Source organism: Dendrobates tinctorius, unplaced genomic scaffold (assembly GCF_039654945.1).
Source record: "Dendrobates tinctorius isolate UK_male_01 unplaced genomic scaffold, ASM3965494v1 ptg000007l, whole genome shotgun sequence".
Lineage (NCBI taxonomy): Eukaryota > Metazoa > Chordata > Amphibia > Anura > Dendrobatidae > Dendrobates > Dendrobates tinctorius.
Genome location: NW_027361675.1, coordinates 19,820,857 through 19,965,035, shown reverse-complemented (window position 1 = coordinate 19,965,035; position 144,179 = coordinate 19,820,857). Strand labels below are relative to the sequence as shown.

At 44.7% G+C, this 144,179-nt stretch overlaps 1 protein-coding gene across 1 annotated transcript; it reads left to right on the top strand.

Annotated features, from left to right (window-relative positions):
• The first annotated feature begins 61,639 nt into the window (after nucleotides 1–61,639).
• MACO1 (macoilin 1) lies at nucleotides 61,640–131,347 on the top strand. The gene is made up of 11 exons (XM_073572284.1): nucleotides 61,640–61,961; nucleotides 79,515–79,656; nucleotides 85,644–85,770; nucleotides 92,384–92,507; nucleotides 92,921–93,102; nucleotides 93,366–93,852; nucleotides 121,750–121,908; nucleotides 121,992–122,174; nucleotides 122,267–122,387; nucleotides 126,711–126,885; nucleotides 130,827–131,347. The coding sequence occupies exons 1-11, from the start codon at nucleotides 61,882–61,884 to the stop codon at nucleotides 131,027–131,029; spliced, it is 1,983 nt and encodes a 660-aa protein (XP_073428385.1). The 5' UTR covers nucleotides 61,640–61,881; the 3' UTR covers nucleotides 131,030–131,347.
• Nucleotides 131,348–144,179: the final 12,832 nt, after the last annotated feature.

The following is a 144,179-nucleotide window of genomic DNA, read 5'->3' as shown; positions in this document are numbered from 1 at the left end:
TGTATATTCTTTCCTCTATATCTCTGAGGCCGTAGGGGGAATTTTTTTTTTCTCTCAATGGAGATAAAGCAATTGTCTGATCATGTGGAGCAGCTCGCTGCGGAAGTGCTGGGAATTTCCGCCTACCTTGCTCGTTCGCATGCTGTTGAACCAAAGATCCCTACACCTGATGTATTTTTTGGGGATCGATCTAAATTTTTGAGTTTCAAAAATAATTGTAAATTATTTTTTGCCTTGAAGCCTAACTCGTCAGGGAGCTCCGCGCAGCAGGTTAAAATTGTCATCTCTTTGCTGCGTGGCGATCCCCAGGATTGGGCGTTTTCTTTGAAACCAGATGATCCTATTCTGACTAATGTGAACGCATTCTTTCAAGCTTTGGGGTTGTTGTATGACGAACCTAATGCTATTGATCAGGCTGAAAAGACCCTGTTGGCATTAAACCAGGGTCGAGATTCTGCAGAGTTGTACTGTCAAAAGTTCCGAAAGTGGGCGGTCCTTACTACCTGGAATGATAATGCCTTGGCTGCTCTCTTTCGGAAGGGTTTGTCAGAAGCCGTAAAAGATACTATGGTGGGATTTCCTGTTCCCTCTGGTCTGGACGATTCTATGTCATTAGCCATTCAGGTTGATCGGCGTTTGCGTGAACGCAAAACCGCACGAGAGGTGTTGCCACCGGTTGAACTGACGTCTGAACCTATGCAATGTGATAGAGTTTTGTCTAAGGCGCAACGTCAGGAGTTCAGAAGGCGTAATAAGCTGTGTTTTTTCTGTGGAGATGCCTCGCATATTATTTCTGTTTGTCCTAAATGAGAGAAACGCTTTGCACACACGTTTTCTGTTGGTGGTGTTCAACCTAAGTTTCTTCTGGCAATTACTCTGATTTGCTCCCTGTCCACATTTTCCGCCAAGGCTTTTGTGGATTCGGGAGCAGCGCTAAACCTAATGGACTTGGATTTTGCTAAACGTTGTGGATTTCCGATGACACCTCTGCAGACGCCTATCCCTTTGAGGGGGATTGATGCTACTCCTTTGGCTAAAAATAAACCTCAGTTTTGGACCCAGGTGGTCATGCGGGTCGCCCCAGACCATCAAGAAAATTGCAGATTTTTGGTGTTGCATGGTCTGCATGATGCCGTTGTTCTGGGGTTTCTCTGGTTGCAAATTCATAATCCAGTTTTGGATTGGAAGTCTGTGGTGAGTTGGGGTTGTCGGTGTGCCTTTAGTGAGGCTCCGGTTTTTTTCCACCTCTCCTCAGTCGCATGATGTTCCTGACTATTTGGCGGACTTTTATGATGTATTTAGTGAGAATGAGTCTGCGTCCTTGCCTCCTCATAGGAGTTTTGACTGTGCAATTGAACTAAGCCCGGGGTGTAAATTTCCCAAGGGTCAGCTCTTCAATTTATCTGTACCCGAGCACGAGGCTATGCGGTCCTATATTAAGGAGGCGTTGGAGAAGGGTCATATTAGACCATCCTCTTCACCCTTAGGTGCCGGGTTTTTTTTTGTGGCCAAAAAGGATGGTTCTTTAAGGCCTTGTATTGATTATCGTGCCCTCAATAAAATTACTATCAAATATCAGTATCCGTTACCCCTGATTTCAGATCTATTCTCTAGAGTTAGAGGTGCTTGCTGGTTTACCAAGCTTGACCTCGGGGGGGCGTATAATCTTATCCGCATTAAGCAGGGGGATGAATGGAAGACGGCGTTTAATACTCCGGAGGGACATTTTGAGTACCTGGTGATGCCTTTTGGGCTCACTAATGCCCCTTCTGTCTTCCAGTGCTTCATGAACGATATTTTCCGAGATTTTGTCGATAAATTTTTGATTATCTATCTGGATGATATTTTGATCTTCTCCAAGGATTGGGATTCTCATGTGGAACATATTCGGACTGTGTTCCGGATCTTGAGGGAGAATTCCCTGTATGTCAAAGGATCGAAATGCCTTTTTGGAGTACAGAGGATTTCATTTTTGGGATTTATTTTGTCTCCGTCAACTATTGAAATGGACCCAGCCAAGGTACAGGCCATTTATGATTGGGTTCAGCCCACTTCTTTGAAGGCCCTCCAGAAGTTTTTGGGGTTTGCTAATTTTTATCGGAAATTTATAGCAAAATTTTCTAGTATTGCCAAGCCATTGACTGATCTGACTAAGAAGGGTGCTGATGTGTTGAATTGGTCTCCGGAGGCTGTTGCTTCCTTTCAGGAGCTGAAGCGAAGATTTACCTCCGCCCCGGTTTTGCGGCAACCGGATGTCTCACTCCCATTCCAGGTAGAGGTGGATGCTTCTGAGATTGGTGCAGGAGCTGTTTTGTCCCAAAAGGATCCTGTAACATCTAAAATGAATCCCTGTGCTTTCTTTTCCCAAAAGTTCTCTCCATCTGAACGTAACTATGATGTGGGGAATCGGGAACTGTTGGCCATGAAATGGGCATTTGAGGAGTGGAGACATTGGTTGGAGGGAGCTAAACATCAAGTTGTGGTCCTCACTGACGACAAGAATTTGATTTACCTAGAGTCGGCTAAACGCTTGAACCCTAGACAGGCTAGGTGGTTTACAGCAAGTGATCCACTAGCTAGAAATAATATCTTAACCAGCAAGCTAGACAAATACTTAAAATTAAAACTAATCTACTTTATTCAAATTAGATTAAAAAGGACTATGTCCATTCATAAAATATGCACATGTACAAAAACACAAACAATAACAAACAAGAAACCGCTCTATAAAACGGTAGACCAAACTACAAAAACTTTCCGGTTTACTCTCAGTGTCGTAATCCAAATCCTACACCGACACTCCTTCAGAGTATCCGCTTAGTCTAAATTTGTTTGGAACAAGCACTCTTTCATAGTGCTAAAACCTGTCTATAACAAATCCATTGCTCTTGAATCGATGTATTACTCCTGTATCACATACATCATCATCACTCACAATGATCTTAGACAAGTTTATGCAATAACAGCCTTATTTGCAATAGCGGCCTATACAATAACAAATGGCATGGCATACAGTCTGGGAATTTGAAACTTTGGTGTGAACCTGTACATTGCTCTTAAATCATGCAAATTCACCACTTCCACAGACTTTTAAGTAATATCGTATGTCATGGAGAGATCTCACCCAAATCTTTTTCAGTAATGGGTTCCTCCATGTAACGCTCCCTTCTCCCTACGCGTTTCACCGTCCAGATCATCAGGGGAGTCTCAGAGTAAAGCTCAATGCCTACATAAGAAAAATGCCATCACTGGGCTGTTCATTTGCTTGCTTTTTATAACATGCACTCCTTCATGTGTTCCCGCCTCATAAGGATGGGCGGGTGTATGCCTATGACCACTTCCTGTTTCTGTGTTACTATAGTGAAAGGTCCATTACTCATGTATTCTCAGTGCCACTTACTGACTCATTTGCCGTTAGCCCTACCACATATTGATACTCTATAGTTGCCCAAAAATCAGCCGCCTTCTTATAAAGCATACAGTCGTGCGTGCTTTCTCCTTCATTCGGTTTATCGGGTTGCCTAGTAACGCGCTGACGTCACCGTTCTTTTACCTTTTTTTTAAAACGGTAGACATCCCGCGCATGCGCATTCTTCTATATCAAGTCCGAACCTCTTTACTCTGTTAGCGCACATTTCCTCCCATCGCTGAGTCACCGCCCAGGGAAAAACCGCGCCTGCGCACTTCATACCCAGCCGATTCGTTCAAGGCTCTAGCCTCTCAAAAGAACGCAATCCCTTCCATCACAGGGTTATCGCATGGGAGCACTTAAATAATTGTAAACCCTTAAAATATGTTTCTTCTAATAGTTTTTTCAGTTTCCATATAAATAAGGTTAACGTCATTTAAAGGAACGATGATACATAAAGGCTTTGGGTTTTTTTAAAGTGTTTTTTACCGGGTCAATATCGATTTAATATCGATCTATACTTACATGTAATTATAATTTGCAATTTTTTAACATAGTACGGCAAATATCCACCGTCATCTGGTGACAAGTGGCATATACATACTTCAACTTATAATCACTAGTTCTAACAGAAATGCTCACTCTCCAATCTTCAAAAAATATATATATGGGCATAAATCTTACCCTTGTATAAAATATAGGTATTAATAAGTGACAATCATTTTGGGCATACTTCACATGTTCACCGTCCAATTTTAGGATTTTTAGGATAATGAACTCAAGGTATTCTACTCCATTAAATATTCCTTGAATTTTTCTTTACAAATCTCAATCGATCACCCAGGACAATGTACAGTACTAGACTCAGACTCGATACATCTACCTTCAGGAAGAAACTTCCTATCTTCTCTTTATCTCCCTATACTTTATTTAAAAGACTTGGTTCCGCATTTAAGAGAATGTAAAAATGACATATATCCTATCAATAAAGTATAACCCTTTTGGTCTCACTCCTGAGTAACCCCACTACCCTTTAACCCCTATACAGGGATCTGGTTTTACGTGGGGCACAATGGAGCTCGTCCTCTGGGGCTTAAACCTCATTATATGTGGGAGGATAAATTATAGAAAGGCCGTAAAGGATAGTTGGTCGTTCAGGCCTGTTGGTTGAAGTGTCCTCAACCAGAAAATCCATTTACATTCCTTCTGGAGGATCGCTTTATCCCAATCTCCTCCTCTGTGGGGGTAGGGAACTTTCTCAATCCCAGTGAATTGAATTTTACTATAATCACCTTGATGTGTCCTATTGATGTGGTTCGCTATAGCTGTATCTCTTCGATTCACCACATCACCTACATGTTCGCGTATTCTCCTCCTAAACTCTCTTCTTGTTTTCCCTATATATTCCATCCCACATATACACGTTGCCTTATAAATCACCCCAGTAGTACGACAATTAATAAATTGTCTAATTGTATAGACTTTCTTATTGTTTGTACTCCTAAAGGTTTTCCCTTGCGTTACTGACTGACATGCTATACAGTTTCCGCACCTATAACAGCCTTTCACCTCCCTATCCAACCAGGTACGTGTTGGAGTCTCTCTAAAATGACTGTGCATAAGTCTGTCTTTCAAAGATTTATTCTTTTTGTATGTCACTTGCGGTTTAGAACCCAAAGTTTTTTCAATATCTGTATCCATTTTAAGAACTGGCCAGTGTCGTTCTAAAATTTCTTTAAATTTTTCTGACCCGTTAGAGAACTTAGTGATAAAGCGTGTGACCTCTTTATCTTCTTTTCTCTCTACCTTTCTTAGTAGTTCTTTTCGATCTCTTTTTAAAGATTCCTCAAAGGCGGCCCTCAAAACATGATCCGGATATCCTCTCTCTTGAAATCTCTCCCTCATGTCATCAGCTTGTTCTTTAAATTTCTGAGGGTTTGAGCAGTTACGGCGTAACCTCAAATATTGTCCTTTAGGTATCCCTCTTTTTTGTGGAAGGGATGATTGCTCTCCCATCTTAGAAGTGAGTTAGTAGCTGTTGGTTTCCTATAGTTGCTCGTTTCTAAGGTTCCATCAATTCCTTTTTTGACACATACATCTAAAAATCTCATTTCTGATCTATGTACCTCATACGTAAATCTCAGGCCTAAATTATTACAATTAAGATCATTAACAAAAGAAATGAACTCAGATTCTGTACTCTTCCAGATCACGAAAATATCATCAATATAGCGTAGCCATAAGGCTACGCTATCATGTCGAGAGTTCGTGTCATTGAACACAATTTTTTCCACCCACCAGCCCAGGAGCAAATTTGCATAAGTGGGCACACAAGGGCAGCCCATTGCAGTGCCCCTGAGCTGGTGGAAGTACTTATTCCCTAAAAGAAAGACATTATTCGTAAGGCAGAATTTCAAAGCCTTCAAAACGAAATCGTTATGTTTCATAAAGAAACGTCCTCGGGACTTCAAATAATATTCCACGGCCATCAGGCCTTTTTCATGGGGTATCGAGGAGTACAAGGCCTCCACATCTATACTCCCAAAAATCATGTCTTCCTCAAGGCATATACCATCTAATTTGCATAGAAGATCGCCTGTATCTCTAAGGTATGAACTCAAGTTCGTAACAAAGGGTCTTAAGATCTGGTCTATATATATTCCTAAATTTTGAGTCATACTATTGATACCTGCCACTATAGGTCGACCTTTTAAAGGGGTCAGACCTTTCTGGATTTTTGGGAGACAATAAAATGTCGCCATGGTAGGATGCAAGGGAATCAAGAAGTCTCTTTCTTTTTTATCAATGACTTCAGAGTCAAGACCTTCATTAACTAGCATTCTAAGAGAGTCAGATAGACTCACTATAGGGTTTGATGGTAGCATCTCATAACTTAACTTGTCCTCTAATATAGAAAGGCACATGTTCTTATAACTAGATGTATCCATGACAACAATGTTCCCTCCTTTATCGGAGCTTTTAATAGTGACACTACTATCATTCTCAAGTCTCTTAAGGCTTTCCATTTCCTCTTTCCCCAAATTATAGGACCTTGAATTTAAAAGATCTCCTGCTTTCATCAAATCATTTGTAACAAGATTAACAAAGATGTCAATTGAATTAACATCACCTGTAGGAGGGGGCATAACCGTACTCTTTTTCTTTAAATCTGTAAATGGGCCCTCACCTTTGAGATTAGGATCAGAATCCCCCAGATGAAACAGGAACCGTACATCCTGTAATAAATCTTCAGAAATACCCAACTCTTGGGAAAACCTCTGATCTTGCTTAGAGAAATGCTTTTTCCATTTTAATTTACGGGCGAACAGGTGTAGATCTTTCACTGTTTCAAAAATGTCTATGTCTGATGTTGGTACAAACGAAAGGCCTTTACTAAGCACACACATCTCAGTTTCAGTCAGAGGTCGTTGGGACAGGTTAATTACCTCTGGCCCTCTGGTCCGCTCTGTGGATTTAAGCGGTTTCTTAGTGGATAACTTAGGTCTAAAAAATCTCTCTTCGGTGACCTCTTATGGGAGCCTCTGTTAAATTTACCTCTTTGTACTCCTCTTCCCCTACCTCTGAAATGCCTTGATCTACTCTCAGTGTCAGAAAATTCTGCCTCTGATGAGGATATATCAGTTTCTACTGGTCTATTATTCCTGACTACTTGTACTGAGTAGGCTTTGTTATCTCTAAATTCTTGGAGATCTCTATTATACAGCTTATGTTTCTTCTCTTTCAAATGGTACTGAAATTTCTCCAGAGTATTCTATAAATTGGCCTCCTTTACCGTAAAATCAGACTCACCCGAATATTTTTTCGTGATCTCAATCTGCTCTCTCAGAGATTCTGTGAGCTTGTTAAGATTACTTTTTTCTTCCTCTAAGAGGAGTCTCATAAATCTGATCGAGCTCTCCGTGGCCTCTTTTTCCCACTTGGTGAGTAAGGGTGCACTCCTATATCTAAAACCTGGGGTGAGGGTAATCCTCAGATGGCTGGGTACAATGCCTGATCGTATATAATTTTCTAGACTCTGAACCTCCCACCATGAGGCTATCTGATCCCTATAGATTTTATCAAGTTCTTTGAAAGCCGCACTGTATGTCGGAGTATATCTTTTTTGTGTAAATACTTTATCAGAGAAGACTTCTTTGGCCTCTGTAATCCATACGTTTGTATCGATACCTGTAGTCAAGAAACCTGCCATAGCCTTATCTACACGGTTTACAGCAAGTGATCCACTAGCTAGAAATAATATCTTAACCAGCAAGCTAGACAAATACTTAAAATTAAAACTAATCCACTTTATTCAAATTAGATTAAAAAGGACTATGTCCATTCATAAAATATGCACATGTACAAAAACACAAACAATAACAAAAAAGAAACCGCTCTATAAAACGGTAGACCAAACTACAAAAACTTTCCGGTTTACTCTCAGTGTCGTAATCCAAATCCTACACCGACACTCCTTCAGAGTATCCGCTTAGTCTAAATTTGTTTGGAACAAGCACTCTCTCATAGTGCTAAAACCTGTCTATAACAAATCCATTGCTCTTGAATCGATGTATTACTCCTGTATCACATACATCATCATCACTCACAAGTTTATGCAATAACAGCCTTATTTGCAATAGCGGCCTATACAATAACAAATGGCATGGCATACAGTCTGGGAATTTGAAACTTTGGTGTGAACCTGTACATTGCTCTTAAATCATGCAAATTCACCACTTCCACAGACTTTTAAGTAATATCGTATGTCATGGAGAGATCTCACCCAAATCTTTTTCAGTAATGGGTTCCTCCATGTAACGCTCCCTTCTCCCTACGCGTTTCACCGTCCAGATCATCAGGGGAGTCTCAGAGTAAAGCTCAATGCCTACATAAGAAAAATGCCATCACTGGGCTGTTCATTTGCTTGCTTTTTATAACATGCACTCCTTCATGTGTTCCCGCCTCATAAGGATGGGCGGGTGTATGCCTATGACCACTTCCTGTTTCTGTGTTACTATAGTGACAGGTCCATTACTCATGTATTCTCAGTGCCACTTACTGACTCATTTGCCGTTAGCCCTACCACATATTGATACTCTATAGTTGCCCAAAAATCAGCCGCCTTCTTATAAAGCATACAGTCGTGCGCGCTTTCTCCTTCATTCGGTTTATCGGGTTGCCTAGTAACGCGCTGACGTCACCCTTCTTTTACCTTTTTTTTAAAACGGTAGACATCCCGCGCATGCGCATTCTTCTATATCAAGTCCGAACCTCTTTACTCTGTTAGCGCACATTTCCTCCCATCGCTGAGTCACCGCCCAGGGAAAAACCGCGCCTGCGCACTTCATACCCAGCCGATTCGTTCAAGGCTCTAGCCTCTCAAAAGAACGCAATCCCTTCCATCACAGGGTTATCGCATGGGAGCACTTAAATAATCATAAACCCTTAAAATATGTTTCTTCTAATAGTTTTTTCAGTTTCCATATAAATAAGGTTAACGTCATTTAACGGAACGATGATACATAAAGGCTTTGTTTTTTTTTAAAGTGTTTTTTACCGGGTCAATATCGATTTAATATCGATCTATACATACATGTAATCATAATTTGCAATTTTTTAACATAGTACGGCAAATATCCACCGTCATCTGGTGACAAGTGGCATATACATACTTCAACTTATAATCACTAGTTCTAACAGAAATGCTCACTCTCCAATCTTCAAAAAATATATATATGGGCATAAATCTTACCCTTGTATAAAATTTAGGTATTAATAAGTGACAATCATTTTGGGCATACTTCACATGTTCACCGTCCAATTTTAGGACCTTTAGATAATGAACTCAAGGTATTCTACTCCATTAAATATTCCTTGAATTTTTCTTTACAAATCTCAATCGATCACCCAGGACAATGTACAGTACTAGACTCAGACTCGATACATCTACCTTCAGGAAGAAACTTCCTATCTTCTCTTTATCTCCCTATACTTTATTTAAAGTATAGCAAGATAAAGAGAAGATAGGAAGTTTCTTCCTGAAGGTAGATGTATCGAGTCTGAGTCTAGTACTGTACATTGTCCTGGGTGATCGATTGAGATTTGTAAAGAAAAATTCAAGGAATATTTAATGGAGTAGAATACCTTGAGTTCATTATCTAAAGGTCCTAAAATTGGACGGTGAACATGTGAAGTATGCCCAAAATGATTGTCACTTATTAATACCTATATTTTATACAAGGGTAAGATTTATGCCCATATATATATTTTTTGAAGATTGGAGAGTGAGCATTTCTGTTAGAACTAGTGATTATAAGTTGAAGTATGTATATGCTACTTGTCACCAGATGACGGTGGATATTTGCCGTACTATGTTAAAAAATTGCAAATTATAATTACATGTATGTATAGATCGATATTAAATCGATATTGACCCGGTAAAAAACACTTTAAAAAAAAACAAAGCCTTTATGTATCATCGTTCCGTTAAATGACGTTAACCTTATTTATATGGAAACTTAAAAAACTATTAGAAGAAACATATTTTAAGGGTTTACAATTATTTAAGTGCTCCCATGCGATAACCCTGTGATGGAAGGGATTGCGTTCTTTTGAGAGGCTAGAGCCTTGAACGAATCGGCTGGGTATGAAGTGCGCAGGCGCGGTTTTTCCCTGGGCGGTGACTCAGCGATGGGAGGAAATGTGCGCTAACAGAGTAAAGAGGTTCGGAATTGATATAGAAGAATGCGCATGCACGGGATGTCTACCGTTTTAATAAAAAGGTAAAAGAAGGGTGACGTCAGCGCGTTACTAGGCAACCCGATAAACCGAATGAAGGAGAAAGCGCGCACGACTGTATGCTTTATAAGAAGGCTGATTTTTGGGCAACTATAGAGTATCAATATGTGGTAGGGCTAACGGCAAATGAGTCAGTAAGTGGCACTGAGAATACATGAGTAATGGACCTGTCACTATAGTAACACAGAAACAGGAAGTGGTCATAGGCATACACCCGCCCATCCTTATGAGGCGGGAACACATGAAGGAGTGCATGTTATAAAAAGCAAGCAAATGAACAGCCCAGTGATTGCATTTTTCTTATGTAGGCATTGAGCTTTACTCTGAGACTCCCCTGATGATCTGGACGGTGAAACGCGTAGGGAGAAGGGAGCGTTACATGGAGGAACCCATTACTGAAAAAGATTTGGGTGAGATCTCTCCATGACATACGATATTACTTAAAAGTCTGTGGAAGTGGTGAATTTGCATGATTTAAGAGCAATGTACAGGTTCACACCAAAGTTTCAAATTCCCAGACTGTATGCCATGCCATTTGTTACTGTATAGGCCGCTATTGCAAATAAGGCTGTTATTGCATAAACTTGTCTAAGATCATTGTGAGTGATGATGATGTATGTGATACAGGAGTAATACATCGATTCAAGAGCAATGGATTTGTTATAGACAGGTTTTAGCACTATGAGAGAGTGCTTGTTCCAAACAAATTTAGACTTAGCGGATACTCTGAAGGAGTGTCGGTGTAGGATTTGGATTACGACACTGAGAGTAAACCGGAAAGTTTTTGTAGTTTGGTCTACCGTTTTATAGAGCGGTTTCTTTTTTGTTATTGTTTGTGTTTTTGTACATGTGCATATTTTATGAATGGACATAGTCCTTTTTAATCTAATTTGAATAAAGTAGATTAGTTTTAATTTTAAGTATTTGTCTAGCTTGCTGGTTAAGATATTATTTCTAGCTAGTGGATCACTTGCTGTAAACCGTGTAGATAAGGCTATGGCAGGTTTCTTGACTACAGGTATCGATACAAATGTATGGATTACAGAGGCCAAAGAAGTCTTCTCTGATAAAGTATTTACACAAAAAAGATATACTCCGACATACAGTGCGGCTTTCAAAGAACTTGATAAAATCTATAGGGATCAGATAGCCTCATAGTGGGAGGTTCAGAGTCTAGAAAATTATATACGATCAGGCATTGTACCCCGCCATCTGAGGATTACCCTCACCCCAGGTTTTAGATATAGGAGTGCACCCTTACTCACCAAGTGGGAAAAAGGGGCCACGGAGAGCTCGATCAGATTTATGAGACTCCTCTTAGAGAAAGAAAAAAGTAATCTTAACAAGCTCACAGAATCTCTGAGAGAGCAGATTGAGATCACGAAAAAATATTCGGGTGAGTCTGATTTTACGGTAAAGGAGGCCAATTTATAGAATACTCTGGAGAAATTTCAGTACCATTTGAAAGAGAAGAAACATAAGCTGTATAATAGAGATCTCCAAGAATTTAGAGATAACAAAGCCTACTCAGTACAAGTAGTCAGGAATAATAGACCAGTAGAAACTGATATATCCTCATCAGAGGCAGAATTTTCTGACACTGAGAGTAGATCAAGGCATTTCAGAGGTAGGGGAAGAGGAGGACAAAGAGGTAAATTTAACAGAAGCTCCCATAAGAGGTCACCGAAGAGAGATTTTTTAGACCTAAGTTATCCACTAAGAAACCGCTTAAATCCACAGAGCGGACCAGAGGGCCAGAGGTAATTAACCTGTCCCAACGACCCCTGACTGAAACTGAGATGTGTGTGCTTAGTAAAGGCCTTTCGTTTGTACCAACATCAGACATAGACATTTTTGAAACAGTGAAAGATCTACACCTGTTCGCCCGTAAATTAAAATGGAAAAAGCATTTCTCTAAGAAAGATCAGAGGTTTTCCCAAGAGTTGGGTATTTCTGAAGATTTATTACAGGATGTACGGTTCCTGTTTCATCTGGGGGATTCTGATCCTAATCTCAAAGGTGAGGGCCCATTTACAGATTTAAAGAAAAAGAGTACGGTTATGCCCCCTCCTACAGGTGATGTTAATTCAATTGACATCTTTGTTAATCTTGTTACAAATGATTTGATGAAAGCAGGAGATCTTTTAAATTCAAGGTCCTATAATTTGGGGAAAGAGGAGATGGAAAGCCTTAAGAGACTTGAGAATGATAGTAGTGTCACTATTAAAAGCTCCGATAAAGGAGGGAACATTGTTGTCATGGATACATCTAGTTATAAGAACATGTGCCTTTCTATATTAGAGGACAAGTTAAGTTATGAGATGCTACCATCAAACCCTATAGTGAGTCTATCTGACTCTCTTAGAATGCTAGTTAATGAAGGTCTTGACTCTGAAGTCATTGATAAAAAAGAAAGAGACTTCTTGATTCCCTTGCATCCTACCATGGCGACATTTTATTGTCTCCCAAAAATCCAGAAAGGTCTGACCCCTTTAAAAGGTCGACCTATAGTGGCAGGTATCAATAGTGTGACTCAAAATTTAGGAATATATATAGACCAGATCTTAAGACCCTTTGTTACGAACTTGAGTTCATACCTTAGAGATACAGGCGATCTTCTATGCAAATTAGATGGTATATGCCTTGAGGAAGACATGATTTTTGGGAGTATAGATGTGGAGGCCTTGTACTCCTCGATAACCCATGAAAAAGGCCTGATGGCCGTGGAATATTATTTGAAGTCCCGAGGACGTTTCTTTATGAAACATAACGATTTCGTTTTGAAGGCTTTGAAATTCTGCCTTACAAATAATGTCTTTCTCTTAGGGAATAAGTACTTCCTCCAGCTCAGGGGCACTGCAATGGGCTGCCCTTGTGTGCCCACTTATGCAAATTTGCTCCTGGGCTGGTGGGAGGAAAAAATTGTGTTCAATGACACGAACTCTCGACATGATAGCGTAGCCTTATGGCTACCCTATATTGATGATATTTTCGTGATCTGGAAGAGTACAGAATCTGAGTTCATTTCTTTTGTTAATGATTTTAATTGTAATAATTTAGGCCTGAGATTTACGTATGAGGTACATAGATCAGAAATGAGATTTTTAGATGTATGTGTCAAAAAAGGAATTGATGGAACCTTAGAAACGAGCAACTATAGGAAACCAACAGCTACTAACTCACTTCTAAGATGGGAGAGCAATCATCCCCTTCCACAAAAAAGAGGGATACCTAAAGGACAATATTTGAGGTTACACCGTAACTGCTCAAACCCTCAGAAATTTAAAGAACAAGCTGATGACATGAGGGAGAGATTTCAAGAGAGAGGATATCTGGATCATGTTTTTAGGGCCGCCTTTGAGGAATCTTTAAAAAGAGATCGAAAAGAACTACTAAGAAAGGTAGAGAGGAAAGAAGATAAAGAGGTCACACGCTTTATCACTAAGTTCTCTAACGGGTCAGAAAAATTTAAAGAAATTTTAGAACGACACTGGCCAGTTCTTAAAATGGATACAGATATTGAAAAAACTTTGGGTTCTAAACCGCAAGTGACATACAAAAAGAATAAATCTTTGAAAGACAGACTTATGCACAGTCATTTTAGAGAGACTCCAACACGTACCTGGTTGGAAAGGGAGGTGAAAGGCTGTTATAGGTGCGGAAACTGTATAGCATGTCAGTCAGTAACACAAGGGAAAACCTTTAGGAGTACAAACAATAAGAAAGTCTATACAATTAGACAATTTATTAATTGTCGTACTACTGGGGTGATTTATAAGGCAACGTGTATATGTGGGATGGAATATATAGGGAAAACAAGAAGAGAGTTTAGGAGGAGAATACGCGAACATGTAGGTGATGTGGTGAATCGAAGAGATACAGCTATAGCGAACCACATCAATAGGACACATCAAGGTGATTATAGTAAAATTCAATTCACTGGGATTGAGAAAGTTCCCTACCCCCACAGAGGAGGAGATTGGGATAAAGCGATCCTCCAGAAGGAATGTAAATGGATTTTCTGGTTGAGGACACTTCAACCAACAGGGCTGAACGACCAACTATCCTTTACGGCCTTTCTATAATTTATCCTCCCACATATAATGAGGTTTAAGCCCCAGAGGACGAGCTCCATTGTGCCCCACGTAAAACCAGATCCCTGTATAGGGGTTAAAGGGTAGTGGGGTTACTCAGGAGTGAGACCAAAAGGGTTATACTTTATTGATAGGATATATGTCATTTTTACATTCTCTTAAATGCGGAACAAAGCCTTTTAAATAAAGTATAGGGAGATAAAGAGAAGATAGGAAGTTTCTTCCTGAAGGTAGATGTATCGAGTCTGAGTCTAGTACTGTACATTGTCCTGGGTGATCGATTGAGATTTGTAAAGAAAAATTCAAGGAATATTTAATGGAGTAGAATACCTTGAGTTCATTATCTAAAGGTCCTAAAATTGGACGGTGAACATGTGAAGTATGCCCAAAATGATTGTCACTTATTAATACCTATATTTTATACAAGGGTAAGATTTATGCCCATATATATATTTTTTGAAGATTGGAGAGTGAGCATTTCTGTTAGAACTAGTGATTATAAGTTGAAGTATGTATATGCCACTTGTCACCAGATGACGGTGGATATTTACCGTACTATGTTAAAAAATTGCAAATTATAATTACATGTAAGTATAGATCGATATTAAATCGATATTGACCCGGTAAAAAACACTTTAAAAAAAACCAAAGCCTTTATGTATCATCGTTCCGTTAAATGACGTTAACCTTATTTATATGGAAACTGAAAAAACTATTAGAAGAAACATATTTTAAGGGTTTACAATTATTTAAGTGCTCCCATGCGATAACCCTGTGATGGAAGGGATTGCGTTCTTTTGAGAGGCTAGAGCCTTGAACGAATCGGCTGGGTATGAAGTGCGCAGGCGCGGTTTTTCCCTGGGCGGTGACTCAGCGATGGGAGGAAATGTGCGCTAACAGAGTAAAGAGGTTCGGACTTGATATAGAAGAATGCGCATGCGCGGGATGTCTACCGTTTTAAAAAAAAGGTAAAAGAAGGGTGACGTCAGCGCGTTACTAGGCAACCCGATAAACCGAATGAAGGAGAAAGCGCGCACAACTGTATGCTTTATAAGAAGGCTGATTTTTGGGCAACTATAGAGTATCAATATGTGGTAGGGCTAACGGCAAATGAGTCAGTAAGTGGCACTGAGAATACATGAGTAATGGACCTGTCACTATAGTAACACAGAAACAGGAAGTGGTCATAGGCATACACCCGCCCATCCTTATGAGGCGGGAACACATGAAGGAGTGCATGTTATAAAAAGCAAGCAAATGAACAGCCCAGTGATGGCATTTTTCTTATGTAGGCATTGAGCTTTACTCTGAGACTCCCCTGATGATCTGGACGGTGAAACGCGTAGGGAGAAGGGAGCGTTACATGGAGGAACCCATTACTGAAAAAGATTTGGGTGAGATCTCTCCATGACATACGATATTACTTAAAAGTCTGTGGAAGTGGTGAATTTGCATGATTTAAGAGCAATGTACAGGTTCACACCAAAGTTTCAAATTCCCAGACTGTATGCCATGCCATTTGTTATTGTATAGGCCGCTATTGCAAATAAGGCTGTTATTGCATAAACTTGTCTAAGATCATTGTGAGTGATGATGATGTATGTGATACAGGAGTAATACATCGATTCAAGAGCAATGGATTTGTTATAGACAGGTTTTAGCACTATGAGAGAGTGCTTGTTCCAAACAAATTTAGACTAAGCGGTGTAGGATTTGGATTACGACACTGAGAGTAAACCGGAAAGTTTTTGTAGTTTGGTCTACCGTTTTATAGAGCGGTTTCTTTTTTGTTATTGTTGTTATTGTTGTTATTGTTTTTTGTTATTGTTGACCAAAGTCATGTGATCGTTATCCCAATGACATCAGAATGACGTCATTATTTGCATATTCATGATCTACATTAGTTACATTGGACTCTGGTAACTATGACAATGGGGATGCCATTATTTGATTGGTAAATCACTCCAATGTTTTTGTGTAAGTTATGGATGCACTATTGGATATGGGGATTATTTTCCATATTTTTATTGTATAACGTCTTTTGCATATATATTTATGATAGGGATGATATGCCATGTATCAAAGTTTTCTGTATTTAATTTATTTAACAAGAGTGGGTTTGGCCTCTGGTGATTGGTACTTTTACTAGGCACACTATATACAGTAAGCCAGAGCTGTTTGTGTACTGCAGGTGTCTGGATGCAACAAACAGAGAGCACGAGGTGAGAAGTTATGGATTGCTATAATTCTATTTTTATACTGTAGTAACTTTAACCCCTTTGCGACATACGTCATACTAGTACTGCTCATGTTGTGTCTCCCCCTTTGACGTGGGCTCTGGTGGTGAGCCCACATCTTTCCTGGCACATGTCAGCTGTTTTGAACACCTGACATGTGCCTGGAAGAGCCATGGGTGGAATCACAATTCACCCACAGCTATTAACCCTTTAAATGCTACTGTCAAACTCAGCGGCATTTAACTCGCGCTTCTGGCCATGGGGCCGTAAATCACCCATCGTGACCCCCCGTCACGTGATCGCTCTTGGAGACCTCTATGGTTGTCACTGCTGGCTTGCTGAGCGACGCCCGGTGGTCGGTGCTCAAAGCAAGTGAGGTATTCTGCTACATACAGGTGATCTGATCATCGCCTGTATGTAGCACAGTCAATTGGGTTATGGCAGCTTCTAGTCTTCCATGGAGACTATTGAAGCATGCCAAAAGTAAAAAAAATAGAATTGCACTTACCGATAATTTGGTTTCTAAGACCCTCCATCACAACACATAGGAGGTTGCCTCCCTATCCTAATTAGGGTCAGGAAACAAGAGGTTTAAATAGCCCTCTATCCTCAGTGTTTTCTAAGGACCACACAAAATGAATGCTTGAGTTTTTTATTTACACTAAGGAATTAAATGAACATAACTTTATTAGAGGGAGTGTTAACCGTGCTGTCATAGAGTGTAAGTGTAATTCTATTTTCTCTAATTACCTCCACAATAGCACAATGCCAAAAAATAATGGTTAGGGAGGGACAACAGCCTGGAGGACTTTCCTGCCAAAGGCTAGATCTCTTACAGATATTAGATTTAAACTGTAGTGTTTAGTGAAGGTATGGACCGAGGACCAGGTAGCAGCTCTGCAGATCTGCTCGATGGACGCATTGGCTCTTTCAGCCCAGGAGACGGCGACGGCTCTAGTGGAATGGGCCTTTAGCGATTCTAGAGAAGATAGGTCTTGATTTCTATATGTGTCCGTGATTGCTTTTTTGATCCAATTCTCCAGAGTTCTTGAAGGCTTTCTTTCCTTTGTTTGGTCCACCGTTCTGGACAAAAAGATTCTGATCCTTCCTCCAAGGTTTTGTTTGACTCAAGTAGAAAAGAATAGTCTGTCGAACATCCATAGAATGAAATCCTGCTTCTCTTTCGTCCTTTGGGTTGTCACAGAAGGAGGGTAGAATTATTTCTTGGGACCTGTGGAAGTCAGATGACACTTTTGGCAAAAAAGACGGTTCTAGGCGGAATAATATTCTGTCGTCCAGAATTCTTAAATAAGGTTCCCTAATGGATAGGGCCTGAATCTTGCCCACCCTTCTTGCTATTGTAATGGTTACATGTAGTGACGCTTTCCAGGATAGTTTATCTAACTGGATCTGGTCCATAGGCTCACATGGTGAAATAGTTAGACCTTTCAGCAATACATTCAAATCCCAAGTTGGAATTACATTGGATATTCTTGGACGGATTTTAGAGGAAGCTGACATGAACCTCCTTATTCACCAGTGGTCTGCCAGGTTCTGATCAAAGAGCTCAGAGCAGACACCTGGACATTCAGGGTACTGAGTTTTAGTACTTTTGATAAGCCGTCCTGTAGGAAATCTAGTATTTTAGCCATGTCAGGATGGAAAGGATCGATGGGAGTGGATCCATACCATACTGAGAAGGAATTCCATATTTTGGAGTAGATGGAATTTGTGACCTGTTTCCTACTTTTTTGCAAAGTGGATATACTGGCATCTGAGAGGCCTCTGGGTCTTAGGAGTCTGGCTTCAGAAGTCAGTGGAGAGCTGGGTGAAAAATGGGATCTTGATGTAGAAGGTCGTGGTCTAGCGGCAAAGTCAGAGGTTCTTCTGAGCTCAGGAGTTCCAGAGCCCTGAACCAGCTCCTCTTTGGCCAGAGAGGGGTGAGCAGGATGGTTTTGTCATGGTCCAATCCAGAGTTTATTTTCTGCTGTCCTTTCTCTGGACTGGTCATTCGGGGGTTAATCTCCTCAGCCTCGTTCTGAAGCTAGCTGGGCTATTTCAGTCCGTCACAACCTCCTGACCAGCTCTAGCTTCCAGTTTAGAGCCTCTGACCCTTGTACCTTGGTGCTCATCCTGCCTTTGACTTGTATCCACGTGTATGATCTAGACTGATCTCTGACCCCGTCTCTTGGTATTCGTCTCTGCTGCTACATTCTGTCTGGCTTTTGATTCCCCGGCCTGTACCCCGACCACTTCTTCTGTCTCACGGTTTTGGACCCCGCATGCATGTTTGGCTTTTTGACCCTCGGCTTGGTATTTTGACTACGTGTATTGCTGCTACTTCTGGTACGTTTGTTCCTGATAGTTTCTGACTCGGTTCGTCTGACCATTCTCTCATTACCTGTGACACCTGTGCGGTTGCTCAGTGTTGCTACGCTTAGTGTGTAACCTCTCTTCCCTCACCAGCTCCCTCTGGTGGAGTTTTCACTACATTATCACTAACCTTTGCAGTTAACCGGGATTTTGCACTTTTTTTCTCTGGTCATGGATCTGCTGCATAACTTGGCGGATCAAGTGTCCAGTTTGTTGCAGAAGGTGCGGGATTTTTCTGTGAAACATCAGTCCCTTGTCACGTCTTGTACCCACTTACAGAAATAACTGACTGAGACTATTTAGACCCTGCAGGGAAATACCACTTATATTGTTAGTCTACCTGGTGACGCTGTAGATGTTGTTTTGCATTATCCTGAACCCTCGGTTAAACTTCCTGACACGTTTTCTGGCGAAAAAGATAAATTTTGCATATTCAGGGAAAGTTGTAGATTATGGTTTTGTCTGAGACCTCGATCGTTTGGGGATGAGATTCAGCGGGTAGGGATTATTATTTCCTTACTTAGGGAGGGTCCTGAATCTTGGGCTTTCTCGCTGCCCCCTACTGCCCCTGAAGAGATGTCGGTAGATAGGTTCTTTGAGGCCCTAGGACTTATCTATGATGAACCGGACCGTGTTAGGGTGGCAGAGGACACTTTTATGGGTCTGGTTCAGGGGAAATACTCAGCCGAATGGTACAGCTCCGAGTTCCAACGATGGTCCACTGTTGTGTCCTGCGATGACTCCACACTGAGAGGTCTGTTCAGGAAAGGACTTTCGGATTGCTTGAAGGATGCTCTGGCTCTCTATCCACCTCCCAGCTCATTGGAGGATACTATGACTCAGGCTATCCATATGGATCGGAGGCTGTGGTAGAGAGGTTTTACACAGCGAGGGATTTCGTTGTTCCCTGCTAACCCTGATGTTTTGCTTCCGTCTAAACCTATGGAGGTGGGAGCCACCAACCTCCAGGAAAGAGGAAATGGCGATGTGATGTAAAGCTGTGTTTTTATTGCAGAGATCCCGGACATTGGAAAAAGGACTGCCCCTCCTGTCTACCGACTAACAAGCGGCTGAGTCTGGGTGATCATTATGGAGGTCACCCAGACACTCAGGTACCTTTTTCTTCATTTTCAAAGATACTGTTAAAGGTGGAACTTTGTGTTGAGAATGGCTTTTTCCATACTTTGGCTTTTGTAGACTGTGGGTCATCCCTGAACCTGATTGACTCTAAGCTGGTGGCCCGCTGTAGATTAAGGACAGTTAGGTTGGAGACTCCCTTAAAAATTATGGCTATATGGCTATTGACTCTACACCTCTCACTAAGGATGGTCTCCATTTTATTTTTAAAGAATTCACCCTCAGGGTGGGGGCCCTACACCAGGAGCGGATGTCATGCTTTATTTGGATAACCTCCCTGCTGGCCTGGTGTTAGGGTTTCCCTGGTTGCAACGGCATAACCAGGTTATTGACTGGGGGTCCCAGGATATTGTTAAATGGAGACCTAGTTGTTCTGAAAATTGTCTTGCTACTGTGTCTATGTCATCTGTCAGTCTGGAGGGTATTCCGGAGTACCTGAAGGACTTTGAGGATTGTCACGGCCCCTATCGCGCCCCACTGTACTTACCTGCCCACTCCCGCGCCGCCGCCTGTCTTCTCCCGTCAGACGCGGCGTCCTGTGACCGACCCGCGGCCTGCAACGTCCTTGCATGCTTTGCGCATGCGCCGTAGGCCACGGCCGCGTCCTGTCTTCTGTTCTTATGCTCCGGCGGTGCACTGACCTGGAAGCACTGCCGGACCAATGGGGGCCACTTCCAGGGTATTTCAGGCCGCCCTCCTGTAATGGAGGCGCCTGATCTATGTGCCAGTTTCCGCACGTTAGGCCCCCGTGCCCTTGCTGTGCATTGTGCCCGGTCCTCACCTCTCCCGGTGCTTCCTATTTCAGCTGTCCTACTCCGTTCCTGCCCGTGCCTGATTCCTGCCGCCCTGCTCCGGTCCTTCCTGCCCGTGCCTGATTCCTGCTGTCCTACTCCGGTCCTGCCCGTGCCTGATTCCTACTGTCCTACTCCGGTCCTGCCCGTGCCTGATTCCTGCCGTCCTGCTCCAGTCCTTTCTGCCCGTGCCTGATTCCTGCCGTCCTACTCCGGTCCTGCCTGCCCGTTCCTGATTCCTGCCGTCCTATTCCGGTCCTGTGTCCTTGCCCCATCCTGACTGTCCCTGTCTACTGCGGTCCTACTCCAGTCTCTCCACCCGAGCCCTACGCCTTCTTCGTGCTTGTGGTACCAGGTACTCTGTCTTACTAGGAAAAAGCAATTAGTTCCAGCTGCGTGTAAAAAATTTCTTCTTTATTTCAACATTAAAATTATGTCATCTTCATAGTAAATGCCATACACACGGACACGGCAACGCTTTTGTTTGTTTTCACACTCTGTCTTACTCCAGTCCATCCCGAGCCGCCCCTCTTGGTACCGGCTGCTGTGGCAATCGAACCCCTGGGCCTGCTCCTAACGGTCCCTGTATAGGGGTCGGCTCCACCTGGTTGCTCGCCTGGAGCCCCTCGGTGCCGGGGTCCAGAGGGTCCACTCCTGGAGTCCTGCCTCACCTAGCGAAATGCCACAGTAGATCAGGCCATGGATTCCGCCAGTACTTCTGCCCCCGCTCAAAAGGAGTTGCTCTTTTTGCGGGAGAACCAAGAGCGCATAATGTCTGTAATGAAATCCATGGACTCCCGTCTGTCAGCTCTTCAGGCCACCGATCCGGGAAGTGCTGCTCAGCTGGCCAGTCTTCAACAGGAGCTGGGCCAGCAGCGTGACACCCAGTCCCATATCAACTTATATGGCCTCAGTAGACAATCGCTTGGTGGCTCTCCAGTCTGCTGCCGCGGCATCTGCGTCTGCTCCTGGTCCCGTTTCTTTTCCATCTCCTCGCCTCACCAAACCACCCCGGTTCAATGGCAACCCCAAACACTGCAGTTCTTAAACCAATGTAGCGTTCACTTTGAGCTGCTACCTCACCAGTATCCCTCCGATAGGGCCAAAGGGGAAGGCCGTGTCTTGGCTTAACCCTCTCTGGGAGAGGGATGATCCCGTGGTCTCGAACCTTCCGTTCTTTTTGGATACGTTCCAGAGGGTCTTTGACGAGCCAGGTCGGCTAGCCTTTCTTACTGAGTCCCTTTTCAACCTCCACCAGGGCGCTCTCACCGCACACTTTCCTCTGAATTAGGATGGAATAATGCGGCACTGGTGGGGGCATTCTGGCGTGGTCTCTCGGGCAGGATAAAAGATGAGTTGGCTGGTCGAGATACCCCCACCACCCTTGAGGACCTTATTTCCCTGGCTACCTGCATAGATCTTCGGTTTCAGGAGCACGCCCAGGAGTCAGCTAGAGACAGAAGACCCACTAGACCAGCTCTTTCCATCAACCGGTCCTCTAGTCCATGTCCAGCCGGGGTTCCCCAGACTCCTCCGTCCGTACCTATGTAGGTTGACCGTGTCAAGTAGGCCGAGGTCCGGCAGAGAGAGACGGGCACAAGGTCTATGTCTCTATTGTGGTGGAACTTCGCATTCCATCCGTTCTTCTCCTGAGAGACCGAGAAACTCTTCCGCCTAGGCCAGGTAAGAGAGGCCTCCCTAGGTGTCCATGATTCCTCTCAACCTCTTATAATGTCCGTTCTTTTGATTTCGAGGCAGAGGCGTGGTTCCGAGGTGGCTTACATGGATTCGGGCTCAGCAGGTAACTTCATCCGGCGTGAAGAGGTGGAGAAGTACCAGATTCCCGTGGTTACTCTGAAGAATCCTCGGCTAATTGCGTCGGTGGACGGCCGACCGCTACAGGTACCCGTCACCATGGTCACCGAGGAGGTAGATTTGCAGGTCGGCACCCTACACTATGAAAGAATGGCTTTCTATGTGCTGCCTAGTCTTTCCCACGCAATCCTCCTGGGGCTTCCATGGCTACGGACCCATCAGCCAGTTCTCGACTGGTCATCTGGGGAGATTCTTCACTGGGGACACTCGTGCCAGGAACGGTGCCTGAACCCTATTCGTCCGGCTGCTTCTTCACGTCCGCCTTCTGACATCTCGGGCCTACCCTCAGCCTATAGGGTCTACGCAGACGTCTTTGATAAGAAGGAAGCGGAGATCCTTCCCCCGCACCTGCCTTTTGACTGTCCTATCGAGCTAATCCCCAGTTCCACTCCTCCTCGTGGTAGGATCTACCTACCCACTGTCTCCTGCAGAGACTTTGGCCATGTCCGAATATGTCCGGGAGAACCTCGCCAAGTGTTCCATACGGAAATCCTCCTCTCCCGCAGGAGCCGGTTTCTTCTTCGTCAAAAAGAAGGATGGTTCTTTGCGTCCGTGCATTGATTATAGGGGCTTGAAAGACATCACCATCAAGAACAGGTACCCCCTTCCTCCCATTCCGGAGCTGTTTGATCGCCTCAGAGAAGCACGGATCTTCTCTAAGCTAGACCTCAGAGAAGCCTACAATCTGATCCTCATCCGCACAGGCGATGAATGGAAGACCGCTTTTAACACTCGAGACGGTCATTATGAGTACCTTGTCATGCCCTTTGGTCTGTGCAATGCTCCAGCTGTGTTTCAAGAATTCGTCAATGAGATCTTCCGGGACCTCTTGTACTCCTGTGTGGTAGTGTACTTGGACGACATTCTTGTCTTCTCACCAGACCTTTCGTCTCATAGGAGGAGTGTCCACTTGGTTCTTCAACACCCTCGAGAGAATCGCCTGTACGCTAAGATGGAGAAATGTCTCTTTGAGCAAACCTCGTTACCGTTTCTGGGCTACATCATCTCCGATGCTGGATTGAAGATGGTTCCGGAGAAACTGTCCGCCATTCTCAAGTGACCCCGTCCCGCCGGCATAAGAGCTATCTAACGGTTTCTCGGATTCGCCAATTATTACAGGCAATTTATTCCTCATTTCTCTTCAATCACTAAACCCATTTCCGCCCTCACCCGAAAGGGGACGAGTCCCAACTCTTGGACCACGGAGGCTGAAGAGGCCTTTCTGACACTAAAACGGGCATTCTCCACAGCTCCAGTCTTGTCCGGTCCCGAGAACAGCAAACCCTTTGTGCTAGAGGTGGATGCCTCCTCAACAGGAGCCGGGGCTGTCCTCTCTCAGAAAACCATCTCTGGTCGCCTACATCCCTGTGGATTCTTTTCCAAGGCCTTTTCTCTGTCCGAGTGCAATTACTCGATTGGCAACCGGGAGCTCTTGGCCATAAAATTGGCCTTGGAGGAGTGGCGTCACCTTCTGGAGGGGGCTGTCCACCCTTTCGTGATTTACTCAGACCACAAAAACCTGGCCTATCTTCAGTCCGCCCAGAGACTCAATCCTCGACAGGCTAGGTGGTACTTGTTCTTCACTCGCTTCAATTTTGAGCTCCATTTTCGCCCCGGTGACAAGAACACCAAAGCTGATGCCTTATCCAGAGTCTTCCAGCTGTCTGAGGATGGAGAGGAACCCGCCCACATTATTGAACCTTCAAGGATAATCACCATGGCTCCTGTGAATCTGCTCTCTCCACCTCCAGGCAAGACTCTCGTGCCCAAGGATGCCAAGAGAAAAGTCATACTCTGGGGCCATGCCTCCAAACTGGCAGGCCATGCCGGAACGAAGAAGACTCTCGCTCTTGCCCCTCGGCACTACTGGTGGCCTACCCTCCGCCAAGATGTGGCGGACTTCGTAGCCTCTTGTCCTTCTTGCGCAAGAAACAAAGTACCACGACGGTCTCCGCCCGGATTGCTGCTACCCCTGCCTGTCCCTACGGTACCTTGGGAATACATCGCCATGGATTTTATCACCGACTTGCCCCGCTCATCTGGCTGTACGGTGGTCCTAGTGGTGGTAGATCGTTTTTCCAAGATAGCATATTTTATCCCGTTGACCGGACTCCCCTCTGTGCCTGAACTAGCCAAAATCTTTATCCATCAGGTTTTCAGGCTCCATGGTCTACCTCGACGCATTGTGTCCGACCGGGGAGTCCAGTTTACTTCCAAGTTCTGGAGGGCACTTTGCAAACTCTTGGATATATCTTTAGATTTTTCCTCCGCCTACCATCCACAGACTAATGGGCAAGTGGAGCAAACTAACCACACGTTGACTGGATATCTACGTCATTTTTCCAACGTCCACCAAAATGACTGGGTTTACCTGCTTCCCTGGGCGGAGTTCGCCTACAACAACCATACCGGCGAATCCTCAACCAAATCTCAGTTTTTTGTGGTGTTTGGCAGACATCCCGACCTTCCTCTCCCTGTAGGCTCTGCTTCCGAAGTACCTGCGGCCAACTCCGTGTCCCTGGAATTCTCCGAGATCTGGGCTGAGACCAACACAGCACTCAAGAAAGCCAGTGAGCGCATGAAGAATCACGCCGACAAGAGATGGGATCCTCCACCGTTTCATGTCGGGGATAAAGTCTGGCTCTCATTCAAATATATCCGGCTAAAATTACCCTCGTACAAGTTGGGTCCCCAGTACATCGGTCCCTTTGAGATTCTTGATCGTGTCAATGAAGTCGCCTACAAGTTGAGGTTTCCTTCTTCGCTTCAAATCCCGAACACCTTCCACGTCTCTCTCCTGAAACCTGTGGTACTAAATTGGTTTCACTCCTCACCCTGTTCCGTTCCCCAGCCGGTTGGTAACGACACCACCTTTGAGGTAAGAGATATTCTCGCCATGAAAAGAGTCAGGGGAAGGCCTTTTTTTCTTTTTGACTGGAAGGGTTTTGGGCCTGAGGAGAGGTCCTGGGAGCCCCGGGAGAACATCAATGCTCCCAGCATTCTCAGGAGATTTTTTGCCAATCGCAGTGGGGGGCGGCTTAAGGGGGGGTACTGTCACGGCCCCCGTCGCGCCCCGCTGTACTTACCTGCCCGCTCCTGCGCCGCCGCCTGTCTTCTCCCGTCAGACGCGGCATCCTGTGACAGGCCCGTGGCCTGCAACGTCCTTGTGTCATGTCGGACGCTGTTCACACCACAGCATCCGGCAGGCAGAGGTAGTTCCACCTCCAGCCACTATAGCCTCAGTGGCGCCGGCCTGATCTTCAGGCTCTCGGGGGTTAATCCTGCTGGAGACCAGGTTGGATGGTTAGTCACGCCCACGGTCTTTAAATAGTCATGCTGGCCTATGGGCGTCGCCGATTATAGCTTGTGTTTCATACCAAGTGGTTCCGGTCTGGAGTGGAGGTGTTCAAGAGAGAGAGATTCATATCTGGTGTCGTATGATCCGTCGTTATCCTTTCTCCTTCCCATATTTGTGTTTAGTTGTGCCCTGTTCACATTACTGTTTATTCCTGTGTGTGTGCGGCGCAGTGCAGTTTAAGTTCTCCCTGTCTGTCATTATTTGTGTGGGAGCTTTGGTGGTGACTTCTCACTGGGTGGAGGGTGGAGGGTTAAGTGCAGGGCTGAGCAGGAGATAAGGAAAGGTCGGAGGCTCAGGCATTTGCACCTTCAGCAAAAACCCTGGGTTGAGGGTCAGACAGGGTTTCCCCTAGTAAAGGGACCCCACAGGGGCCCCGGGTATTTCAGCCTTAGTTGAACTAAGCCCCCGTGACATTATAATCGGCCCACATTTTTTCAGGAGTCCATGGATCCCATGGATTCCATAACCCGCCAGTTGGCGGCGCTGTCCATACAGGTCTCCGAGTTGAATGGGGCAGTTCAGCAGCAGGGCCTGGTAGTAGCAAAGGTGCAAACGGCATCTGCAGGTATCGGTGCAGAGCCGAAGTTTCCGCTGCCAGAACGATTTTCAGGCGATCGCAGCAAATTTGTCGTATTTCGGGAGGCCTGCAAATTATACTTCCGCATGCGGCCAATATCCTCAGGTAATGAGGCCCAGCGAGTAGGGCTGGTGTTGTCATTACTGAGTGGTGACCCCCAAGCATGGGCATTTTCCTTACCACCTGACTCTGCTACATTTCATTCGGTCGATAATGTTTTTTCTGCCCTCGGGCTCATTTACGATGACCCTGACCGACTGGCTCTAGCGGAATCTAAAATCCGCGCCCTCCGCCAGGGGGAGCGCTTGGCAGAAGACTATTGTTCGGAATTTCGCCGCTGGGCTGTAGACACACAGTGGAATGACCCAGCACTGCGGAGCCAGTTTATTCATGGGGTATCAGGGAGGGTGAAACAAGCCCTCCTGATGTATGAGACTCCGGCATCATTGGAGTCTGCCATGAGTTTGGTGATACGTATTGATCGCCGTTTTCGTCAGGGGGCACAGGAGACGCTACCTCTGGGGGAAAACAGAGGTGCAGGTGTGGTTGAAGTAGATGAGTCCCCTGAACCTATGCAGATTGCTGGCGTGGCACAGGTTCAGCCTCGCGCTCCGGGAGTCCGGAAGTCCGGAGCATGTTTCTACTGTGGTAAAGGTGGTCATTATGTTAACGTTTGCCCGGTACTACCTAAGAGGGTCACACCGGCGGAAAACTGTTAAGCTCAGAGGGTATGGAGGAGACCCAACTGAGCGTATGCATATCCTCCATGATGGTATCTCAATGTATGCTCCCTGCCAAGGTTATTGTCGCCGGCAGAGAGCTACCTATATCAGTGTTTGTGGATAGCGGTTCCGCCACCAATCTCATAGATGAGGAGTTTGCACACACCGCCGGGTTTAAGATTGAAAAACTTCCTCACCCCATACAGGTGGTGACCATTAATGCTGTTCCCCTCCCTCAAGGGGAGATTACTGAGTTTGTGGCAGAGGTGAAACTCCACATTGGGGTCCTACATTCTGAGTCGGTTACATGTAGGGTCCTCCGTAATCTCCCAGCTCAAATGGTCCTGGGTTTTCCATGGCTGTCCAGGCACAACCCGGTAATTGATTGGAAAACTCAGGACATAGTACAATGGAGTGGTTTCTGCCAAGACAATTGCTTGGCCACATGTGTGTCCGCCGTGACGCCCAGCCTGCCGGAGGCTTTGCAGGATTTCGCGGATGTTTTCTCTGAGAAGGGTTGCTCAGAACTGCCTCCACATAGAGCCTATGACTGTGCTATTAGGCTAAAACCCGGGGCCAAATTACCTAAGGCCAGGATGTTTAATATTTCTGGCCCTGAGAGACAAGCTCTGAAAGACTACATCGCGGAGAGTCTGAGCAAAGGTCACATCCGGCCTTCGTCCTCGCCTGTAGCCGCGGGGTTTTTCTTCATTAAGAAGAAAGATGGGGGGTTACGCCCGTGTCTGGATTTCCGAGAGTTAAACCAGATTACTATCCGTGATCCCTACCCAATGCCGTTGATCCCGGATTTGTTCAACCAGGTAGCGGGGGCAAAATGGTTTTCCAAGCTGGACCTCAGGGGGGCGTATAACCTCATAAGGGTCCGTCAGGGGGATGAGTGGAAGACGGCGTTTAACACTCCTGAGGGTCATTTTGAGAGTCTGGTTATGCCGTTTGGGTTGACCACCGCGCCTGCCGTTTTCCAACATTTTATTAATGATGTCTTTGCTCATGTCCTGGGGAGATTTGTGATTGTATACCTGGATGATATCCTCATTTATTCTAGCGATTGGGACACTCATTTGCAGCATGTTAGGCAGGTGTTACAGTTGCTCCGGGAGAACCAGCTCTATGCTAAGCTGGAAAAATGTTTATTTTTTGTCCAGGAGTTGCCCTTTTTGGGATATATTGTGTCCGCAGCTGGTTTTAAAATGGACACCGCTAAGGTGCAAGCGGTGTTGCAATGGGAGAGGCCGGAGAGTCTGAAAGCACTCCAGCGGTTCCTGGGGTTTGCGAATTATTATAGGAAATTTATAAAACACTTTTCGACTGTCGCCAAACCGCTCACGGACATGACAAAAAAGGGTGCCGATCTGGCGAACTGGCCTGAGGTGGCTATACGTGCATTTGAGCGTCTGAAGAATAGTTTTGCTTCAGCCCCCATTCTGGTGCAACCAGACGTGTCTAAACCTTTTGTGGTAGAGGTTGATGCGTCGGAGGTGGGAGTGGGGGCAGTACTGTCTCAAGGCTCGTCCTTGAGCGAGATGCATCCATGCGCCTACTTCTCCAAGAAGTTGTCGCCGGCCGAACGGAATTATGATATCGGCAACAGGGAGTTGTTGGCCATCAAGCTGGCTTTTGAGGAATGGCGACACTTCTTGGAGGGGGCAGCTCACCAGGTCACAGTTATCACCGACCACAAGAATCTGCTCTACCTGGAGTCGGCCAAGCGTCTGTCTCCTAGGCAGGCTCGCTGGGCATTGTTTTTTACTCGTTTCAATTTTCTTGTGACGTACCGTCCCGGGGCTAAAAACACCAAGGCGGATGCTTTGTCTAGGTGTTTTCCGGGGGGAGAACCTCGGGAAGAGCCGGTACCCATCCTCCAGAAAGGGGTAGTGGTCTCGGCTCTCACGACTGAGGTAGAGGCGGAGATTGCCGAGGCCCAAGAGGAGGTACCACCAGGACTTCCCGCCAACAAATCATTTGTACCCCTGCATCTTCGGCCTAAGGTGTTGAAGGAACACCACGATTCGGTACTGGCTGGTCACCCAGGGGTGAAGGGCACCTTAGAGCTGGTATCGCGTCGTTTCTGGTGGCCCAAAATCAGGCAGGACGTGGTCTCGTACGTGGCAGCTTGCATCACGTGCGCTAGGGCTAAGTCACCCCGAACCCGTCCTGCTGGCACGCTACAGCCTCTGGGGGTACCCAATAGGCCATGGACAGAAATCTCCATGGATTTTATCACTGACTTGCCAGCCTCGGCAGGGAACACGGTCATCCTGGTGGTGGTTGACCGTTTTTCAAAGATGGCGCATTTTGTGGCGTTGTCTTCTTTGCCCAATGCTAAGACGTTGGCTCAGGTATTTGTGAAGGAGGTGGTCAGACTCCACGGAGTACCGTCTGACATAGTATCTGATAGGGGTACGCAATTTGTGGCGAGGTTTTGGAAAGCTTTTTGCTCAAGGTTGGGGATCAAGTTGTCACATTCATCGGCGTTTCATCCACAGTCTAATGGACAAACTGAGCGCATGAACCAAAATCTTGAACAGTATTTACGATGCTTTGTGTCCGACAACCAGGAGGAGTGGTCTACTTTCCTTCCTCTGGCCGAATTCGCATTAAATAATCACCGCCAAGAGTCATCAGGAGAGTCTCCATTCTTTTGTGTGTACGGTCAACATCCTCAGTTTTGTACCTTACGTCAGGGTGACTCCGGGGGTGTCCCGGAGGAGGATCAGCTAGGAGCCCAATTGTCATCAGTCTGGAGGCGGGTGAAACAGCGTTTGTTGAGCATGAGTGCCAGGTACAAACGGGTGGCTGACAGTAGACGCGTGCCAGGTCCGGACCTGTGTGTGGGTGAATGGGTGTGGTTAGCTACGAAGAACATAAAACTCAAAATCCCTTCTTTAAAACTGGGTCCAAGGTTTATTGGGCCTTTTAGGATTTCTGCGATCATTAACCCAGTGGCTTATCGGTTGGAACTTCCCGCAGTGTACAAGATACACAACGTGTTTCACAGGGCTTTATTGAAAAAGGTGGTAGGCTCTGTGGACACAACGCCGATGCCACCTCCAGTCATGGTGGATGGCGAGTTAGAGTTCGAGGTCGCCAAGGTAGTGGACTCTCGAGTAGTACGCCGTACTCTTCAGTATTTGGTGCACTGGCGGGGGTATGGTCCAGAGGAGAGGTCTTGGGTTCCAGCCTCAGACATACATGCGGATCGGCTGGTCAGTTCTTTTCACCGTCGTCATCCGGACAAGCCGGGTCCTATGAGTCTTGAGGGCCCTGGGGTCCCTCGTAGAAGACGGGGTACTGTCATGTCGGACGCTGTTCACACCACAGCATCCGGCAGGCAGAGGTAGTTCCACCTCCAGCCACTATAGCCTCAGTGGCGCCGGCCTGATCTTCAGGCTCTCGGGGGTTAATCCTGCTGGAGACCAGGTTGGATGGTTAGTCACGCCCACGGTCTTTAAATAGTCATGCTGGCCTATGGGCGTCGCCGATTATAGCTTGTGTTTCATACCAAGTGGTTCCGGTCTGGAGTGGAGGTGTTCAAGAGAGAGAGATTCATATCTGGTGTCGTATGATCCGTCGTTATCCTTTCTCCTTCCCATATTTGTGTTTAGTTGTGCCCTGTTCACATTACTGTTTATTCCTGTGTGTGTGCGGCGCAGTGCAGTTTAAGTTCTCCCTGTCTGTCATTATTTGTGTGGGAGCTTTGGTGGTGACTTCTCACTGGGTGGAGGGTGGAGGGTTAAGTGCAGGGCTGAGCAGGAGATAAGGAAAGGTCGGAGGCTCAGGCATTTGCACCTTCAGCAAAAACCCTGGGTTGAGGGTCAGACAGGGTTTCCCCTAGTAAAGGGACACCACAGGGGCCCCGGGTATTTCAGCCTTAGTTGAACTAAGCCCCCGTGACACCTTGCATGCTTTGCGCATGCGCCGTAGGCCGCATCCGCGTCCTGCCTTCTCTTCTTATGCTCCGGCGGTGCCCTGACCCAAAAGCACCGCCGGACCAAAGGGGGCCACTTCCAGGGTATTTCAGGCCATCCTCCTGTAATGGAGGCGCCTGATCTATGTGCCAGTTTCCGCACGTTAGGACCCCGTGCCCTTGCTCTGTGCATCGTGCCCGGTCCTCACCTCTCCCTGTGCTTCCTATTTCAGCTGTCCTACTCCGTTACTGCCCGTGCCTGATTCCTGCCGCCCTGCTCCGGTCCTTCCTGCCCGTGCCTGATTCCTGCTGTCCTACTCCGGTCCTGCCCATGCCTGATTCCTGCTGTCCTACTCTGGTCCTGCTCGTGCCCTATTCCTGCCGTCCTGCTCCAGTCCTTTCTGCCCATGCCTGATTCCTGCCGTCCTGCTCCAGTCCTTTCTGCCTGTGCCTGATTCCTGCCGTCCTGCTCCGGTCCTGCCTGCCCGTTCCTGCCGTCCTATTCCGGTCCTGTGTCCTTGCCCCATCCTGACTGTCCCTCTCTGTCTCCTGCGGTCCTACTCCAGTCTCTCCACCCAAGCCCTATGCCTTCTTCGTGCTCGTGGTACCAGGTACTCTGTCTTACTCCAGTCCATCCCGAGCCGCCCCTCTTGGTACCGGCTGCCGTGGCATTCGAACCCCTGGGCCTGTTCCTAACGGTCCCTGTATAGGGGTCGGCTCCACGTGGTTGCTCGCCCGGGGCCCCTCGGTGCCGCAGTCCAGAGGGTCCAATCCTGGAGTTCTGCCTCGCCTAGTGAAACGCTACAAGGATGTGTTCTCTGAAAAGGGGGCTGAGGTTCTACAACCACACCGCCCATTCGATTGTGCCATTGATCTTGTTCCCAGAGCCAAATTGCCCAAAGCCCGTCTATACAATCTCTACAACCCTGAGAGGGTAGCTCTGAAGGAGTATATTTCTGAAAGCCTCCATAAAGGGCATATTCGGCCATCTGTCTCTCTCTTTTTGTAAAAAAAAAGGATGGTGGTTTACGCCCCTGCCTCGATTTTCGAGAACTGAATAAGATCACCATAAAAAAACACTTATCCTCTCCCACTGATACCTAATTTGTACAATCAATTGTCAGGGGCCAGGTGGTTCTCTAAGTTGGACCTCAGGGGAGCATACAATCTCATCCATATGCGGGAGGGGGAAGAGTGGAAAACTGCGCTTCTCCCCTCTGAGGCTGTATTCACACACAGCGTTTTTTTTCACGTTTTTCCCGCGGATTTACCAAAAAGTCCTGTTTTTATGCAGAAATTTTCTGCATACGTGTGCACATAGCCTGAGGGTCTGTTTGAAAATTTGGTCATGCCATTCGGTTTGACTAAGGCACCAGCAGTATTACAGAATTTCATTAACCATGTTTTTTATGACTTTATTGGATGTTTTGTGGTAGTTTATATTGATGATATACTCATATAGTCTTCTGATAGACAAAGTCACATGAGTCATCTTCGTGCGGTTCTCCAGAGGCTCAGGGAGAACTTACTCTTTGCCAAACTGGAGAAGTGTTCATTTGTTACTCAAGAATTGTCCTTTCTAAGGGTCATTTTGTCCGTTGAGGGCTTTTATATGGACCCTAGGAAGATACAGGCCATTGTGGATTGGGTGCAACCCAGAGATCTTAAGTGTCTTTAGCGATTTCTGGGTTTCGCCAATTACTATAGGAAATTCATCAAGGGGTTTTTTCAAGTGGTCAAACCCCTCACTGATCTCACTTGAAAGGGGGCTGATCTCAAAAACTGGTCAGCTCCAGCTGTGGCGGCTTTTCTTCATTAAAAAAACGTTTAATGACTGCCCCAGTACTGGTTCAACCTGATTTGTCTAAACCATTTATCATAGAGGTGGATGCCTCTGAGGTGGGAGAGGGGGCTGTGTTGTCCCAGGGGCCCACCACATTAACTAACTTAAGACCCTGCGCCTTCTTTTCAAAAAAAATTTCCTCTGCTGAGAGGAATTATGATGTGGGTAACCGGGAGTTGTTGGCCATTAAATTGGCATTTGAAGAATGGAGGCATTTTTTTGAGGGGGTTGTCCATCGTATCAGTCATTACAGATCACAAGAACCTGTCTCACATCGAGTCCACCAAACGTTTAACTCCGAGACAGGCAAAGTGGTCACTTTTTTTTCCCGATTTCAGTTTTCCATCACTTTCAGACCAGGGTCAAAGAATGTGAAGGCGGATGCCTTGTCTCACAGCCTAGATCCAGAATCACCTCCTGAGCCTCCTTCCTCCATTCTTCAGCATGTGGTAGAGGTGGCTGTGGTGTCCCCGAGATTGGAACAGGAGATTCGTGAGGCCCAATCTCTTGCTCCATCGTCCATACCTGAAAATAAGCTCTTTGTGCCAGTCCAGTATTGGTTAAGGGTGCTTCGGGAGTTCCACGACTCGGCTCTGAGTGGGCATCCTGGAATCTCGGCCACTTGTAAAGCCATCACTAGGCTGTTCTGGTGGCCCTTGTTGACTTCTGACGTCACTGGGTATGTGTCCTCCTGTGAAACTTGTGCCCGCGCAAAAACCTCCCTCAACTGGCCGGCCGGGGAATTGGTGCCACTGCCAATTCCAGGTAGACCGTGGACTCATCTGTACATGGATTTTATCACCGATCTTCCCCTCTCTAATAACAAAGGACTTGAACTTGCATCATTGGTCTGTACTGATAACCCCTCATATTCCTGACTCTGCCTGATGCTTAAACCACTGTTGTTTCCATCTGTTACCTGAAGCTTGTTTCTTTACAAAATATATTACATTGAATTCTGAGATATCGTGTCCTTGCTTTCACTTTGACCCACGTCACCGACATTGTAATAATCGCATGACAGATTGTGTCAATCAGTCCACTGGTACTTCTCCATTCTTCTGCAACTATGGATTTCACCCTCATTTTGGTGAGTTTTCTCAGCTGGATTCAGGGTGTCCAGGGGCTGATTCGGCCTTTCTGCGTTTGGGGGCGGTGTGGAGGGAGGTTCAGAGAAACATTGAGGAGGCTCAGGGCAAATATAATTTTTTTGTGAATAAACGACGTTCTGTGGGGCCGGCTTATCAGGCGGGGGATAAGGTATGGTTATCCACCAAAAATATAAGGTTGAGAATTCCCTCTGCTAAGTTGGGTCCCAAGTTTATTGTTCCATATGAAATTTTAGAGGTGATTAATCATGTGGTCTTTTGCCTGCGTTTGCCTCAGTAGTTGTAGATCCCCAATGTGTTCCATAAGGCGCTTCTGAAGCCGTTGGCGCCTTCCTCTGGTGAGGTTCCCTCACACCCGCCACCTGTTGTGGTAGATGGCCAGACCGAGTACAAGGTGGAACAGGTGGTGGATTCTCATATGCTCCGCCGTTCACTTCAATACTTGGTCCATTGGAAAGGTTACGGTCCTGAGGACCAGTCATGGGTGCCGGTGTATTCGGTCCATGTGGATCGGTTGGTCCGGGCCTTTCACGCTCGTCATCCAGGGAAGCCTGGGGGTCCTGTGGCCGTCCCCATTGAAAGGGGGTACTGTCATGGTCCAGTCCAGAGTTTATTTTCTGCTGTCCTCTCTCTGGACTGGTCATGCGGGGGTTAATCTTGGCCTCGTTCTGGAGCTAGCTGGGCTATTTCAGTCCGTCACAGCCTGCTGACCAGTGTTATTGATAGCTCTAGCTTCCAGTTTAGAGCCTCTGACCCTTGTACCTTGGTGCTCCTCCTGCCTTTGACTTGTATCCACGTGTATGACCCAAACTGATCTCTGACCCCATCTCTTGGTATTTGACTCTGCTGCTACGTTCTCTGTCTGGCTTTTGATTCCCTGGCTTGTAACCCGACCACGTCTTCCGTCTCACGTTTTTGGACCCCGCCCTCATGTTTGGCTTTTTGACCCTCGGCTTGGTAATTTGACTACGTGTATTGCTGCTACTTCTGGTACGTCTGCTCCTGACTCGGTTCGTCTGACCATTCTCTCATTACTTGTGACACCTGTGTTGCTGCTCAGTGTTGCTACGCTTAGTGTGTAACTTCTCTTCCCTCACCAGCTCCCCCTGGTGGAGGTTTCACTACAGGTTTTGACCTTGTTGATTCTGACCTTTTGCAGAGTCCTTGGCAACAGCAGAATTGGAGGGAACGCGTAGGCCAACCTGAAACTCCACAGGAGGAAGAAGACATCCATCTTTGACTGGGTTTCATTTGGACCTATGGAGAAATAGTGTTCTACTTTTGCGTTTTTCCAATTTGCAAACAGGTCCACCTCCAGGAGACCCCATTTTTTTGGTAATTAACTGGAATCCTCTCGTACTGAGGCTCCATTGCCTTGGGTCTAAATCTGTCCTGCTCAGAAAGTCTGCTTCGATGTTGTCGGATCCTTTTAGGTGAAGAGCCAATAAAGACAGGATATGATTAGAGTTGAGCGAATATCTTCGGTTCCCCGCTAATTCGGCAAGCTATAGTGCTTGCCGAATAAGCTACAGCGGGAACCCGGCTTCCTGGATCACGCTGGACGATCAGCTGATCGCCATTGCAGCCAGCTGCTTGTGTCATGACTGTGCCACTGTCGCAGCACATGCATAGAGAGCCTGTCTGTTGGGCTCTTCATGCATGTGCTGTGACACAGCCGCAACACGTGCAGCTGCAGCGCCGCTTAGCTGTTCAGCCGGCAAGGTCCAAGAAGCTGAGTTCCTGCTGTAGCGTATTTGATAAGCACTATAGCTTGCCAAATAAGCGGGGAACCGAAGATATTCTCTCAACTCTAGAGGAGATGTTCTGCCAAAATGAAAATTCTTGCTGAGACCTGCTGCAGACTCTCGAATTTTGTGCTGCCCTGTTTGACGTAAATGGGCCACATTGGTCATGTTGTTGGAGTAAACTCGGACATGGGTTCCCTGGAGTATTGGTTTTGCTGCTCTCAGGGCCTCCTCTACCACACTCAATTCTCTGAAATTGGAGGATCGGTTGTCCATCTTTCTGGGCCAGATTCCCAGAAAGACTCCTCAAGATGTCACCTCTCCCCAACCGTGTTTGCTGGTGTCTGTTACTGAAGACACTGGATATTGGATCCAAGGTATTCCTTTTGCCAGATTTTCTTGGCTGATCCACCAGTTGAGGTATAGTTTTATGTGTTGAGGAAGAGAGATTCTTGTACTGAGTGCTCCCAAACTTTTGGAGGATCCACAGGTGAGCCTTGGCCCAGGGAACTGCCTGAATCTTTGATATCATTGATCCCAGGACTGACATAGCAAATCTTAAGGTCACCCTCTTCTGGGTTTTTAGGGTCCAAACCTTTGATCTAATGCTTGCTTGGTGACCAGAAGAAAGGATCTTTGGTTTTGGGAGTCTAAGAGGATTCCTAAAAAGATCTTCTCAGTTGATGGGTTCGGGTCAGATTTTCCCCGATTTATGATCCAGCCTAAAGATGTTAGGGTAGGTAGAACTGAATGGAGATGTATTCTTAGAGTAACACTGGAAGGAGCCATCATGAGAAGGTTGTCCAGTTAGGGAACATTGCAGATGTCTTGTTTCCTGAAAAAGGCTACTACCTCCACTATGATCTGAATATTCGGGGGGCAGATAATATGCCGAAAGAAAGGACTTTGAACTGAAAGTGACACACCTCCTGGCCTAGAGTGACCACAAACCTCAGATACTGATGGTAGCTTGGATGAATGGGTACATGGTAGTATGCCCCCTGAAGGTCTATGGTGGCCATGGCGAAGCCCTTCCCAATCAATGGGAGTGTAGATTTTACTGACTCCATTTTGAATTGTCGATACAGGATGTATTGATTCAGCCGTTTCAGGTTGATGATAACCTCCACTCGGCTTCTTTATAAGGAACATCCGGGAGTAATGACCTTGGCCTTGCTCTGCTTACAGAACCGGTGATATTACTGCAGAGGATAGTAGTTTGAAATCCTGCCTCCTACTCGTTTGGCGTCATTTCCTATCTGAACGTGGGTTTTGAAAAATATTTCTTTCTTTACTCCCTTTCGGGTAGCTCCACCACCCAGATTAACCTTTCCCTCTGTATTGATAGGTCTGCGTCTGAGGTGGACAAAATGGCCTCTTTTTGAGGGTTGCTCAAGAAGATTTTTCTTTTCGTCAGTCACCTTCTCCAATAATTCATCCAGCACAGGACCAAACATGTATTCTCCTTTGAAGGGAATAGAGCATAATTTAGGATGTCTCCGCTCCACATCTTTAACCATAATGCCCTTCGGGTGGTGTTGGAGAGTACCGATGTCCTCTCAGCAATGCAAACTGACTCTGCAAGGAAACCAGCAGCTTTTTGTAGGAGGTAATGAGGCTAGAAGGTCTTCTCTGGGGTTACCACCCCTAATAAGGTCTTCCAATTGTTGCAACCAGAGAAATAGGCTTCTGTTGACTCAGGCGGATGCGACATTTGTCTTTAAGGAGGTCGTCAATGCTTCCCAAGACTTCCTCAATAAGTTGTCCATCTTGTGGTCAAGTGGATCTTTAAGTTGAGAGGAGCCCTCAAAGCGTATCGTAGTTTTCTTGGCTACCCTAGCCACCTGGATATCCACTTTTGGGATTTCAGTCCAGCACTGTGAGACGTCTTCATCTAGAGGGAAGCGATCCTTCATATCACTTGTGACGTTCAGTTTCCTTTCTGGGAATTCCGATTCATCAGGATTAAATTTTGAACATTGTCATGGATCGGAATAACCATCTTCCTTCTTGATTTCAGACCCTAGACCATCTCATCTTGGACTGTGCGGGATGGTTTCTAATCTTTAACTCCCATCGTATTTCTGACTGCTAGCAGTAGTTTCTCCATATCCTCAGAGGTAAAGAATATTTTTTTATTATCCTCCGTATGACTCAGAGTAAGTTCACCTTCTTCCAACCATTCTCCAGGACCTGATATTTCACCTTCTGAGAAAGAGCTATCCTCAGAGGCATATTTCCTCTTTTTGGGTATAGAGGGGCCCCCTGAAAAAGACTGGGAGGTGTAGCTGGGGACTACTGGATCTCCTGTCACACCATCCCTCTCACTTCATCCATCGGGGATGGCTGTTCTTTCCAGACAATTTTTGCCGTACATAGCTGACTTAAAGCTTTTTTATGGCCGGATGGAAGTTTTTTACTGCAGATGGCGCATTTGTGATTTGCAGTTTTTTCTCTTGATTTTGGTGCAAGATGCTTGTCTCCCTAGAAGAGAGGAGGAAGGAAATTTCCATAAGAATTTATCCTGTACTAAAGGGGGCCTACCCTTATCAGGTATTCTCACTGGGCCAGGGTTAGCGCTGGGCTCTGCAGACGCAGATCTAAGAGAAGGAGCATCCTTCATTAGAACCTCAGTCCTACCTTATGGAGTCTTCAGTAAGGGTCTTTTTATACAGGAACTGAGAGCCAGCGCTTCTTCTAATCCAATAGGATAAGATCTCTCCTCCTCTGTGATAGGTCCTGGCTTCTGGCGCCTTTCCCGGTTTGAACATTTCAAATTTCCCGCCAAAATGGCAGTGCATTCCACCGTGGGACGCAGGGCGGAAGTGACGTCACGCCTCTTTCAATGGTTTATGTCACTTCTTATGCATGCCCAGGACTGCCGGAGAACCCGGAAGCCACCGCCGGCATGCAGGTGCGAGAGGAAGAGAAACTACAAGGTTGGGGGACTACAGGAGGCCCCCAGCCACTCCTCTCCATCCAGCATTGCCAGCAGGCGCCGGAGAATGGTGCGGTCCCACCTGGGGAAGGAGCAGTTGTGGGAGGAAGGTCCGGGACGATTGATCCAGGCTGCCCGACTTAAAGGTATTTACAAGAGAGTGTCGTCAGCCCAGCTCTGAGGAATGCACAAAAAAACCTCTTCATCCCTTAGGGACAGGAAAACACTGAGGATAGAGGGAAGGGGAGGGCTATTTAAACCTCTTGCTTCCTGTCCCTAATTAGGATGGGGAGGCAACATCCTTTGTGTTGTCGTGGAGGGGATTAGAGAAAATGTTATTTAACCCCTTTCTGCCATGAGACGTACTATCCCGTCAATGTGCCCTGGGACTTATTTCCCAGGGACGGGATAGTACGTCATAGCGATCAGCTGCGCTCACGTGGTGAGCGTCGCTGATCGCGGCCGGGTGTCAGCTGATTATCACAGCTGACACCCGGCACAATGTGTCAGGGGTGGTCATGGACACGTTAACCCCTTGTACACCGCGATCAAACACGATCGCGGTGTACCGGGGGTCAAAGGGAAGCATCTGCAGGGAGGGGGCTCCCTCCGTGCTTCCCTGAACCCCCCACGGCAGCGCAAAGGGCAGCGCTGCTGCGGGGGGCTCTTTCCCTACAGGCCCCCAGATCTAAGATGGCGACGGGGACCTTCGGGGGCCTGTAGGGAGCTGACTTCCTCAGTGCCTGCAAAGCGCAGGCATGAAGAAGTCTGCTGCACTGCCTGTGACAGATCACTGATCTGTCACAGTGATCTGTGATGTGACAGATCAGCGATCTGTCACAGGACAGTGATGTCCCACCTGGGACAATGTAATAAAGTTAAAAAAAAAGGTATAAAAATAATTTTTAAAAAATCGCTAAATAAATTGGTAAAAAAAATATTCCCCAATAAATTCATTTTTTGAAAATAAAAAAAAAAACAATAAAAGTACACATATTTGGTATCGCCGCATCTGTAATGACCCGCCCTATAAAACTGTCCCATTAGTTAACCCCTTTAGCGAACCCCTTAAAAAATAAAAATAAAAAACGAAGCAAAAAATAATGATTTATTATCATACCACCGAACAAAAAGTGCAATAACGCGCGATCAAAAAGACGCATATAAATATCCATGGTACCGCTGAAAACGTCAGCTTGTCCCACAAAAAACGAGCTGCCATACAGCATCATCCGCAAAAAAATAAAAAAGTTATTGCTCGCAGAATAAAGCGATGCAAAAATAATTATTTTTTATATAAAATAGTTTTCATTGCATAAAACCGACAAAACATAAAAAAACGACCTAAATGAGGTATTGCTGTAACCGTACTGACCCGAAGAATAAAACCGCTTTATCAATTTTACCGCACGCGGAACGGTGTAAACGCACCCCCCAAAAGAAATTCATGAAACGCTGGTTTTTCATTCTGCGTCCCAAAAATCGGAATAAAAAGCGATCAAAAAATGTCATGTGCCCCAAAAATGGTACCAATAAAAACATCAACTCGTCCCGCAAAGAATAAGACCTCACATGACTCGGTGGGTCAAAATACGGAAAAATTATAGCTCTCAATATGTGGTGATGCAAAAACTATTTTTACAATAAAAAGCGTCTTTTAGCGTGTGACAGCTGCCAAGCATAAAAACCGCCATAAATAGTAAATCAGAACCCCGTTATCACCCCCTTGGTTAGAGAAAAATAATAAAACTAAAAGAAAAAGTATTTATTTCCATTTTACCATTAGGGCTAAGGTTAGGGCTAGGGTTAGGGCTGAGATTAGGGTTTTACCCCCACATATGGGGTATCAGCCTACTCCGGACAAATTGCAAAACAACTTTTGGGGTCCAATTTCTCCTGTTACCCTTAGGAAAATAAAAAATTGGGGGCAAAAATATCATTTTTGTGGAAAAAAATGATTTTTTTTTATTTTCACGCCCAGGCGTTATAAACTTCTGTGAAGCACTTGGGGGTTCAAAGTACTCACCACACATCTAGATAGGTTCCGTGGGGGGTCTAGTGTCCAAAATGGGGTCACTTGTGGGGAGTTTCAATAGTTTAGGTACATCAGGGGCTCTCCAAACGCACATGACACCCGCAGACCATTCCATCAAAGTCTGCATTCCAAAACGTCACTACTTCCCTTCCGAGCCCCGACGTGTGCCCATACAGTAGTTTTCTCCCACATATGAGGTATCAGCGTACTCAGAACAAATTAGACAACAACTTTTGGGGTCCAATTTCTCCTCTTACCCTTGGGAAAAGAAAAAAATTGGAGACTAATTGATCATGTTTGTGTAAAAAATATGATTTCTTTATTTTCATGCCTGGGCATTATAAACTTCTGTGAAGCCCTTGGGGGTTCAAAGTCCTCACCACACATCTAGATAAGTTCCTTAGGGGGTCTAGTTTCCAAAATGGGGTCATTTGTGGGGGGTTTCCACTGTTTAGGTACATCAGGGGCTCTCCAAACGCGACATGGCGTCCGATCTGAATTCCAGCCAATTTTGCATTGAAAAAGTCAAACGGCGCTCCTTCCCTTCTGAGGTCTGCCATGCGCCGAAACAGTGGTTCCCCCCACATATCAGGTATCAGCGTACTCAGGACAAATTGCACAATGACTTTTGCAGTCCAATTTCTCCTGTTACCCTTGGTAAAATAAAAAAAATTGAACCTGAACTATTTTTTTTGTGAAAAAAAGTTAAATGTTCATTTTTTTTAAATATTCAAAAAATTCCTGTGACGCACCTAAAGGGTTAATATACTTCTTGAATATGGTTTTGAGCACCTTAAGGGGTGCAGTTTTTAGAATGGTGTCACTTTTGGGTATTTTCTATCATATAGACCCCTCAAAGTGGCTTCAAATGTGATGTGGCCCGTAAAAATAAAATGGTGTTGCAAAAATGAGAAATCGCTGGTCAATTTTTAACCCTTATAACTTCCTAATAAAAAAAAATTTGGGTTCCAAAATTGTGCTGATGTAAAGTAAACATGTGGGAAATGTTATTTATTAAGTTTTTTGTGTGCCGTATCTCTGTGATTTAAGGGCATAAAAATTCAAATTTGGAAAATTGCGAAATTTTCAAAATTTTCGCCAAATTTCCAATTTTTTCACAAATAAACACAAGTTATATGAATGAAACTTTACCACTAACATGAAGTACAATATGTCATGAGAAAACAATGTCAGAATCACCGGGATCCATGCAAGCGTTCCAGAGTTATTACCTCATAAAGGGACAGTGGTCAGAATTGTAAAAATTGGCCCGGTCATGAACGTGCAAACCACCCTTGGGGCTTAAGGGGTTAAAATATTACAAAAAAAAGTTTAAATCACCCAACCCGAGATCATGAAAAATGGAGACGCTATGGGTCTCGGAAAATGTCGCAATTTTTTTAACAAACCTTGGAATTTTTTTTTCACCACTTAAATAAAAAAAAACTAGACATGTTTAGTGTCTATGAACTCGTAATGACCTGGAGAATCATAATGGCAGGTCAATGTTAGCACTAAAAAAAAAATTAAAAAAAGTTGTGAAATTGAACTTTTTTGGCAATTTCACTGCACTTGGAATTTTTTTCCCATTTTTGAGTACACAATAAAACCAATGGTGTCGTTCAACTCGTCCCGCAAAACACAAGCCCTCACAAGGCCATATTGACGGAAAAATAAAGTTATGGCTGTTAGGTTCCTGCCTCCGCACAGGAGGAATCTCAAGCCCTGCCTTCTGCGGTCTCCCATTACTCTCCAGCCGTAGAGGAGCCTGCTCAGCAAAGACGTCGTTCCCAGTGTCTTGCTCAGTCTACTACTGTTGGCTTGGTTATTGTTGCTAATCAGCATTCAGCTACAGTAATCTGCAATAGCCAGCAGCGAGCAGCTCTTGGGACTAAGTCCATCTTTCGGCCCACTGAGCATGCCCGTGGGAAGTCCTCGCATTGGAGGTCTGAGGTCACATGCTCAGGTCCTATTGCTGCTCCCATTGGACCACTAGGAAGGTTCCGAAAGGACGCTGCTATTAAAGAGTTGCATGGCCGCACTGCCATGCACTAGTATAGACTCTTATAGTATTAAGTTGTGGTATGTGTGATGATGGATGCATGAAACTGGTGAATGACTTATTATGAAACCCCTACCCCTTGGTATGCATGTGTTGTGTAGCCTAGTCTGTCCAGAGCCTAGGCTTAGGGTAGGTAGTTGGTGGAGTCAGCGCCGAGCGGTGGCACTGCATAGCGCCGCAGTGCTTCCAGCACCTCTCACACGTTATGCCAGAGAGTGTCATCTGCACGAGACACCTCTGTACCGCATACAGCGCAGTGTCCGTCTCAGTGGTGCCGTGCGCAGTTACTGTGCTTTCCAGCGCTAAGCTTAGACTGGCTAGTGACATCCGCCAGGGCGGCACTGTACGCACGCAGTGTGGTAACACAATTGTCGGATGCACCCTGTGACTGCTAACAGCACAGCGTTTCTCTAGGGTAAATCCCTGGCGCCGCAGTATCGGTTCCCTAAGCCGTAGTCTATGAGGTAACAGTCTTCGGCATCTTTTTCTGCGGCTCTGTGCTGTAACAGAGTTTGCTCCTGCACACACCAGGTCAGCGGTTACTCCGCCGGTGTTCAGTTAGTGTCCGCCATTACCGAGCAGCAGTTTACCATCTCTGTACGGTGGACTCCAGGTTGCGATCGCACTTTATTATATTTTATATTTAGTGTGATCCGCAACCCTAACAGTATACTAGCGCCAGAGTCTGGCTCTAATGGCGGATGAGCAGTGACTTTCTGCGTGCACCCGGCAGTTGGAGGGCAGGTTGGTGGCTCTTGAGCGTCCAGCCTCAGCTGCGGATGTTACTGCGGTCGCGCTCCAGGCAGCCACTGAGGCTGTCTCCGGTGTGTCCGCTGCTATCCCTGTCCCGACTTTGTCCCACCTCCCGCTGCCCGAGAAGTTCTCGGGCGATAGTGCGTCATGTAGGGGTTTCGTGAGCCAGTGCTCTATACAGCTAGAGTTGCTGGTTGCACGATTCCCTTCCGAGCGGGCTAAGGTGGGATTTATCATTTCCCTCTTGTCGGGCAGGGCTTTGGAGTGGGCCACACCGCTGTGGGAGCGTGGTGATCATGTGGTGCAGAGTGCCACTCAGTTCTTGGCCTCTCTGAAGCAGGTCTTCTTGGGACCACAAATCACCACGCTCCGGCTGCTGGCATTATCACAGGGCTCGTCCTTGGTCAGCCGCCTCACCATCCAGTTCAGGACGACCATCCAGGTCCTCATACTAGCATTCTGGAGAGGTTTGGCTGACCATGTGAAGGATGCCCTGGCCACCAGGGAGGTTCCCACCACACTGGAGCTCATCACCGTCTCCACCCATATTGACCTTCGCTTTACCGAGCGAGGGTAGGAGCGGTCCCAGTGTAGGCAGAGTTTAGGTTGGCACCTAGTTTTACTAAACCTCTGGGATCCTCCGATCGGGGGTCCGAGCCTCAGGGGGCCATGGGGTCTTCTCACGCGGGATCCAGACCCCAGTCCACTCGAGTACCTGTGGTCTGTCCTGTTTGCCGGCAGTCTTGTCACCTTGACAACCGGTGCCCACAGCGGTCGGGAAAATGCTTGCCTCTAGTGGTCATAGGAGGGGGCTCACTAGTATCAGCGGCGTTTTCCTCAAGCTGACCTTTAAAGGAACGCTTGAGGCTGGTTCTTCCACTCTGGCGGTGGAGGTTTGCGTGGACTCCGGAGCGGAAGGCAACTTCATGTCTTCAGCCTTCGCTCAACGGCACACAATACCCCTGGTTATGATGGCCAAGCCAGTCACCGTCAGGGTGAACGGCGTGACACTACCCTCTCAAATTACTCACCAGACCGCCCCGTTGATACTCTCGGTGTCTCCATCTCATCAGGAGACGATATCCCTCCTTGTCATGCCCGAGAGTATCAATCAGGTTCTCTTAGGGGTTCCCTGGTTACGGTTCCACTCTCCCCATATAGAGTGGTAATCTGGGAGGATTCTCGGTTGGGGTAAAGCCTGTGAAGGTAGATGTCAGAGGGAGTGCGTTCAGGTTGCTTCCACCGAAGTTCCCGCAGATCTTTCCTCTCTCCGCAAATGCTATCGACAGTATGCAGACGTGTTCTCCAAAAGGGCGGTGGAGACTCTTCCACCCCATCGCCCCTATGACTGTTCTGTTGACCTCTTGCCTGGTGCTGAGCCTCCTCTGGGTCGAGTCTATCCCCTTTCTCTCCCGGAGACAGAGGCCATGTCTCAATATATCAGGGAGAATCTGGCAAGGGGATCCATTAGGACGTCGGTGTCACCAGCAGGGGCGGGATTCTTCTTCATCCAGAAGAATGGAGAACTGTGTCCCTGCATCGATTACAGGGGTCTTAACGCTATCACCATTAAGAATAAGTACCCTGTGCCCCTGATATCAGAGCTGTTTGATTGGCTACGGGGAGCGAGAGTGTTTACCAAACTCGATCTGCGGGGGGCTTACAACCTGATTCGCATCCGTGAGGGGGACGAATGGAAGATGGCATTTAACACCAGGGATGGGCACTATGAATATCTGGTGATGCCCTTCGGGCTCTGTAATGCTCCAGCCGTCTTCACAGACTTTATGAACGATATCTTCCGGGATATGCTTACTCACCTACTCTCCAGATATCGACTCCCACCGGAGAGATGTTCGCAAAGTTTTTGACCTCCTACGGGCAAACTCCCTCTATGCCAAGTAGGAGAAGTGTGTGTTTGAGCCGGAGTCCTTGCCTTTCCTGGGCTATATCATCTCCGCCCAGGGATTGGCCATGGATCCTGCCAAGCTACAGGCGATGATGGATTGGCAGGAGCCCCATTCTCTCAAAGCAGTGCAGCGCTTTATGGGGCTCATAAACTACTATTGCCAATTCAAACCAGACTTCTCGACTTTGGTAGCCCCTTGGTGGTTCTCACCAAGAAGGGCGCAAATCCCAAGTTGTGGTCAGTGTCTGTCTCCAAGGCCTTCTCCTCCATTAAGTCCCATTTCTCTAGCGCTCCCATTCTACATCGCCCTAATGTAGATAAGCCCTTCATACTGGAGGTGGATGCCTATTCTGTCGGTGCTGGAGCGGTCGTTTTCCAGAAGGACACGCAAGGTTGGAAGCAGCCATGCTTCTTTTTCTCCAAGACTTTCACACCGGTGGAGAGGAATTATTCCATCGTGGACAGGGAGTTGCTAGCGATGAAGTTGGCCTTTTCGGAGTGGAGACACCTCCTGGAGGGGTCTCGCCACCCTTTACAGGTGTTCACCGACCACAAGAACTTGGTGTATTTGCAAACGGCTCAGTGACTGAACTCTCGCCTGGCCAGATGATCCCTGTTCTTCTCCCGGTTCCATTTTACCCTACATTTTCTCTCCGGGGAGAACGTCCGCACTGATGCTCTTTCTCGCTCCGTGGTGTCGTCGTCGGAGCCTCGGCTGATTGTCCCATCCGAGAGCCTGAGGACCGTGGCTCCGGTCGCCCTTGAGTCAGTCCCTCTGGGTAAGACATTTGTCCCTGCCCATCTGGGACCGGAGGTCCTCTCTTGGGCTCACTCATTCAGGGTGGGTGGACATTTTGGGACAAAATGGACCTCTGAGCTTCTGGCGAGGACGTACTGGTGGCCGCATATGGCCCGTGACATCAGGGACTATATTCAGGCATGCGTCTGTCAGGTCCATGATACTGTTGTGGAGAAGTTTAAAGCCGAATTTGGATACAAAATGATTTCCAAAACTTTAAACATCCCAAGGAGCACTGTGTAAGCGATTCTATTTAAATGGAAGGAGTATCATACCACTGCAAATCTACCAAGACCTGGCCATCCCTCTAAACTTTCACCTCAAACAAGGAGAAGACTGATCAGAGATGCAGTCAAGAGGCCCATGATCACTCTGGAGGAACTGTAGAGATCTACAGCTGAGGTGGGACAGTCTGTCCATAGGACAACAATCAGTCGTACACTGCACAAATCTGGCCTTTATGGAAGAGTAGCAAGAAAGCCATTCTCAAAGATATCCATAAAAAGTGTTGTTTAAAGTTTGCAACAAGCCACCTGGGAGACACACCAAACATGTGAAAGAAGGTGCTCTGGTCAGATGAAACCAAAATAAAACTTTTTGGCAACAATGCCAAACGATATGGCGTAAAGGCAACACAGCTCATCACCCTGAACACACCATCCCCACCGTCAAACATGGTGGTCGCAGCATCATGGTTTGGGCCTGCTTTTCTTCAGCAGGGACTGGAAAGATGGTTAAAATTGATGGGAAGGTGGATGGAGCCAAATACAGGACCATTCTTGAAGAAAACCTGTTGGAGGCTGCAAAAGACCTGAGATTGATGCTATGGCGCGCTCACCAGGAGGCGGGGCTTCGGTCCCGACGTCATTCCCTCCGGTACGGTGGTCCCTCGGGGGCTCCCGTCGGGTGCGCATGCGCAGCTTTCGTCCCCGGAGCTCCTCCTCCATGTCATGTTTGCGCTTGCGCGCTCCTGTCAGTGCTGTCTCCGGGTCGGTCCTCACTATGGTAATGGAGGACCTGGCCCGGAAGCTGTAGCGGTCATGTGCTTTCTGGCTAGGATCTGACCCAGAACCTGTCATGGTCATGTGCTATATCAGGCTACCTTCCCCTATGGGAGGTGCCTGATTATTGTTGTGCTTCCTGGCTGGGACGTCAGTGTCTCTGCCAGGCTGTTCGCTGTACTCAGATCCTCTGTTCCGCCTTGTGTTCTTGGTGCTCCAGGGCACTCTTTCTGAACTTCCATTCCGCTCTGTCCTTGCTCAGTTGTGCCCTCTGGCATCCACTCGGATCTTGTGCTCTGTCTCTTGCTCCGCTGTGCCTCCGGGCACTCTCTCTGTCCCTATACTCTAATACTCCTCCTGGCACGACTGCTGATCCATTCTGTACTCTGTCGTGCGCCTTGCACGCGTCTTGCTTGGTTTACCTCCGGACGTATTACTCACCACACGCCATACCTGCTCACGTGTACCTGTCTCGCACTATCCTGTAGTTAGAGCACTTCCGTGTACACACCTGGTGTTCCTAGTATCCAGTACCGTCAATCAGTCATACCCACCCGTGTCTCCTGTGAGCCGTCCCTCTCGGTACCTGCTACCGTGGTACTCGAACCCCTGGGCCTGCTCCTAACAGTCCCTGTATAGGGGTCGGTTCCACCTGGCAGCTCGCCCGGGGCCCCTCGGTGCCACGGTCCAGAGGGTCCACTCCTGGAGTTTCCGGCTCCAGACCATCCACTCTAACAATTGGGACAAAGATTTGTCTTGCAACAAGTAAATGATCCCCAACATAAAGCAAAATCTACAATGGAATGGTTCACAAATAAACGTATCCAGGTGTTAGAATGGCCAAGTCAAAGTCCAGACCTGAATCCAATCGAGAATCTGTGGAAAGAGCTGAAAACTGCTGTTCACCAACAATCTCCATCAAACCTCACTGAGCTTGAACTGTTTGCCAAGGAAGAATGGTCAAGAATTTCAGTCTCTCGATGTACAAAACTGATAGAGACATACCCCAAGCGACTTGCAGCTGTAATCGTAGCAAAAGGTTGCGCAACAAAGTATTAAGTTAAAGGGGCCGAATAATATATCCCGCCGACCATTCCAGGAGTAAGCAGCACTGAACATGAGCTCCTGAATTTTCATCACTTTATACCTTGTAATGAGGAAACTTTAGGACACAACCTGGAAAAATTCATCCCCGTGGATTACAGAAGTGAGCAGGATGGAGCCGGACTAAAGATTTTATGAAAAAGGAGGAAAAAATAAGTTCCAAAGGACAAAACAAGAATCCGCTGGAGGACAGACAGCAACCACCAAGCAACACCAGGTCTGACATCCAGAGGGACAGCACCCTCAGGTAGGACCATCCTCAGCCTCACCACACTCAGAATCTTGCTAGAACTTAAAACTATCAGAAATAAGAATTAGAATTAGAATTATAAAAATGGAAAATGTTAATTTGGAACAAGAGAAACTGAACAAAGTAAATGCTGATAGAGAGCCAGAGACACAAGGCAGCAGGGGGTCTAAGATCGTGGAGATAACATACTCTGAAGGGCAGAAGAACAGTCATGCAAAGAAAGCCATAAAAACTGCCACAATTAGAGAAAACCCAGAGACCCTGTATGCAGACTTCACATCTAGTGAGGAAGAGAAAAGGAAAACCAATGTGTTATTCTTCACAGAGCATCTCCGAGCCTGGCACACCGCCCTGTGCAAGCAATATCAACATACAACCAAGTCTGATACCAATAATAGCCGGCAGATTAGAGTCAGAAACCATAAAGATGACGAATGCAGCTCACTTATCATCACTCTGTACAACAGTGGCACCGTCCTGGTGCAAGGGACTGAGGACAATCTGGGGCAATTTGAAGACAGGTTCCCTCATATTAAACTCCAGGCCCAATCCCACAAAGAACAACAAACCCCAGCCACCTCTGATGTCCACAGGCCTACAGAGACCTCCAGAGACACCACTGCCCCCATTGCTTCACACCCCTCACCCCAGACCCTCAGAGACTGTTTATCTCAATTAGAAAGAGTATTTGTACAATTTAAGGAAGAACATCTGAGAAACACTGGTGACAGAAATGCTATTGACCACATAGTTACTGAGATAAGCAAACTGAAATGTGAATACAGGTCATCCCTGCAGCAAATACGAGCCGCAATGTGTGAACTGCAGGAAGAAAATGCCAGGCTGAGACAGGAGATAGAAAAGCTGAAAGCACCAACACCTGGACATCTGAGCCAGGAGGGGGCCATGGAAATGAGGAGTGGAGAGGACATGACCTCCACTGGCCAGGAGGCTGAGAGGCCAAACAACCCCAATATGGAGGAACCGGAGTCTAATCAAAGTGAGCCAGAAGCAAGACCCATAGAAGAGAAAAGAGAACCTGCTACCAGCATAATCTCCAGCACAGACCCCCATCAGCAGCCACATCCCCCACCAACAACATCACAAAGTCATGACACCGTCCTCATAATGGACTCAAATGGGAAATACCTGAATACAAGGCGGCTATTCCCAGGAAAAAGGGTCAAAAAAATCCGCTGTGCAACTATTGAGCAGGTGACAGCGGTCATCAATAATCCACGGTTTTCCAACCCAAACCATATCATTATACACACCGGCACAAACAATCTGCCAGACCAGCAGATCTCAGGACAACTGGCCCAGCTAGCAAAAACGGGACAACTAAAATTCCCAGACAGCAAAATCATTCTGTCATCTCTGCTCCCAAGAAAGGACATATCCAACCTCACCATCCAGAACATCAATATGGACCTGACAGCAAGAATGAAATCTGTGCCAGGAGTGATTCTGGCCCAACACCCCTCCATAAATCACCATCACCTCTATGACAGTAAGCACAGGGCATACAGAGCAGAGATATACAGAGCAGAGATATGGAGGAGATAAAGACTCTACTCAACACAGTGTGCAGGAAACTAATGTGACTGGACGGAAACAACACCATTAATAAACCAGTCAGAGATCCGGTGTGTCCTACACAGCCATACTCATTACAAGGTATATACACCCAAGATATATATATAAAAAAAAAAAAATGACCTCACTTACAATCAGCAGCTGGAATATTCAGGGTCTCAACACCTCGGCCTTTGGATGTAAAACAAATGACCCTGACTTTATACAAAGACTGAGAAATATAGACATTTAGATCCTCCTGGAAACATGGACCAGAGCCGAAGACGAATCTCTGGTGCCCATCGGATACAGGGAAATCTCTGTCCCTGCCCTGAAAAATAAAAACATCAAACAGGGCCGGAGCTCAGGAGGAATACTGATCTGGCATAAAGAGGAGCTCCACCAGTACATCAAACCGGTGAAGAGAGGAGGCAGCCACATATGGATCAGGATCAGCAGCTCCATCCTCACCTCTCAGTCTGATGTCTATCTCTGCGCCACCTATATACCACCGCCAGAGTCACCCTACTTCAATCCAGACTGCTTCGAGATCTTACAAAGAGAAGCCGCCCACTATCAGGGCCTGGGCAAAGTTCTCATCTTTGGAGACCTCAATGCAAGAACAGGGAGAGAAAACGACTTCCTGACCACGGATGGGAACATCTACATATTTGGAGCAGAGAATAACGGCCAAGACTCAGTAGTCACAGAGAGAAACAGCTATGACAGTACAGTCAACAAAAGTGGTAAAAAGCTCCTGAACGTATGCAGAAGTTTAGGACTTCATATTCTTAACGGACGAACCAAAGGAGACTCCTTAGGGAGGTGCACACTAAAACTCCCATGTAGGGAGGAGTGTAGTAGATTATGCCATTACAGATATGAACCTGGCAAATATCAGTGCCTTCATAGTCTCCCCACAAACGCACCTGTCAGACCACAACCAACTTCTTCTGTACATGAAATCTACAGAGAAACCATCCACTCAAAAGCCACAGCAGAGCGGCCTCTTCACCCGGTCTCCATCCTATAAATGGCACAAAACGTCGGCATTAAAGTATAAAGAGGTTCCCAGCAGACCTGAAATACAGCGGATGCTCCACCACTTCTACAACTACGAGTACCAGCCTAACCCAAAGGGAGTGAGTCAAGCTGCAAAAGACCTCAACAATATATTCTATGCAATGGCCAGACTGTCCGACCTTAAAAAAGTCAACTACAAGAGACCAAAAGAAAAACAGATCAATGGATGGTTTGACAGAGAATGTAAAGCCGTACGGAAGACCCTGAGAACAGCCTCAAACAAGAAACACAGAGACCCCAACCACCCGGGTCTGAGGGAAGCCTATGAAACCATACAAAGGCAGTACAAAACCATCCTCAGGAGGAAGAAGCAGAGTTACATCTCCACCAAACTTAACCAACTCCAAGACGCCCTCCAAGACAACTCCTTCTGGGAACTATGGAACCACATGGGCACAAAAGACAAGAAAAACAACATCCATATCCAAAATGACAACATCAGGCTCCAGTACTTCAGAGACCTCTATAAAGACATTCCAAAGGAAGAACTAAGCCAAGAACAGGAAAACATAATGGCAAAACTGAGAGCAATGGAGGAAAAAGTAAAAAATTTCCAAAACCCCGTGGATGCACCTATTACATTACAGGAAGTAGCAGAGAGAATCTCTTCCATAAGATGTAGAAAAGCCGGTGGCCTGGATGGAATCCTACCAGAAATGCTGAAGTACAGCCCACCAGAAATACAGGCCGCAATAGTTAAACTCTTCAATATTGTGCTAAGTGCCGGCTACTTCCCTCCTACCTGGAATCAAGGCCTCATCACACCCATCCACAAGAATGGGGACAGGTATGACCCAGCCAACTACAGAGGAATATGTGTCAGCAGCAACCTGGGAAAACTGTTCAACAGCATCCTGAACAAGAGGATCCTCAGCTTCCTCACCGAGCACAACGTCCTCAGCAAGAGCCAAGCAGGCTTCATGCCAAACCACCGCACTACTGACCACATCTACACCCTGCACAGCCTCATTCAGAGCCACGTCCACAATACAAAGAACGGGAAGATATACGCCTGTTTCGTGGACTTTAAAAAGGCCTTTGATTCGGTGTGGCACCCAGGCTTATTCCTGAAACTGCTGGAGAGCGGAATAGGAGGAAAGACCTATGATGTTATCAAAAGCTCCTACACCGAGAACCTCTGCAGTGTGAGTGTGAACGGCAGAAGAACGGCTTATTTCCAGCAGAGCCGGGGAGTCAGACAAGGCTGCAGCCTAAGCCCAACGCTCTTCAACATTTACATTAACGAGCTGGCTACCGCTCTGGAATCTTCCACAGCACCAGGTCTCACCCTCCACGACGTGCAGGTGAAATTCCTGCTGTATGCAGATGACTTGCTGCTTCTGTCACCAACCGAGAAAGGCCTCCAAGACAACCTGAAAATCTTAGAGAAATTCAGCTCCACCTGGGCTCTACCGGTCAACCTAAAGAAAACCAACATCATGGTGTTCCAGAAGAGAAAGAGAAAATCAGACCAGCACCCTTCATTTATCCTCAACAACTGCGCCCTTACAGGAACGGACAAATATACCTATCTGGGCCTAGAGATTCATCGATCAGGGAGCTTCAAACAAGCCATAGAGACCCTGAAAGACAAGGCATGCAAAACCTTCTATGCCATCCGAAGGAAACTCTACCATCTAAAGCCACCAGTGAGGGTCTGGTTAAAAATCTTCGACTCTATCATCGCCCCAATCCTCCTGTATGGCAGCGAAGTCTGGGGTCCTCACACCTACCCAGACTGGTCAAGGTGGGATTCAAGCCCAACAGAAATATTTCACCTGGAATTCTGCAAGCACCTTCTCCAAGTCCATCGGAGCACCTCCAACAGTGCTTGCCGGGCCGAGCTGGGCAGATTCCCTCTACACCTAACGGTTCTAAAGAGGGCACTGTCATTCCGGGCTCACCTACGTAGGAGCAATCCAAGCTCCCATCACCATAAAGCCCTGACACATGTAGGGGAAACAGAAAAACCAGGACCCTCGGAACAGCTCACCCAAACCCAACCTGACCAGAACACCAATCACAACAACCTGACAAAAGCCGGAATCAGGAAGATGGTAGAAGGCCAGGAGAGGTACGTAAGTGACTGGAAGAACGACATCATCAGCTCACAGAAACTGACCATGTACCAGAGTCTACAGAGAGACTACAGACTGGCTCCATACCTGGAGAAACTCCCGGACCCCAAAGACCGCAAGATCCTGAGCCGGTATAGACTCAGTGCCCACAGTCTGGCCATCGAATCCGGCCGACACAGGCAGAGCTACAAGCCCAGGGAGGAAAGACTGTGCCAACACTGTGACCAGGAGGCCCTGGAGGATGAGACCCACTTCCTGCTACACTGCTCCAAGTACTCAGCAGTGAGGGACACTCACTTCAGGAGACTCTCACATCTCTTCCCGGATTTCACCACCATGAAGGAGGAAGAGAAAACATACATCCTGCTGGGGGAATAGAGAGCAGTGGAGATAGCAGCGCAATATGTGAGCGAATGCCATAGACTGCGAGAAAGAGAACTATGATATGCCATGGACTTCTATGGCCCCCACCCTGGATATGCCCCAATCCCCCATCCACCTTCCCTATGCCATGGACTTCTATAGCCTCATCCTGGATCTGCCCCCATCCACCTTCCCTATGCCATGGACTTCTATAGCCCATCCTGGATCTGCCCCATCCACCTTTCCTACAGCCCCTTCCCAACATCCCTACAGTCCCTATCCCTATTCCCTTCTGTACACCTGCTTTGGCAAAACTAATGTGTATTTAGTCCTGACAATAAAGCTTCTTTGAATCTTGAATCTTGAATAATATTGCACGCCCCCTTTTCAGTTTTTGACTTTCCACAAAAATTTAAAATAATCAATAAATTTCATTCAATTTCACAATTGTGCCCCATTTGTTGTTGATTCTTCACCAAAAATTTACATTTGGTATCTTTATGCTTGAAGCATGATATGTGGGAAAAGGTTGAAAAGTTCCAGGGGGCCGAATACTTTCTCAAGGCACTGTAAATCTCTCCTCCGCCTATCATCCCGAGACGAACGGGTTGGTGGAGAGAGCCAACCAGACCCTGGTAACATATCATCCTTGCTGCTGTGGGCGGAGTTCGCTTTGAACAACGCTGTGGCCAATTCCACAGGTCAGACCCCATTCCTCCTTAATTACGGCCAGCATCCGCGCATTCCTGTGCCCATGCCGTCCACCGACTCTGGGGTGGCAGACTGGGCGGTGGAGGCACGTGACATTTGGGACCGCACTCAGGATGCCATACGGGCTTCCAAGGAATGAGGTCTTCTGCTGACGCACACCGGCACCCCGCTCCCACCTTTGCCCCCGGCGACTTGGTGCGGCTCTCCGCTTGTAACATCAGGCTGTGGGTTGAGTCTACTAAGTTCGCACCTCGCTTTATAGGTCCCTTCAAGGTGCTTGAGCAAGTTAACCTTGTGGTCTACCATCTAGTCCTTCCTCCACATCTGACATCTTCTACGTGTCCCTCCTTAAGACCGTTCACATGTCCCGGTTTTCGGAGTCACCTACCAGGACATCAAGCTTGTCCTTGGACGAGGTGAATGCCATCGTGGGGTGTAAGGTGGTACAGGGCAAAAAATATCTAGTGGACTGGATATGGCCCAGAGTATAGGACATGGAAACCTGTGGAGAATATTCGTGCTCCCTTGCTCATTGCAGCCTTTGAGCATAGCAAGGCACAGGGGGAGGGGTAATGCTAAGCATCAGGTTCCTGCCTCTGCACAGGAGGAATCTCAAGCCTTGCCTTCTGCAGTCTCCCATTCCTCTCCGGCCGCAGAGTAGCCTGCTCAACAAAGATGTCGTTCCCAGCATCTTACTCAGTCTACTACTGGCTTGGTTACTGCTGCCAATCAGGGTTCAGCTATAGTAACCTGCAATAGCCAGCAGGGAGGAGCTCTTGAGACTAAGTCCATATTTCGACCCACTGGGCATGCTCGTGGGAAGTCCTCTCATTGGAGGTAGAGGTCACATGCTCAGGTCCTATTGCTGCTCCCATTGGACCACTAGGAAGGTCCCGGAAGGACACTGCTATAAAAGAGTACCATGGCCACACGGCCATGCGCTAGTATAGACTCTTATAGTATTAAGTTGTGGTATGTGTGATGATGGATGCATGAAACTGGTGAATGACTTATTATGAAACCCCTATCCCTTGGTATGCATGTGTTGTGTAGCCTAGCCTTTCCAGCGCCCAGGCTTAGGGTAGGTAGTTGGTGGAGTCAGCACCAAGCGGTGGCACCGCATAGCACTGCAGTGCTTCCAGCACCTCACATGTTATGCCAGAGTGTCATCTGCACGAGACAACTCTGTACCACATATGCCGCAGTGTCCGTCTCAGCGGCGCCGTGCGCAGTTACTGTGCTTTCCAGCGCTAAGCTTAGGCTGGCTAGTGGCATCCGCCAGGGCGGTGCTGTACGCACGCAGTGCGGTAACACAACTGTCGGCTGCACCCTGTGACTGCTAACAGGGCACAGCGTTTTTCTAGGGTTAATCCCTGGCACCGCAGTAGCGGTTCCCTAAGCCGTAGTCTGTGAGGTAACAGGCATCTCTTTCTGCGGCTCTGTGCTGTAACAGAGTTTGCTTCTGTGCACACCGGGTCAGCGGTTACTCCACCGGTGTTCAGTTAGTGTCCGCCGTTACCGAGCAGCAGTCATCTCTGCACGGTGGACTCCGGGTTGTGATCGCACTTTATTATACTTTATTTTATATTTAGTGCGATCTGCAACCCTAACAATGGCTCTGGGAAGGGGAGCGAAAAACAAAAACGGAAATAGGCTGCGGCACGAAGGGGTTAAACAATTAGTGTTAGTAACTATGCAAATTAACAGTATAAATAATAACAATAAGTTTAGAATAACCAAGAAAGTATTATCACTATTGTCATGATCCAGCGTGGATCTGACAGATTAAATGCACAAAGTGAACTTTTTTTCCTTTGGATTGGTGCCAAAGTGGGTTAATTGCCTCCGGTGGCAATTAGAATTATTACACGTGTGTCGTGCATTCTAAGTTGCCCCGGTGGTGGTGAGCGGTAGTGCACTTTAGTTTCTTTGGTTTAATGTGCACTTAATTACAAATCAGGTGTTAGGCTCTATAAAAGGGAGCCAGGTTTGTTCAATCACTGTTGGTGATATTGTGTTCATCATTTGGGAAGCAGGCCTGGGTGAGGAAGGAGCTGAACATGAGTCCTGCGCAGCCCAGCCAGAGGAGATGAGTGGCAGCTATGTGGTCTGCAAGAAGGGCTGGCATGACGTGGTGGAGTCAGTTTATGGTGTTTGCAGGAAGTGCTTGCATGGCTTGGTGGAGTGACGACTATGGAGAGAGTTGCACTCAGCATGCGGGACTTGGTTACTGAGAGCTGGACTCAAGCATGCTAGACTTTTTGGCAGAAGCTGGACTCATCTTTGGGACTCTGTTTACTGGGCAGCTGCAACTGGTGGTGGACTCTGCTCCAAGGCTGCACTATGGTGAAGGATCCAGTTATGGTGATGGACCCGGGTGAAGATGCACACAGGTGGTGGGCTCTGTTGCTAGGAGCGTACACAACAGAGCAAAGCTAAGTGGTGTTTCCCCTGTATTGTCATTTTCCCTCATGTGTGTGTAGTGCAGTGGTGGGATTAGGTTCCGCACCGACCAATTCCCTAGTGAGGGTTTAGGTTCAGGGTGAGCTAGGGTTTTTAGGTTCCTGTGCGTCGCCCGGTGCGGAACCTGCATAGGGAACGTTAGGAGTGCAGGGACACTGGCTCAGGGGAGTTCAGGAGGTCTCCACTTCCCTATTGCAGGGCCCACCATTGTTAGTTACCCAGGTTCCCCTTTATTATTTCAATTCGCCTTACTGGAGGTGGGGTTTCCAGACTACTTTATGTATAACGTGTAATACCTAAATTCGCCAGTTGGAGGCGGCGTATCCAGCTGCACGTTTTATTATTTAAATTCGCCCCACTGGAGGCGCTGTATCCAGGGTCACGGGTGTCTTATGGGTTCGCCTTGCGGTACTCGCTGCGTCCAGACACATGTGACCGTGACAACTATTTAACGTTAATGTTCTTTTCACAAAAGGTGGTGCGCCCAGTAATTGGAGTCACCACACAAGTTCTCTCCCGAAGCTGTGGCCCTGGTGGGAGTCACTGGGTTCTCCCACTAGGCTGCATGTCTCTTTCTGACATAGTCTATCAAAAACCCTTGAGCCTCCCACGCACCAACTGGACGCCTCCTAATCCCAGCCGTCACTGGTATTGTGGATGATGATAGCTGGAAGTGACGGCCCTGTTCATTCGCTCTGTGCCTGTTTCAGTCTCTTTACTGATCTTCTTGGCTTGACCGTTGGCAGAAATCTCTTATGCTCGGTGTGGAGAGGACTAGGCCTCGGCACTTCACAGGTAACGTTGGGCCCCGGAGGCTTGACCAGCATAGGCAGCACGTGGAGGTTTCCTGCGGCGACTGGCACCTGGGTTGTGCAGACTTCCCGCTGAGGCCTGTCACTCTGGTCTCAGCGGTGTCTCTGGAGCAAGTCTGCTCCGCTCTCTTCCCTGGCATCAAATCTCCTCTTGGTGTGGCAAGCAGAGCTTTTAAATTAGGCAAGTCCTTCCTGTGGGTCACCTGATCCAGTCTAGCACATGGGGTCGCTTCCCCCGCAAATCTTCCAGCACAATTTGGTACCGCTTGATTTCGGCTGGCCAGCATAGGGCAGTCTCTCCTCATTAATGGCACATTCTGCAAGAGTTCTTCAGAGATATCATGACTTCCTATTACATTTGTATGTACAGTGTCTTGCGAAAGTATTCAGCTCCCTGGAACTTTTCAACCTTTTCCCACACATCATGCTTTAAACATAAAGATACCAAATGTAAATTTTTGGTGAAGAATCAACAAAACAAGTGGAACACAATTGTGAAGTTGAACGAAATGTATTGGTTATTTTAAATTTTTGTGGAAATTCAAAAACTGAAAAGTGGGGCGTGCAATATTATTCGGCCCTTTTAACTTAATACTTTGTTGCACCACCTTTTGCTGCGATTACAGCTGCAAGTCACTTGGGGTATGTCTCTATCAGTTTTGTACATCGAGAGACATAAATTTTTGCCCGTTCTTACTTGGCAAACAGGTCGAGCTCAGTGAGGTTTGATGGAGATCATTTGTGAACAGCAGTTTTCAGCTCTTTCCTGAGATTCTCGATTGGATTCAGGTCTGGACTTTGACTTGCCGATTCTAACACCTGGATCTGGATACGTTTGTGAACCATTCCAATGTAGATTTTGCTTTACGTTTGGGATCATTGTCTTGTTGGAAGATAAATCTCCGTCCCAGTCTCAGGTCTTTTGCAGACTCCAACAGGTTTTCTTCAAGAGTGGTCCTGTATTTGGCTCCATCCATCTTCCCAATCAATTTTAACCATCTTCCCTGTCCCTGCTGAAGAAAAGCAGGCCCAAACCATGATGCTGCCACCACGTTTGACAGTGGGGATGGTGTGTTCAGGGTGGTGAGCTGCGTTGCCTTTATGCTAAACATATCATTTGGCATTGTTACCAAAAAGTTAGATTTTGGTTTTATCTGACCAGAGCACCTTCTTCCACGTTTGGTGTGTCTCCCAGGTGGCTTGTTGCAAACTTTAAACTACCCTTTTTAAGGATACCTTTGAGAAATGGCTTTCTTCTTGCCACTCTTCCATAATGGGCAGATTTGTGCAGTGTACGACTGATTGTTGTCCTATGGACAGACTGTCCCACCTCAGCTGTATATCTCTGCAGTTCATCCAGAGTGATAATGGGCCTCTTGGCTGCATCTCTGATGAGTCTTCTCCTTGTTTGAGATGAAAGTTTAGAGGGACGGCCGGGTCTTACGGACCTGCCTGTTGTGTTCCTTGGTCTTCATGATGCTCTCTATGCTTCAAACAGAACCGAGTCTATCACAGAGCAGGTGCATTTATACGGAGACTTGATTACACACAGGTGGATTATATTTATCATCATTAGTCATTTAGGACAACATTGGATCATTCAGAGATCCACAATGAACTTCTGGAGTGAGTTTGCTGCACTGAAAGGAGCCGAATAATATTACACACCCCACTTTTCAGTAGACGGCGGGGAGGCGGCTGCTACAGGGGGACACACACTTCCTATGGGACGTATTACCGGTATGGGGACATATTTATAAAAGATAATATTTCGGCGTTCCTGGGGATCAGAAACAGAAGAGCCACCTTCACAGAATGCAGCCTTAATGCTGCTGAAGCTTGACTTTTACTTAAAAACGCCCTGGAGGGGGTGACAGGTTCCTTTTAAGAGCAGGTCTCTGGATGATGACATTTGTGTGTAGCCCTGCACAGAAGAGCAGCTCTGAATGGGGGTGAGGTAGGAAACTCTGGAGCTTGGCATACGGCCTTGTACTCCAGTCACTTCCAGAGCTGAATATGCAAATTGCCTCTTCAGAGAGAAAGAGGACTTGAACTCTATAGCGCCACCTATTGGAAGCTGCGATCCTACAAGTCACAATCAACCCTTTAACGAGTCTTGTAATAAGACTTAGGATAAAAGCCAAATCAGAATCTCAGTTTGCAGACACGGTGTTTCGGGCTATTGGCCCTCCTCAGTGCAAAGTATGAAAACGGATTTGGCTAGGTGAGGGGCTCTGGACTGAGTTTAAGGGTGAGTGCCCACGTTGCAGAAATGCTGTGGAATTGTCTAGACTCGAGTCACATCCAGAGCTACAGTCACCAGTCTGATGTTACATTGTGTCTATATTCCAGTCACACCCAGAGCTGCAGTGACTAGTCGGTATCCTTCTCGTCCTACCATGACATACACTGGCTACCTCGCCATCCTGTTAGGCCTGTTTCACACATCAGTTTTTTGAAATCCGTCAAAATCCGCCGTTGTGCAAAAAAACCCGCCATTTCGCTTGGCGGATCCGTTTTTTTCCGATTGAGTTGAAAACCGGCGGATCTTGACAGATGGCCATCCGTTTGATCCGTTTTTTATGCGGATCCGACAAAATTTTGGCGTCCACCGACATGCCTGAACGGACCATGCAACGTTTTTTCGGCGGCCGGATCCGCATTTGACATTGCGCATGCCCGGATGATTTGCCTCGTTCGGAAATGTAACCCTAAACTCTGTTCTGGCGGCGAAAAAAATTCTCTCTCTCAGGCAGCGATTCCTTTAAAATTCTTCCTTCGATGGATCCGTTAAAATAACGGTCCGGTGACAAACGTCATCAGTCCAACAACGGACCCGTTGTCCGCCATTTTAGATGATTTTATCTGAAGCAAAAAACTGATGTGTCAAACAGGCCTTAGCTCTGTCTTGTGGGGGTCCTTGGGTGACATGGAGGCCGGGTCCTGTAACCATGCAGCACCGTGCTCGGAGGCTGGAAGGTAGCTGTACCAGCACAGCGCCACCCTTGGCAGTCTGCTCTCAGTGGTACTGCAGCCGGGTCCTATCAGACCTGTCCTGCACGGTGGGTGGGCGCCTTGTGTTCCTATGGATTGCTATGGGAACAAAGCCGACACTGACCAGGCTGGTACCAGTGTGCTGCCATGACAGGAGGAGTGCTACACGCTCAGAAGACTGCCATGTCCGTGCGGAGCAGCACTGTGACAGACCGGAGCCACCGAGCCAGTACTGCCCCATTCCTGCGGGGGGCGGGCTTCACGGTCCGGCCCTCCATTCTGCGGACGTGGAACCCAAAACAAACCAGCCCATTGCTCTACCCGAAGGGTTAACTGTAGCTCCTCCCCTTCCGCAGTCTCATTGGACATGCCGCTGTCACCCTCTCCTTGTAGCTTGCCTCTGATTGGCTTTAAGATTTGACACCTCACGCCCCCTCGCCTTTCACTCTCTGGCTTCCCGCGCACTGCACTTGCCAACCACATTGCACCGCCCAGTACATTCTGTGATTTGTCTCATTGGTCTCTTCAGACGCCAATCATTACGATTCCCCGCCCACACGTTCGGCTCTTCTTTCTAAGTCCAGCAAAGCTTCAGAAAAACTCCTTGCGTCATTATTGGCAGCTTGCCCTTGTGCCTTACTGGCTTTCCTTCTTGTCGCTCAACGTCTTCCAAGCTGTGATTGGCTGTTCCTGCCTTCACTCCTAAAGTGGGCGGGCTCGCGTTCCGTCCGGCCCTGGCTGCGCCGTTGCTGAGGGGAGGAGGAGGAGGGGCCTCCATCTTTATTTCTTTGTTTCAAACCCTTTAAACTCGTTACTATCGGTTTCTTTCCATGTGTCTATTGGCGCTGTTCCGGGCGGGTAGGCCCTGGTAAGCGCCGGAGCCGGTGTGAGCGGTGTCTGAGCGGACGGGGCAGGCCTCGGGCGGCGGCGGCGGGAGGAGGCGGACACCGGGAGAATGAAGCGGCGGAATGCGGACTGCAGTAAACTCCGGCGCCCGTTAAAACGGAACCGAATTACTGATGGAATCTACGGCAGGTGAGTGAGGCCGTCCGCCGAGGCGAGCAGCCCCTGTAGGCCGGGAGGGAAGCCTCGGCCTGGCCTGCTTGCTGTCAGTGGGGCACACATGGCTGGGGGCATGTGTCAGTGCCAGCTCCTGGCAGCGGCTTTTGTTCTGGCGATTTGCTAGGAACCCCTGAGCTAGCTGTGCCTGGGGGTCTGTGGGTGCACACTGCTACATGTGCAGGGGGTCAGCCAGAAACTTCTCCAAAGCACTCCCCCTATTATCATGGGGTCCCCAGTAATTCCTGGGATCACCCTGCCCCGTCCTTCCCGTTTCCTCTGTCCCCGTTGTCTAAGACTTTACTGTAGAAAGGTAACGCCGTGTATCTGGAGAACCCGTATGTTAAGAATAGAAAATCCCTTTAATACATGGGTTCTCCTGGTTGTCTACAGATGCTCCACCGCTGCTCCCCGTGACTGTCGGCAGCGCTGACATCACGTTGACACCGCTACACCTGATCACTGAGCTTGGCAGTTGTTCCTGAGCTCACCGATTAGCTGCAGGCAGTAACGGATGCCGGGAGCAGCGGTGCGGACTCCACAATACATCACCCCAGTGATCAGCGGGAGACGCGGCATGAGGCGGCCATGTATTTCTCTTTAGGGGCAAGGTAGTTTTTCATTAGTCCTAGTCTAGTGACTACTACATGCAAACCTATTTTTGCTGTTACTTTGACGGGTTGTCTGGAACTAAGTCCTGATGCTTGTATGTAGGACAGGTCATTCATAAAAGACTTGTGGCACTTGTCCCCCACGGATCAGCTGGAAGTGAGCAGGTACATGGCAGAGCTGTACATCTAGTGGCCATATACTGTACTTTAAGCCGTGTGCTGATCAGTGATCTCCCATCCCAACAATCTTACATTGATGACCTGTCCTATGGATGCAGCATCACTTGCTTAGTCCCTGACCCTCTTTAATAGTCAAAGAACTCTCCGATAATCTGGTTCCTGCTTGACCGGATAAGATCAGACATCTCATAAGACTAGCACCAGTCATCTGAGAAGCGATAACCAAAACACGGGGACAGCAAAGTCATATGTTATTTAAAGTTGCAGTCCCTCTTTTACATTTGTCATCTTTGGTCTATTATGAAACACGGATTTCTCATTCACTACATAAAGCAGCATTTGACTTGAAGAATGAGCCCGGCCCAGGGATAAGAGGTTCCCTCTGCCTGGTCTGCGCCCGGTTTGACTTGATTGACCGGTCTCTTCCTATGTGCTGATAGACTGAGAGCTGTCACACATTGGCCAGGAAGGTGATGGGCGCTGCCCAGCAGACTCTTCTTATAGGAGCCGGACTCCTCTCTTTCTACAGCAGTGTTGGAGTAAAATGTGGTTTTTTGTATTGAACCAGTCTGGTGTTGCCCATGGTTCAGGGACTACAGTGACTGATCGGTTCCCTTTAGTTCTTGTCTAGGGTTGAAAGGGTATTCCGATCTCCAAGATCCTATCCCAATATGTAGTAAGTATAATAATAATATTAGCAAATGCCTCCAATTAGAAATGTAGTATAGTTATTCTGATTATCTGTGTCACTTACCCCAAGTGCAGGGTGTTCCAGTAGCTTAGATATCCATAGTTACGACCACTAACAGCTGTCACGATCAGTGGTTGTAACCAAGCTCTGCACATAGGGTAAGTGACATAGCTAATCAGAAGAACTATACATTTCTAATTGAAGTAATTTTCTAATATCATTACACTTCCTACATATTGGGATAGGAATATCATCGCTATAGTGCTAATTTGTTCCACCTACAGTTGTGGCCAAAAGTATTGACACCCCTGCAATTCTGTCAGATAATACTCAGTTTCTTCCTGAAAATGGTTGCAAACACAAATTCTTTGGTATTATTAGCTTCATTTAATTTGTCTTAAATGAAAAAACACAAAAAGAATTGTCCTAAAGCCAAATTGGATATAATTCCACACCAAACATAAAAAAGAGGGTGGACAAAAGTATTGGTACTGTTCGGAAAATCATGTGATGCTTCTCTAATTTGTGTAATTAACAGCACCTGTAACTTACCTGTGGCACCTAACAGGTGTTGGCAATAACTAAATCACACTTGCAGCCAGTTGACATGGATTAAAGTTGACTCAACCTCTGTCCTGTGTCCTTGTGTGTACCACATTAAGCATGGAGAAAAGAAAGACCAAAGAACTGTCTGAGGACTTGAGAAACCAAATTGTGAGGAAGCATGAGCAATCTCAAGGCTACAAGTTCATCTCCAAAGACCTGAATGTTCCTGTGTCTACCGTGCACAGTGTCATCTAGAAGTTTAAAGCCCATGGCACTGTGGCTAACCTCCCTAGATGTGGACGGAAAAGAAAAATTGACAAGAGATTTTAACGCAAGATTGTGCGAATGTTGGATAAAGAACCTCGACTAACATCCAAACAAGTTCAAGCTGCCCTGCAGTCCGAGGGTACAACAGTGTCAACCCGTACTATCCGTCGGCGTCTGAATGAAAAGGGACTGTATGGTAGGAGACACAGGAAGACCCCACTTCTTACCCCGAGACATAAAAAGCCAGGCTGGAGTTTGCCAAAACTTACCTGAAAAAGCCTAAAACGTTTTGGAAGAATGTTCTCTGGTCAGATAAGACAAAAGTAGAGCTTTTTGGGCAAAGGCATCAACATAGAGTTTACAGGAGAAAAAAAGCATTCAAAGAAAAAAAAAAAAAAAAAAAAACACGGTCCCTACAGTCAAACATGGCGGAGGTTCCCTGATGTTTTGGGGTTGCATTGTTGCCTCTGGCACTGGACTGCTTGACCGTGTGCATGGCATTTTGAAATCTGAAGACTACCAACAAATTTTGCAGCATAATGTAGGGCCCAATGTGAGAAAGCTGGGTCTCCATCAGAGGTCTTGGTCTTCCAGCAGGACAATGACCCAAACACACTTCAAAAGCACTAGAAAATGGTTTGAGGGCAAGCACTGGAGACTTCTAAGGTGGCCAGCAATGAGTCCAGACCTGAATCCCATAGAACACCTGTGGAGAGATCTAAAAATGGCAGTTTGGAGAACGCACCCTTCAAATATCAGGGACCTGGAGCAGTTTGCCAAAGAAGAATGGTCTAAAATTCCAGCAGAGCATTGTAAGAAACTCACTGATGGTTACCGGAAGCGGTTGGTCGCAGTTATTTTGGCTAAAGGTTGTGCAACCAAGTATTAGGCAGAGGGTGCTAATACTTTTGTCTGGCCCATTTTTGGAGTTTTGTGTGACATGATCAATGTTTTGCTTTTTGCTTCATTCTCTTTTGTGCTTTTTCATTTAAGACAAATTAAATGAAGATAATACCAAAGAATTTGTGTTTGCAATCATTTTCAGGAAGAAACTGAGTATTATCTGACAGAATTGCAGGGGTGTCAATACTTTTGGCCACAACTGTATGGTGTAACTTATGTCGGTTTCTTAGTTTAAGTGAACAAAATGTCTTGTGGTGATGTCTGCCAATTTAATAAGAGCGTCAAAGGCTATGTTCCCATAATGAATTTTTGATGAGGTTTTTTTTTTCCCATGCATATTTTTTGAAAAAATGCAAGTAACCTATTTTACATAATAAGTGCAGGAAATCTGCAACATCTGAAGCTCACTGTGGGAACGTAGGCCAGTGGGTAAAGTTTCTCCTTGTGGAGCGTGCCAAGTTGCCTTTGGGAAACTTATGGGCCATACAGTGCCCCCCTGGGAATGTAAATCTGTAAATACTTTCCTAACAGGAAGAAGTCAGGAAATGGGAATCCTAACAATTGACTGTTTAAAGAGCCTTGCCACATGGCAGGGAGCTAAAAACTCAATTTGCAGATGTTTCACATTGCTTTGTACCAATGAGGGGCGAACATGAGAATTGTCGTTCTAAGGGGTAAAGCTTCTCCTTGTGGACGTAGGGAGACTTATAGCCAATGCTCCCCTGAGATTAAAAGGGCCAGTAATGACTTCAAGAATTGCTACCTCCAAAAGGAGGCACTAATGTCCCTGTCCTCAATGAAGAGGCCACATTCACCCAGCAGCGTTTGTAAGGCAAAACTAGCACTGGGTCTAAATCATGGGAGAGGTGCAAAGCTTTCCGAGACACTTTTTCTCCGTGATTTGCAAAATATGGACCTCTATCTTGCTGTATGAAAGTCAGAGCGTTCTTTGAAAATGTCCAAGCTGTTAGGGTGTGTGCACACGCTGCGGATTCTGCTGCGGAACCGCAGCGGTTTTTGTCCAGTACCATTAAAATCAATGAAAAATGAAAACTGTGCAGATTTTTCTGCGCGGATTTGCTGCGGTTTCAAAACCGCAGCATGTCAATTCTTTGTGCGGATTCCGCTGCGGTTTGGCACCTTCTCCATGGCAGATGTCAAACCGCAGGCTAAACCGCAGAAAAACTGCAGATAAACCGCAGGACTTTTGACCTGCGGATTTACCTGCGTTTTTTGTCAAATCTGCGCGGAAATATCCGCTGGACAATCTGCAGCGTGTGCACACAGCCTTAAGGCCCCTTTACATTTAGCGATGCACCAGCGATCCGACCCGGTCAGGGTCGCTGGTGCATTGCTAAATGATCGCTAGTGAGCTGTCACACAGGCAGACCTCACAGCGATGCAGCAGCGACGCAGCGCACGATATTCACCTTTCACACACAGCGATCCTGACGTCCTCCCGCCCGCATCCACGCGTCGCTCGTCGTCACAGCAGGAAGCTGACGACGAGAAATGGAGCCGGACATTCTCGCGCAATCCGCTATGGACAGCGGGGGAGCCAGTCGGAGGTAAGTATCACACATAGCGATATCGCTATGTGTAAAACCCCCTTTAGATCTAGTTCTCATCAGTAGCCACGGGTTTGCAGAAGAATGTGTATTTGGGAAGTGCTGGTTCACCATAGCCACACCTGTAGTGAAAAGTGTCCTCTGTCTTTCCATCCAGGGGGAATTCTGGTTTCATTCAAAAATGGGGCTGTAGCTAATGGTGCTTTTAAAATGTCTGGCTGCAGCGGTCCTGGCTACAACATGTGACCGCTGCAGCTGCTCTGGGTAAGATATGTAGTATTGAGGTTGGTCAGAATACTCATATACAGTACACTTGACCAGAAACACGTATTACAGTGAAATTTGCAGCTTTATTTGGGTGATTATTTTCTCACTCAGGTTTCTGTTAAGAGCTGTGGCCTGATCTCAGGAGATTATCTCTGACCATTTTGGCTCCCTGTATACAAATATTGGCACCATAGTAAAGGTCCTGTCATGTCGCTGTTCTCGGGCACCGCAGCATTAGTGCTCTTGTGTACACAGGCATAATGACTAATGTGATGGCACCGTTGCAGGGCTCTTTCTGGGACTCCCCTATTTGCTACTGAAGCACTGCTGGGTGACATTTAGCATCTGTTTTGAGCAGCAGACGATAGTTTTTGGTGGCTCGGCTATTGGCCGTGGTAAATGCAGAAGTGATTGTATCATGACTCTATACTCACATGGCAGATCTGTGGCAGAGATCGGAGCACCGTGCAGATACCCGTGTGTGTTGCCCAAACATGATTGCTCATACCAATTCCTCTGGATCATCAGAATTGAATTTCTGAAATGTGTCCTGCAATAACATGAAGGACTAATGTGCGAGAGTTTTTGTTTCAGGCTACACACTTCTGACCCCCTTATCTGGTTCACAGTCATACTACAGACCCCCATAAATATCAGACTGCAGAACATGAGCGTGCTATTACTGCGGCAAAGGACACTGGTCCAATTATACAGTATTGGGAAAATCGCCTAAATTGCAGTCCCAGACAACTTCAAGAAATGGCTACTGAATTATTAACACATGACAATATACATAACTTAGTAACATAGTTTTGAAGGCTGAAGGAAGACCTTATGTCCATCTAGTTCTGCCTATTTTAAGTGCAGCTGTTCTGCATTGTTGATCCTGGGGAAGGCAAAAAACCCACAGAGTAGAAGCCAATTTTCTCCATAGGGAAAAAAATTCCTTCCCCTAAGCTGGGTCAACCATCTACCTATAATATTCTGTTATTCGTAACCTTCTATACTGTTACTCACAAGAAAAGCATCCATTCCTTTCTTAAATTCATTCAGTGAGTTGGCCATCACCACTTCCTCAGGAAGAGAATTCCAGAGCCTCACTGCTCTTACCGTGAAGAACCCTCTTCTATGCTGGTGCAGAAATTGTCTTTCCTCCAAACGAAGAGAATGCCCCCTTGTTCTTGTCACAGTCCTTGGTACAAACAGTTCATTGGAGAGATCTCTGTATTGCCCTCTGATATACTTGTACATATATATTAAGTCTCCCCTAAGTCTTCTCTTTTCTAGAGTAAATAGACCTAATTTTGATAACCTTTCTGGGTATTGTAGTGAACCAACTCCATTTATCATTTTAGTAGCCCGCCTTTGAACCCTTTCAAGTTCAATAATGTCTTTCTTGAGAACCGGTGTCCAAAATTGCACACAATACTCCAAGTGTGGTCTGACGAGTGATTTGTACAGAGGGAGAACTATGTTTTCTTCTCGTGTCCCCAAACCTCTTCTAATGCATCCCGTGACCCTATTTGCTTTGGTGGCAGCTGCCTGACACTGGGCACTCCAATTTAGCTTCTTATTGACTAAGATGCCTAAGTCTTTTTCCATGTCGGATTTCCCCAGCAGTTTCCCACTTAGTAAGTAATTGTAGCATCTGTTTCTCCTTCCCATGTGCATAACCTTACACTTATCTGTGTTAAACCTCATTTGCCATTTTTCAGCCCAATTATCCAATGTACCCAAATCTGTCTGTAGTTGCAAACTGTCCTCCTTTGTGTTAACTACCTTACATAGTTTTGTATCATCTGCAAATACTGATATTTTACTGTGTAAGCCATCCACTAGATAATTAATAAATATATTAAATAGTAGGGGGCCCAATACGGAACCCTGTGGTACCCCACTAGTAACCCTGGCACAATCTGAGTATGCACCATTAATAACCACTCTTTGTTTTCTATCACTAAGGCTAGTTTCACACTAGCGTTTATGAGCGCAGCGACGCCCCGCCCCTGCCGGTAGCTCCGCCCACCGGCGCATGACGCTGCATGCGCCCTGCGTCCCCTATCTTTATCACAGGGGGCGCAGGCCGTGCGCAGTATGCGTTTGGCGGTGCATGCGCCTTTATGACGGTGCGCCGACGCAACCAAACTGCAGCAGGTTGCGTTTGGCGCAGGTCGGCGCACCGTCAAAAGGACGCATGCGCCGCCAAACGCATACTGCGCACGGCCTGCGCCCCCTGTGATAGGGGGCGCATGCAGCGTCATGCGCCGGTGGGCGGAGCTATCGGCGGGGGAGCGGCAGGGGGCGGGGCTTAGCGGCGGCCGTCGCTGCGCTCATAAACGCTAGTGTGAAACTAGCCTAAGCCAGCTACCTACCCATCTACACACATTTTCCCCTAGCCCAAGCTTTCCCATCTTACTTACCAATCTTTTATGTGGGACAGTGTCAAATGCTTTAGAGAAGTCGAGATAAATGACATCCAATGATTCTCCTTGGTCCATTTGAGAGCTTACATCCTCATAGAAGCTGATCAGGTTAGTTTGACAGGAGCGATCCTTCATAAATCCATGTTGATATGGAGTTAAACATTTATTAACATTGAGATATTCCATAATGGTATCCCTTAGAAACCCTTCAAACATTTTACCCACAACAGATGTTAAGCTTACCGGCCTATAGTTTCCAGGTTCCCTTTTACATCCCTTTTTGAATATCGGTACCACATTTGCTTGCCGCCAATCAAAAGGAACAGACCCTGTTTCTATAGAGTCTTTAAATATAAGGAATAGAGGCCTGTCTATCACATTACTTAACTCCCTTAATACCCGAGGGTGAATGCCATCAGGGCCTGGTGATTTGTCAATTTTACTAAGGCGGTTCTGCACTTCTTCCTGGGTTAGGCAGGTAATACTTAATGGGGAGTTTACATTATCACTCTGCATTTCCCCTGGCAAATACAGTCATATGTTAAAGTTTGGGCACGCACCCCTATTAATGTTAACCTTTTTTCTTTATAACAATTTTGGTTTTTGCAACAGCTATTTCAGTTTCATATATCTAATAACTGATGGACTCAGTTATATTTCTGGATTCAAATTAGGTTTATTGTACTAACAGAAAATGTGCAATCTGCATTTAAACAAAATTTGACTGGTGCAAAAGTATGGGCACCCTTAGCATTTTCTTGATTTGAACACTCCTAACTACTTTTTACTGACTTCCTGAAGCACTAAATTGGTTTTGTAACCTCATTGAGCTTTGAACTTCATAGCCAGGTGTATCAAATCATGGGAAAAGGTATTTAAGGTGGCCACTTGCAAGTAGTTCTCCTATTTGATTCTCCTATGAAGAATGGCATCATGGGCTCCTCAAAACAACTCTCAAATGATCTGAAAACAAAGATTATTCAACATAGCTTTTCAGGGGAAGGATACAAAAAGTTGACTCGAGATTTAACCTGTCCGTTTCCACTGTGAGGAACATAGTAAGGAAATGGAAGAACACAGGTACAGTTCTTGTTAAGCCCAGAAGTGGCAGGCCAAGAAAAATATCAGAAAGGCAGAGAAGAAGAATGGTGAGAACAGTCAAGGGCAATCCACAGACCACTTCCAAAGACCTGCAGCATCATCTTGCTGCAGATGGTGTCACTGTGCATCGGTCAACAATTTGCACAAGGAGAAGCTGTATGGGAGAGTGATGCGAAAGAAGCAGTTTCTGCAAGCACGCCACAAACAGTCGCCTGAGGTATGCAAAAGCACATTTGGACAAGCCAGTTACATTTTGGAAGAAGGTCCTGTGGACTGATGAAACAAAGATTGAGTTGTTTGGTCATACAAAAAGGCGTTATGCATGGAGGCTAAAAAACACAGCATTCCAAGAAAAACACTTGCTACCCACAGTAAAATTTGGTGGAGGTTCCATCATGCTTTGGGGCTGTGTGGCCAATGCCGGCACTGGGAATCTTGTTAAAGTTGAGGGTCGCATGGATTCAACTCATTATCAGCAGATTCTTGACAATAATGTGCAAGAATCAGTGACGAAGTTGAAGTTACGCAGGGGATGGATATTTCAGCAACACAATGATCCAAAACACCGCTCCAAATCTACTCAGGCATTCATGCAGAGGAACAATTACAATGTTCTGGAATGGCCATCCCAGTCCCCAGACCTGAATATCATTGAACATCTGTAGGATGATTTGAAGCGGGCTGTCCATGCTCGGCGACCATCAAACTTAACTGAACGGGAATTGTTTTGTAAACAGGAATGGTCACAAATACCTTCATCCAGGATCCAGGAACTTATTAATAGCTACAGGAAGCGACTAGAGGCTGTTATTTTTGCAAAAGGAGGATCTATGAAATATTATTGTCACTTTTATGTTGAGGTGCCCATACTTTTGCACCGGTCAAATTTTGTTTAAATGCAGATTGCACATTTTCTGTTAGCACAATAAACCTCATTTGAATCCAGAAATATAACTGAGTCCATTAGTTATTAGATATATGAAACTGAAATAGCTGTTGCAAAAACCAAAATTGTTATAAAGAAAAAAGGTTAACATTAATAGGGGAGCCCAAACTTTACCATATGACTGTACTTTTCCTGTGTGAACACTGTTGAGAAAAAAGTATTTAAAACATTTGCTTTTCCCACATCGCTCTCTGATTTCACCCTCATTGTTCTTTAAAGGGCCGACACCATCAATTTTAATCATTTTACTGTTTATATAATTAAAGAATAGTTTGGGGTTGGAGTGATGGAATAAAGGGTCTGAGCGGTCATCACTGGCCTGTGTAATAGTAATTACTGGAATTCTCCAGAAAATAACAAGTCTTAGAACGCTGCATTGTGTCGTTCAGCTGTTATACCTCTTAGAAATTTTTTAAATACTAACAAGTGGGTGTTGCTATTTCCTTTTCCAAAGGGGTGTGTCCCTGATGACACTTAGCAGTGATTGGAAAGTGTCACAGGGGGAAGGGACGCCCCCCCCGCCCCGAACTAGAAACGCAGTTCGTTTCACAGAGGAAGAATAGTGGAACTGTATAATGTAGTTATAAGAAGACGCTCCAGGTTTTGTCTGTTGTGGACCACTGCTCCACTTTGTCTGTATTAGTGTAAATGGCAGCTGGTCTTCTAATGCAGAAGTATTGGTTATGTGAGACATGTCTGCTTTGCTGCTCACATCATGCATTCTAATATATACAATTATCCCCTAGAAATGTTGAGGAAAGTGATGTTCGCTGCCTGTCAGTTTTAGCGCTTCTTTGGAAAGTGAAGTCAGAAACTTTTCTGTGATGGGAGACTTGGCACTATTGACCTACATATGGATCACCACTAGTTATGAGCGAGTATACTTGTTGCTCGGGTGGTCTCCGAGTATTTGGATGTGCTCGGAGATTTAGTTTTCATCGCCTCAGCTGCATGATTTACAGCTGCTAGACAGCCTGAATTCGTGTGGGAATTCCCTAACAAACAGGCAATCCCCACATGTATTCAGCCTGTCCAGCAGTAGCCACAATTCATGCAGCTGAGACGACGAAAGCTCAATCTCAGAGCACGCCAAAATACTCGGCGACCACCTGAGCAACGAGTATACGCGCTCATCACTAATCACCACGTTTTGCCATATAACAAGGCTTGGCCAAAAGATTTGTTAGAAGGAATGTGATGTATCTTGGCCATGTTTATTATCTTAGGATTCATGAAATGATGAGGCAAGGTCCTTGGGAGAGCAGAGAGCCAGTTTATTGGCTTTCTGAACAGTTTGCCTTACATGGTAGCTTTATTGGTCTTCTCATTTTGTTTATATACATACAGCTAATTTCATACATGTTACAAACGGTATCTATGTTCTGTTATCAGCAGTTTTAGGTGAGGAGAGGCTACCTGCCCCTTGTCTCCAGTTATGGTACCAGGAGAATGGAGGAACCAGCACTCCAGTTTAATGATTCAATCACAGGCTTGAGGATTCTGTTGTAACCACCTCAGTTCCTTGTTGATCCATTTACATTAGAGATGGCATTATGTCAGTATAAGAAAGGTGTGTACAGATTACGAATCTTGCATGTGTACTGTAGCTGTACTATGCAAGAATATTAATTTCTGACTACCTTAATGTGCCCTTTGTACAGCTTCCCTTCCACTTTAGATGCCTGTCGGCCAAATGATGGTGTGGCGATCATTTGGCCGCCAGTTAGCTCTGCCTGCCTCCCCATACAGAGGAGCTCTCGCTCCACAAAGTGCTCTTATGTCTTCCATGAGAGCCACTGCCAGACAACCTGGGTGGCGGCTTGTCTGTATGAAGGCAAAATAATCAGACCTATCGGATCCTTATCTCCCCCATCAATCATGTCGGTGGCCCCCATACACTTTTGACTGTTGGTTGAACCCATCAATATTTGGCAGGTTCAGCTTATAATTAGTCTATGGTATGTGGCGACCTTGAGCAGTCGGTAGTAATGGTAATATCTTAAAAATCGGTGACCTCATAATATCATTGACTGGCATGACTTTTTTCAAGAATGGCTTTCTTGGATCAGTGGGCATCTGGCACCTGCACAAATCAGCTTCAACTGCAAGCAAAGTTTCAGACTTTGCAATGCAATTATTTTTTGTTTACTGATCGACACTTGTTTCACCTATAGAACCAAATGGTGGAAATCCACAGGTCAGCACCTTGGTAAATGGGGTGTAGTGTTCACACCCCTCACTGCAACAGTAATAAGACAAATGGTTCAATTTCAGTCATTACTTTTACTGTTGTAGCAAGATATTAGCTACTTGGGTGAATAGAGGATCCAGTCTTCTCACTGAAGCCTGGATTGCTGCCTCATCATTTCTAGAATTTCCATATATATTACTGTAGTTGTGTTAGAACTCGTGGACATAAGCTTGTAGAGTGAAGACGGAAGCCATTAGTATGTTTCTTGTTCCTAAATGGCTGTCAACCCGAGCAGATGGTGAGCTCTCAACATGACAGCTCAGCCTGACCATTACTGAAAATGAGCTCTAAACCAGTATAGAAGAGGTGCGTATCCTCATGAGGGTAGAGGATCTGTTAGGCATAGGAAGAGCTTCAGGTGTATAAATAATGTATCCACAGTGCTCCATTCTTGTTGGTATAGATTTTTAGGAAAATGCTTTTCTGTACAGTGTGCCACCCGAAAAAATTATAGTGCTTGGTATGTTTTTTCACAACTACAGACATTGAGCATAAAATGCCATTTTTCTACCTGTATCGTGGCATACGTCCGGAGCCTTATGCCGGAGGATATAGTCAGTAAGTCTTTGAACGCTCCATCCCATTCTGTACTGTGCAGTGGAGCACATCTCATACCGGCTCGCCATCTGGGTGCCTTGCACTGCATTCCTTAAGAGGGTATACGCCGATTAAGAATTCTGCCACAGCGTTGGCACTACGTCAAAATGTTCCTGGAGTAATCTTCAGCCGGATGGAAACCTTCTGTAAATCAGGGGCCCAGAGTTATTGTCTTGCCGAAATAAAAATGTACACGATGTTGCTGTCAGAGGCAGATGATAAATATGAATGATGAAAAGCAATGTTTCCAGCGTTCTCATACCTTAACACATAATTACATTGATAAATATTTTGTAGTTCAGGTACAGAATGAACAGGGGCTGTAAAACCTGGTGGAAGCCGCAACTAGACTGTGGCTCCGGCTGCTCCTCTGCTTCCATATTGCTTGGTTGGAAAGAATGTCTGCTCTTAATGTATTATGTAAAATGTCCGCAAACTGCTCCAGCCAGAATATTCTGGTTAAGGTATTTTCTCCCTTTTGTCAAGAAGTCTATCCAATGTCTTGCGCCAATATAAATTCAGATTTGTACAGCGCCCAACTAATGCTTTCTGGGTGTTCCATTTTGGGTTTACGCTGTACTCTCCCCACATTAAAGAAGCTCTCCTCATATCAAAGTTTTTATTGTCCTAATATATTGCAGTCAACATATTATATAGCACTGTAATTACAATTGCTAAATTTTGCCTTTCTACCCACTTAATTCTTTGGTTTTCCATTAGGTATATGGCATCACATGATTAACTGAGTAGTTGAATCCCCTTCTAAGGCTAGTTTCACACTAGCGTTTATTCCACACGGCGCCGCCTACTATCGCACATGGACGCATGTGATCTTCGCACCCTATCTTTAGCATAGGGTGCGCAGATCGTGCACTAGTAAGATTTTAGCATGCGCTGCGCACTTTTGAATGTGCGCCGAAATGCAACATGCTGCATTCGGCGCACACGGGCACAGCTTCAAAAGTGCGCAGCGCACGCTAAAATCTTACTAGCGCACGATCTGCGCACCCTATGCTAAAGATGGGGTGCGCAGATCGCATGCGCGATAGGCCGCGATGACCAGATGGGGCGGGCAGGGAGCCTGCAGGGGGCGGGGCTTAGCGGCGCCGTGCGCTGCGTGGAATAAACGCTAGTGTGAAACTAGCCTCAGCTCTATGGAGAAACAGGTCAATTTTCCCTGCATGAGTCATCAGTCACTGCAAAAGTCACTGGCGTTGGGGAGGGAAGAGCAGCCAGGTCAGGAGGTGGAGGGGAATGATTTCTGCAGGGACAAGAGACTTCCTGTTTCTACCTAGAGCAAAGAAAAGAGGAGAATTTGGTTAGAAAGGCAAAATGAGCAATTGTAAGTACACAGTGCTATATAATATGATGACTGCAATGCTTTGATGGGAGGAGGGCTTCTTTACCCAGTTCATCATGACTATTTTTTTTCCTCAGTACATGCAGTTTTAACAGTTATTCTTTTTTATTTATTTTTCTGTTTGCTTTAGGTTATTCAATCAATATTTGTTCCTGGTGATGCGGTGACCTACTTTGTAATATATTTTATTTTCCTATTTTTGATTTAGGGTTTCCAGGAGTGGGTCCTAATCACAGAAGAGGCAAAAATCTTTCTATGCTGTGTTCTTTGTGGCTTCTACTCCTGGTTTCAGCATAGAAATAGTGATCCAAAGTATGCAAGAGGGTGTTCTTAAAAGGTTCTCCCTACCGCCATAGATGGATATCGTTGGCTAGCGTTTGCAATCTACTGCTTATTAAAGGGAAACCTGACAGCAGCCTGATATAGGCTGCAAGATGAAGTCTTGTAAATTGGTCAGCTGCTCCTGTTTGTTTTTTTTTGTTTTTTGTTTTTTTTTCTTTATGCCATGTTTTGTTTTATAAATATGCAAATAAAGTCCGTGGAGCCTCATTTAAGAGTCTCAAACACGGGACTAGCCAGATCTTCCTCCAGGGAAGGACCCAGCCAAGAGGTGGCTCCTTTTGGAAACCACCATTACCACCATGTTAAGTGGCCCTTTAAGTCAATATCCAGCTCTTTACGAGTTTACAGATGTGACAAGGGAAATACCAAGGCCAGGTATCCATCCACAGACAGCTGTTTCGGGGTGTTGCCCCTCATCAGTGTGGAGTAGGATTCTGGCTAGGTGGGAGCAATGCCTAGTAGACCAACATCACGAAACAATCACTGACCTCAGGGAGACCAGTCAAAGAAAACACTGCGGCAGCTGGCAAAGGCGCTCAAGCAGTGAAATCCTAGGTGCATTGCTCCCTGGGAAATACAAATATGCAAATAAAGTCCATGGAGCTAGGGAGCATTGCACCTAGGATTTCATTGATTGAGCGCCTTTTCCGGCTGCCACAGTGTTTTCTTTGACTGGTCTCCCTGAGGTCAGTGATTGTTTCGTGATATTTTGTTTTATGGCAAATGAACAAAATTAAGTTGCATGTACCACTTAATAAAGGACTTTAGCGCACATTACAATAAAACTAATGGTATAAGAAAATGTAACTTCTTAAAATGTCATGTACCTGCATTATATATAGTGCAGAGATAAACCCTTGGGTCTTATATTCTGCCTTGTGTTGCTGGAGATTAGCTGAGCCACAGTGTGTTCCTTCTGTAGCATGTGGACTGCTGTGTTCTGCTGACCCGCATGTGTACCGCTCTTGGCAGCCGCTTTACCTCTGGCTGTTTCCATTTGGCAAGGAGATGCGGCTTGTTCATGGAGATGTGTGGAAGTGTTTCATGTACTGTCAGCAAGTTTGTATCCATTCTGGTTTAACTAGGCACCAATTCTGATGTTCATAGCCTGCTGGATTCAATTCATTTTCGAACTCCCCTCCCAGCCTCTTCCTTGTTGACAAAAATAACTTTTATATATTGAAGCTTTTGGAGATGAAATGAACTATTAATACCTGTTCTATTATCCATCGCAAACATTAAAGGTGTCCAGGCATATGATGTTGATGATCTTTTCTTGGGCTAGCGCATCAATATCGGATTGGTGTGGGTGCTGGACCACCGCTGTTAGCCGGGGCTACGTATGGCTGTAAACCTTGAATTGAGCTCCATTCTATGTGTAGCAGCTGCTGCTAAAAGCTGTAGGATCAGCTCCTATTCACTTTAATAGAAGCTGATCTCACAATATAAGGTGTATAACAAGAAGGGAGCTGCTGCATCTGGCTGATACCTTCCCCCTCTCTCCGCATTGAAATATACATGCATGCTGGTTTACAATGGATGCCGGTATAATTGTACGAGTATGGCCAGTGCACGTCAGTGACAGAATTTGGGAACGGCCGAATATGCAGGTTGCTGAACACACATGTCATTAAATCTCTGCTTAACCTTCGTATTTGCCTTTTTAGAATGAGGTAATGAGCTGGAAAAATCATATCTTCCGTTCCAGGATAGACAATGACATACACAAAGTATGTGGGATTTGTATCCCTTTCTCGCAACTTCAGGTTTCCATTCAAAACAGGACGCGTTACCAGTCTCCTGTACAAATGCAAACTATTCCTACTGGCACTACGGATGTCAAGGGAGGGTGCAGGAGTGGTTGGCACTATGTGAGCGATGAGTGAAAACTGTCGGATAGAGCTTCTTTTCTATAAAGGTGTGCAAGTTATGGACGGTTGCTGATGGCAACATGACATGAACATCCAAAAGTTACAGCCATCATTCACTCCCCTTCCTAGATTAGTCTCATACGTGGCATATTATTTTTTTTTTTTTTTTTTTAACTACAATCCTATCTACCCGTAGGACCCAAGTAATGTTGAATGGGTATTATACACAAATACCTCAGTGACATCCTTAGTGTCACAGCAAGGGTGATAAAATGTGCTCCCTCTAGAAAAAGAAACACCCACTCCAAAAATTATGCATGCAAGAGAAGAACGGCGTAACCAGGTGAATGAAGTAAAAACATTTTTCAATCTTTATTCAAGTAGGTAGAAAAACATAGTATCAAAAACATGGTTAATAACATGACAACACCACAGGGTAGACACAGCTAAACCCAGGGCAACACCCACTGCCCAAATACCTTATATACCCAAGGATACATGCGTTGTGTAAATAAATGTATAAATAGCAAGTGCAATTAGAACCAACAAGTCTCCTAAAAGCAATGCCCAGAAGAGCCGTAAGGTATAGATAGATAGCGATCACGTAGAGGAAACATGTATAGTCGTAGTATCTTACCAAGGTGTGGGCAGGAGCGGGGTAACCCCAGAGCTAGGTGAGGGAAAGCCCGACTCGCGTTTCGCGTGTAAACACCACGCTTTCTCTTCCCTTGAGAAAGCGTGGTGTTTACACGCGAAACGCGCAAGGGAAGAGAAAGCGTGGTGTTTACACGCGAAACGTGCGTCGGACTTTCCCTTACCTGGCTCTGGGGTTACCCCGCTCCTGCCCACACCTTGGTAAGATACTACGACTATACATGTTTCCTCTACGTGATCGCTATCTATACCTTACGGCTCTTCTGGGCATTGCTTTTAGGAGACTTGTTGGTTCTAATTGCACTTGCTATTTATACATTTATTTACACACCGCATGTATCCTTTGGTATATAAGGTATTTGGGCAGTGGGTGTTGCCCTGGGTTTAGCTGTGTCTACCCTGTGGTGTTGTCATGTTATTAACCATGTTTTTGATACTATGTTTTTCTACCTACTTGAATAAAGATTGAAAAATGTTTTTACTTCATTCACCTGGTTACTCCGTTCTTCTCTTGCATGCATAATGTTGAATGGGGTTGTCTATAAGTGTACATAGGGACTATGTGTTGTTAAAGGATCCTATACTTATGATCCCTCACCACTCCTCTGCCCTGCTGGCCATGTTCACTGGGGTGATCACCATGTAATTAGCCACATTGGTTATGTGCTGACCGCTGTGGAAGAGGTGACCAACGGTTGGTGTTCGCTACATGTTTTTGTTTTCCCTTTTCATCCCTGGGGTCAAAACCCCTTTGAGTGCCATTCTGAGATATGCATAAGCCAAAAAAATGTATTTGTAAAAAAAACTATTGTATCCAAGTGTGCATTTAAAGGTTCTATTTCTAGGATATATGTGAGGCGACCTAAGCCCTGGTGTCTGGAAACTGGGTCTTGCGTCTGATGAAGCTGGGATTGGGAAACTGTAATGGCTGATCTGTTTCTTGTCTTGCAGTACCTTCCTGTATCTGAAGTTCCTTGTGGTCTGGGCGCTCGTGTTGCTGGCAGACTTTGTACTGGAGTTTCGCTTTGAATACCTGTGGCCATTCTGGCTGTTCATCAGAAGTGTATATGACTCGTTCAGATACCAAGGCTTGGTATGTATATGATGCTGTGTGAACTTTTTATCCTGTCCGATTTTGAAAGTTCTTAAAGTACTTTGTGGGGAAAGCGCTATACTCTGCAGTAATGCAAAATCGAGAAATGAATAATAAATGTAAAGAGAAACTTCCACTCTGTCAGGCCTTAGGACTTTGTCTCTGTAGCAAATGGGCTTGTAGGAATCCCACCGACAACACACGGCTGAATCTAACAGGGCAGGGCCTAATTATAATTTTGTCCTGTTGTAGACATTTCAGAGGAGGGAGAGGCTCCTGCTGCAGCCTGTTGGCCTTTATGTCCTAAAGTCATTGCTGCGATTGCAAGCAGGAATAGATAAGTCATGGCTGATTTCCTGGAATAGAGAATTTCTTTATGTATTTTTCAGTTTTAATTCTAATATAGGATAATGAAGGCAGTCATTGTTTAATTTTTATTTTTGAAGAGTGCGTGCCTTTAAAATATCAGAAAATAATACATTGTGGGACTAAGGGCTGGGGTCCCAACAAGCCATGATACTTAATATCTTTTAGCTGCATTTTACATTCTGTAATTGGACTGCAATGGACAAGCTGACCACGGGTGCTCTTCTTACCCGAATATACAGCTTCTTAAGCTGGAGTCACACATAGCGACTTATGAGCGATCCCGACAACGATATCAACGTGTCAGGATCACTGGTAAGTCTCTATGTGATCACTGGTGAGCTGTCACACAGACAGCTTCACCAGCGATCAGGGCACCGAGGTGAGGAGCGAGCCCGGGAGCAGCGGACAAGTGTGCCTGCTGTTCCAGTCCTCCACCAGCAGAGGTGCGCGCCTGTATCCCCGGCCTCTCCTGGCGGCGTCCTGCTGCCTCCTGGTCCCCAGCGTGCAGCGGCGGCAATTAAGGTACACACTTCGCGGGCTCCAGGTCCCCAGCGTGATGCGACGGCAGCACCTGTAACTCGCTGGTAACTAACGTACACATCGGGTATCCAAGGGATGCGCGTCCCTTGGATACCCGATGTGTACGTTAGTTACCAGCTGATCGCTGGTCTCCCGCCTGTCACGCGCAGCGATGCGTGCTGGCCAGCGGGAGATCAGCGACGAAAAAATGTCCAGAGGAATCTTGCAGCGATAAGCGATACCGGCAGGGGGGCCGGTCGCTGATCGCTGTTGTCACAAAACTTGTGACTCTGTGTGACGGGGCCCTTAGACAGGGTTTCAGTGAGACTGTAATCTGCTGATTTCCATGAAGTTAATTGGTTTTGGCTATAAAACTTGTTAGACAATTTAAAAGGAACCTGACAAACTGTACATGCAGTCTGGTCAGTGGACAGCAGATTATAGAGAAGATGCTGAGCAGAATGATGTAGGTTTGTTGGAAAAGATTCAGTATAAGGCTAGTTTCACATTAGCGTGCACGGCCGCAGCTAAGCCCCGCCCCCTGCTCCGCCTACGGACGCATGACGCTGCATGCGTCCTGCGTCCCCTATCTTTAGCACTTGGGACGCAGGCCGTATGCAGTATGCGTTTGGCGGCGCATGCGTCCTTTTGACGCTGCTCTGAGCGCACCAAATTGCAACCTGTTGCGTTTGGCGCTGGTCGGCGCAGTGTCAAAAGGACGCATGCGCCACCAAACGCATAATGCGCACGGCCTGCGTCCCCAGTGCTAAAGATAGGGGACGTAGGACGCATGCAGCGTCATGGGGACGTAGGCGGAGCTATGGCGGAGGCGTGGCAGGGGGCGGGGCTTAGCCGTGCGCTGCCAGACGCTGCGGCCGTAAGCGCTAATGTGAAACTAGCATTACTTTTTTATTTTATTCATTAATATCCATGGTGTTTGTATGAGCTTTTAGTGACTGACAGCTCTTCCTGCATGCAGTCATATAGGAAGGCCTGTCAATCAATGAATAGTACTGCCCACTGGAATCGCATGCATAGAAACACAAGAGATTCCAATACATAAAAGTTGTGTTACTGAAATGTTACTCACAGAAATGTATGTCTGATCTATACCATCTAGCCTGCAGATCATATGCTATTTTCAGGATGACCCTTTCACCACGTATGACGTGTTTTTGTCATATGTTGTGTCCCAGACAGCAGCCTCCCTGCACATGACTGTTGATTTCATGCCATGTGCCTTTAACAGCCCAAGCTCCAATCCACCCTTGGCTGTTAACCAGTTGAATCCTGCTGCCAATCTAGGACAGAGGGGTTTCACACGCTCTGGTGGGAAGTGCGTCATTACTGGAGTGGGTGCTAGAAACAAGTCACCACTTCTATATTTATTACTCGTATAATACTGATGTAAAATAATGAGCGTGTGCACGTGGCCTATAGAAAAACTTGTGGGTTGTGTGGCCGCTCAACTCCATTACCTTCCATAGGGCTGGGTCGCATGGCCAAACAAAACCTATGGGTGTTGCTGTTTCTGATAGAAGGCGGCCACATTTTTTTCTAATCCTGGCCAATCACTTTTAGGAGTTTATTCACTGAATATAATCTTATGATGCAGTGTATATAAACTTAGTTATGATCTCTATGGCTGCGTTTTGCACAGTGTGGGTATGTATCTTTGTTTTTTTGCAATGCCCACAAACTTTTAGAGCATATACCGTCATCAAAATAATCATTTGATTGTTGAGCAGGGTGGGGTATGGTGCTACATGAATTCTTATTGCCCATTCACCTAGAAATACAGGGTGGGCCATTTATATGGATACACCTAAATAAAATGGGAATGGTCGGTGATATCAACTTCCTGTTTGTGGCGCATTAGTATATGGGAGGGGGGAACTTTTCAAGATGGGCGGTGACCATGGTGGTCATTTTGGAGCTAACTTTATTTCTTCCAATGGGTAGAGGGTCATGTGATACATTAAACTTATTGAGAATTTCACAAGAAAAACAATGGTGTGCTTGGTTTTAACGTAACTTTATTCTTTCATGAGTTATTTACAAGTTTATGACCACTTATAAAATGTGTTCAAAGTGCTGCCCATTGTGTTGGATTGTCAATGCAACCCTCTTCTCCCACTCTTGACACACTGATGGCAACACCGCAGAAGAAATGCTAGCACAGGCTTCCAGTATCCATTGTTTCAGATGCTGCACATCTCATATCTTCACAGCATAGACAATTGCCTTCAGATGACCTCAAAGATAAGTCTAAAGGCCCCGTCTCACTAAGCAATCTCGGTAGCGAGATCGCTGCTGAGTCACAACTTTTGTGACGTAACAGCGATCTCACCAGCGAGATCGCTGTGTGTGACAGCGATCAGCGAGCGGCCCCCCTGCCGGTATCGCTGATCGCTGGAAGAAATCTCTGGACATTTCTTTGGTCGCTGGTCTCCCGCTGGCCAGCACGCATCGCTGCGTGTGACGGGCAGGAGACCAGCGATCAGGTGTAAAAAATAATTATAAAAATAAAAAATATAGTTATTCTCACCTTCCGACGTCGCGTTCAGCCATCCCGCCTCTCTCCACGCTCCGGTCCCAGTGATCCTTTGCACGAATGACCGCGAGACTTTGTTATCCCGCGAGACTGTGACATCTCGCGGTCATTCTCGCAAAGGATCACTGGGACCGGAGCGTGGAGAGAGGCAGGATGGCTGAACGCGACATCGGAAGGTGAGAATAACTATATTTTTTATTTTGATTCTATTTTTTACAGGATGGCCAGCGATGCCGGGCGCTCGGCATCGCTGTGCTGATCGCTGGTGAAGCTGTCTGTGACAGCTCACCAGCGATCACATAGCGATTTACCAGCGATCCTGACACCTTCATATCGGTGTCGGGATCGCTGGTAAGTCGCTTAGTGTGACGGGGCCTTAAGGGGGTCAGATCAAGAGACCTTGGTGGCCATTCAAATGGCCCACGACGACCAATCCACTTTCCAAGAATAATGCCCAACCTAATATACAGGGTGGGCCATTTATATGGATACACCTAATTTTTTTTTTTTTTTTAAACTTTTGGCATGCTTCCATAGTCTCTCAGCAAGACGGCACTAACAATAGAGGTCTCCAGGAGACCTCTGGCGGTCATGCCAGCAAACCGGTGACCCGAGATCACGTGACGTGGGTCACCGATGGACGGAAGCTTGAGTTAAATGCTGCTGTCGGTTTTTGACAGCAGCATTTAACTAGTTAATACTGCGGGTGGATCGTGATTCCACCTGCGGCTTTTGCAGGCACATGTCCGCTGTTCAAAACAGCTGACGTGTCCCGGTAAAGATGTGGGCTCACTGCTGGAGCTCACATCAAAGGGATGGAGTCCGACATCGGCATAAATATACACCCAATGTCGGAAAGGGGTTTATCAACAGACCTTGGAATAATAATTTCCACAATTGAATGTGTCTTAAATAAATTGTTCCTGTGCTGAGATAATCTTATACATGTGCCCCTGCTGTGTACTGTGTAATGGCTGTGTCTGATCATAGAGGGACATGCTCTGGTCATACCACAGCCCCTGGACAGGGGAGGAAGCAATAGAGAATATGCAAACATTACTGCATGGGACACAGCTGAGTCTTTCTGTGAAATAAAACATTTCCCTGCCTGTTTTTAAACAATTTTACTTCAAAGAATCACTTGTGATCCCATGCTGTAATGTCTATATACTTTTTTTTTTTTTTTTTTTTTTTTTTTTTTTTTCCCCCCCACCCCCAGCTGTGGTATGAGCAGACCATGTTCCTGTATGGTCAGACACATCCATTACACAGTACACAGCAGGGGCACATTTATAAGATTATCTTGGCATAGGAACACTTTATTTAAAGACATCTGAATGTAGAAATTATTATTATTCCAAGGCCTGTTAATTATAATTAACTTTTGTTTGTGGGAAAACCCCTGTAAGTTACATTTGCCACTTCTGTTTGAGCTGTAAGCATTTTCCAGGCATGCACCAGAGTCCTTCTCCAAACTGCTAGATGCTGGCACATGGATTCATAGATCATTTTTGTCCAAGGTGTTGTCTTGCCTCTTTGCTTTAAAGGGAATGTGTCATTAGAAAATAAGGCACCTATTAATAGTCGGTGGCTATGTAGCCAGCACTGATTATTTGTATTTTACTGCCTTTTTTTGCTGTGTGGAATTTTCCACTCAGAATCTACTATTTTTGGCAGAATCCGCAGGTCAAAATGCCTGCCTTTTTACCGGCGCATTTACTGCGGATTTGGCAGCATTTTTACACCTGCGGATTCCTATAATGGAATGGGTGTAAAAACGCTGCGGAATCTGCACAAAGAGTTGACATGCTGCCGAAAATAAACCACTGCGTTTCTGCGCTGATTTTTCCGCAGCATGTGCACAGCGTGTTGTTTTTTTTTTTTTTTTTTTTTCCCCCCCTCCCTCTCATAGGATAACATTGTACTGTATTCTCTGGCGGATCCGCACAGCAATCTGCACCATGTGCACTTACCCTAAGGCTTTTTTCACACTTGCTTGTTTTGCCATTTGGTTCATATTTCCTGTATTTTTGGCAGCATGAAGTATCACAGATCCACCACCTCCTTTTCATAAACCAGTATGTGTGTTAGGTCACACGTTCAGTGTTTGAGTTTTTTACATCAGTATTTAGAAGCCAAAATCAGGATTGGGACGATCACAGGAAAAATATAAAACACGTCACCACTTCTGGATTTATCACCCACTCCTGGTTTTGGCTTACAACTGCTGATGTAAATACTGACCAAATAGTGATGGTGTGCACATGGCCGAAGGCTGATTCGGCATACCTGACTCTTTTATAGCAGTAACCAGAGCCCAAGTATGAGCAGCACCTTCATCTTTCCAAGTGTTTGACCTAAGCGCTCATTCAGAAGTACAATTTTGAAGTCTGGGATGATAAAATGGGTACAGCAAATAGCTTTAAAGTAATCGGGATTGTTATTGTGGCTTGTGGGATAATTGCTAAATGTTCTAATCCAATTTCTCTACCCATTGTCTGTTTTTCCTGGATCTAACTGCTCCTCTGTTCTGTTCTTGTTTCAGGCCTTCTCAGTATTTTTTGTGTGTGTAGCATTCACGTCAGATATAATCTGTCTCCTATTTATACCAGTGCAATGGCTATTTTTTGCAGCTAGTACCTATGTTTGGGTACAATATGTGTGGCACACAGGTAAGTTTTGTTTTAAGTTGGCATTAATGTACACTTGCCTGCATGTTTTGTGTAGTTCTGCACACATACAGTGGGGCAAAAAAGTATTTAGTCAGTCAGCAATAGTGCAAGTTCCACCACTTAAAAAGATGAGAGGCGTCTGTAATTTACATCATAGGTAGACCTCAACTATGGGAGACAAACTGAGAAAAAAAAATCCAGAAAATCACATTGTCTGTTTTTTTTTTTTCATTTTATTTGCATATTATGGTGGAAAATAAGTATTTGGTCAGAAACAAGCAATCAAGATTTCTGGCTCTCACAGACCTGTAACTTCTTCTTTAAGAGTCTCCTCTTTCCTCCACTCATTACCTGTAGTAATGGCACCTGTTTAAACTTGTTATCAGTATAAAAAGACACCTGTGCACACCCTCAAACAGTCTGACTCCAAACTCCACTATGGTGAAGACCAAAGAGCTGTCAAAGGACACCAGAAACAAAATTGTAGCCCTGTACCAGGCTGGGAAGACTGAATCTGCAATAGCCATCCAGCTTGGAGTGAAGAAATCAACTGTGGGAGCAATAATTAGAAAATGGAAGACATACAAGACCACTGATAATCTCCCTCGATCTGGTGCTCCACGCAAAATCCCACCCCGTGGGGTCAGAATGATCACAAGAACGGTGAGCAAAAATCCCAGAACCACGCGGGGGGACCTAGTGAATGAACTGCAGAGAGCTGGGACCAATGTAACAAGGCCTACCATAAGTAACACACTACACCACCATGGACTCAGATCCTGCAGTGCCAGACGTGTCCCACTGCTTAAGCCTGTACATGTCCGGGCCCGTCTGAAGTTTGCTAGAGAGCATCTGGATGATCCACAGGAGTTTTGGGAGAATGTCCTATGGTCTGATGAAACCAAACTGGAACTGTTTGGTAGAAACACAACTTGTCGTGTTTGGAGGAAAAAGAATACTGAGTTGCAGCCATCAAACACCATACCTACTGTAAAGCATGGTGGTGGAAACATCATGCTTTGGGGCTGTTTCTCTGCAAAGGGGCCAGGACGACTGATCCGGGTACATGAAAGAATGAATGGGGCCATGTGTCGTGAGATTTTGAGTGCAAACCTCCTTCCATCAGCAAGGGCATTGAAGATGAAACGTGGCTGGGTCTTTCAACATGACAATGATCCAAAGCACACCGCCAGGGCAACGAAGGAGTGGCTTCGTAAGAAGCATTTCAAGGTCCTGGAGTGGCCTAGCCAGTCTCCAGATCTCAACCCTATAGAAAACCTTTGGAGGGAGTTGAAAGTCCGTGTTGCCAAGCGAAAAGCCAAAAACATCACTGCTCTAGAGGAGATCTGCATGGAGGAATGGGCCAACATACCAACAACAGTGTGTGGCAACCTTGTGAAGACTTACAGAAAACGTTTGACCTCTGTCATTGCCAACAAAGGATATATCACAAAGTATTGAGATGAAATTTTGTTTCTGACCAAATACTTATTTTCCACCATAATATGCAAATAAAATGAAAAAAAACAGACAATGTGATTTTCTGGATTTTTTTTTCTCAGTTTGTCTCCCATAGTTGAGGTCTACCTATGATGTAAATTACAGACGCCTCTCATCTTTTTAAGTGGTGGAACTTGCACTATTGCTGACTGACTAAATACTTTTTTGCCCCACTGTATATTGGAGTAAGGTTCCTTCCTTTTAGCAGTGTAGAGAACATTTTCTGGGCTGATGTTTCTGTATAATGCTGGGAGGCAGACAGGACTCATAGGAACGTTCTTAGAGCAGTGTGATGGATCCCGCGCTGGCCCACTGACTGGATCCATAATGTTGGAGACTTTAAATGGTACAACCTCGACTGGATCGGTTGGAAAGCAACCTGTACTTTTAAAAGATGTTTTTCTTTAAATTTTATTTCCTTTTAATTTGCCTTTTCAGGGTTTCTCTGAAAAGAAAATCTGGAATGCCCAATGGGCTTTAATTTTTCAGGACTCTGTGCCCCATTCCCTCCCCTCCCTCATGATATGTGATCGCTGTCATTGCTGTGATTTACTCGCATTGACATCATGTTGTGCAGCACAGGCAAAAGCTTGACTGCAAAATCCACACCTGTTCCACCAATTGCTAAGGTTTTGGGATGCATTGTGAACATTATAAATAAACTCCATTGTAAAACTCTATTTTTTTTTTTACAGGAAAAATACGGTATATATCTTTGTACCATGTTAGCCAGTAAATGGAGAAATATTAAAACTGAGAGCCCTCAGTGGTTATTTTGTTACCATCTTTTCAGTTGACCATTAAAAGCGATCAACCACTGAGGACTTTCAAATGTTATTTTTGTAAACCTCTAATTCATAAAGTACCATATTTTTCAGACCATTTTCCTTCAAATTTGTGAGCAAAATGTGGGGTGCGCTTTTGATCCGAATGCAACATGGGGAGGGGGCAGCGGCGGAGTGGGATCACACTCACAGGAGGCAGGAAAATGTCGCTGCTGCAGGAATCCGACGCTGGGGAAACCATGTGGTCCTGATGCATAAAGTGAAAGAATATTCATTAGCTGCTTCTCCGCCCACCTGTCAGCGCTGAGCAGTGGGTGGGAAGCAGCAAATGAATATTTCTTTACTAAAACAGCGGACCCACATGGTTTCCCCAGCTCCAGATTCCTGCAGCAGCTGGGGCGATTGTGTGTCCAGTGGAGAAGATGGCGGCAGAAGCAGGGTGCCACAGGAGAGATCGCCGCAGTTGCATACCTGACAGCACAGCGCCTGACAGTGCTGATGCTGAGTGCTCCTGTCCTTATAGGACCTGTAGTGAGGTAATGAAGAGGTTGGGCTGGAGCATCACATGATGGCACAGAGCCCTCCCTCTTCATTATGTCACCACAAGTCCTGCAGAGACCACACTAGAAACAATGCAGCTTCTTCTTACAGGACCTGTGGTGAGGTCATAAGAGGGAGGGCTCTGTGCTGTCATGTGATGCACCATCCCTTCATTACCTCTCCACAGGTCCTATAAGCTGAAGAGAGAGATACTTTGGTTTTCTAGTGTGGCTGGCTGCAGGACCTGCACTGATGTGAGCACAGCCTGTATAAGTAAGAATTAATTAAAAGTTTGGTAATTACAACACAAAAAATCATTCTGCCTCTCCTGTGGGGAACTATGACTCCTAGCATGCCATAGGATCTGCAGGACATGCTTGGGAGTTATAGTTCTCCCATGGGATCTTAAAGCAGCCCAGTGTTATTTTTCAGTGCTGGAATGGTGCTTTAAATATAAGCCCTGTGCCCCCATTCTTGTACTCGCCCTCCAGCGTCTTCATATAGTACTTTACAGACACCACACTGGTCCCGCAGCACCATCTTCTACCCGTAGCTTCCAACATAACATACTATTATATATAATAACATCCCATATAATAGTATGTTATTTATGTTAAATATTTTATCACACTTTTTGCTTCAAATATTATTTTTCCCTATTTTCCACCTCTAAAACCTGGGTGGGTCTTATAGTCCGAAAAATATGGTATGTGGTTTGATCACTGCTCAAGCTACTTGCCATATGAATGCTGGCCCTTATTTTCACCTTTTTTCACTTGGGTCAATTGAGCACAGCAAGTCGTAAAGGGTTATTCTCCTCTTGGCACATTGTTACTCATCCATGGTATAGGTAGTAATTTACTGCTTGGTGGTCCCACCAAGGTGTTCACCACTGATCCCTAGATCAGGGTTCTGCAATGTCCCGATGCAATGAAGCTGTGGTTATTTACCATTGTCTAGCAGACTGCTGTACTCGATCTCTGGCAGTTCTATAGCGCGCTGCCCCATTATGTTATCTGTTAGGCCAGAGTCACACAAGCGTCAAAAAAATATAAAATTAATTAAAAATAAACAGTCCAGAAAAATGGGATGATTTTTTTTTTTTTTCTCATTTGCTGCCCATGTGCAGAACAATTTTTTTTTTTTTTTTTTTTTTTTTTCCCCTCACACAACCACAGGTCTGTACTGCCTCATTGAATAACCTTGGTCCATGTACAATATAATTTACCGGTTCGTGTAATTGAGCCCTCAGAGTGAATAGTTGATTACTCACTAAAATGGGAATAACCCTGTAAACTTAAGGGAAGGAGAGAAGCTTTACTATATATTTGTGTGATGTGGAGCAGGCTTTCTGAGTAACAAGCAGTCTTTTAAGAGAGGATTAGTTTTCCTGCCTGTCCTCAGTGATTGACAGCTTGTACAAAGAAGGCTGACAGTCAGAGCTCGGCATCTCTCCCTCGATCATAAGCTGCACTCTGGTAGATCGGCAAAAATCGCTTGACCCTTTCCCATCAATCTGCGCATACACATGATAGCACTTTTCTGCAGGTGACCTCAAGCACTGACAGCGGCTGCCCACACAAGTACACCAACCAGTATGCCAGAAGTCTTTCTTTTATAAATTTCTGCTTTTAGTAGATCACGTTTTGTGTCATGAAAATAAGCTGCCAGTCCATTCAATGAAAGTGGATTTTTGACATTGTTTGCCTTTTTAAAATACAAAAAGCTGATGGGGCTCTCTGGTTTTGAAAATAAAATTGCAAAGTACCTGCAAACGGATTTGATAGGAGCGTCCTCATCACTGTTTTGCCCTCACTTAGGACAATAAAAACTTTTTATCAGTTCGCCGAAAAACCCTCCGAAAACGCAAAAATAGGCATCCCATGCAATTCTATGGGATTCCGCAATGCTGTGCTAATGCTGCGTTTTTTTTTCTGCAGCGGAATCTCTTCGCGGTAAGCGCAGCATGCTCATTAATTTAGTGGAATCGCGGTGATCCCGCACTCATAGGAATGCATTGTTCTGCTTACTTTCCGCATGTGGCTGTGCCCACCATGTGAAAAGTAAGGAGAACATTTGCAGATGGTACCCATGGTCTGGAGGAGAGGAGACTGTCCTCCAGGCTCTGGGTACCATATCCCTGTAAAAAAATAGAATTAAAATAAAAAAAATTGTTGTTCTCACCTTCCGGTGTCCCGCGCAGCCTTCCCGCCTCTCTATGCTCCCGGCATCTTCCGGTCCCAGTAATCCTTTGCGAGAATGACAGCGATGACGTCGTGGTCTCGTGGGAGCGTGACGTCTCGCGGTCATTCACGCAAAGGATTACTAGGACCGGAAGATGCCGGGAACGTGGAGAGAGGCGGGAAGTCTGCACGGGACGCCGGAAGGTGAGAATGACTTTATTTATTTATTTATTTTTTTTTTACATCCTATCTTTTACTATTGATGCTGCATAAGCAGCATCAGTAGTAAAAAGTTGGTCACACTGGTCAAACACTATGTTTGACCAGTGTGACCAACCTTGTCAATCAGTTCTCCAAGCGATGCTACAGATAGCTTGGAAAAAGCTAGCATTCTGCAAGCTAATTACACTTGCAAATCGCTAGTTTTTCCATGGGAAAATCGCAGGAATTTAAAATGCGATTTTCCCGCGGAATGGCATTCTGGAATTCTTGCGGTAACTTCCGCAAGAGTTCCGCTACGTGTGAACGTAGCCTTAGAGGTAAAATGGGTAAATGCTTCTAGTAACGTTCATTGGAGCTGATAGTCTTTGCTTTGCGGCTGACAAGTAGGATGCCACCATGCTCTTGCTAATGTATGTAACCTAAGGCTATAGTGGTGTTATAGAGAAGAACTGAGGAATTTATTCCTTTCTGTAAAAGGCTAATGTGCTTAGATTTATTTATTTTTGAGTCACTTTTCTAATTTTACTATTACGGAAAGTTCTTCCAGCGGATCATCTGACAAACGCATTTGTATAAATGGAAATGTGCTTGGTTTGAATGTCTGCTGGCACACTGGCATGTCAACGCCAATGTTGGGACTACACCACAAGACCACAGAATATCTGAGCATAAGTTTCCTAATGAAAAGTCCTATACCAGCCCCAGTAGGGATAAAATATCACAACTGCAGTTCAATCTTTCGATTGTCTTTTCTTGGAAGGAAATGTTAGAATTAGCATGTAGTACTTGCTGTGGAACTACATAGTAAACATTAAATGAGTTTTATAGGGTCACCATCTTGGTCTGATTTTTGGTGATAATAGCTTTGCATTGCTTCTCATGCATATGTCCGTACTCAACTATTGAGTTCTTATAGAAGTGAATGTAGAACACCACACATGCATGGCGATATGTCCATTATTGGACTCTCAAGATGAGCCCCCATTCTCGTGCTGGATGTATCATAAATGTCCTAGATGGATGTGACAAGACACTTTTAAAGGGGTACAAATATCTTTTACTGGTTTCTGAGAAATGGTGAGTTCTCAGTATAACTAGTGATCTGAAAGCACAGAATATCTGTGTATATGACTCTACGTCTTTAATGCTGCTTGTAAGTTTCCCTGTTTCGTTCATCTAGTCGACAGTAAAAGCATGTCAATGCCACTTTTATTTTGGAGATCAATGGTGGCCCAATCTGTACCAGCTTATTTCTACAACGTAGCTTCTTTGCGGTAGATGGCACTTGCATGTACTGGTGCCGTCCTTCCTGTCTGTAAAAATTGCAATCCTCAATGTTCATTGCTTTATTACTAATGCCAATTATTTCTCTTCCCTCTGCAGAAAGAGGCGTCTGTTTGCCTACAGTCTCGCTGTGGATACTATTTGTTTATATTGAAGCAGCAATTAGGTTTAAAGATCTGAAGAATTTTCATGTAGATCTTTGTCGTCCATTTGCTGCACACTGGTAAATTTTTAATTTTCTTTTTTTCTATTTTTGAGGTGTATTTTCTATTGCTTTATTTCCATATGCAGTCAGAACAAAGATCTTCTACGTTGTTCTTGACCAGGGGGTGACCATCTTCGGCACGCCAGCTATTTTGAAACGACAACTTTCCCTATACCCTTAGTCACATGCTTTCGAACAACTGCCAGGGATTGTTGAGAGTTGTAGTTTCACAACAGCTGGAGTGCCAGAGCTTGCTGATCCCTGATATGGAGGATTGTTACCATCCGTATATTGGTATAAAAAAAAAATCTTGGCACCAAAGTACCGGTCATCTTTCTTTTCCTCCTTTATACCTAAAATTAAGAAAGTGATGAGTATGTATTATATTGATCTCACGTTTGTATGACCCTTGTTTTTGTGTCTTTGCCCAGTATCGGATATCCTGTAGTCACTTTAGGCTTTGGATTTAAAAGCTACGTCAGTTATAAAATGCGGTTAAGAAAACAGAAAGAGGTACAGAAGGAGAACGAGTTTTATATGCAGCTCCTGCAGCAGGCACTACCCCCAGAGCAGCAGATGTTACAGAGGCAAGAAAGGGAAGCAGCAGAAGAAGGTAAGTGCTTGTCAGAAGTGGCTGCAGTCATGCTTGAAGGGACTGTCCGCGTCAGGACAGAATGACCAAACCAAGTAGAGGCGCCCAGGGCATCTTGGCGTGGCCAAACATTTAAGGGCACCTTACCACCCACTTGGCTCACTCTATCAAGCCAGTGCTGTCAATCAAACCCTATTATGTCACTGTCCTGATATGGATGTGGTCCTTTCTCTTAAGAGATTTACCATTCCAGGTAATGACTCTCTCTCTTTTTCATACTGCAGCCCCCAAAGGTTTACCTGAAATGGATTCTTCAATACCGTTACAGCACAATGGACTCTCATCCAACAAAAAAATATCCAGCACATTACCGGAGCTGGAATATAAAGAAAAGGGCAAAGACAAGGATGTGAAAAGACACAATTTGGGGATTAACAACAACATCCTTCAGCCCACAGACTCTAAAGTACAGGAGATCGAATATATGGAGAATCATATCAACAGTAAACGACTAAATAATGACTTGGGGAGTACAGAGAACCTTTTAAAGGAGGACATGTGCACTACTTCCTCTAAGAACTACAAGAACACCACAGGGACTGCAAATTCATCTCCTCGGAGCCACAGCTCGTCTAATGGGACGATCCCTTCCTCCACATCCAGCAAGAACGACAAGAAGAAATGCACTAGTAAAAGTCCAAGCATGCACAAAGATCCAACGGAGAACTGTATTCCAAACAACCAGCTTAGTAAGCCAGACACATTAGTAAGGTGAGTGATGGTGCATTCTCAGCTTTTGTCTTCATCTGGCAAACTTTTGGTATAGTAAATTAATAAGCCTAAAGGAAAGGAGACCCAGGGTGTGTCCAGTAAGGGGGCATTTGGGAAAATATGTAAAATGTTATCTAGGTGCACTTCTAAATCTTGCAGGAATGGGAGTGTGCTTCCATTTTTACAATTGGCAACCAACAGGGTCATCACTTTGTTCCCAACGGGCACCGCCACCAGTGTTATGTACTGAACGTCCTCTCATCTCTGAAGAGCATTGTTGGCAGTCTGGTTTAGTCTGCTCATCAATAACACACCTACAGTTTCCCAGCAAGGTGGTTGTTTATTATAACGCCATTTATTCCATGGCGCTTTTACATGTGAAAAGGGAGGAGAGAGGACCCTGCCCGGGAGGGCTCACAATCTACAAGGTTGGGTGATGAATTAGAATGGAAGCTAAAAGGAAATGGTAATGGAAGATGTGTAACATATAAGTAATACTTACAAGGAATGTAATCCTTTCTATAAAAACATTAATCTTTAAAAGAAAACCATGGATTGCATAGTTACCATTCACATGAGTCATTTCTAAATGCACAGGTGAGACCGCTCCACATTCATGTCCAGAAAGTAGAAAAAAATCTACATACAGAAAAAACCTTTCTCAGAATATGATAAATTCATTTTAAAGCCTGTAGTACTGCGTAGCTGTATTCTTACTTCCCATCCGTCAGTCGTTAGTGGCTTGTTAGCAAGGCTCGGCTGGAGCCATCACAGGATGATGTTTGGTTATAGAATACTGCTTTTGAGTTTCCAGAAAAATGGCTCCTATGGAGAATTTGATTTCCTCCACCAACACTTAAATTGGCTTACCTTGACAAACTGGGTCTTGTTTATTAGATTTTCCCCATAAGACCCATTTAATAAATCTGTCTGCCCTCATAAGATTTATTCCTTGTTTGATTTTAATTTAAAGAGTTTACTTTATGTGCACATGACGAGCCTATAATTAAATGAAGCACAATTGCTAATGAGCAGATTTGGCTCTTCTCTCGCCAGTATTTTTTTTTTCCTGTTGTAATTGACATTGATATGAAGTGACTAATCTTGAACTTCCTAGACGCAGCAAGAAACCTTTGTCTTGTTCCTAAAGCTGGCTGTGCTACAAAGAGGAGACCTTTTTTTGCCAGTGCCTTTTAATAGACAGACCCTGTTGAAAGGCGTTATCTTGTTGGTATATCTGTTGCCAATACTTGAGTGGACATCTGTCTCAGGTCACAGATGAAGTCGAGATCAGTTAGTGATTTGTCATCCGGAAACACAACTTTCCCTGACCACTGAAAAATGTTTTTCTGAAATATCATGCATGGTTCCCCCCCCCCCCATGATCTTTTTTTTTTTTTTTTTTTTTTTAAGATCACTTATTTAAATGTAATGCATTTAGGCTTATTTTACACTTACCGTGTTTTTGCTGCCCCAATAGATTTCTATGGGGACGCAAAATCGGCCCCCAAAAATTCCACGGTGTGCCGTACAGCCATGAGGGCCGTATTTGTGGCCGTGAACGAGCCTGCTCTATCTTTCACGGTGTACGGATATGTGCAATAACAAACGGAAGTTTTGTTTTTGTGGTAATCCGTGACTTCCAGTTTTGCAGAACGACAGTGGTTTTTTTTTTTTTTTTTTTTTTTCCAATGCTATTTCCATACTATTGTAAACATGAAAAACGGCGATCTACAAGTTTTTTTGTGGTCCGTTATTGCGGCAGACCGCCTTTTTTGCAGCGATACAGCCTGCAAAAACGGGCCTCAATAATGGGTTACAAAAAACCTGGTAAGTGTAAAACTAGACTGTTACATGACATCACTCATCAGTCATCATCGCCACCTGTTTTCAGCCTTGCTCTGACACCACATAACTGCTATTGCAACGTGCCAGATAACTCTGTTCTAGAAGTCCCTTTTCTCCATACAAGGCCGGAGTCACACTAGTGAGGAAAACGGACGAGTGCAATGCAAAAAAAAAAAAATCGCATTGCACTCGCCCCAATGTTAATCTATGGGGCAGCTTCCATCAGGCAATTTTTTTTTTTTTGTCCCTCGGCCGTTTTAATTGGGCTGAGAAAATCGCAGCATGCTGTGATTGTCACAGATTATTGGCCCTGACTTGCCAATGCAAGTCCATGGGTGCGAGAAAATCGGATTACACACGGACCACAAGTGTGACTTGTGAGAAATACGCACCGGTGTCCTTTAACAAAATATAAAATTAGTGTGTACAGTGCTGTGCAAAATAATTGGGACAAAGCTTTTTTTTTTAAGTAAAATCGTAAGCTGGTTACCAGTCACTGATTCAAACCAGTTTTAACTGCTATGAACAGGTAGTGTGAGTGTACATCCTTGAGTAACAAAATGTGGTTTTAGTCAGAAATAGCTAGCTGCCCCCTCAGCTTCAGTTGAGAGCTTGTTTCTGTGAGGAGTGGTTTAGTGTACTTATTCTCCGTGTGATTGGTGCCTGTAAAAATAGATGTTACTCCACGGAAGAGGTCTAGAATTATTACTCTTAATGAACATATAAATCTGACTGTTGGAGAAATCGCTTCCGCCGTTGGAATTGGAAAATCTACCATTTCAAGAATAATTCGCAGACACAATGAAACTGGACCGTTTTCTCCAAAACGAAAAAGGAAATGTGGAAGAAAAAGGCAAACGACACCAAGAACTGATGAAACACATATCAAATAGTAAAATTAATGCAAGAAAAAGTAAAGACCTCCAAAGAGACTTGTTCGCTGCAGGTATTGATATTAGCGATTTGACTGTACGGTGCAGGCTTCTGGAAGTTGGTCGGAGGGCAACAAAGCCAGTAAAGACATCTCCAATGAAGGCAAAACAACTCACATGGGCAAAATAATATAAATCTTGGACAACTAGCCAGTGGAAAAAAGTACTCTTCAGTGATGAAACCTATCTTTTTGTTCAAGGGTACAGAGCAAGGGTTAGACGCAAACTGATCATATTCAACAAACTGTAAAACCCCCTCAAAAACAGATGTTTTGGGGCTTTTTGTTTTACAGCTGATGGTACAGGGAGCTTATTTCCTGTCGATTGTATTTGGATGAATTCATCATACCTAGTCGTTTTAAAATGTTTTATTGTGCCATTCATGCATAAATGTGAAGGGACATTCCAACAAGATTTGGCTCCATGCCACAATTCCAAGTGTGTGAAGAAATTCCTGGAAGAAAATAAAAGTGCTGGACTGTCCTGGCAATTCACTAGACTTAAATCCTATAGAAAATTTGTGGAGCATTGTGAAGAGACGTCTTGGCAAAATGGACCAAAGAACGCATGATAAACAGTGCCATACAAGTGTGGTTCCATGACGAAGAATTGAAGAAAATGCAAAAACTTGGTAGAATCAATGCCAAAACGCATTGAAAATCTCATATCTGATAAAGGAGGACATATTTCTTACTAAAATTAGTATGTAACCGTGCATTATAACATTTTTATTAAAAATTGTGTTTTGGTTTTTTTCTTGCTTTGTCCCAATTTGCATAAAACTGTATGTGTATATATATATATGTGTATGTATACATACATACATACATACATACATACACACACACACACACACACACACACACACACACACACACACTATGGTGGCCCTATTCTAACGCATCAGGTATTCTAGAATATATATGCCGTTTATTTTTGAAGATTTAATAATAATGCACCCCCCCCCGATATGTATGGTTCTCACCCCCAATCCTGATATGCATGCTACCCCTCAACCCCCTATCCTGGTATGCATGGTCCCCTGACCCCCTAATCCTGGTATGCATGGTCCTCTCACCTCTTTCCTGGTATGCATGGTCTTCTTACTCCCCTTTCGGGGTATGCATGGTCTCCTCACCCCCCAATCCTGGAATGCATGGTCCCCTCACCCCCCCCCCCCCCAATCCTGGTATGCATGGTCCCCTCACCCCCCCCCCCCAATCCTGGTATGCATTGTCCCCTTACCCCCCCCCTTTTCAGGGTATGCATGGTCCCCTCACCACCCCAATCCTGGTATGCATGGTCCTCTTACCCCCCCCACTTTTCGGGGTATCCATGGTCCCCTCACCCCCCCCCCCGCATCCTGGTATGCATGGTCCCCTCACCCCCCCCCCCCCCCTTTCCTGATATGCACGATCCCCTCAGCGTCATCAGCGGTCTAAGCCGCAAAGCATTACTGGGAACGCGAGGCCGGGCGCGTGGAAAGAAGACAGGAAGCCGTCGGAAGGTCAGAATAACTTTTTTTTTTTTTTTTATCTTTTTTTTACAGATTAAGGCCTGCGCCTTACCGTTACAAACAGCTGCGCTTTTCGCTGATTGGTTGCGGCCTGGCGGCCGCGACCAGTCAGCGGCCAGCGATTTCGGTTACAGACACACGATAAGGCGTTTATATATAGATATATAAATAAAATAAATATGCCTTGCGAAAGTATTCGGCTCTCTAGAACTTTTCAACCTTTTCCCACACATGCTTCAAACATAAAGATGCCAAATGTAAATTTTTGGTGAAGAATCAACAAGTTGAATGAAATTTATTGATTTATTTTAAATTTTTGTGGAAAGTCAAAAACTGAAAAGTGGGGCGTGCAATATTGTTCGGCACCTTTAACTTATTACTTTGCGCCACCTCTTGCTGCGATTACAGCTGCAAGTCGCTTGGGGTATGTCTCTATCAATTTGGTACTTCGAGAGACTGAAATTCTTGCCCGTTCTTCCTTGGCAAACTGCTCGAGCTCAGTGAGGTTTGATGGAGATCGTTTGTGAACAGCAGTTTTCAGCTCTTTCCACAGATTCTCGATTGGATTCAGGTCTGGACTTTGACTTGGCCATTCTAACACCTGCATACGTTTATTTGTGAACCATTCCGTTGTAGATTTTGCTTTGTTTGGGATCATTGTCTTGTTGGAATACAAATCTCTGTCCCAGTCTCAGGTAGGTCTTTTGCAGACTCCAACAGGTTTTCTTCAAGAATAGTCCTGTATTTGGCTCCAACCATCTTCCCTGTCCCTGCTGGGAAAAAAAACTGGCCCAAACCAAGATGCTGCTACCACCATGTTTGACAGTGGGGATGGTGTGCTCAGGGTGATGAGCTGTGTTGCCTTTACGCCAAACATATCGTTTGGCATTGCTGCCAAGAAGTTCGGTTTTTGGCTTCATCTGACCAGAGCACCTTCCTCCACATGTTTGGTTTGTCTCCCAGGTGGCTTGTTGCAAACTTTAAATGACACTTTTTATGGCTATCTTTGAGAAATGGCTTTCTTCTTGCCACTCTTCCATAAAAGCCAGATTTGTGCAGTGTACGACTGATTTTTCTATGGACAGACTGTCCCACCTCAGCTGTAGATCTCTGCAGTTCATCCAGAGTGATCATGGGCCTCTTGGCTGCTTCTCTGATCAGTCTTGTTTGAGATGAAAGTTTAGAGGGACGGCCGGGTCTTGGTAGATTCGCAGTGATGAGATACTCCTTCCATTTCAATATGATCGCTTGCACAGTGCTCCTTGTGATGTTTAAAGTTTTGGAAATCATCTTGAATCCAAATCTGGCTTTAAACTTCTCCACAACTTCTCCACCTGCCTGTTGTGTTCCTTGAAGAATATTTAGAATTGAGAGTCCTCAGTGGTTGATACCTTTTAATGGCTAACTGAAAAGATTGTAACACATTGCAAGCTTTCGAGACTACTCAGGTCTCTCATCAGGCTAGACTAATACAAAATCTGAAGAATAACATTTATATACAAGACAGCACATAACTCAATAGATAAGACAAGTGATGTGAAGCGGAATAGCCATTGTGGGAGAGAGATAAGCATAAATATTGGAGCAGTTCAGAAGAGAATAACTGGGTGCCTCTAGTTGTCACCTATAATCCAACTCTGGAGGTGCTAAGGGGAGCTGCACGGAAATTGCAACCTTTACTGCAAAAAGATGCCCAATTACAATCCATATTTCCTGACCCCCCCCCCCCCCCCCCCACTACTGTGTTTTTAGGCAGCCCCCAAATTTCAGAAGCATAATTGTCAGACGCTCCCTGTCCTCTCCAAGAGCTACAGGAACCTTTCTTTGCAACCAGAAAAAATGTAAAACCTGTACATTTATAAGGAAAACGGACAAGTTAATGATTCCCAACTCACATCAAGACTACAAGATCCCAGGTACATTCAGCTGTATCACATCTAATGTGGTGTACTTAATTATTTGTACTAAATGTCCTACTGGGGGTCTATATGTGGGGGAGACCGGGCAAAACTGAGAACAAGGATGAATTCTCATCACCACACAATAAGAGAAAAAAGAATGGATCTACCTGTGGCAAAACATTTTTGTATCCCTGGTCATATGATGGACTTTAAATTACTTGTATTAAAAGGTAACTTCAAGTCTCAGAGAGAGAAGAATCTGAGTACAAATTTATGAAAACTTTTGACACCTTCAGTGTAGATATTAATATGATGTCGCATGGATTTGTCTTTTTACATCAATTAAGGAATTTGCCCCTCTGACCTTCTGGGGTCATCACAACACAGAACCAGATCGGCAATCAGAGGGCAATAAAACCATCACAATGCTTATCTATGAACTGCTCCAATATTTATGCTTATCTCTCTCCCACAATGACTATTCTGCTTCACATCACTTGTCTTATCTACAGGAAAGATGTATATCTTTGTACCGTGTTAGCCAGTAGATAGAAAAATATTCAGAATTGAGAGTCCTCAGAACCTTTCCTTGCAACCAGAAAAAATGTAAAACCTGTCCATCTATAATGACCACGGACAAGAAAAAGATCCCAACTTGCATCAGGACTACAAGATCCCAGGTACTTTCAGCTGCATTACATCTAATGTGGTGTACTTAATTATTTGTACTAAATGTCCAACTGGGGGTCTGTATGTGGGGGAGACAGGGCAAAAGCTTAGAACAAGGATGAATTCTCATCGCCACACAATAAGAGAAAAAAGAATGGATATACCTGTGGCAAAACATTTTTGTATGATGGACCACAACACGAGGGATATGAAATTACTGGTATTGAAAGGTAACTTCACATCTCAGAGAGAGAGAAGTCTGAGTATAAATTTATGACTACCTTTGACACACTCAATGCTGGAATGAATGTGTCGCATGGATTTGTCTTTTTACATCAATTAAGGAATTTGCTCCTAAGACCTTGTGGGGGGCATCACAACACATTAGGAGACCCCAGTCAGAGGACAATAAAACATCTGGACTCCTTATCTATGAACTGGTTCAATATTTGTTTCTCCCTCTCCCATAATCATAATTCTGCTTCACGTCACTTGTCTCATCTATTGCATTTTTTCTGTGCTGTATTGTGCATAAATGTGACTCTTCAGATTTTGTATTAGTCTATGCCTGATGAAGAGACCTGAGTAGTCTCGAAAGCTTGCAATGTGTTACCATCTTTTCAGTTAGCCATTAAAAGGTATCAACCACTGAGGACTCAATTCTGAATATTTTTCTTGTCTTATGTATTGAGTTATTTATGTGCTGTCTTGTGTATAAATGTTGTTCTTCAGATTTTGTATTAGTCTAGCCTGATGAAGAGACCTGTGTAGTCTGGAAAGCTTGCAATTGTTACCTTTTAATAGCTAACTGAAAAGATGTATCAACCACTGAGGACTCTCAATTCTTAATATTCTATCTACTGGCTAACACGGTACAAAGATATATATCTTTGTGTTCCTTGGTCTTCATGATGCTCTCTGTGCTTCAAACAGAACCCTGAGACTATCAGAGTAGGTGCATTTATACGGAGACTTGATTACACACAGGTGGATTATATTTATCGTTAATCATTTAGGCCAACATTGGATCATTCAGAGATCCACAAATTAACTTCTGGAGTGATTTTGCTGCACTGAAAGTAAAGGGGCTGACTAATATTGCACGCCCCACTTTTCAGTTTTTGACTTTCCACAAAAATTTAAAATAACCTATAAATTTCGTTAAACTTCACAATTGTGTTCCACTTGTTGATTCTTCACCAAAAATTTACATTTGTTATCTTTGTATGAAGCATGATATGTGGGGAAAAAATTGAAAAGCTTCAGGGGGCCGAATACTCTCGCAAGGCTGTGTGTGTGTGTGTGTATATCTATCATAATATCATTTTCCAGTTCACCACCTGACAGCACCATGGAGGACGTCCTTCTTAGCCTCAGTGGGACAGAAACAATGCGTGGTTAAAAGTACCCTCTCCTTACCACCCATTAGTGTTTTTCCTGTCCCACTGGGTATTGAACGGCGAAGCGTGTCCTCGGACGGTGCTGTGCAGATGTTGAGACTCAGGGGGGCCCTGCCTTTCCCTTCCTGCCTCAAGAAGTGTGCGGCTGATGCCTGCTATGGGGGGGTCCCTCAGCCAGCCCCAATGCAGTGCGCGGGGATCAGGCCGGCGAAGCATCCAGCTCAGCGTCTGGGCATTGCTGCATGTCACTTCCGGCAGAGACCGAGTCGACTGCTGGGTCGCGGCAGAGACAGCGGGGGCGCCGCATAGAGCGCGGGCGAGGATGAGCAGGATCAGCCAGGTAAGGTATATAAGGGGGGGGGGGGGAGGGCTCAGTTCTCACCGCCGGCCATCCTGAATTGGGGGAGCAAGTTCAGGCACACTACACCTGACCGTGGAGGAATCAGCCAAGCCTGAGGAAGCAGAGCCAGGGGCACGTGAGTAGGCTACTCACAAAGCCTTATCTCAAGGGCCATGCTAATACCCTAGACACACTGAGACAATGCCAAAACCAGCAAAGAATAAAAAAATCTGGGAAGAATAAATGTCCCATTTGCACCGCTAAATTGCCAGAGAACTGGCGGAAGCCGCTCTGTAAAGCATGCACATTCAAATTTGTCGGAAGAGCAGACATCACTAATGACCAACATGAGGTCAATAATAAGACAGGAGGTCCAGGCTTCCATCTCGAGCCTGAGTCTTCCTCAGGCCATCCAACCAGAACCACAGCGATCGCAGAAACGCAGACAAAAGTTCCGGAAGATTCTGATCAGGATGAAGAAGAGGAGCTGATAGGAAGGGGGAAAATATCTCTTTTCAGCAGCAGACACAGAGGAACTGCTGCAGGCAATCCGGGACTCTATGCAATTATAAGACACCACGGAAGAAGTAGCTATACAGGACGAAATGTTTGGCGGTCTGCGTTCCCAAGTCACTAGAGTTTTCCATGTTAATAACCACGTCCGTTCCATGATTCTAGAGGAATGAGAAGAGACTAGTGGTACCGAGGGTCTTCAGGCTCCGACTACCTTTCAACCCAGAGGATATAAAGACTTGGGACGAAGTACCCAAGATAGATGTGCCATTGGCCAAGGTGGCAAAGAAAACTGCAATCCCGTACGAGGACTCCTCCCGATGGATTGTAAAGCAAATGGACTGCTAAAACGATTCTGGGAGGATTCGGCAGCCATAATTCGGGCCAACATAGCAGCAACTTCTGTAGTCGGTCCATTCATTTGTGGGTGGACGATCTGGAGGAACATCTCAAAGCAAAGATTCCCAGAGATGTCATACTTAAATCTCTTCCTTTTGCTAAAGGTCGCAACAGGTTTCTTGGCGGACGCATCAGCAGAGTCAGTGCGATTCGCCGCCAGAACCCAGTCTTTATCTAATGTGGCCAGAAGAGCAATCTGGCTAAAGACTTAGTCAGGGGATACCAAGTCAAAAAATACTCTGTGCCATTCAGTTTTCAGGGGATAGTGTTTGGGCCAATTTTAGATGACATACTAGAAAAGGCCGCAGATAGAAAAAAGGGTTCCGGAGAAGACTTAAAAATACCAGCCCTTTCGTAGATCCCGTCCTAGTCAATGTCACGGTCCTGTTAAGGTCGGCGTGCAGTCACCGCTGAGCAAGGACTCGCCCACACTGCAGAGGGGCCCGGGGTCAGACACGGCCGGATAGTTCAAGGGAACAGGACCTGGAGAAGCTAAAGTCAGTGAGCCGTGAAGGACCTACTGTCATATGACCACAAGGGGGTGGGGCTTAGCGTCCTGCTATCAGGGATAGGCAGAACACTAATACAGGAATTATCAAAGTCAGACAAACCGGGTCATACACAGAGATAACAGTAAAGTACCAGGGATGAGACAGAATGGAGAGTCCGGGGCCAGGCAGTGGTCAAAGCCAAACAGACATAGAAGGTACCAAGCAGAATCCAATAAGCAGTATCCAGAGAACAGACCGAGTCATACACAGTATCAGATAAACAAGAACACAGCACAAACACTCGGGTCACCACACTATGCCAAGGGCGAAAGTATAACTGACGGGGATGGGAGCGTCCTGAGGCTATAAGAAGCAAACCCAGAACCAGGGAGAGGCCACAATCATAAGCCCCAGGTGTGCAGGTAAGCCTGCACTGGGATCACAACCTTTAACCCCAGAAATGCCAGTCATCAGCACTGGTTCCAGACATTAACCCCACGTGTGCGAGTCAAACCCGCACTGAGATCATGACAGTCAAAAGACAGACTACAGGGGGAAAGGGAAGACAGGGAGATGGAGCTATCCCAAAGGGGGGAAGGGTAGAAACTACATCTTCTCGGGCTCCAGCTCCAGGACGCACAATAAATGATGCCGTCAGAGGGGGGGGGGGGGGGTCGCTTGAAGGAATTTCTAGGGGGTTGGCAGAAAATATCTCAGAATCCTTGGTTTCTACATAATATTAACCAGGGCTACAGACTAGAGTTCACCAATCTACCTTCAGAGAGGTTTATAGTAACCAAGTCCCAACCTCTGCTAGCCTCCCCTATGTGGACAAACATCCAGGAGCTAGTAAAAAATAGGGACAGTCATCCTGGTTCCCCCTCCAGAGAAAGCGGTCATTATTTGAGTCTCTTATCCATAAAAAAAAAAACCATCAGGAGACTCCCAAACAATCATAAATCTCAAACCCCTGAACAAGTGGATAAAATACAAGAGATTCAAAATAGAGTACATAAAATCCACGATACCCCTGATAGACAGGGACATGGTCATGTGCAATTTGGACAAAGAGTGCATATTACCGTGTCCCAATCCACACTTCTTGTCAAAAGTATTTGAGGTTTGCTCTGAGAAACCAAGGGGTAATCCATCACTTTTCAATTTTGATGCCTTCCCTTTGGGCTTGCCTCGGCCCCCAGAATTTTTACCAAGCTAATGAAAGAGGTGGTCGCCCATTTAAGAAACCACGGTATAACCATAGTAACATATTTGGACGATTTTTTTTGGTAGCAGCAGGATCTGAAGAACAGCTTAGGATCGATTGCCGCCTCACAATTTCCACGCTACAGGAGCTTGGATGGATCATAAATTGGGAAAAGTCAAAGTTGGTCCCACAATCCAGAATAAGATTTCTGGGAGTCATACTAGATTCCCACATCAGAACATCTTTTCTGCCAGAAGAAAGACAAGTCACACTCATTGAAAGGGTCCGCCGGTTCAGGGAAAACCCGTGCTGTATAAGGGAGGCAATGAAGATACTAGGTCTGATGACGACGTGTATCCCCTGTGTGAAGTGGAGTCAGTTCCACTCACGAGAGGTTCAGAAAGAAGTTATGCAGACCTGGGACAGAAGAGAGTTCTTTGGACAAAAGAATGACACTGTCTCTTTCGGTGAGAAAAGCACTAGGTTGGTGGACCAACTCAGAAAACCTGAAGGTAGGAGTACCATGGGTTCTCTCTACTGTGTCACCGTTACCACGGACGCCAGTCAGTTTGAATGGGGCGGACACAGAGGGAAGGTACTACCAAGGACAATGCAGTCCAGAGATGAAGACCAAGTTCTCAAACTTCAGGGAGTTGTATGCAATATGGAAGGTTCTCTATTTGGCTCAGTTAGAGGAAAGCATGTGAAGGTGCTGTATGACAATGTGACGGCAGTGGCATTTTTAAGATACCAAGGAGGCCCAAAACACCCGTCTTTACAGCATCTGGCAAACCAGATTTTCAAGTGGGTGGAGAACTAGGTCGAATCTCTCGGCAGTTCACCTGGAAGGAGCCAAGAACCAGGTGGTGGATTTCCTGAGCAGGACGAAGATGGTTCCCACAGAATGGGAATTGAATTCGGAGGTATTCAACATACTTTGCTAACGGTGGGGAACACTGCAAGTGGACCTTTTTGCCACCAGAGCAAATGCAAAGGTCAGAACCTTCTTCTCACTGAATCCTCTAGACGGGGCAGCGGGGGTCGACGCGCTCTCAACCCTGGGGAGAAGGGCTCCTGTACGCCCTTCCACCCCTCCCGCTGATTCCGAGAACGCTGAGGAAGATTCTGGACGACGAAGCGACAATGATCCTGGTGGTACCTTTTTGGCCAAATAGCAGCTGGTTTTCCCTTCTAAACAGAATAGCGGTAGAAAGATCCATCCTTTTTGCCGAGCAGGCAAGATCTACTATACCAGGGCCTGCACCTCCACTACAATCTGGATTCACTCCAACTAGCAGCCTGGATCCTGAACGCCAAACCCTGAGGTCCAGAGACCTGTCAGAAGATGTCATCACCACACTTCAAGCAAACAGAAAGCCAGTAACATCGGCAATTTACAATAAAATATGAAAACTGTTCTGTACCTTTTTGGGAGAAGCCCCGATAGATACTACAAGTCTGGGCATTCCCAGAATTCTTAACTTTCTCCAATTGGGCTTTAAGAAAGGCCTTCGGCCTAGTACTTTTTAAAAGTGCAAATCTCGTCTCTTAGCATTTTCTTTGACTTGTCTTTAGCTACCCATCCCTGGATAGCGAGATTTTCTACATAGAGATTGAGACCCCCTCTAAGAAAATTGTCTCCACCATGGGATCTTAACCTGGTCCTTAATGCCCTGTGTAAACCTCTGTGTATCTTCTATCAGAGGTTATGGACATAGTCACAAGGAAAGCCAAAGTCATTTATGACGGCCTTCATGTCGACAAAGTGGTTGGGGGAGATGCAGGCCCTATCTATACAAGATCTGTACCTACCGATATTCGATGATGGGATAGTCCTGAGGCTCGACCCATCATTTCTCCCCAAAGTAGTATCACCTACAAATATGAACCAAGAAGTGGTCCTTCCTCTTTCTGCCAGCACCCTAGAAATCCCAAGGAAAGGGTCTATCTCAACTTAGACATCAGAGAGATGTACTAAAATATTTGAAAGCAACTGAAGGTTGGAGACTAGAGTTGAGCAACTTGGTTGGATCGGGTTTCCTGAAACAAAATTTGTCGGATGAAACTGGTCCGACTAGGGCAAAAAAAAGTCGGAGTTTGGTCCGAAACCCGACCCCAATGCAAGTCAATGGGAAATAAAAGTCGGCATTGAGCGGATGACATTCATCCACTCAATGCCGACTTTTATTCCCCATTGACTTGCATTGGGTCGGGTTTCGGACGAAACTCCGACTTTTTTTGCCCTAATCGGACCAGTTTCATCCGACAAATTTTGTTTCAGGAAACCCGATCCGACCAAAGTCGCTCAACTCTTTTGGAGACGGGACAAAAATCTGTTTATTCAGTACGGGGGGCCAAATAGGGGCTGTAAAGCTGCAAAAGCAACAATTGCAAGATGGATAAAAACCATGATAGACTTGGCTTATAAAGCACAGGGGAAGGATTCCCCTGATATCCTTAGAGCCCATTCCACTCGAGCTATAGCTACATCATGGGCTGAAAGAGGGGGGGCCTCAACGGAACAAATTTGCAGGGCCGCAACTTGGGCTAACCTTGGTACATTCCCTATACATTACAAACTAAATGTTGTCTCAGAACAATTAGCTTTCAGCAGGGAAGTCTTACATGCAGTAGTCCTGCCCTAGATTTACCATCCTTTGGTACTTCTCCATGGTGCTGTCAGGTGGTGAACTGGAAAACGGTAACTAGACCTACCGGTATTTGTGTCCAGGAATCCATCCTAACAGCGCTACAATGTGTGTGTGTATATATTATATATATATATATATATATATATATATATATATATATATATATATATATATATATATATATATATATATATATATATATATATATATTTTCTGAGAGATGTGATATATACTTTTTTTTTTTTTTTTCCTATTTGTCTATATTCCTCTGTTTGTGCTTTAACCAGTCATTGGGCTCCATTATATGTCCATTTTGCAAGTCGGTGTGAAGACATGTATTTCTAAAATATGTAATCCCAATAAAAAACATGCTGACGTTTTCATCATTTAAAGGGAATCTGTCACCCCTTTTTTGAGATCATATAATGATACCATTCAATTGTCACATAAGGATTCTCTTAGTACTTTTGCTTCCCCCTGACCCCGCACCTTTCATGCATAAATACCTTTTTTATATTGGTTCAGATGTATGTAAACTGCCATGGTCCAGTCCGCTGGGTGGGGCTTATTCAACTGATCCCCCCCCCCCCGTCTTGCTCTACGCATTTCTTCTTGGGGGGAGCAGGTGAATAAGCCCCGCCCAGCGGACCGGACAGTGGCAGTTTACATACATCTGAACCGATATAAAGAAGGTATTTATGCATGAAAGGTGTGGGGTCAGGGGGAAGCAAAAGTACTAAGAGAATCCTTATGTGACACACAATTAAATGATATCATTATATGATATCTCAAAGGGGTGACAGATTCCCTTTAAGAAAACTTTGGCAAAACCAGGAGTCGTGCTCCCAGAGACTAAACAGGAGATTGGAAAGTGGGAGGAGGATCAAGGGTAGGTGGCTATATTAAATGGAATGGACTGTCTCTCCTACAAGAGGCTACAAAAATCCAGCTTGTTCAGCATTGGGGGGGCGAAGACACCTTGAGGTCTTATGTATACACTAGATGGAGGCCCGATGCTATCGCATTGGGAGGGCGGTAATGTCACAATGGGGGCAGGCTTTGCAGCGTTGAGAATCGCTCACCCACCTATCCACTCTTTCCCCATGTGCTGACTTCTCCCGTCTGTGCGCTCTTCTTTGACCTGTCTACCCCATGTGCTATCCCCCTTGTCTGCTGTTTCTCTCCTTCCTGTGCTGTATTCTCCCCTCATGTGCTGTCCCGTTTGAGCTGTCTCCCCCCTGTGCTCTGTATCTCTCACCCCTGTTTCTGACCGGGTACAGAACATACAACAGCTCCTGGACTGTGACAAATGGTCATCCGTTGCATCCGTTATCTGACGGATCCGTTGGTATTTTAGCGTCCACCATGCGGCGTAGACTGACATGGTAACATTTTTTTTTCCCGCTTTTTTTAAAGTGCACATGCCTGGAAAAGCTTCTATCCATGTTATTTAACCCTAAACGCCACTCTGGCACAGGCAAAAATCTCTTGGATCCGGTGCATCCGTTTTTTGAAAAGCGGAAACGGATGCGTTTTTTCCACACTTTGACGGTTTGGAACTGACGTCAAAAGACTAAAGTGTGAAAGAGGCCTAACTCTGCCTGTAGACATGTTGTACACCATATACACTTCATGGATACAATATGATTGCCCATAGATGTTATTCACCAAGGAGATTTTATACTACAAGGTGTCATAATTATGTTAGGCAAAATATAAAACAATGGATAGTAGAGGGATAATCGCAACATATGCTGATATATCAGGAGAAAGAACCAACGATCAAAAAATCCCAAAAAGACATGTTGAAATTGCAAATCTAATTTATTAATAATATACAGACTAAGGTAAATGGAGGATAGTGAAGAGCAAGGATCCAAACCAATTGCACATGTAAGAGAAAAAGGACACATACACGGGTGGGATAAAAGAGAGAAGAGATAAATGTAATTAACATTCAAATGCTGACTGTAAATACATGCTCTCAAATAGGATTGCACAACTCCCAATTGGCCTCAGTGAAATCTCAATAGGCATTATACAATGAAATCACAGACAGTGCTGTAATGAAAGAGTTAACTATTGGAGGTTTTTACCTGATCAAAGATAAGAGGCAGCCCACCCGGTGTGTCCGTCCCCGATGCGCGTTTTGGCGTGATTGCCTTTCTCAAGGGGTGATGGGAGGAAGGGAAGTGAGGAGTTTAAAAGCGCTTTCACCACCAATCATAGACAGAACCCTAAATATGTGATTTGTGCAGCCAATCATATCCCAAAGAGCCTCCGCAAATTATTTAAATGTCCCTGTTATCATGAGGGTATCTACTATCCAATTCGCTATAACTACGTCCAAACCGCCTTCTAGGACGTGTGTATTGTTATGGTAACATGAGACACAAGGCGGCATCCAAGCTCGCTGCAGCCATGTCCAGACCGTCTGACGCGTGTGTTACTGCGGCAACACAAGACGCGAGTCGGCGTCAGCTGACCGGTGACTTCACAATCTCGTGACTGCTCACCAGGACAACAGGAGACGCCGAAAGCCGACGGGCGCACCGGGAGCAGCGAAGCACTCGCGTGCTGGCAGCTGGACTACAGCCGTTAAAGCATAAGAGTAGAATATAATAGAGACTGCATTAAAACGATCTTAGATAAAAGAAATTGTAAATAAACTAGCATAAAATCGCTAGAATATGAAACGCAGACATAATTACGCCGATATAGGACCACTGGAAAAGACCAAGCAAAATATGAAATCCCAAATATGAGATCATGGCAAATTGGACAGCAATTTGGACAAAACTTAAATATGAGATAGATAGATAGATAGAGAGAGAGATATATATATATATATATATATATATATATATATATATATATATATATATATATATATATATATATATATATATATATATATATTTATTTATTACGGAGGAATGGAAAAAGCAAGAGAGGGGGGTGACCATAAGACAACCACATCATGATATCCAATACTATAACAATGATTGTCAAAATAGTGACCAAAAAAAAAGATATACCTGGCATATAATAATTTCATGGTAAACAATATATCACATTGATTTCATAAATAATGAAATATATATATATAGATATATAATGGAATACGCCTATACCAAATGTGTATATACATGTTATCGTGCCATACATCTTGATATCACATATTTGGCTCCAGTGATTACATCAAAATTGTGAATAGAAACATATGAAAAATAGTAAATATTCATATATGTAGTGGTGATATTGATAGCCAAATCCGTAGTCACTTGGTACATCACCATCCGCACGAAGAATTCTGCCACATGCTGAAGATAAAATAGGGTGATGGCTAAGAAAAATAATAAAATGGTTAAAATCAAAATGTACAACAAACATGTGCAAAAAGACAAAATTAGCCACGGGATTGTTATAAGAATGGAGCGAAGCTAATTGATTCATTTATGCCCTTGGGATGAACGGTGTCCAAGGCCCAAATCCATCTTGTCTCTCGTTGAGACAATTTTTGGCTCATTTTACCACCACGGATGCCCGGCTCAATTATGTAAATACCCCTAATTTGCAATAGGGAGCCGTCACAGCCATGGTGCAACTTGAAATGCCGTGGTAGTGTTCCAAGCATGGCTGGGTCATCGTGGTCGGCCGCCGCCTGTATGGCCAAAACATGTTCGCAAGTGCGTACTTTTAATTGGCGGGTCGTCATGCCTACATAAATCAAATTGCATGGACATAATGCAAAATAAATCACATAACGTGAAGTACAAGTAATATGTCCCCTGATGTCATATGTTCTGGTACCACTAGAATTGAAGAAAGAGAATTTGTGCGATCAATGTTGGGGCAGGCGACGCACCGACCACAAGGAACACAGCCACGCCTAGGACCACTACTATTAAAGGGATTGGGTCTGAGTTCGCCCTGATAGTGACTGTGTACAAGGTGGTCTCAAATTTTTTGACTGCCTAATAGAAATACTACGCTTGTTTGGAAGAAATTGATTCAAAATCGAATCAGTCTGAAGAATGGGCCACGCCGTCTGAAGACAGTCTCTCATTTGTGCAAATTGCGCATGATAATTCGTAATCTGACTTTTTGAAATGATCCTTTCACCTTTTTATTATAGAGCAGAGATTGGCATGTAGAATATTTCACTCTATTGTAGGCTCGTTTAATAATCGTCTACTATAGCCTCTCTTTACACCTATAAAAGAGGTCCTGTGCCTGTCTTTCGAAGTCACGATCATCGGAACAGATTCTGTGTAGACGCAAAAACTGCCCGACTGGAATGGAATTGATGAGTGGTTTAGGATGCGCAGAGGACGCATGAAGTAGACACGTTGTGCATCTACCGCCGGGATCAGCCAAATGATTCACTGCACCGGTACGGAATTGGCGCAGTGCAACGGTGTTCCGCTGGTGGTACCGCGTAAGAGACTGCGTGATAGTGTATATGACTGTGTGATGCGTACAGTGTATAGAGTGTGTGTGGTGTGACGGTGTTCTGCTCGTGGTCCCGCAAAATAGGTTGGTACCAGCAGCAGTTTCCATATCGTGACACCCATCACTTGGGTGTCCCAATATTGCAGTCGGTGAACTTCCTCCTGGACACAACAGGAAATGAAAACATTACAAGTCAATTATATAAATATTTGTGTGTATTACATAGGTTGAAATAAAAGACCTAGGTCCATGAGGTTGTACCTATGTATATTATATTTTCATTTTTTATTTGCAAGGTGTTTTGTGAAGAAAGATGATTTAGACATCTAAATGGAAAAGGATTCTTTACAGTTAGATTATGCAGACTGTGGAATGCCCTAGTTGAATGGCCAGTAGTGGCAGAGACTATGGCCCCAATTCATCTAGACCAGTGTTCATGTTGGAGTCACAGTAATGATTCACTAACCCGCCTAAAGGGCTTTTCCCACCAGTAAAGTTAATTTTAATCAATACATCTTGGAATAATAATTTCCACAGTTGGATGTGTTTAAAAAAATAAAATGTTCCTGTGCTGTGATAATCTTATACATATGCCTCTACTGTGTACTGTGTATTGGCTGTGTCTGCTCGTACAGGAACATGGTCTGATCATACCACATCTCCTGGGCAGGGGAGGAAGGAAAAGAGTGTACAGACAGTACAGCATTGGATCAGAGCTCATTCTTTGTGAGTTCCCTGCCTGTTTTTAAACAATATTTTACCTCAAAGAATCAGCTGTGATCCCATACTGTAATAGCTTTATACTCTCTCCTGTCCTCCCCCGCCCAGGAGCTGTGGTATGACCAGACCATGTTTCTGTACGGTCAGACACAGCCATTACACAGTACACAGCAGGGACACATAAGATTATCTCTGCACAGGAACATTTTATTTAATTGTGATAGTTATTATTCTAAGATCCATTGCTAAAAATGATCTTTGTCATGGGGAAAACCATTTTAATGAATTTGACAAGTGGCACAGCCTTGAGTTGCACCAAAATGTTGCGTTTTGTTTTTTTTTTTTTTTTTTTTTTTTATGACCAGACTGAAAGCTTTTCTCATAACATGGTATTGTCGTTAATCTCAATTACCCGATATCCTTTGCTAGATTAGATCTATTAAGCCTTTATAGTTCTGGACCTTATGCCCATGTTATAGTGGTATACATGGAGACTGGCCACTGACAATGGTAACCCGTCAGAGTTTTAAGAGAAGACAATCACGCATTGTAGCATGAAGGACAATACCAAGATGGCTACCTACTAGTTATAATTAACTTGTTACATTTCATACTGTGATGTCAGCAGCTATGGGAAGCAGGGGTCCATGTGCAGAGAACCCCACTAAGGCCTGGATCACACATGCGAGAAACTCGGACGAGTCTCGCATCTTAATACCCGGCACTCAGGAGCGGAGTGTGCGGCTCCTTGTAGTTCTATGCTGCCGCACGCTCCGCTCCCAAGTGCCAGCGGCAGTGCCGGGTATTAAGATGCAAGACTCGTCCGAGTTTCTCGAATGTGTGATCCCGGCCTAATTGTTAAAATAAAAAGTGCATAAACCCTTTCCTGAACAATGTGCCATTTCACTTCTTGGTGTCACTTCTCTCCCTCCAGGGCTAGAATGAAAAGCACGTGCTGTTTTGGTGATCAGTTGAGGTGTCTGTGCTTGGCCACCTTTCCGTGAAAACCTGTGACTCGTCACTATGAAATGTTATAAAGGTTTTTGTTTTTAAAAGTTCTCTTCAATGTAGTTGCAACTCTACATCTAGTGGCTGATTCAACATTGCATTTGACCATTTTTGTCTAGTTTTCTGTGTCTCAATTATTCTATTTGCACCTTTTTAAGTCTGTTTTTATATGTGCTTGCCTGTTTATTTTACTTGTTTTGTGGAGTCTACCAATTCTAGAAGTTTTTGCCTGATTCATCAGTTGTGACTTTAAAAAGTCACAAAATTTGTCACAACTTCACTAAAGTCTCCCGCTGGTGTATTTTTGACTTTCTTCACGTTGGCACAGTTTTTGTGGCTTTTGGTGGCAAAAGTTGCAAAAAATAGTTCAAGACAGAAAGAAAAACTTCTTTTTTTTTTTTTTTTAATATTCCACATGTGATTTCATGAATCTGACACCAAAAATACTTTAAAAAAAAAAACTTGCGTTTATTTTTTTGAGTCGGGGCCATGTTGTGTGGGTTGTTTTTGTTCGATTTTTTTTTAATGTTTTTATAAGGTTGACAATTTGGGACTACCAGCCAGATAAGTCAGGCCCGGCTTGCACTGTAAAAAGGCTTCATGTGTGTCAAATTCACTGCTGTTTAACCAGTCACATACCAGTGAAAATCACTGTCAGCAGCAGTATATCCGCCAAGGGTCTCCTCCCCCTCTTTGGTGCTCCATTCTGAGCGTTCACCTTTTCTGGCACTTGACAGCTGATCTGCTCAGCTTTCATTTGCCCCGAACAGCTGCGGGTGGCATCGCGATCCACTCTGATGGCGGCATTTAACTGTCGCAAACCGGATGCTTGTCATAGCTCCACCCATCGGCTCCCCGGTCACATGAGCTGTCAAAATATAAAAAAAATTAATCCGATCGGTAAATGTTGTAACTGCAAAAAAATCAAATCGCCAGAATTTTGTTTTTTTTGGTGGCTGCAACATTGCAATAAAATGCAATAACGGGCGATCAAAACATCGTATCTACACCAAATGACATCAATTAAAACGGCTCGGCATGCAAAAAAATAAGCCCTAAGACCTCACCCAGATCCTGAAAAATGGAGATGCTATAGGTCTCAGAAAATGGTGCTTTTTTTTTTTTTTTTTTTTTTTTTGGACAAACTTTGGATTTTTTTTTTTTGTCATCCACTTAAAAAAACCAATACGTTTGGTATCTATGAACTCCTCCTAATGACCCATGGAATCGTGATGCCAGGTCAGTTTTAGCATCTTGTAAACATGGTAGAAAAAAAAAACAAAACTGAGAGCAATTGTGGAATTGCACTTTTTTTTTTTTTTTTTTTTTTTTTCTGCAAATTCACTGCACTTTGATTTTTTATTTTTCCCCATTTTACATTACATGATATGGTGAAGTTCAGAAGTACAACTCGTCCAGCAAAAAAAAACCCCACAAAGCATATTGATGGAAAAATGTTATGGCTCTGGGAAGAAAGGGAGCCAAAAACGGGAATGTCCCTGGTCGTTTAAATGGCATGATTACCCTTACTCCCCTCACCATGAGAATTGCAGGGTGCTGATGAGTTAATGACTGCTGAAGGCCTGCTGAAATCCCCTTACCACTGCAATGTTTGTCCTCTTATGAAGCCTAACCTGTGGAAGACATCAATTCAATTATATAAAGCAATACAACATGCTATGAACGATCGCAGGTTCCAGTCCTGTACCACCTCGACAGATGAGAAAGCTCAAACCTTGCACCGCTCCATGAACGGAAAAATTGAGTTTGGAGTCTGAAAAAATTTGGTTTGTGTGTCTGTTTACAAAGTCTTAAAATATATTTTAATAAAGTTCCGAATTTGATATGGTCTTTATCATACTGTCCTGAAGATTCGCATTGCCTGATCATTTTTACTCCACAATAAAAGCCATAAAGGCATAACCCTCCCAAAAAAGCCAGAATTATTTTGTTTTGTTTTTTTTTTTTTTTTTTTTTTTTTTGTTTCAAGAAGGATAAGAAGATTGAAGGTGCAAACAAATGTCTTTCACAAAGATGAGCACATAAGAAATAACTCATCCATCCATGTGAGAGCCTGTCTTTCTGTCTGACTTGTATGCAGAGTTCCTCCCTGAAGCTCTGACGGTGCCTCACTTCACTTACTTCCTAGAAGTACATATGGCCCACACTCAACCCTGTAATTCTGTAAAGGAACATTTTAATTGTAGAAAATTTGCCCAAAAACAAAAGTTATATTTGCTTTCTTCTGGAAGATGCAGTCAAAAGGAATTACAGAATATCTTGGGTCATATTCACATGCAGTGTTTTTTTTTTTTTTTTCTACAAAAAACACCATACGTTCAGAACGCCCAATTTCAGTGTTTTTGATGAATTCTTTTTTGGGTGTGAATTGCATGTGTGCTTTGCCTATGGTATATGATTAATAAAGTTAGTTTTCTATAATGCTGTATACCTGCCCCCACCTCACCTGGAAGAGAAGAAAAATAAGTTTTATTATACTAACCTGCGGGGCGGTTCTGTCCGAGGGGTGTCGTTGGTTTTGGTCCAGCGCCTCCCATCTTATGATCGCCGTCCTACTTGCTTCATGTGGATAACGCGTCCTGTGTCATCCACACAAGCTCCTCGGCATCTAGGGTAGGGCAGACTAAAATACTGCCGTGCACATGCGCTAGGGCTCTTTGACCTTTCCCGCCACTTGCGCAGTGCATTACTTTGCTCTGCTGTCAACAGGTCAGAAAAGTACGCCTGCGCGGGAGCGCGATGCCAAGGAGATTGTGAATGACACAGGGACGCGTGATCCACATGAAGCAAGAAGCAGGGCGGCAATCGTAAGAAGAAGGGAGGCGTTGGACCAAGACCAGCAACACCCCTCGGACCGGACCGGCTCACAGGTGAGTATAAGTTATTTTTCTTCCCTTACAGGTCAGATCAGGGCAGATATACAGCATTAGGCCTCTTTCACATGTCAGTGTCTCTGGTACGTGTAGTGACAGTTTTCTCATGTACCGGAGACACTGACACACGTAGACCCATTCAAATGAATGGGTCTATGCACATGTCAGCGTGATTTGACAAACCGTGTGTCCGTGTGCAAAACAGAGACATGTCTGTTTTAACACTGACACATAGCCTGCAACACGTGCTGCACACGGAGAACAGTTCACATTGTCCTCTGTGCTCACGGACGGCCGCCGGGAAGAAGCGCTACTATAAGCGCTGTTCCCAGCGGCTGGTGCTGACCGTGGCTGACATTCTTCTCTCCTGCTCTGCCGGCAACAGCGAGCAGGAGAGAAGAATGACCGAAAACCCAACGTGGGGTCCCCCTCAGTTTGTGAACCAACCAGACAAAACTTATAGTTGGGGGCTGCTGCCCTCAGCTGTCAGCTTAATCAAGGTTGGTTCTCAAGAATAGAGGGATCACCACGCTGTTTTTTTAATTATTTAAAAAAAAAAAAAACCCGTTGGGTCCCCCTATTTTTGACAACCAACCTGACTAAAGCTGACAGATGAGGGCTGATATTCTCAGGCTGGTAAGGGGCCATTGATCTTGGCCCCCCACAGCCTAAAAACAACAGCCCTCAGCTGCCCAGAAAAGGCACATCTATTAGATGCGCCTATTCTGGAGCTTTGCCCGGTTCTTCTCACTTGCCCAGTAGCAGTGGCAAGTGGGGTAATAAGGGGTTAATGCCACCTATTGTAAGGTGACATTAAGCCCGGATTAGTAATGGAGAGGTGTCAATAAGACACCTATCCATTACTAATCCTATAGTAAATAAAGGGAATAATAAACACACAATAAGAATAAAGTATTTTAAGAAGACCACACACACGTTTTTTTAAATCTTTATTACACTAATTCCTTTGCGACTCGCTCAATCTCCTGTAAAAAAAAGTGGAAATAATACAGCAACAATATACATTGCCTGTCCAGCGCTCAGTCACATCCTATCGCGTAAAACCATCTCGGGGGTTAATACATTTACAGGCTGAGCACTGCTAACACAGCCGCTCCCTACTGTAAACGACTGGAGAATCAATGGAAGCAGAGTGCAGACAGTGATGATCGGTGACATCACCGCTAGTTACTGAGCATGCGTCGGCTGCTTCCATTCATTCTACAGTCGGGAGCAGCTGTGTTAGCAGCCCTCCGCCTCTAAACGTATTAACCCCCGTGATGGATTTACACCGTGGGACGTGACTAAGCGCCGGACAGGTAATGTATATTGTTGCTTTATTATTTTCAGCTTTTTTACAGGAGATCTAGGGAGTTGCAAAGGAATTGGCAGTATAATAAAGATTTAAAAAATGTGTGTCTTTCATCAAAATACTTTATTCTTATTGTCTGTTTTATTTATCCCTTTATTTACTATAGGATTAGTAATGGATAGGTGACTTATTGACCCCTCTCCATTACTAATCTGGGCTTAATGTCACCTTACAATAGAAAGTTGGCATTAACCCAACTTGCCACTGCTGCAGGACAAGTGGGAAGTAACGGGCAAAGCTCCAGAATAGGCGCATCTAATAGATGCACCTTTTCTGGGCAGCTGGGGGCTGCCGTCTTTAGTTTAGGCTGTGGGGGGCCAAGATCAATGGCCCCTTACCAGCCTGAGAATACCAGCTGTCAGCTTTAGTCAGGTTGGTTGTCAAAAATAGGGGGGACCCCATGCCGTTTTTTTAAATTAAAAAAAAAAAAAAAAAAAGTGAGGGGACCCCTCTATTCTTGAGAACCAACCTTGGTGAAGCTGACAGCTGAGGGCTGCAGCCCCTAGCTGTAAGTTTCGTCTGGTTAGTTCATAAAATGAGGGGGACCCCACATCGGGTTTTCATTCATTCTGCTCTCCTGCTCGCTGTTGCTGGCAGAGCAGTAGATCAGAATGACAGCCGCATTCAGCACCAGCTGCAGGGGAACAGTGCTTACTGTAGTGCTTCTTCCCGGCGGCTGTCCGTGTGGTCCTGATGTGGCTCATGTTGTGGCACGGAGGTACCACGTGTCCACACGGATAGCTCCGCTACCGTATTTACCGGTACCAGAATTATCTGGACGTGTGAAACTGGCCATAAACAGGTTTCCTTAAAAAAAACCCCCGCTGTTCTATTTGGGTCCATATGACCTGAAATGAAATTTGAGACCCTGCAGACTATGCAACCCAATTTTGTTTTAATTTCACTTTTTTCATTTGTTTATGGTCAACCATGTTCACATACAGTTTAATAATGAAACGGTTATTCAACTAAAACACAGTAGCTAAAATCAACCTTTTAATATGTCTGGTCATATTGACCTGAAACAGTACAGCTGTATAGTAAATGTGATTGGATCAGCAGGGTTAAGTAGATGACTTGAATGTGGAAGACCCTTTTGGACTCCAATCTTGTTAGCTTAAAAACTAGCAAACTATCAAAACCAGATTAATCTATGACAAATGGAGTCTTGGTCCATAACAAATGTTTGTTTCCTATACAACATCTTGGGAAAATGTACTGAAGTGCTGGAAGAAATGGTGTGGGGAATGTTTTATTCACACCTTTATATCTATTTCATAGTGATTAACCATTATGTCTACCACCGCTACTGGACTGTGGTCACGGATAATGGATCTCTCCAAGCCTCAGCCTTCTAGTGACTGGAACAAATAGCATAGCCCCCCATGTCTCCAATAGGATTTAGTTGGCAAGAGTTCAGGATATTACTGACATGAACAATTAGTTGAATTAAAGAAACTGTAACATTAATGATAATTTTACAAAAATGGTTAATTTAAAAGGCTCAGTGTTCTACAAAGAGCCGGAAGGGCTTTTTTTTTTTTTTTTTTTTTTTTCCCCCCCTACCATAAAAAAAATAAATACCATACTAGTAGAGGAGGATGAATCCTAATCTTGATATTTGATCTATAATAGACTGACTGAAAGATGTGACCCCGTTCTTGAGATGAACCACATCTATCAGACATACGTGCATGTCCTATCAAAACTCATGGGCACTGTTATGGTGGGGAAGGCTTTCTTTTAGTAATGCACACTTTATATACAGATTTGTTGAAAGAGGGAAGGAAAGCCTATTAATTGGGGACTAGTCATGTCTGTGTTTTTTGTTTTTTCCCTTGCAGATATGGACTGTGCTCTGACTTAAAATCTGTGATAAATTCAGAACAAACAGTACTTGATGTAATGCTCTGACATAAAAACAAGTGCTGACTCTTCAGACATTGCAGCTTTCTTTGTTAACCCTATTTTGTGTCTGCTGCCATGGATTTTATTTCTGATCACAAGTATGATGTAAAATTTAGGAATGTGTTGTTCCTTTTGTCCGGCTTGGCTTTTCAGATGACCAATTTGTGTGTTTTTGTTCTTCTGGCTGATTTGGACAGGACCTTATCACTGATTGTCGTGATGGCTAACATTTGTTCACATAATGCTCGGTTCCTACACCTGACATGCGCATTGAGAAATGCTTCAAAGCCATCCAATCCCTTGGCGTCTGTTATCTGCCATTATACACCTTTATAAAGTGGAGTGAGTGTAACGGCTGTTGATTTGGCCACAGGGTTCATGTGACGTCACACTGTTACCCCATTGCCGGGAGAGACGGTGCTGACAACTCTGGAATGGTGCCAGTACAGGAGGTGTGTAGGGTTTTTTTTTTTTAATTATTTTACAAGGGGGGAAGCATTGGATGGAGAAGTTGTCAGAGTAGTGGACAACCCCTTTAAAACACCAGAAATAACCATTATCACTGCAGGATCGTAGGTCACCACCTAAGTGAAGGATTTGATGAGTAGTAATATATAATTTTATACTGCTAGTGAACTATAAAAAAAAAATCCCAGACAACTTTTACAGTAAGATAAAGGCCCTAAAGGGAACCGGTCACATTTTTACATGTAGTTTTAACAGTATAGAGAAGAGCGATATATTGAATCGCTCAACAAGCCTATATATAACTTGAATATTAGTCATTAAAATGCCTGGTGTTTGTAGGAGTCCAGTAGGCTGTCCTATTCAGTGACTGACAGACATCTGTGTGTATGTGTGTGTGTGTATATATATATATATATATATATATATATATATATATATATATATATATATATATATATATATATATATATATTATACACACACACACGACTTCCAATCACTGGGCTTGTATACATACAAACAGGGAATTTCATTAATAAAGCACAAGTGTTCCTGAAATGTTCCCACAAAAATATATGGTGATCTGATCAGCTGCCCCTGATCTACACCATTTTCAGCATGACTGGTTCTATTAAAGCTGTTCTTTAATTTTTTTCTTTAAATGGTGGGCAATGGAACTGGGTGCTTAATTTTAGTTACATGCATGTGAGACTTGGTGGAGAATACCCCCAACACACATGAATATTTGGCTGGGCCGAGCGTTGACATGTTTTCACTGGAGAGAGTGGAGACCCCTACTGCAAAGACCGCTTCACACTTGAACAACAATAAGGTTGGGAATTTGTCTTGGGAGTCAGGAGACCTCCATACGTATTAGACGGTTGGCCAATATCTACGCGTTCTACTGACTTCAATCTAATACCTATATGGAGGAGTCTTTTTAGGAGTTACGGTAACTTAGAGATTCAGATTTTTGTCTGTAGTATTGTCATGGAAACCAGATGAAGGTGTCAGATGGCGGTCTATATCCGGGTTCATACATGCACGTTATCCAAATGGCTATAAACCACATATGTCATGAAGAGGTGACTGCAGACTGAACTGGTGGCTCTGAAGAGCTCTTGCACATGGGGATCTTTGTTTCTCATCGACCTGTATTTTCTGTCATTGACCAGTTAATGACGACCATTTTTTCTGTGTACTTTCAGGTTGGAACAAGATGTAAAGAAATTAAAAGCAGACTTGCAGGGCAGCAGGCAGATTGAGCAGGACCTCCGCAGTCAGATCAACGTACTAACAAGCACGGAGCGGGGAATTCGGAGTGAAATAGGGCAGCTCAGACAGGAAAACGAGCTGCTGCAAAACAAGTGAGTGCTCTGCAGGAGAATAATCCCTAGCTGATAGAATTGTCTTATTCTAGGTTCTAATGAAACGTTATGTCACCACCCAGATTACATAGCGCTGTCCAGATGAAGCAGAAGGACAAGCAGACTATTAGTCAGCTGGAGAAAAAGCTGAAGGCAGAGCAAGAAGCTCGAGCATTTGTAGAGAAGCAGCTCATGGAGGAGAAGAAAAGGAAAAAATTAGAAGAAGCCACAGCAGCAAGAGCAGTCGCATTTGCTGCAGCGAACAGGTATGTCATTGTGTGTAAAGTGGGACAGGAATAATGGAGCTGGTATTTTTAAGATGACTCATATCTGACCCAGTCTCTTTTCTGTCTCTCAGAGGTGAATGTACAGAAACATTACGAAGTCGAATCCGAGATCTAGAGAGTGAATGTAAAAAGTTATCAATAGACATGAAGCTCAAAGAAGACCAGATAAGGGACCTGGAGTTAAAGGTTCAGGTATAATATCTTCCTCCGCAGCAATTACGAGAGAGTCTCACGGTTAACTTGCCTACATGTTGTGTGTATGTTTGTTTTTTGTTTTAAACAAACCAGGGTTATTTTGGTGCGCAAATGTATTAGAATAGTTCAATTGTGACCCAGTTAGTAGGATCATCCATCCACATTTTCCTGCAGAAAATGCTTTGAAATGAAAACTCGCCCTGCTTGTTTTGCTTTTGCTATGCCTTATTGCATGCCTTCTACCCACGTGACCCCTGCAGCCAGTCGCTGGTCTCAGCGCTGGTGTCGGTATGTATGGCTCCATACCTCCGAGGTAGATTGCTCCAGATCAGTTGTCCGAAGGAATACAGCCGTACTGAGAAACTACACCATGTACAGAATTATTAGGCAAGTTGTATTTGAGAGGATTCTTTTTATTATTGAATAACAACTATGTTCTCAATCAACCCAAAAGACTCATAGATATCAAAGCTTAATATTTTTGGAAGTTGGAGTTTTTTTTGTTTTTTTTAGATTTGGCTATCTTAGGAGGATATCTGTTTGTGCAGGTAACAATTACTGTGCAGATTTATTAGGCAACTTAATAAAAACCAAATATATACCCATCTCACGTGTTTATTTTCACCAGGTAAACCAATAGAGCAACAGAAAATTTAGAAATAAACATTTCTGACATTCAAAAACAAAACAAAAAAAATCAGTGACCAATATAGCCACCTTTCTTTACGATAACACTCAAAAGCCTTCCATCCATAGATTCTGTCAGTTGCTTGATCTGTTTATGATCAACATTGCGTGCCGCAGCCACCACAGCCTCCCAGACACTGTTCGGAGAGGCGTCATGTTTTCACTCCTTGTAGAACTCACATTTTATGAGGGACCACAGGTTCTCTATGGGGTTCAGATCAGGTGAACAAGGGGGCCATGTCATTTTTTTCTTCTTTTAGACCTTTACTGGCCAGCCACGCTGTGGAGTATTTGGATGCATGTGATGGAGCATTGTCCTGCATGAAAATCATGTTTTCCTTGAACAATACCGACTTCTTCCTGTACCACTGCTTGAAGAAGGTGTCTTCCAGAAACTGCCAGTAGGTTTGGGAGTTGAGCTTCTCTCCATCCTCAACCCGAAAAAGTCCCACAAGTTCATCTTTGATACCAGCCCATACCAGTACCCCACCTTGCTGGCGTCGGAGTGGAGCTCTCTGCCCTTTACTGATCCAGCCTTGGGCCCATCCATCTGGCCAATCAAGAATCACTCTCATTTCTTGGCCCAGTCTTGACGTTTTATCTTATGTTTCTTGTTGCAAGGTGGTCGTTTTTCAGCCTTCCTTAGCTTGGCCATGTCAATGAGTATGGCACACCTTAAGCTTTTTGATACTCTAGTAACGTTGCAGCTCCGAAATATTGCAAAACTGGTGGCAAATGGCATCTTGGCAGCTTCACGCTTGATTTTCCTCAATTCATGGGCAGTTATTTTGCGCCTTTTTTTTTTTATCAACACTCTTCTTGCGACCCTGTTGGATATTTGCCATGAAACGCTTGATTTTTCCGTGATCACTCTTCAAAAGTTTGGCAATTTCAAGACTGCTGCATCCCTCTGCAAGACATCTCACAATTTTTGACTTTTCAGAGTCCGTCAAATCTTTCTTCGGACCCATTTTGCCAAAGGAAAGGAAGTTGCGTAATAATTAAGCACACCTTATATAGGGTTTTGATGTAATTAGACCACACCCCTCATTAGAGATGCAAATCACCTGATTTACATAATTGGCAGTTGGCTTTCAAGCCTATACAGCTTGGAGTAGGACAACATGTGTAAAAAGGATGATGTGATCAAAATACTAATTTGCCTAGTAATTCTGCACCCAGTGTAAACTGGTGAGAAATGGTTGTGGTTTTGTGTGTTTTTTTTTTGTGTTTTTACTACCACTTTTTGCCTTACAAAAATATATTTCAAAACCCTGGTCAACCTCTCTAACCCCTTTCTGACATCAGACTTAATGATCGGTCCATATGCCCTGGGTCTTTTTGACCAGGGACGGATCATTGTCATCGGGGGGGGGGGGGGGGGTGCACCGACGATTGTTGCCGGGTGGTGGCTGATTCTGACAGTTGACACGCAGCACTAGGTGCCAGGGAGTGGTACATAACTTAAAAACCCGCTGTAAGGCCTCCTTTTGAGCACTCACGGTGCTAGCGGGGATCTCACCGAAGTCTTTTATCACTTAAATGCCACTCTCATCATTCTCCCCTGCTTGTGCCGATTGTTGGCAGAGACAGGGGAGAATGAAGAGAGCCATGTTAAGCACCAGGCGCTGGGGAACAGCGCTTACTGCAACGAAATTCATTGGGGAATGTAGTTTATAAAATGAGTTCACATATAGGGGGTTCCTGTTGTTCCGGCACTTCAGGGGCTCTGTCAATGTGACATGGCACCCTCAAACCATTCCAGCAAAATCTGAACTCCAATATGGCGCCTCTTTCCTTCTGAGCTTTGCACTGTGCCTCAATAGTAGTATTCCCCTATATATTTGGTATCGGCGACTCGAGGAATTGCTCAACAACATTTGGGGTCCAATTTCTCCTGTTACCCTTGGGAAAATAAAAAAAAAAAAAAAAAAAAAAAATTGGATCTGAAGTAAATTTTGAGAAAGTTATGTTCATTTTTTTAAATCTATTTAGACCTCTCAAAGTGACTTAAAATGTGATATGGACCTTAAAAAAAAAAAAAAAAAAAAAAAAAGTGGTTGTAAAAATGAGAAATTGCTGGTCAACTTTTTAACTCTTATTACTATCTAGCAAAAAAATTTGCTTTCAAAATTGTGCTGATGTAAAGTAGACGTGGGAAACGTTACTTTGGTATTTTGTGTTAAATATCTGATTTGAGGGCATGAAAATTCAAAGTTGGAAAATTTCAAAATTTTTGCCAAATTTCCGTTTTTTTCACAAACGCAAGTAATAGCAAAGAAATTTTACCACTTACATGAAGTACAATATGTCACGAGAAAACAGTGTCAGAATCACCGGGATCCATTGACGCGTTAGTTTTTTTTCCTCATAAAGGGACAGTGGTCAGAATTGTAAAAATTGGCCCGGTCATTAACATGCAAACCACCCTTAGGGGTAAAGGGGTTAAATACTCCAACTGTAAAGAACCCTTACATTATTACATGGGACTTCATTGTATACATTATTAACTAGATCTTCGACTTGACCAGGCTGGGGCACTTAAAAAAATTATACAGCCTCAAACCTTATTTTCAGGTTAAGATAAATATTTTGAGTCCAGCAAGTGTTGTACTCATGAAATTCTAATTTTAATATTAAAGAGGTTTTCCAAGATCCTATCCCGATATGTGTAGGTGTTAGCAAATGCTTCCCATTAGACATGTAGTATGGTTGCCTGATAAGCGGTCTCTGAACCCCATGTGCAGGGGACTGCAGTAGCTAAGGTATCCGTGGTTACGACCACTCGTATAGTGACTATTAGTTGCTAGTGGTTGTAACCATGGGGATTCTTAAGCTACTGCATTTCCATGCGCAAGGGGTAAGCAGTATACCTTATCAGGAAAACTATACTACGTTTCTAATTGGAGGTATTTTGCTAATATTATTACACATGCCTCGTATTGGGATAGGATCTTGAAAAAGACATATACCTTTTAAGCAGGAAAACTTTCAAAACACACCAACCCCACCAGGTTTAAGATCTATTTATTGATCTAAACTATTTGTATAATGAAATCTGATTGCAGGTCTTCATTAATTTTTTTATTTATTAATGAGAGTACGTCTCTGAAAAGGCATTCATCAGCCGGACTCTGCCTTAAGGCCCCTTTACATTTAGCGATGCACCAGCGATCCGACCCGGTCAGGATCGCTGGTGCATCGCTAAATGATCGCTAGTGAGCTGTCACACAGGCAGACCTCACAGCGATGCAGCAGCGACGCAGCGCACGATACTCACCTTTCACACAGCGATCCTGACGTCCTCCCGCCCGCGTCCACGCGTCGTTCGTCACAGCAGGAAGCGCCCGACGAGAAATGGAGCCGGACATTCTCGCGCGATCAGCGATGGACAGCGGGGGAGCCAGTCGGAGGTAAGTATCACACATAGCGATATCGCTAGCACGTCACAAAATTGGTGACGTTATAGCGCTATCGCTATGTGTAAAACCCCCTTTAGTATAGGCCATGCTCCTTATAGAGGGATGCAATGGGTATTATACATCTAATAAACATAATATTCGTCTTAAAGTGGCCTTTATTACACACTATCCTGTAATCTGCTTTTAAACTCTACTATATTCTTTGTTTCAGGAGCTGCGAAAGTACAAAGAAAATGAAAAAGATACAGAGGTGTTAATGTCTGCACTTTCAGCCATGCAAGATAAAACACAGCACTTAGAAAATAGCCTCAGCGCAGAAACCCGAATCAAGTTGGATTTGTTCTCTGCACTAGGTGATGCAAAAAGACAGCTGGAGATTGCCCAAGGTAACTGGCATATTACTATAGCTGGGATTAAAATGTCTGGGGAAGAGCTCGCGAAAAATTGTCAAGTGTTAAATACTCTGCAGTTATTGGCAGCCAGTGTATTTCAGGTCGTTATAGTCCATAGTCGACTATTGGACTTGGAGGAGCTCCTAAGACTGTCCATTATGGGATTATCCTTTCCAGTAGTAGGGTCACATTGGTGGAATATCTAGCTGCCGCCTTCATTTTTTGAGAAGCTTTTCACACTTCTAATTTTTCTGCAATGCCTACACATGAGCATTACATTTTTCTCATATGATTGAGATTATATAAGTAACTAGCTGAAGAGCCCGGCGTTGCCTGGGCATAGTAACCAACTGGGGTTAGTTATAACACATTATAATGATTATATGCACATAAAAACCGTGCATCTAATACTATCCTGTGTGATACTGACTGCTGAGCCATGTATCTAATCCTATCCTGTGTCATACTGACTGCTGAGCTGTGTATCTAATCCTATCCTGTGTGATACTGGGCTCCCTCTGCAGTCTGTGTCAGAGGGTGGTCTGTGTTGGCACGGTAATAAATTGTTATTTCCAGCTTTACAGATGGACGATAACACCATAGAAATGATAAGAATAATAGGCCTCAGTTACCACAACTGTATACAAAGAAAACTGTTGCTGATCGCAACCAATCACAGCTCATTTTTCATCTTTCAAACAGCTCTGGGACAGCGTGGCGAGCTTTAAGTGGCGACTTTTGTGTTTCGACTTTTATGTGGTGAGGTTGGTGTATGTGTGGTGAAATGTGTGCTGAGGGTGGTATATGTGTTGAAGCACGTGGTAGTGTGTGGCGCATTTTGTGTGTGTTCATATCCCTGTGTGTGGTGAGTATCCCATGTCAGAGCCCCACCTTAGCAACTGTACGGTATATACTCTTTGGCGCCATCGCTCTCATTCTTTAAGTCCCCCTTGTTCACATCTGGCAGCTGTCAATTTGCCTCCAACACTTTTCCTTTCACTTTTTCCCCATTATGTAAATAGGGGCAAAATTGTTTGGTGAATTGGAACGCGTGGGGTTAAGATTTTGCATCACAACATAGCCTATGACGCTCTCGGGGTCCCGACGTGTGACTGTGCAAAATTTTGTGGCTGTAGCTACGACGATGCAGATGCCAATACATACACTTTTTCCCCATTATGTAGATAGGGGCAAAATTTATTTGGTGAATTGCAAGGCGCAGGGTTAAAATTTCACCTCACAACATAGCTTATGATCCTCTCGGGGTGCAGACGAGTGACTGTGCCAAATTTTGTGGCTGTAGCTGCGACGGTGCGGATGCCAATCCCAGAGAGAGAGAGAGATATATATATATATATATATATATATATATATATATATATATATATATATATATATATATATATATATATATATATATATATACACAGCTTTATATATTAGATGCTCCATATCCCCATGTCAATTCTGACATGCATGTATAATAATATAATCCACTCTATACGCTAAAGCTAGAAGGAAATGGATTAATACCACCCATCACAAAACATTGGGTAAGCACTAATATGTGAAAAAAATTTAAAGGCCAATTCTAACATATATGAAACCATAGCCAAGAATTAACAAAAAACAAGGATTGTTTTCTTTATACTGCTTTTATGTTCCCATTATTAAAAGGACTGTTTGATATCAGAAGAAAGATCTGACTGTAGACTGCTGAATCTTGACAATGTAGGCAGTCAAAATTCTTCTGTATTTTCTTGTGTAGGTGGATGTATGCGATTTGCATACAGTCATGGCCAAAAGTTTTGAGAATGGCACAAATATTATATTTTCACATGATCTGCTGCCCTCTGGTTTTTGTGTGTTTGTCAGATGTTTTTATCACATACAGAAATATAATTGCAACAATATTATGAGTAACAAAAGGTTATTTTTACAGTTAGAATGAGTTAATGCAGCAAGTCAATATTTGCAGTGTTGACCCTTCTTCAGGACCTCAGCAATTCTCCCTGGCATGCTCTCAATCAACTTCTGGATCAAATCCTGACTGATAGCAGTCCATTCTTGCAAAAGCAATGCTTTTATTTTGTCTGAATTTGAAGGCTTTTGTTTGTCCACCCATCTCTTGATGATTGACCACAAGTTCTCAATGGGATTAAGATCTGGGGAGTTTCCAGGCCATGGTCCCAAAATCTGTTTTGTTCCCTGAGCCATTTAGTTATCACCTTTGCTTTATGGCAAGGTGCTCCATCATGTTGAAAAAGGCATTGTTGATTGCCAAACTGCTCTTGGACGGTTGGGAGAAGTTGCTCTCGGAGGACATTCTGGTACCATTCTTTATTCATGGCTGTGTTTTTAGGCAAGACTGAGAGAGCCCATTCCCTTGGCTGAGAAGCAACCCCACATTCTGGTACCATTCTTTATTCATGGCTGTGTTTTTAGGCAAGACTGAGAGAGAGCCCATTCCCTTGGCTGAGAAGCAACCCCACACATGAATGGTTTCAGGATGCTTGACAGTTGGCATGAGACAAGACTGGTGGTAGCGCTCACCTCGTCTTCTCCGAATAAGCCGTTTTCCAGATGTCCCAAACAATCAAAAAGGGGATTCATCAGAGAAAATGACTTTACCCCAGTCCTCAGCAGTCCACTCCCTGTACCTCTTGCAGAATATCAGTCTGTCCATGGTGTTTTTTCTGGAGAGAAGTGGCTTCTTTGCTGCCCTCCTTGAAACCAGGCCTTGCTCCAAGAGTCTCCGCCTCACAGTGTGTGCAGATGCACTCACACCTGCCTGCTGCCATTCCTGAGCAAGCTCTGCACTGCTGGTAGCCCGATCCTGCAGCTGAATCACTTTTAAGAGACGGTCCTGGCGCTTGCTGGTCTTTCTTGGGCGCCCTGGAGCCTTTTTGGCAACAAGGGAACCTCTCTCCTTGAAGTTCTTGATGATGCGATAGATTGTTGACTGAGGTGCAATCTTTCTAGCTGCGATACTCTTCCCTGTTAGGCCATTTTTGTGCAGTGCAATGATGACTGGACGTGTTTCTTTAGAGAGAACCATGGTTAACAGAAGAGAAACAATGATGCCAAGCTCCAGTCTCCTTTTAAAGTGTCCAGTGGTGTCATTCTTACTTAATCATGACAGATTGATCTCCAGCCCTGTCCTCATCAACACCCACACCTGTGTTAATGGAGCAATCACTAAAACGATGTTAGCTGGTCCTTTTAAGGCAGGGATGCAATGATGTTGAAATGTGTTTTGGGGGATAAAGTTCATTTTCTAGGCAAATATTGACTTTGCAAGTAATTGCTGTTAAGCTGATCACTCTTTATAACATTCTGGAGTATATGCAAATTGCCATTAGAAAAAATGAAGCAGTAGACTTTGTAAAAATTAATATTTGTGTCATTCTCAAAACTTTTGGCCATGACTGTACTTGTGGTCACATGCCGACTAGTCTCATTTTGCTTCTCTCATTTCAATTGAAAAAAAGCTACCTGAGACTAGTCGTCAGTTGACCATATGGCTGCCCACCTGCATGGAAAATAGTGATATTATGAACTCTGCGTATGAGTTGACAGTCTTCAGTCATGTAGTGACTGCATACTTTTTATGAGTCCAGACAACCCTTTTATGAAACTGCTCTAAAATTGGTTGAGCGATCCGGCCTTTGGCAGGTTTTACACATCCAGCATTTATGGTCCAGACTGGCCACGAATCTCCTGACCCAAACTCGAGAAACTTGTAGTCATTTATGCAGCTATTTGAGTTTGGGTCAGGAGACTTGCTGACAATCTGAACCACTCAATCTATAGTTGGGCCATGAAAGTCGTATGTATGAAGAGGTCCTTACAGTAGTAATCTCAGTTGAGGTGGCATTTTTATTCGGTATACTGCATGAAGATCCTTAACACTTTTTCTATTCTCACTTTTATAGGACAAATTCTTCAGAAAGATCAAGAAATCAAAGACCTCAAACAGAAGATAGCAGAAGTAATGGCAGTAATGCCCAGCATTGCATACACAGCAGGGACAAGTACCCTAAGCCCTGTTTCCCCACACTACTCTTCCAAGTTTGTGGAGACTAGCTCATCTGGGTTGGACCCCAATGCATCAGTTTACCAGCCACTCAAGAAATGAATGCCAGCTGCCATCAGCCCACCCAATCTCCCCTCTCCCCCACAAATTTTGTCTGACTGGAGTCAACATGCAAAAGCATCTGTTGCCATTAAAGATGGAATTGTATTACAAGAACTGTATTTGTGTTAACTTAAAATGAAAAAGGAAAAAAAAAATCAAAGCTGATAGCACCATGTTGCAATAGGATGAGCGCCGTGTTGGGTTTTTTATTTATTTATTTTTTCTCATTTGGACTCTTTATTATTTATTTTTTTTAAAGCTAACTATCGCAAAATTTTGCAATTCATCCTATAGCAAATACATATGTGATTCACTTGAGTTGAAACCATTGAATGCTATTTCTTACTCTGCATAATCCGTAACTCCTGTCCTATGGGTCATCAATAACCATTCAAACATAAGCTAGGCTTCAAGGATTAGCTCGGAGGGTTTTGATTGAAAACTGTAGTTAAAATGCAAAGAACCATTGTAATTGTCACAAACCTGTGTAACGGTTCCTGAAACAGGTCGTTGTTGCCACTTTCCCCTTGAATTGACTTTTCGTTGTATTATCTGTCCTTGTGTATTATCAGTACACAATCTAGGGAATACACAGCGAACCACAATTATAACTTTTCTTTGTCCCGCACACAGTGGTAACAATAGCGATGTCAATGACACAAATTGAATATTTGTTCGGTGTTGTACACTAAAAATGGCATCTTTGTTCCCCTATCATGAAATGTTATTGGGCGAGAGCCACCCGTCACATCATAATTGGTGAACGACCGTACATAAACGTGAAAGATTGCTTCATTGTAGGAATTTTTTTTTCTTAAAAAAAAAAAAAAAAGTTGCTAGACCCAAAAATCTTGTTTTAAGTAGCTATATAATACCATTTGATTGGTTTCTATCAGCATTTATTTCTTCCCCCTCAATCTTGAGATGGTTTTGGTACATGAGGACCAGTAAGTATTTTGCTCACTTGCCTTGTTTGTATGCAATACAAGTTAAGTATTAGATTGGCTTTTGTTTTTTTCATATTTAATTTCCTTAAAAAAATTTTAAAAAAAATCAGCGCTACAAAAAGTATGAAATGAATCCCAGTTCTTGCTATGCAATAACTTTTTTTAATGCTGGTATATTAAAAAAAAAAAAAAAAAATCCCAAACCATTTTTAGGATTCACAATTGTAATTTTAATTGAAATACAGTATTGGATTCCTGATACCAATCAAGACACTAGTCTAACACTAGACATTTGTGCCTCTTTAAAAATCTGAAATTCTTTTTTCCCTTCTCTTCTCCCTGGCAACAAGATTTCATATTAATTTTGCTTTTGAAACAATTTGAAGATCTTCATTAGTGCATAGTATGTCCTGGTACAAACCATCTTGATTTTTACATTTCATGCTTAAGGTTGTGTGCCCACGTTGCGTTTTTTTTAAGCGTTTCCACGGAAACGCTTAAAAAAAGTATTCCCATGAAATCCTATGGGATTCCTCAGTTGCTGTGCCCATGCTGCGGATTTTACCTCTGCGGAATCGCATAGCGCAGCATGTTCATTATTTCTGCAGAATCGCTGCGATTCTGCCACCATAGGATTGCATTGAAACGCTCACTTTACGCATGTGGCTATGCGCTTCATGTGCAGATGGTACCCAGGGTCTGGAGGAGAGGAGACTCTCCTCTATGACCTGGGTACCATATTCCTGTTAAAAATAGAATTAAAATAACAAATCGGGATATACTTAACCTCTGATGGTCCCCGGAGTCCTCCCACTTCTCAGCCACGCTGCCAGCATCTTCCGTTCCCAGGGATGCATTGCGGGAAACACCTGAGATGACGTTGCGGTCTCGCGAGCGTGACGTCACAAAGGTCCTTTGCACAAAGCATCCTTGATAACGGAACGTACCGGGAGCGCCACTGAGGAGATCGGGGGCCGTCAGAAGGTGAGAATAACCATATTTTTTCTTTTTTTTTTTTTAACATCCTATCTTTTACTACTGATGCTGCATAGGCAGCATCAATAGTAAAAAGTTGGTCACACTTGTCAAGCACTATGCTTGACAAGTGTGACCAACCTGTTAACCACTTTTCCAAGCAATGCTTCAAATCGCTTGGAATGCGCAAGCATTCTGCAAGCTAAAAACGCTTGCTTTGCAGGAAAACTCATGCGAATTCCGCATGCGTTTTACCCGCGGCAGGGAGTTGCAGAAATGCTATGGACATTTCCGCAGCATTCCTGCAATGTGGGCACTCAGCGTGGGGTCTCAAATCTAGTAGCGACTGCTATACAGTGAATGTCGTCTGCCTGTTTAGCTATGGTCTCGTCGATAGATCTGTGACCATCAGTTATGATATTAAACATTTGTTTTTGATTTACAGGAACGGATGGGAACTCGTTATATAATCGTGGTTACGTTTCTATTGCGCAAGTGGCAATATATAGCATTTGCCATTAGAGATGTACAAAGAATTTATTTTTATTTATCTGTTAAGTTCTTATTATAAAGTCATAGAGTTCTCACATATAAGGCACTGGAGGTGGAAAAAATAGATCTGCATTTTGGCCTCCATTGTCTTTTATGCAATTAATGCAACTCCAGAATATGAAATTTTGGTCTTTTTTTGACAGTTGCTGAAAGGAGTTGCAGGATTACGATGTGTTTATGCCAAATATATATATTATGCCATCATAATTGAAAAGTTGACCTGGAGAAATGGCAGAACATTTAACATGGACAGATGTTCTGGGTACTGAAGCAAAAGGTTCATCTAAGCCCATTAAGGGGTTTGTTATGGGGCAAAAAAGCAACATAATTATTTTCCTGCACTTTATCCACAACCAAATCAAGTTTTGTGCTATTCTTTGCGCCACAGAACTCATTTTATAACGGTTTCCAGTAAGAAAAGTTTAAGGGGAGGAACATTTCTGGAAAATACAAATAAGAAATCTTTTGCAGCTTTCCATATACCTGCCTTGGACCAAAAATAGAAGTGTCGTGGACGTAGACTTGGTGTGAAGCGGAACAAGATAGTGATGTTCTTACTTGTCAGTAGATCCTTGGAGTGTTTATTGGTGTTTCTAGTGGAATGGGGTCTCGTTCAGTGCCTTGAGACTAGACTGTTATGGTGCAAGAAAGATTAGCGTCTGGGATATACTTTTCTTCCTTATTCTGAATTTGAACAGGCCACAGACCTCCATGCTGCAGAAGAGGTGCTGATTAATGCAAATGTATCGGCAAAGGCTAGCTAATGCAATAACATTCTGGGTTAAAGTATTCTTATCGATCCATCACCCAAGTGAAGGCACATTTAGCATAGGAATGGAATTTCTTTTTTTAATGCCTACAAAATTAGTTTAAAATTTTGTAAAATTATTCTCTAGAAGTCACAAAGCTGTAGAGTAAATCAGGCGTGAGAGGTCATATCAAAGTTAAAGTGCCAAGAATGTTGACTCCCGAGTAGATCTTATGTGACATATAGCAGAGTCTGGTAACTTTTAGTCAATTCCTTTTTTTAAATTATTTTTATATATATATTTAAAATTGAAAATGTCTTCAAATTTGTTTTGACAGGGTATCCAGTTCTGCCCAGCCTTCTGTATTAACATGGGGTCCTCATTTCATAATAAAGTAGAATAAGCAAATCCACACAATAGAAGTTTTCAGTGTTTTTTTTTTTTTTTTGTTTTTTTTTTATTTCCCCCCCTTTAGTCTGGCAGGATGTAGATGTTGCAATGACTTTGCATTTTAAACCATGTTGTACTACTGTCAGCATTGAAGCCATACATGGATATTAATGACCAGCAAATGTGCTTGGGAAAGGCATTATAGAGCATGCTCGTGTGCTAACAGAGTATTTTCAGTCTCCTCGAAAACTATGCTCGAGTCCCAGGGGCTGCATGCCTCATGGCTGTTAGGCATGAATCTCGAGACATGCAGCCACTGGGACTATTAACAGTTTTTGAGTACACCAAAGTTGCTTAAAGCACACAAGCATGCTCGGATAGCATCTTATCCGAGCATGTTCGCCTATCACTAGCAGATATGTCTCCAGGTTTTGTGCAAAGCTAGAGAAACTATGAATCTAATTCACTGACTTCTGTGTTGAAGGTTCCTCTACGGCTGTATTTTTATTTTTTTTCTCATTAATTACTTGGTCTTGGCTGCGACTCAGCTTTTTTTTTTTCTTTTTTTTTTTTTTGTGGGGTTTTCAATGAATAAACATTTTTCTTGCAGATACAATGAATTTTGTGATTTTATTTAATACCAGTTTGGACTTAGGTAATAGTTTAACCTGTGGGCTTATGCACACAAATTTGTAATTTTGGCTTGGTGTGCAAACTGCATATAACGGTGGAAAAGGTTTTTCTTCTCGCTTGTAAAGCACCCACTTGAGGGGATCTGCCCATAGGGACAGGAAACCCACAGATAAAAAGGGGCGGTCCCCCTCTCGGGTGGTTTTCTGTCTTTATGGGAACCTGCAAACTAAAGAGGTTACCTGGTCCATTTGCATCTCTGTGTAGGGTCTGGGGAACCAGAAGCTGTGACAGTGGAGCCCTGCCTGACAGACTCTTCCCTCGTCTGGCGGTGGATGGTGTGAGGCCATGGTCCGGGAGAGGCCGCCCTCACGTGGAACGCAGTGAGGAACAGCTGGCACTACTCATCCCGGGGAAGCAGGGTGCAGGCGTCGGCCCCCCTGCGCCTCCATCAGGCCGTTCTTCTGGGTTTCGGCCCCCGTGCACGTGCACTGGCCATTTAGTGTTCCTGTCTCGGAAGTGCTCAGGATTCACTTCTGGGGAGGTGGATGAAAGGATAAAATCTGGCGGCATCTTGCTTTTGGTGTGCCTGCAGGATGTCCTCTCCAGGAGATTCTGAGGTTCACCCACAGGGGGTGGAAGTGCAAGAGCAGCAGTGGGCGCTCCAGAGAGGGCGGCTCCACTGATAAGAGCGAACGGAGCAAGATATCTGAGCTGTCAACAATTCATGCTGTGCCTCCACCGCCAGAACCGGTACCACATTGACAAGCTTCACTGGGTGAGTGTTACAGGGCTCTGCCTAATAAGCGGTTTACCCCTTCTTTCTGTGTACCCCCTTTAGGCTAAGAAACCTAAAAAAATAGTATGTGCTTGCAGCACCTTCCTGACACCTATATTAAGAGACTGTCAGAAGTGTATCAGCCAGTCTTTAAAGGAGGAATCATCTGTCAGGTCCACTGAAGAGCTCCAGTCCCTAAAAACGCTCAGACAAATAATAATCTTTATTTATATAGCGCCAATATATTCCGCAGCGCTTTACAGTTTAACAGTTTGAAACACAAGTCATAAGTAACAACACAATAATTAAAGCAAAATAAAACAACCCTGCTTGTGAGAACTTACAATCTGCAATGAGGTGGGGGAGATACAAAGTACAGGTGTGTATTTACAGTGATTTATTTCAATGATGGTCCAGTCATCTTGAGGAAGTGGGGCGAGGGAGGAGATTTAAGGGGATGCTGCACTGTGGAGAGCTTTGAGGGTGAGAACAAGTACTTTGAATTGGATCCTATAATGAATGGGCAACCAGTGCAACGACTAGCGAAGAGCAGATGCGTCTGAATACCGATTAGCTAGATGGATGACCCTGGCTGCTGCTTTAAGGAGAGACTGGAGAGGGGAAAGTCAAGTGAGTAGGAGGCCTATTAATAGAGTGTTGCAGTAGTCCAGACGGAAGTAGATCAGGGTGACAGTGAGTTTTTGTCTTCACTGTGAGAAAAGGGCGGATTCTAGAGATGTTCTTTAGGTGTATGCGACACGAGCGGGCAAGAGAATGTACATGGGGTGTGAAGGAGAGATTGGTGTCAAACGTAACACCCAGACAGTGTGCCTGCTGCTGGTGTTATGGTGCCACCCATGGAGATGGAAATCTCAGATTTAGGGAGGTTAGTAGAGGCCGGGAGCAGAAGTAGTTCAGTTTTGGAGAGATTGAGTTTCAGATAGAGAGCGGACATGATGTCGGAGACTGTGGACAGTCACTGGTCTGTAGTACAGCAGGGGTAAGGTCAGGGGATGTATAGTTGTGTGTCATCGGTATAAAGACGGTACTGAAAGCCAAATCTGCTGATGGTCTGTCCAGTTGGGGCTGTGTAGAGAGAGAAGAGAATTGGGCCAAGGACAGCCTTGAGGTACCCCGACAGTGAGAGGAAGAGGAGATGCCCTTAGACAAATCTAAAGGGCATAAGACCAGAACAAACAGTGTTACCCCTGTCTCCAGCTCCTCTTCCGATAGGGACCAGGTTAGGTCCACCTGTTCTTCTCATTCATCATCTTCATCTGATGAGGAGGGACGATCCTGTTTCCCCATAGAAAGCATTGATAACTTGGTAAAATCGGTTAGGAATACCATGGGAGTTTCAGATACAAAAGAAGCCAGGACTACGCAGGTGATCATGTTTGTGGGCCTCTCGCAAAAAAAGAGGCAATTTAATTTCCAGTTATCGCAGCGATAAAAGATCTGGTCAGGAGGGAGCGGATAAACAAGGGCGCGGGTTCCTCCCTTCATCTTCCAAGAGGAAGTATCCATTTGGCAAGCTTGGGCTAATGTTCCCAAGATGGACGCTGCAGTGGCTTTGACATCTAAAAGTTCTGCCCTACCCGTAAAGGACTCTAGGATTCTATCTGACCGTTTGGGCTGCAAAGTGGAGATGTTGCTCAAAAGATCAAGGGGATCCTGTACTGGGGCCTTTAGACCAGCTATATCTGACACATGTACAGCAAGGTCAATGTTGGTCTGGGTGGATCATCTAGAAGAACAGATCAGGAAAACAGTTTCTATAGAGAAGCTGTTATCTTTTATCCCATTGATAAGGGGAGCTGAAGGGTGACGCACAATCAAAATCTAAGTTGTGCGCAATTCCATGCCAGGGTGAGTACCTGTTTGGCAAGGTGCTTGATGAGATTCTCACTAGGGCTGGAGAGAGAAAGAAGGGGTTCCCTAACCAATTTGTTCCATCCTACAGGAGGGCCTTCAAGAAGGGACCATTCGGTAAAAGGGAAGTCCTATAGAGACCAAGATTTCTGGGAGGCCAAGGATTCCAAACAAAACGGTGCACTTTTTAGTGGAACCTCTTCCAAGAGCAGAAACAAATTCGGTTAACCATGACCCTCCTGTGGGTGGCAGATTAAAATTATTTTTCCACAAATGGGTGGAGATTACATCTAATCCCTGGACCCTGAACCTAATATCTGGATTAAAGCTGGAGTTTTGTCAGATCCCCCCCCCCCCCCGGATTCCCTTATAGTGACCTCTCTCAAATCCCATGCACAAAAGTGGGCTCTAGAGTTGGAGGTCCTGTTTTCTAAACAGGTCCTGGTAAAGGTCCCCGGGGACCAGGTGGGAAGGGGATTTTATTCCCCTTTGTTCCTGGTCTCCAAACCAGATGGTTCTTACACCATCAAGATGGAGTCTATAAGATCGGCTATTAAACTTTTATTCCCTAGATGCTTCATGAATGTCCTGGACTTGAAGGATGCCTATTACCATCTGGCCATACATGTTGAGTTCCAACAGTATCTCAGAGTGGCGGTCATGATGGGAGGTTATGTCCGACATTTCCAATTCACAGCGATGCCATTTGGTCTTTCCATGGACCCTCGTAGCTTCACAAAATTGATATTGAGGTGATGGCTTATTTGGTTCTGCGGGACACACTATTCCATAATTGGATGATTTCTTGATAGTAGGGACGTCTGCCTCCCAATGTAGGGGTCGCTTTGCTGGCCTGATTTCATCCTTACAGGTATTGGGCTGGATAATCAACCGGGACAAATCCAGACTGGTTTCAGTAACTCTTCAATCCTTCCTGGGTCTACACCTAGATTTAGTAAGTCAAAGGTATCTCCTCCTGGGGGGAAAAGATGCTAATTATAATGAATAAGGTTAGGGCGGCAATTGATAAACCTCATATGTCCCTGAAAGATGCCATGTCCCTAACGTCCTGTATTCCAGCTGTTCAATGGGCTCAATTTCATACCAGATGCCTGCAGCAAGAGATCCTCTGTGCGGAAGATCAACTGCAAGGTTACCTCAATGGCAGAATGACTGTCGTTAGAGGTAGTAAACTCCCTGTCCTGCTGGTTAGATCGGGATCATCTTTCTAGGGGGGTTCCATGGGTAGTGAGACCTTCTAGGATAGTTACTACTGATGCTAGTCCCAATGGATGGGGGGCTCCATAGAAGAAGCTGATGACTCTTCAAACTTTAGGGCATTAAAGGCAGTCAGTCATGCGATACATCACTTTCTCCCACAGCTGCGGGGGTCTCGTGAGGATTCTATCAGACAATACTGCGTCAGTCACATATATAAATCGGCAAGGTGGAACTCTGTCAAAGACTCTGATGTCTACTGCAGTGGAAATCCTTGGACTGGCAGAAGCCCATCTGTCCCTCTCAACCCTTCATATCATGGGAGTGGACAATCTCAAAGCAGACTTCCTCAGCTGCCATGCTTTACATCAAGGAGAATGGGTGAGAATCCAATCTTCAGGAAGATAGTGGACTTGTGGGGGCTTCCAGAGATGGACCTGTTCGCTACCAGGCAAGTCTGAAGGTTTACCTCCCTGAACAGGGCGGACCAACCGGAGGTGATCGACTCCCTCTAGTCTCCTTGGCAAGGCAGTTCAGTCTGGCCTAATGTGTTTCCTCAAATGATTGTGCTTCCATTAGTCATCAGGGAGGAAGGAGCGAGGGTAATCCTCATTGCTCCTTACTTGACCAAGAGACCTTGGTTTTCATGGCTCAGGACCATGTCCATTTCTGACCCCTGGATCCTCCTATCAGATCCGGGCTTGCTCTCTCAGGGTCCATTCCATCCTCAGGTGCTGGGTCTCCACTTGACAGCATGGAACTTGAGGCAGCTGTTGAAGTTAATGGGTTTTTATGACAGCCTGATCAACACTCTTCTCCAAAGTACAGAGGAATCCATAACTAAGATATACAGTAGGGTGTGGAGAAAATTCCTCGAGTTCCATTCAGACCCTTCTCCAATGAAGTACCAATTTCTGCAATCCTTGAGTTTCTGCAGAAGCTGGGCTTTTCGGTTAGCACATTAAAGGTTCATATATCAGGTTTGGGAGCCCTATATAGTTGTAATATTGCCAGTGATAGATGGGTTTCACGGTTTATTACAGCGTGTGACCGTGGTGACCCTATACACATTGCTTGTTTACCTCCTTGGGACCTGAACTTGGTCCTTGATGCCCTGACAGGTCCCCCATTTGAGCCTTTAGAGTCAGCTTCTTTAAAATGCCTATAATTTAAAAACTGCTCTGTTGGTCACTTTAACATCAGCTAGAAGAGTTAGTGACATACAGGCTCTATCTATAGATCCTCCTTTTCTTTTTAGTTTTTTTTCTGATTGGATAGTGCTAAAACCGGACCCTTCCTATATCCCTAAAGTAGTTGCTAAATTTCACAGAGATCAGAAGATTTTTCTTCCTTCCGTTTTTGTTAACCCTTCTACTCCTGAGGATAAGAGATTCCACACTTTAGATGTGAGGAGAACTGTCCTGCATTATATAGAAAGAGCTCATCCCTGGAGGCAGAGTATGGCTCTGTTTTGTGAGATTTCAAGGTCACAGGAACGGGTTTTGAGTCACAAAGAGCACTTTATCACAATGGATCAGAGATGCAATCTGTCTGGCCTACTCGGCGAAAGGTGAAAATCCCCCGGAGTAAGGGCTCATTCAGCACGGGCTGGCTATGGCATCCTCCTGGGCTGAAAAGGTGGACATCTTGATGCATCTGATATGTAAGGCAGCAACATGGTCTTCACCATCTACCTTTTAGGGTATATGCACACGTTGCAGATTCTGCTGCGGATCCAGTGTTTTAGGGCCTGCAGATCCGCAGCAGTTTCTGCTGCGTTGTACAGTACCTTTTTATATTCAATGGAAAATAAAAAAACGCTGTGGATTTGCTGTGGTTTTCAATCCGCAGCATGTCACTTTTTTGTGCGGAATCCGCAGCAGTTTCACACCTTCTCCATTGTACAGGTGTCAAACCACAGGGGAAAACCGAAGGCTAATCTGCAGATTTAGGCAAATCCGCGTGGAAAAATCCGCAGTACAATCCGCGCTGTGTGCACTAACCCTTACAACCACTATAGGCTTGGTTTGTCATCATCCTCTGACTTGGTTTTTGGGAGATCTGTCCTCGATACAGTGGTGCCTCCTAGATGATGGTTCTCTGAAAGTCTCAAGTGGGTGCTATCATTGCAAGAAGAAAAAATTAGATTACTTACCGGTAATTGTGTTTTATGGAGTCCACGACTGCACCCACTCACTTCCCTCAGTTGCATTAAATAAAAGGGGGGGAAAAAAACAAATATATGGGTGTATGTGATTCACTCCTGGTGGTTGTTGTATATATTTATGTATATTGATTAATTTTTATGGAGATTGTCTAAATTTTTTTTTTTTGCGGTTCCTCTTATGCTCTGTAATCCAACTGAGGAGGCGAGAGGGACCCCCCCCCCTTTTTTATCTGTAGTTTTCCCGTCCTTATGGCCGGATCCCCTCTCTTAAGTGGGTGCTGTCATGGACTCCATAAAACACAATTACTGGTAAGTAATTCGTTTTTTTTCCCAAGATGTACTTCCTGACAGCACCATCAGGTGGTTGTCCTTCATATCTTTGATAGGGACAGTAAAGGGGGTTTTACACATAGCGATATCGCTATAACGTCACCGATTTTGTGACGTGCTAGCGATATCGCTATGTGTGATACTTCCGATCGGCTCCCCCGCTGTCCATCGCTGATCGCGTGAGAATGTCCGGCTCCATTTCTCGTCGTCAGCTTCCTGCTGTGACGATGAGCGATGCGTGGACGCGGGCGGGAGGACGTCAGGATCGTTGTGTGTGAAAGGTGAGTATTGTGCGCTGCGTCGCTGCTGCATTACTGTGAGGTCTGCCTGTGTGACAGCTCACTAGCGATCATTTAGCGATGCACCAGCGATCCTGACCGGGTCGGATCGCTGGTGCATCTCTAAATGTAAAAGGGCCTTAACACACGAGAGGTTAAAACGCCCCTCCCTCCACCACCCCTCAGTGTTTCAGACACAGAAGAGGAGTACTCACATCTTCCAGTCGAGCAGAACCACTCCTTTATTGAGGGTGTCTTGATAAGTGCCAATAATTTCCATCTGTTGTCTATTTCATTTGCACAACAGCATGTGAAATTGATTGTCAATCAGTGTTGCTTCCTAAGTGGACAGTTTGATTTCACAGAGATTTGATTTACTTGGAGTTATATTCTGTTATTGAAGTGTTCCCTTTATTTTTTTGAGCAGTGTATTTTTCACACAAAAATGGCTAAATAACCAGAGAAGTATAAACCCTTTTAAATTATTTTGTTTTATTGAATTAAATAGATATTAAATTAAAAAAACATACTGCTGGACATGACAAAAAATATGGACGTCAAAATGTGTGTTGGGGCGAGGGGGGATGCTTCAATCTACTTTAGATTACAGCAAAATGGAGTTACTTACTTTAAACGTTATAATTTATTTGTCTATGGGACTCTGTACCCCGGCTATTACTATGTTTCATTGGATATAATTAGCATGATAGACACTCGTTACTAAATCATATTGTATGTGTATTGGTGTCCCCATTTTTGTCATGTCCAGCAGTATGTTAGATATAAAAAAAAAAAAAATTAAAACCATTTCATTCAATAAAACAAAATTATTTAAAGGGTCTATACTCCTCTGGTTTTCCTTAACCATTTTCATTTTTGTGTGAAAAATGCTTTTATCAGCTCATACTCTTGTCAGAAATACTATGAAGGTGGAGGATTCCAACCAGCCCCCCTCCTCAATACAAGATGAAATGTTTGGAGGTTTAAGGACCCGTATGAATAGAATATTCCCTGTTAATAGACCTATTAAAGCTATGATCTGTTACTGGAGGAATGGGAAAACGTAGAAAAGAGACTGATAATCCCAAGAAGTTTCAGGTCACGTCTACCCTTTGAGTGTGAGGAGATTAAATTATGGGAAGAAATCCCTAAAGTTGATATCTGCATAGCTATGGTAGCAAAGAAAACTTCTATCCCCTTTGAGGACTCGTCATGTCTAAGGCTACTTTCAGACTTGCGTTATGAGGCGCAGGGCCGCCGCTAAGCTCCACCCCCGGCTGTGCCTCCTCCGGTCAGCTCCTGTGGGCGCATGACGCTGCATGTGCCCGGTGTCCCCTATATTTAGCGTTGGGTATGCTGGCCATACGCTGGTATGTTTTTGCCGGCGCATGCGCCCTTTTGGCGCTGCGCAAACGTGCGCCAAATGCACCGTTGCATTTTTGTGCCTTCGGCGCAGCACCAAAAGGGCGCATGCACCAGCAAAAACATACCAATGCACGGCCAGCGTACCCAATGCTAAATATAGGGTGCGCTGGTTGCATGCAGCGTCATGTGCCCATAGGAGGAGCTGACCGGAGGAGGCACGGCCGAGGCGGAGCTTAGCGGAGGCCCTGCGCTGCGCCTCATAACGCAAGTCTGAAAGTAGCCTTAAAGATACGATGGACAGAAAGGCAGATGATATTCTCAAAAAATAAAAAAAGGGAGACCTCTGCAGCCATAATTAAGGCTAATATAGCCTCTACTTCTGTGGCAAGATCCATGAGGATTTGGATAGCAGAGTTAGGGGCTCATCGAAGGAATAAGACATCCAGAGATGATGAGATCCTGGAGTCTATTCCGTTATTCAAAATGGCAACATGATTCATGGCCGATGCCTCACCGGAGGCGACTGTCACTCTATAAAAACAAGTTGTGCTCCATTCCCTTTTCTGGCCTTCGAATGTTTGGTCCAGTACTAGACGACATGTTAGAAAAGGCTTTGGATGAGAAAATAGTTTTTCTCCTTCGCCTCATTGGGGGACACAGGACTGTGGGTGTATGCTACTGCCGCCAGGAGGCTGACACTAAGTGAATGAAAAAAAGGTTCGCTCATCCTCCGCAGTATACACCCTCGCCTCAATTGCAGGTGAAACCAGCTCATGCTTAGTGTCCCAGAAGGCACACACTAGTCTTTTTCCAGACCAACAACAGGCGAGCACGTGGAGTGTCGCCTCCATGTATCCTCTCCCGCAATGTGGGATATGATGCTGGACTCAGCCCTGACC

Excerpts from the sequence above, each read along its gene's own strand:
- MACO1 (XM_073572284.1), top strand. The coding sequence starts at position 61,882 with ATGAAGCGGCGGAATGCGGACTGCAGTAAACTCCGGCGCCCGTTAAAA. Across the intron at positions 122,175-122,266 it reads GCATTTGCTGCAGCGAACAG|AGGTGAATGTACAGAAACAT; the intron begins GTATGTCATTGT and ends TCTGTCTCTCAG. Across the intron at positions 126,886-130,826 it reads ACAGCTGGAGATTGCCCAAG|GACAAATTCTTCAGAAAGAT; the intron begins GTAACTGGCATA and ends TCACTTTTATAG.